Below are 144179 nucleotides of genomic sequence, written 5' to 3'. Positions count from 1 at the left end.
AAGAGTTACATAGTACTTGAAGCTCTAAGGACCTTAATTACCCCCTCATCTTACATGAAAATATTAACAGTAAAAAAAAAAAAGTAATATCAGAGACTTGCAAATGAAGTGATTGCTCATCAAATAGAGAATAGCTAAACAAATTGTGGTACGTGAATATAATGCAATATTACTATGCCATTGATAACATACTGTAAGAAAGAGAAAACTAATGCTCAGAAGAGTTAAAGTTATGAAATCCCAGCAATCCTGAATAATCAAGAGGAAAATTGTTATGTTGAAAATCATAATTATTTTTAAATCCCAGCTTCAATATTTCTGCACTGCAAAAGAATGGATGTCATTTCATTTCTCTGAATCTTAGTTTCTGAAACTAGGGATGTTGATACTTGTAGGATTTTTGTGAAGAAAGCATTTTATAAACCCTTAAGCATTAAAAAAATATGTGAATTACTCATTTCTTTCAGGAAGCTAACTAGGATGTTTTCTATTTCTTCCATATTTCTCTGATTCATAAAAATGTAAACTAGCCTATGAAATATGAATCATTTAGGCTTAAACAAAGATAAATTTGCATAAAATATGCAGCCCAGAAAAGAAAACTCTTTAACACTCCTAAGTTTTATATTTACAATATGTGTTCTAAAAATATGGCATTTCCCAAGGACACCTCATAACTATTTTTCCATAACATATTCAGAAACTGCCAGTAGTTTTCAATTATCACAAGGCTGAGTCATTTTGATATCATCTAAATTTTTAACAGGTTTGTAGATAGTATAGAAAAACATTTACTCTTCTAACTCTACACACACCCCTAACTCTTCTGCAGGGAAAATATCTTGAAGTACTTCTGACAATTACCACTAAGATAATTAAGGAGTTGAGTCTTTATTTATTTATTTTTAATACACATTGCTTTGTGAATAATGCTGAGAGAGAAAAATCAGAGCAAAAGGGAAAAAATCATGAAAGAGGAAAAAAAACTGAAAAAAAAGGTATATATATATATATTCAGTCTCCATAGTTATTTTTCTGTAGGCAGATGCCATTTCTGTCCAAAGACAATTGGGGTTAATTTGCATCAAAGAACCACTAAGAAGAATCAAATCATTGATAGTGGATCATCTCACATTCGTGTTATTATTGTGTACAATGTATTTTTGGTTCTGCTTGTTTTACTCTGCATCAGCTTAAGTAAATCTTTCCAGGCCTTTCTAAATCAGCTTGTTCATTTTTTAATAGAAATAATGTTCTATAAATATTCTATTACCTTCATATACCACAGATAATTCACCCATTCCACAATTGATAGGTAATTAATCATTTACCAATTAGTTGCCACCACCAAAAGAACTTCCAAGGAGAAAAGATGGGAGAGCAAAGCCAGGATATTGCTTAAGCTCTACAAGTTTACCTCAAAAATCACATGAAATCAAGCTTTTGAATAGAGGCTGACAAAATGAAACCACTATCCAGCAAATCAGCAACTGAGATCCTCAGTCTTGGCTCAGAAGAGAAGATCAGTAGGGCAGCTTCCAGTCCCAACACAAAAGGCAAACAATGGGAAACCAGGCTGTTTTCTGAAAAGAGGAGACAAAGGTATCCCCTGTAAACACAAGGGGGATTTGTGCTCAAAGGCAAGGCTCAAAGTTACACAGGAAGCTTGGTAGAGTTCTCCCTTTACCCCAGAAGCAGAGCTCAACCATGAAAGTAAAACAAAAGAAGAAAAACCAAAAGAAAAGGAAGGCAAATGAGAAAGAAACAAAAAAAGAATCTTGATCATCGAAAGCCACAATGGTGACAGGGAAGACCGAAGCAACAACTCAAATGATAACAAAATGTCCACCGAAGAAATATCAAAGAGTAATAGGAATTGGTCTCAAGTCCAAAGAGGCTCCTTAGAACTGCTCATAAAAGATTTTAAAATTCAAATAAGAGAAGTAGAAGAAAAAACAAAAAAGGAAATGAATGGTATACATGAGACATTCAATGGTTTGGAAAAAGATGAAAAAATAAGTCTGAAGAAAATAACTCCTTAAGAAATAGAATTAAGCAAATTGAAAAAAGAGGCATAAAAGCTAACTGAAGAAAATCCCCTTTCCCTCTTCCCCAGTATTTTAGGTTTTATTTGCCTTTTCATGAGATGTAATTTCCCTCATTTTACCTCCACTTTCCCCTTTTTTCTGGTATAATTCCCTTTCCACCTATAGTTTCTTTTTATATTATAACAGTAAAATCAAATTATATATACACTATCTATGTATATCCATAACAGAGATAAAGTTCTCAAGAGTTCTTTTCATATTACCTTTCATTCTTTCTTGAGTTCTATATTTGGAAATGAAATTTTTATTCAGCTCTGGTCTTTTTATCAGAAATAAAAGGAATTCACCTGTTTCATTGAATGTCCATATTCCTTCCTAAAAGAAAATGCTCAATTTAACAGAATAGTTTATTTTTGGCTGCATTCTAAGTTTCTTTGCCTTTGGAAATATCAGATCCCAGACTTTTTGATCTTTTAAGATGAAACCTGCAAGGTCCTGGGTAATCCTTATTGTGGCTCCTTGATATTATTTTTTTTCTGTCTGCTTACAATATTTTTCCTTGCTCTGATAGCTTTGAAATTAAGCCACGATATTCCTCAGCATTTTAATTTTGGGGTCTCTTTCAGGACATGTTTGGTGAGTTTTTTTCAATAGCTATTTTACTATATGATTCTGTGACATCAGTGTAGTTCTCTTTGATGATTTCCTGAAAAATAATATCTAGGATCTTTTGTTCATAATGATTTTCATAAAGTCTAATAATCCTTGGATTGTCTCTCCTAGGTCTATTTTCCATGTCAGTTGTTTTCCCAAGTAGGTATTTTACAATTTCTTCTATTTTTTTCATTTCCTTGGTTTTGCTTGACTGATTTTCAATGTCTCATTGAGTTATTCCTTTCCATTTGTTCAGTTCTGATTTTTAGTGAATTATTTTCTTCATTTGCTTTTTTTTAGTTCTCTTTGTATTTGTCCAATTAAATTTTTATTTTTTTTATTGTAACTTTTTATTGACAGAACCCATGCCTGGGTAATTTTTTTAAACAACATTATTCCTTGTACTCACTTCTGTTCCGACTTTTCCCTCCCTCCCTCCATCCCCCTCCCCCAGATGGCAAGCAGTCCTATACATGTTAAATATGTCACAGTATATCATAGATACAATATATGTGTGCAGAACCAAACAGTTCTCTTGTTGCACAGGAAGAATTGGATTCAGAAGGTATAAATAACCCGGGAAGAAAAACAAAAAATGCAAGCAATTTATATTCATTTCCCAGTGTTCTTTCTTTGGGTATAAATCCTTCTGTCCATCCTTGATCAATTGAAACTGGGTTAGATCTCTTTGTCAAAGAAATCCACATCTGTCAGAATACATCCTCATACAGTATCATTGTTGGGGTATATAATGATCTCCCAGTTCTGTTTATTTCACTTAGCATCAGTTCATGTATCTCGCCAGGCCTCTCTATGTTCATCCTGCTGGACATTTCTTACAAAACAATAATATTCCATAATATTCATATACCACAATTTACCCAACCATTCTCCAATTGATGGGTATCCATTCATTTTCCAGCTTCTAGCCACTACAAACAGGGCTGCCACAAATATTTTGGCACATACAGGTCCCTTTCCTTTCTTTAGTATCTCTTTGGGTATATACCCAGTAGTAACCCTGCTGGATCAAAGGATATGCACAATTTGATAACATTTTGAGCATAGTTCCAAATTGCTCTCCAGAATGGCTGGATGTATTCACAGTTCCACCAACAATGTATTAATAATGTTTTCCCACATCTCCTCCAACATTCCACATGATCTTTCCCTGTCATTCTAGCCAATCTGACAGGTATGTAGTGGTATCTCAGAGTTGTCTTAATTTGCATTTCTTTGATTAATAATGACTTGGAGCATATTTTCATATCACTAGAAATAGTTTCAATTTTTTCATCTGAGAATTGTCTGTTCATATCATTTGACCATTTATCAATTGGAGAAAGGCTTGATTTGTTATAAATTAGAGTCAATTCTCTATATATTTTGGAAATGAGGCCTTTAGCAGAACCTTTGACTGTAAAAATGTTTTCCCAGTTTTGTCCAATTAAATTTTTAAATGAATTGTTTTTTTTTTCTATGTTTTTTTCCATTTCAGAATTTTTGTTTTTTAAGGAGTTATTTTCATTTTCCATTTCACAAATTCTGTTTTTCTGGGAATTGTTTTCTTTTTCCATTTTGTCAACTCTATCTTTAAAAAGTTATATGCTTTTTCTATTTCACTAAGTCTATTTTGCTATGAATTCTCTTCAGATAATTTCTGTTTCCTTTTCCAAACTCTCTTGTAAAGTTCTTGTTTCCTTTCCCCATTTTTCTTACAGCTCATTTTTAAGATTTTTTCTCATTTCTCCTAGGAGTGCCTTGTGTGATCAGGCCATTTATATCATCTTGTGGAGTTTCATCTAGAGACAATCTGCTTTTAATCTCCTCGGGGTTTGGAATCTGTTCTCTTTCACCATAAAATCTATCTATTGTCAGAGTTCTTTTTGCTTTTTTACCCATTTAAAAAAAATTGAGATCTTTTGAGTTGAGATATTCTCCAAGCTTCCTCTACAAGTGGCAGCAGCTGTGCTGACTGACTTGATGTACTTGGTGGGTGTGTCCAAGTTTCATACAATTCTAATGTTTTGGGGTTCTATTTACCTTTTGTGTTTGTGTTGGATGTTTTATAACTTCTCTGCTGATCTACTAGCTTGCAACCAGGGCAGAATAGCGAACACCGCTGTCAATTCTGCCATGTAGATTCTCTGGCATATGGAGCCCCCCCCCCAGGTTTGTATTGCCTGCACTGGCATCTGTATTTGGCCTGTTTGTGCTTGGTCAGGCTTCCTCTGTGCCCAATTGAAAGAGTTCTTTTTATGGAGAGCTTTGAAATTATCTTCTGTTGGAAATTTGTTACACTCCCAATATTTGTGGACTCTTCCAGTCTAGGACTAATTCAGCAGTTGGATTTGCTAATTAGTCTGAGGATAGTGGAAGAATGCAGAAGAAAATGTGTGTCCTCTCTGTCATCTTGGCCCCATCTTGGCCTCATCCCTTCATGCATTCTTTAATTCATTCATTCATTGATCTGAAATATATATACATATATATATATATATATATATGCATATATATATATACATATATATATATATATACACATAAGAAAGTAGATTGAGAACTTTAACAAACTTCAAATTATTTAACTAAGTGGAATTCAGATTTTAATTAATAGGGGAAATAATATGATATTAAGTTGAAAAATGGAGTAGTAAAATATTATAAATTATTTTTAATACCAGGCAAAAAAGTTCAAATAGCTAGACAAAAGAGAGCTGCTGAAAATTTTTGAGCAGACTAGTAATGTGGATACATCTAAGAATTTAAAAAAATTAATAAACAATAACAAAATGAAAAAAGGAAAAAAAAACATAATGGTTATGTGGCAGAAAGGGAGACTGAGAGTAACAGGTAGGCCTGTTAGGTCATTATGATGATGTCCTGAGCAATTGAGTGCAATTGGCAGAAAGGGACTGGAGTGTTGATAGAACTTCTCCTTGAGGCAAGCAGGAAAGCGTACTGATAGGGATCAGTTTAGCTTCATAGGTCCATAGTCTGTGGAAGTCATGGGCAACCCTGTCTTACTTTGTCTGGTAAGAAATCTGAGTTATTTCAATCCTCACAGATTAATTTCCCCTATAAATCTGTCCATGGCTCATGCCATATTGGCTAAACCCCTTTGGGTAAATTTGTCAAGACACTCTGCCTCACCCCCTCAATGCCATATAGTGTCTTTCCTCTCACTCCACCAGGTCTCATGGTGCCTTTCTCTTTGTTAAAGTTAACTAATTCTTTTAGGGTGCTAGACTCCTCTATAGATTTAGTTTCCCAGCTAATGGGTATATTCCATTTCTCTTGGTAAATTTCGCTGGGAAATTTGTCCTTTCCATTATTAATTGCTAAAATCCCTTTCCTTGCTATATGCTATCCCAACTCTATTTCATATTCATCACTCCTGTCCATTGTACTTTTTCATTTCATCTCTCCTCCTAAATAAACCTACTTTTTGGCAAATAAAATGGCCATTGTAAATTCTTCACATGATGAACCCCACCATTTGGTGCCTACAACCTCATCATTTAGTGCTAAACCCCAAATGCCTTATTTGGAACCAACAATTACTCTCCTAAACCACATCATTTACAAGATGCTATGTAGTTAGTATTAAGCATCTGTAATAGGGCTAACAGCTTAATAAGACATGTCAAAGGTTGCACTCCATTCTATTGCTTTCTAGATCCTAAAGACATCTTGTTGTCCTAATGAGCCATTAGAGGAGGATTTCAGCAAAATCTCACAAGATATTTCTTATATATCATAAAGTCTTAAAAAAATCTAGTCTCTTTGATAGAGGAATTATAAGCTTCACAAATTCCTTTTATCTACTACTTATTTCAGCCATTGCAATAGAACTAGTCTTTTAAATAGCCTTTTGTTTTATCACAACTTATTACTGATATTAGTTGAGATATTAGCAGAAATACTATCTTTGATAATTGATTTTTATGTGGTTGTCTATCATTTTATGTGAATTAGCACATATAATCCTGCAGATAATATTGCATAAGTATTATCCACATTTTATAAGCAAGTGAACTAAGGCACACAGAGATTAAATGATTTGTCCAAGGCCATATAGCTCCTATTAGGCAGAATAAGAAATTGACTATATAGATCATTTGATCCAAAGTCCAATTCACACTATACAATGATGCTTCTTTGATTTGTCATTCCCTGTCCTAGACTTGAGAAAGCTGACGTTTTGTTTATCACATATGTCCTAGAAGAAAAACGTTTAAATTTGAACCATTAAAGTGCATATTGATTTATAGGACCTCAAGTCAGAAGGGACATTAATGATTTTCTCTATTATATCTATGAGTCCAAGCCCTCAATTTAACAGAATTAAGAAACTGAAATTCACAGAACTTAAATAATTTGTCCAAGATCAGATTAAAAAAAAAAAAAAGGAAAATTAGAACCCAGGTTCTCTAATGTGTAGTCAACTGCTTTTTTTTTCTATTTTATCATCATACTGCTTTGTATTTTCCATCTTATTTCTGTTGTTGGGGTTTTCTTGACACTAAGTGTTCCTAATCACAACTATAAATGATGAATGGGTGGCAAGAAGAATGGCATTACTATTTTATAAGTACATTATATTTAACATTATCTTCAAATCTAGAAAAAGCAGTAATAATTATTCCTTAAAACATTAGTTTAACTTTTCATTTTTATTGGGAAATTGTACAATAAAACTGATTTATAGCACACTGCAAAGTTAAAATATTAATAATGGTCAATTTATATTCAAAGACCAGTTTAACATCCTTTCAAGAATCTATATTTATTCTTTCCTGTGATCCTTTACTTTAAATTTAGCGACCTTTCTGATTTCTTCTAGGAAATATCCAGGCTTTCTTTTCTCTTAATAACTTCATATCCTTCCTTTGATTGCTGCCATTGACCTTCAAACATCTTTTATTGCATTATATCCATAAGTTTGTTTTAATATCTTCACTCCCCCTAATTACCTGGATCATTCTATACCATTCCCTACAGGGAAATATACTGCTGAAGTTTGGGTTTTTAAATACTAATTAAAAAATTCATTAGTGTGTGAATTAATTTCCTCTCTTTGTATTTTCCTCTCTCTCTCTTGATAGCCATCAGACTTGGCCAAGCAATCTCGTTGTTACCATACGGAGATCCAGAACTCACTTTAATTACCCTGGTAGGATTCCCATATCAGCCAGGGGTGCCAGGAAATAAACCTCAGTAAAAGGCAACCTAACCAGGGCAAAGGAGGAAGCTATCATGACTTATCTTTGGCAATGTTACCTTAGTATTCTTCATACCAGTGCATCTACCAGTGCTTCTCTTGTTCCCTAAGGCACCTCACTAGAGATTTCAAGACCCACAACTGCACATTAATCAGTTCAACACAAGCAAAGGGAAATGGACACTTTAGATAATTAGCAAAATAATTCAAGCCCCCAAAAAGTCACTCAGGGTCTAGCACCCAAGGAAAATTCTCCACGGGGCATTTTTACCTCTTTAGATGGGTTATTTGTAGAATTCACCTTCTCACAATAGAAAGCCTATTGAAGAAAAACTAAAATTTAGTCCCAGAATGACACCAGTTCATTATTATTAATTAGCTTTGTGTTTTTAGTAGTCTCCTAAAGCTGTCAGAAAATACTACTGCAAACAGCAAAGTGGAGGTCTATGGGTAATCTCATTTTCCTTCTTCCTCTATTCATATCAAGTCTATTATGATATTAAAATGAAAAAGAGAGGAAAGCTACTCTATAACCATGTTAATTTGTGTAAGTATAAAGATTTAACAGTAAATTGAATTTCAAACATTCCGTGTTTGGGAGAAACATTATTCTTTTTATTATTGTTGTTGTCAATAGCAGCATAGTCATCATCAACATTACATATAAGAATTTAGATAATCATTCAAGTTCCATTAATAGAAAAGTAGTAGTATGCCTACCACTAAATCCTATTCAAAAATAAAAATAATAACTAACCACTCACAAAGGAAATAGATAAAATATACCATATGTTGTTCCAGAAAGATCATAGGAAAATCTCTTGAAAACAAATCTACAGAGTTTGCCAGACCACAGATGTTTTTGCCTAATGCCTTATCTAGAGTCATACAAATAGGGAAAAGAAAAGAAAAGGACTACCATACCAATTTTCCCTTCCTTCTCTGGCATAAATCTTTACTCACTATGGATGTCTGGGCAAGTAGCCATTTGCAAGGTTGAAACAAAGGCATCTTCCTAATGATTCATTCACCAAAAAAAATCTCCTTATTCAATTTTCTCTTAGACTGGATTTTCTGACTGACTTTTCAAATGTCTCAATTATTTGTATAAAACACTAAAAATCAGTTCTAACTCCCTAAACAACCTGCAATTATTTTTTTCACAGCAGTTAGAAAGTAAATGGATGTATAGCATCACATTTGTGTGTTTTCTTTATTCAGGAAGTATAACTGCTTTGTAGAAAATGATTTCTAGGCTTGCAACATGTGATTAGGTCAGAGAGAAATTAGCCTCTTCTTCATTGTTTAAGTTCTTTCAAAGTCAAAAGATTTCCAAATTAAACATAAGACCAAGCAGAGAGTTCACAAAGTGTAGTGCTATAAATCCAGGCAGCTTTAAAGTTAATTTCCCTTAATAAAAGAAACTTGCAAGATGAGAAGGCTATTAAATAAATATGATTAATGTGCAAACAGCCCTAATTTCCTTACATTTGACCAAAGAAATCAAGCTGTCTTCACTTGATAGACAGACCAAAACATAGCAGAACTAAAAAAAATTCATTCCTTTGCACATCTTCCTGACATGAATGATTCAATTCAACTGACATCAATTAAGTAAGCATGTTTAAAAAAAAAAAAAAACATTTATCCAAGTCCATAGCAAAACAGAAATCAGAGAAAGTATACAAATAAAAATATATACCAAACAATAGAGATCTAAGAAATTGTTCCATTGGAAGCAAGATAATTCAACTCAATCAAGATAAGTCAATCTCACCCAAAGGGGAAATTCCCCAGAGTATCTAGAGTAGTTAGCTGGAATTAAAGACACCATTCAGATCCTATATGTCAAGTGATGATTCAACTGTAGATCAAGATTCTGAACTAGACTATAGAAATACAAAGATAGATTAGGAAACAAGCTGAAGTAGATTTGAAAGCAAATCCTAGGTCTGCCACTTGCTCATTGTTTTTGTGACTTGAGTTTAAGTCATAGTACTTCTATGATTTACCCTGTTTCCCATTTGTAAAAAGAGAGGGGTAAATTAAATTATCTCTACATTCCCATTAAGTTCTAATTCTTATGATTCTAAAATCCTAGGATAGTCTCATATAATAAGGTTATACTATATTGGAAGCTATACATTTTTATAAGTCAATAAGTGTTTATTAAATGTCTACTAAAATAAGACAAGAAAAGTTTAAATATAGCAAGTACCAAGGAAAGCTTGGGAGAGATATGTGAATAGTAATTTCATTTTCAACTGGTGGGGGAGTCAGCTCCTGAAGAAAGTGAAAGATGTCAATTGATGGTGATGAGAGTAAGTAAAGGGAAGTGCACTTCAGAGATAGTGGATGACTTAGGCAAAGGTAAGGAAATAGGATACAGTGAAAAATGGAATAGGAGATGGGAAATAGTCCAGTTTGTCTAGAAATAAAATATTGAAAGAAAATAAAATATTCAGACAAGTCTGAAAAGGAAGAATTTAATCATATGAAGGTCATGAATTCCAGGCAAAAATGAGTATGAAGTGATGCACAGTTGCTGCTGTTCCTTCATTTTGTATTTATAAGACTAGCAAAATTTACAGGGGAGCTCTGGCAAAAAAATTTGTATTCATTCTCATTCTTGGTTTAGTCATTCTTGTTCATCAATTATTTAAATAATATTAAAATCAGGCATGAATTCAACTTAATAATGCAACACCTGTGTACAAATGTGTTTAATTATCATAAATATATTTATAATCTTGAATAATTGTGATATACTTTTATGGAAATAGGCAATTTCATCTTATTTTCATAAATTCGTTCAATAAGCATGTATCTACTCCCTACTTTATATTTCAAAGTGTCATGGTCTAAGGCACAGGTGACTTAGGTTCTCACCCTGGCTCTCTTGCAATTTCTGGCCAGGAGTCAAGAAAAACCTGAGTTCAAATGTATTCTCAGATACTTACTAGCTGTGTGACCTGGGACAGGTCATCTAACTCTGTTTGCCTGAGTTTCCTTATCTGTAAAATGGAGAAGGAAATAGCAAACAACTTCAATATCTTTGCCAAGAAAATTTCAAATGAGGTCACCGGGAGTCAGATATAACTAAGAAACAACTGAACAAGAACTGGATCATCTCTTGCTATAGATTATATGCTCTTCAGTTTGGAGCTATGCCCAAAAAGTTATCAAACTGTGCATACCCTTTGAATCAGCAGTGTTTTTATTGGTCCTATATCCCAAAGAGATCTTAAAGGAGGGAAAGGGACCCACATGTGCAAAATTGTTTGAGGCAGCCTTTTTGTAAGGTAAAGAAACTGGAAAGTTAGTGAATACCCATCAATTAGAGAATGGCTGAATAAGTTAGGGTATATGAAAGTTATAGAATATTATTGTTCTGTAAGAAATGAACAACAGGATGATTTCAGAAATGCCTGGAGAGACCTCCATGAATTGATGCTGAGGGACATGAGCAGAACCAGATCATTACACAATACAACAAAAAGATTATATGGTGACCAATTCTGATGGACATGGCTCTCTTTAACAATGAGGTAATTCAAACTAGTTCCAATTGTTCAGTGAGGAAGAGAGCCATCTACACCCAGGAAGAGGCCTGTGGGAACTGAGTGTGGACCACAATATAGCATTTTTACCCTTTGTGGTTGGTTCTTGGCATTTTGTTTTCTTTCTCAGTTTTTTTTTTTTGCCTTCTTGATCCTATTTTTTAAATAACTTTTTATTGATAGAACGCATGCCAGGGTAATTTTTTACAGCATTATCCCTTGCATTCACTCCTGTTCCGATTTTTCCCCTCCCTCCCTCCACCCCTTCCCCCAGATGGCAAGCAGTCCTTTACATGTTGAATGGGTTGCAGTATATACTAGATACAATATATGAGTGCAGAACCGAACAGTTTTCTTGTTGCATAGGGAGAATTGAATTCAGAAGGTATAAATAACCTGGGAAGAAAAACAAAAATGCAAGCAGTTTATATTCATTTCCCTGTGTTCTTTCTCTGGGTGTAGCTGCTTCTGTCCATCTTTGATCAATTAAGGCTCTCTTTATTGAAGAGATCCACTTCCATCAGAATACATCCTCAAACAGTATCGTTGTTGAGGTATATAATGATTTCCTGGTTCTGCTCATTTCACTCACCATCAGTTCATGTAAGTCTCGCCAGTCCTCTCTCTATTCATCCTGCTGGTCATTCCTTACAGAACAATAATATTCCATAACATTCATATACCACAATTTACTCAACCATTCTCCAATTGATGGACATGCTTTCATTTTCCAGCTTCTAGCCACTACAAACAGGGCTGCCACAAACATTTTGGCACATACAGGTCCCTTTCCTTTCTTTAGTATCTCTTTGGGGTATAAGCCCAGTAGAAACATTGCTGGATCAAAGGGTATGCACAGTTTGATAACTTTAGCATAGTTCCAAATTGCTCTCCAGAATGGCTGGATGTGTTCACAATTCCACCAACAATGTATCAGTGTCTCTGTTGTCCCACATCCCCTCCAACATTCCACATTATCTTTCCTTGTCATTCTAGCCAACCTGACAGGTGTGTAGTGGTATCTCAGAGTTGTCTTAATTTGCATTTCTCTGATTAATAATGATTTGGAGCATATTTTCATATGTCTATAAATAGTTTCAATTTCTTCGTCTGAGAATTGTCTGTTTATATCCTTTGACCATTTATCAATTGGAGAATGGTTTGATTTCTTATAGATTAGAGTCAATTCTCTATATATTTTGGAAATGAGGCCTTTATCAGAACCTTTGACTGTAAAAATGTTTTTTCCATTTTATTGTTTCCCTTCTAATCTTGTCTGCATTTGTTTTGTTTGTACAAAAACTTTTCAATTTGATATAATCAAAATTTTCTATGTTGTGGTCAATAGTGATCTCTAGTTCTTCTTTGGTCATAAATTCCTCCCTCTTCCACAGGTCTGAGAGGTAAACTATCCTATGCTCTTCCAATTTATTTATCATCTCATTCTTTATGCCTAGGTCATGAACCCATTTTGACCTTATCTTGGTGTACGGTGTTAATTGTGGGTCAATGCCTAGTTTCTGCCATACTGATTTCCAATTTTCCCAGCAATTTTTGTCAAATAATGAATTCTTATCCCAGAAACTGGTGTCTTTGGGTTTGTCAAACACTATATTATTAAAGTTATTAGCTGTTTTGTCCTTTGAACCTAACTTATTCCATTGATCAACTAGTCTATTTCTTAGCCAATACCAGATGGTTTTAGTAACTGCTGCTTTATATAATTTTAAATCTGGTACAGCTAGGCCACCTTCATTTGATTTTTTTTTCATTAATTCCCTTGAAATTCTTGACCTTTTGTTTTTCCATATGAACTTTGTTGTTATTTTTTCTAATTCATCAAAGTAGTTTTTTGGGAGTCTGATTGGTATAGCGCTAAATAAGTAGATTAATTTAAGTAGTATTGTCATCTTTATTATATTTGCTCACCCAATCCAAGAGCATTTAATATTTTTCCAGTTGGTTAGATCAGACTTAATTTGTGTGGAAAGTGTTTTGTAGTTTTGCTCATAAAGTTTCTGATTTTCCCTTGGCAGATAGATTCCAAATTATTTTATACAATCAGTAGTTACTTTAAATGGAATTTCTTTTTGTAACTCTAACTGTTGGGTTTTGTTAGTGATATATAAGAATGCTGATGACTTATGTGGGTTTATTTTATATCCTGAAACTTTGCTGAAGGTGTAGATTGTTTCTAATAACTTTTTGGTAGATTCTCTGGGGTTCTTTAAGTATACCATCATATCATCAGCAAAGAGTGATAATTTGGTTTCCTCATTGCCTATTCTTATTCCTTTAATCTCTTTCTCAACTCTTATTGCCAAAGCTAGCATTTCTAATACAATATTAAATAGTAATGGTGATTGTGGGCAACCTTGTTTTACTCCTGATCTTATTGGGAATGGTTGCAGTTTGTCCCCGTTACATATAATGCTTACTGCTGGTTTTAAATAGATGCTATTGATTATTTTAAGGAAAAGTCCATTTATTCCTATACTCTCAAGAGTTTTTAATAGGAATGGATGTTTGATTTTATCAAATGCTTTTTCTGCATCTATTGAGATGATCATATGGTTTTTGTTAATTTGATTATTAATATGGCCAATTATATTGATGGTTTTCCTAATATTGAACCAGCCCTGCATCCTGGTATAAATCCTACTTGATCATGATGTATTATCCTGGGGATGATTTTCTATAGTCTTTTTGCTAATATCTTATTTAAGATTTTAGCATCAATATTCATTAGGGAGATTGGTCTATAATTTTCTTTCTCTGTTTTCAACCTACCTGGTTTAGGTATCAATACCATGTCTGTGTCATAAAAGGAGTTTGGTAGGACTCCTTCATTCCCTATTTTTTCAAATAGTTTATAAAGCATTGGGGCTAATTGTTCTTTGAATGTTTGGTAGAATTCACATGTAAATCCATCTGGTCCCGGGGATTTTTTTTTTTTTAGGGATTTGATTAATAGCTTGTTCTATTTCTTTTTCTGAAATGGGACTATTTAAGCAACTTACTTCCTCCTCTGATAATCTGGGAAGCCTATATTTTTGGAGGTAGTCATCCATTTCGCTTAGGTTATCAAATTTATTGGCATAAAGTTGGGCAAAGTAATCCCTTATTATTTCTTTAGTTTCCTCTTCATCAGTGGTAAGTTCTCCTTTTTCATTTTTAAAACTGCCAATTTGATTTCCCTCTCTCTTTTTTCTAATCAGATTTACCAAAGGTTTATCAATTTTATTGGTTTTTTCATAAAACCAACTCTTAGTTTTATTTATTAGTTAAATAGTTTTTTTTTTTACTTTCTATATTATTAATTTCTCCTTTTAATTTTAGAATTTCAAGTTTAGTAATTGATTGGGGGTTTTTAATTTGGTCTTTTTCTAACTTTTTAAGTTCCAGGCCCTATTCATTGATCTTCTCTTTTTTCTATTTTATTCACGTGAGCCTCTAAGGATATAAAATTTCCCCTTTATTACTGCTTTGGCTGCATTCCATAAATTTTGATATGATGTCTCATTGTTGTCATTATCTTCAGTGAAATTATTAATTGTGTCTATAATTTGCTGTTTCACCCAATCATTTTTTAAGATGAGATTATTTAGTTTCCAATTACTTTTTGGTCTATTTACACCTAACTTTTTGTTGAATGTAGTTTTTATTGCATTGTGGTCTGAAAAGAAAGCATTTACTATTTCTGCCTTCCTGCATTTAATTTTGAGGTCTTTTTGTCCTAATATATGGTCAATTTTTGTGTAGGTTCCACGAACTGCTGAGAAGAAAGTATACTCCTTTCTGTCATCATTCAGTTTTCTCCAGAGATCTATCGTACCTAATTTTTCTAATATTCTATTTACCTCTTTAATTTCTTTCTTATTTGTTTTGTGATTTGATTTATCTAAATCTGAGAGTGCAAGATTGAGGTCTCCCACTATTATAGTTTTGCTGTCTATTTCTTCTCACAACTCTCTTAGCTTCTCTTTAAGGGAGTTAGATGCTATACCACTTGGTGCATATATGTTTAATACTGATATTGCTTCATTGTCTATAGTACCCTTAAGCAAGATATAGTTTCCTTCCTTATCTCTTTTAATTAGATCAATCTTTGCTTTTGCTTGATCTGAGATAAGGATGGCTACCCCTGCTTTTTTGACTTCACCTGAAGCATAATAGATTCTGCTCCAGCCTTTTACCTTTAGTCTGTATGTATCTCCCTGTTTTAAATGTGTTTCCTGTAAACAACAGATTGTAGGGTTCTGATTTTTGATCCAGTCTGCTATCTGCCTCCTCTTTATGGGAGAGTTCATCCCATTCACATTTGCTGTTAAAATAACCAATTCTGCATTTTCTGCCATCCTAATATCCCTAGATTATACTTTTCTTTTTCTTGCCCTCCTTCTCTTCTTCCCTATTGATCCCACTAATGTCGCGCAGCTCTCCCTCTTTAGTATCCCTCTCTCCTCCCTTTGAATCCCTTCCCCTTTCTTGTACCCTTCCCTTATTACTCTTTTTCCTTCTCCCTTTTCCTCTCCCACTTTTTAATGAAGTGAGAGAAGAATCTGTGTAAAACAAATATGTCGATTGTTTCCTCTTTGAGCCATTCACACAATGTTCCTCCCCCTCTCTGAGTTCCCTCATATATGATAAGTTTCCTTTGCCTCATTGTTGTATGTAGTTTCCCTCTTTTTATCTCCCTTCTTCCCTTTTTCTGGCGCTATCCCTTTTCCATTTCTACTTCCCTTTTTTATGTTATATCAGTAAAATCAAATTATACATATGGTTTTTATGTATATTCACAACAGAAATACAGTTCTCAACAGTTCTTTTTACCTTTTTCTACTTCTCTTGATTCCTGTTGTTGAAGATCAAATTTTTTGTTTAAGTCTGGTTTTTTCCTTAGAAACAGATGGAATTCCTCTATTTCATTAAATGTCCATCTTCTTCCGTGGAAAAAAATACTCAGCTTACCTGGATAGTTTATTCTTGGCTGCATTCCAAGTTCTTTTGCCTTTCAGAATATCTGATTCCAGGCCCTTCAATCCTTAATGTTGAGGCAGCCAGATTTTGCGTGATCCTTATTGTTGCATCTCGGTATTTGAACTGTTTTTTCCTGGCTGCTTGTAAAATTTTTTCTTTAGTCTGGAAATTCTGAAGTTTGGCCACAAGATCCTATTTTTTCTTGTGCAGTTAGTATAATTATGTATACATATACTAGATTTAACATATACTTTAACATATATAACATGTCATATTTAACATTTAACATGGCATCTAGGAGAGGAGGGGGGGAGGAGGAGACAATTTGGAACAGAATGTTTCGCAAGGGTCAATGTTGAAAAATTACCCATACATATGTTTTGTAATTAAAAAGCTTTCATAAAAAATATTATATACTCTTTATTGGCACTGACTGCCTTAGAATTATAGATTTAGAGATGAAAGTAAAGTAGCACTGTGCTAGAAAAAGGGTGACAAGTGACTATAATGTATGCTTTCTCCCTAGCCCTAACACCAAAATTTTGTATTCTTAGTAAGCATATAAAAAAATCTCAGGGACAAAAGAATTGTTAGTTTCATGGGTAATCAAAGAAAATACATATTCTATTGACCAATATTATGATCCATTTAAAAACATGAAGATATTACTTTGTAGTACAAACCACTCAAAGATGAAATTCAATTTAATTCACAGCAATATTTTTATGTACCTATTATGGGAAAGACAGAGAGAGCAAGAAAGGGTTAACCATGAGGTAAGGAGAAAAGATCTGGATTTAAAGGCCATTTTTGATTTATCATGGGTAAGTCATTTAAGATCTCTAAGGCTTAGGCCACTGTCTAAGACTATATATATTTTTAATGTAGTAATACTACATATGCCCTCATAGTTTCTTGACCTACATGAAAGGGAAATATTCTTGCCAACTAGAAAAGCTCAAAATGATCATTTTAAAAACAAGATGACTGAGACAATAGTAATTATATGTGTGTGTATATACACATGTTTTTTCCATTCTACAAAATTTTTGTAAGAATTGTTTAAAGGTACCTATTTATTTTTTCACTGTTATTTAGGCTTGGTGAACATAATTCTGTGGGTTATCCATTCCCTTCAATTTTTTTTTAGTAGCATTTTTTCTTTTAATTTATTTTAACAATGTCACAAAAATGCTTATTGAACATTAAAGGAATAAATGCCAATGCTCAGTGTTTAACTTAAAGAACTTCTCTATAGTTGAATCTGTCATGAATTTTTCTAAACTACAGACATATATATTTATGTATGCCTCAATGTTGTCTTTAAGATTGCTATTAAAAAAAATCTATTGTTTCTAAGATAAAACCAATTTTTCTTCCTGTCAAAGATGAACCTCTGCCATCTGCTGCATTTCATACTTATTTGTTTGTTTTTAGTCATTTTTCAGTAGTGTCCAATCCTTCTTGACCCATTTAAAGTTTTCTTGGAAAAAATACTGGAATGGCATGCCATATTTTTTCCAAGATTATTTTGCAGGTGAGGAAACTGAGGTAAACACAAGGGTAACATAAATGGTAAGTGTCTGAGGCTGAATTTAAACTCAGATCCTCCTGACTTTAGGACCAGTGCTCTATGCATTGTACCATCTAGCTGCTCCCATTTCTTATTACTCTAGGTCACTCCTCCCAAAAATTCTGCATTCTATTTTCCTTCATCATGAATTGACACAATATGGCTTCCATGACAAAAATGAAATCCCTCATCTTCATCTCTCAAAGTTCTTGTCCTCAAAGCTCAACTCATATGCCACTCTTCCTTTAAGCCTTCACTAACCATTCTCCCTTCCTACTTACTCAATTGTTAATAATTTCCTCCCTCTTTCAATTTACTTCAGATTTACTTTTCTCTATATATCCTTTATTTCTTCACTAGAGTGGAAGCTCCTTTTGGGCAGGGAATATTTGATTCTTAAACTGATGTGCTTAGTGCCTAGCAGTGCCTAGAACACTAAATACTTACTAAATATTTAATAGAATAAATTTACTTAATTTTTTAATTGTCCAGGCAATAATATTTATCTGTCAAGATTAATCAATTAACTAATTCATGCATATCCATTAAGAAAATCTGAAAAAAATCCAAATTATAAGTATTTCAAAGAGTTAAACAATGGTCTTTAATGGGCATATAAATAGACAACCAAAGGGTATCAACTAGTTTGTGATCAAGAACTCAAGTAAATGACTTCATTGAGGTAGAACCTGGGTTGAACTCCCATTCTTCCATTTATTACTTAAGTTGCCTTATGCCAAATATTTAACTTCTCTAAGCTTCATTCTTTTTATCTCTAAAATAAAGAGAAGAATCTTCCAGATTTCTCTCTGTAATTTTATAATACTATATGTGACCTGAAAATGAAATGATTTGGATTAAATAATAAGGATAAGAGATAATTTCACAATGAAAATTGTTAAAGGAATAGACTAAACATCCCTACTAACAATAGAAATGACAAAGCATCTTTGAGGCTTCACTTCACACCCATAAAATTGGCAAAGGTGATTAAAATAGGAAAATTCATCATGGAATTATATTGACATAACTTTTACAGGAATCCATATATTAGACAATACTCCATGCCACATGAAGTAAATGTATGACAGTGTGGAAAAAAAATAGGATAAGGAATAGTCTGAAAAGTGAAAGCAATGGGAAAAAACAATGGAGCAAGTAGAAGAGAAAACTGTTAATGTGTGTCTGTTCAGTGACTGGGTGGGTGCTTTGTGAAATGAAATTTCCTATCAGTAATAATTATATATCATACATCTTTAGCATTTTGTCATTTACAAAGTGTTTTTCACACAAGTGAGATTTAGAGAATATAAGTATTAATAGTAGCCCTATTTCATATGTAAAGAAACTAGTTTAAATGACTTGTTCAAAGTCACATAGAGAAAAAGCATTAGAATATTTTCACTAGCTGAAGAAGGGTAAAGTAGGAGAGACTTCAAATCTCCAGAATTTCAGCTCAGTGAGGAAAGAGGAAAAAGTCTTAGGGATAGGAGCACCAAAATGATCACTACCTAAATGAAGCAGGGTCCAGATCAGATATTTATTGTTGTTGTTGTATGTCCATTGTTCTCAAAGAAAATATGACATCAAGGAGGTGCCTTAATTAAAATGTAAATTGGATTAAGTGAGAAGGGCTGTTTAAGGTCACCTGCCCTCTGTTTCCCCTCTAGAGCCAATTGGGTCCAGTGGTCAGATATAGATCAGGACACCTGGAGATGGCCCTGGTACAATGAGAGACCTTGGCCTTTTTAAGCTAAAGTCTTCAACAGATCTCAGTTTGAGTGAGAGTGTACCCATTCAATGATTTGGGTTAAGTAGAATTAAGGCAAGGATTTTCTTCTTTCACCTAGTCCAAAAAAAAATCTAAATAAATGAATTAATGAATCTGGGAGGTGAAAACCCTCAGAGTTTCTGGACAAAGCAGAAATATTTGCTATTTACATTCAATCTAAATGAGTCAGGACACAAAGAATGACAAAGTGGGACTTGGCCTAGGATGTGTTTGTGGCCAATGAGAATCACATTGGTTTTGGTTAAGGTATGCTCCTTAAGAAAGAAATCTAGCCAGTAAACCCCAATATACCTTTGGAGGGTTCAAGGAAGTGAAAGAGGAAAAAAAATGTTTTTAAGCACTTCTGTAGGTAAGGATATGATATTAAAGACAGGAAGAAAAGAGGGAAGGAGGGGAAAAGAAATGGAAGGAGGGAAGGAAGGAAAGAATAAAAGGAGATAAGGAAGGAAGGAAGGAAGGAAGGAAGGAAGGAAGGAAGAAAGAAAGGAAGGAAGGAAAAAAGGAAAAAAGGACGGAAGGAAGACAATTCCAATGTGTGGGTCAATTTTACACACAGAAGTTGTTGTTTGTCCTTTATCCTCAAAGAGGACCATGACATCCAGGAAGTGATGCCATGACAACAAGCGAATTGGATTTAAGTGAGGGAGGACTGTGCAAGGTCACCTGCATCACTTTTCCCTCCAGAGTCATTTGGGTCCAGTGGTCAGCTATAGATCAGGATGACTGGAGATGACTCTGATACATTGGAAGACTTTGACCTTTTAAAGCCAAGGTTTTCAACAGGTCTCAGTTTAACTGAGGCTGTACACATTCAGTGATTAAGACTGGGTTGCCAGGCAGAGAGGCAGAGACAGATTTTAGCATCACTATAGAGAGAATTGGACGTCGTAACACTCTGACCTAATTTTTTCAGTCCTTTGGAGGAGGACTAATGGGGCCAGACAAATCTAGTTAAACCCACTAAAGGAAAGTGCTGAACATCTAGAGTTAGCAAGGCAATTAGAGAGCAACTATTCTAGCCCCTTCATTTTCCAGATTAAAAAAACTGAGGTACAGAAAGGGACTGTGAGTTGCATAAGATATAGTGTCAAGGTCAAAATTAAATGTATTATTTAGTTGTGATTATAAGTTAAAGGTTAAAAGATACCATCTTTTCTGACATCCTCCACAGCAAAATAGTAGGGAAGGATACTTTCCCAGTGATTCTTATGGAATCATTGGGAAATTCAAATGTGATAAGCATTGACATATAATTTTTGTGACTCACTTCTCAAAGAAATAATACAATAATAATCCAAGATTCACAATTCATACTCTATCAAAAACATTTATATCAAAAATATATTATTACCCATTAAATATTTAAGAGTTATTTGAAAGATTTTAAGTACTTAGCAAATGCAATGGATGATTATTAAGGCTTTCTGGAAGCATTCAGTCAGCAAGCATTTATTAAATACTTAGGATCTACCAACCACTGTGTTAAGCAGGAAGAACAGAAATAGAAGCAAAAAGTAAATGAACTCCTGCTTTCAAAGAGATTATTATAAAGGGGAATGTTTTTTTCATTAATCATAGCAATTTTTGATCTGTCCTTTATAATCTATGGTCATATCCACACCAGAAAAGTGTAAAAATGAGATTAAAAAAGTGTATAGAAAAAAAGCCATTTCCTCTTTATGAGGAATAAGTTGGCAGGGAGGTACATGCATGCATACATACACACATGGATATATACCTAAAAAAGATGTAGATATACGTATGCATGGATATAATGCATAATATATGTGAATATTATATTATATAATATGTGCTGTATATATTATACATTATACATGTATGTGTATAAGAGAAAAAGAGAGACTAATACCAATAAACAGATATAGACAGATTCAGAGAGAGAAGGTAAACATTCCCTGTTCAAAGAACTTCCTGAGGCATCTTTCGCCTGATAAAGAACGTCTTTCCGGTCTTCTAATTCCTACTTCAGACAACATTAAATTCCTCAAAATCAAGGCTATGTCTTTCCAAATCTAGTTCTAGTCTACTTTTCCACACTTATTTCCATATAATTTCTCTTTATATTCTCTATAACTCAGCAAAAATGAAATACCGGTTTATCATTCCCTGATCTCATATTGTTTTAATTCTGGAGATTTGCAGGTTATATATGATACCTAGAATTAACTCCCACCAAATATCAACTCATACAAATCTTTTTTTTTTCATCATCAAGGATCATTCTAAATCGCTTATAGATTATGATGGCTTCCCTAAGCTTATTGGTCAGAAATTATTCCCTTCCGTGGCTTCAGCCATAAGCCTGAATGAACTCTTCCATTCACTTATTATGTTATAAGTATTATAATTATTTATATATATCATAAGTTCCCATCATATATAAATTACTTAAAGCATAGATTGCATTTCATTTTTTTTTATTTTCCCAAATGCCTTTAAGCTATTAGAAGTTTAATAAATATTTATTGTTGAATAGAAATAAAGGAAAGGAAGGAAAAAGGATAAAATGAAAAGAGGGAAAAGAGAATGAAACTGAGGAGAAAACGTAAGAAGAATAAAAGAGAATAAAAGGGAAGAAAAAAGAAGAAGTTAAGAAAAAGAGAGGAAAATAAGAAAATGGAAAAAGAGAAAAAGGAGAGAAAGGAATAGAGGAAGAAAAGTGGATGGATAACAGAGAACTAATGAGAAAGATGAAGTAAAAGAGAAAGGGAGAAAGAGTGAGAACAGGAAAAGTGGAAGTAGGGAAAGGGAGAAAAAGAAAAGCTAAGAGTAGGAGGGAAAATCAAAAGAGTAGAGAAAAAAGGAGTGAAAAAAAGAGATAGAAAGTAAAAGAGAGGGGAAGAGATAGGTAAAAATAAATTAGGAGAGGGAAGAAGAAAGAGAATGAAGGAATTGATAACTTTTACTCTGCAGTAGAAAAGATGGTAGACATTCAGACAGTGACTGTAATTTTGGCAAGTTGAAGGGTTCCAGAGAGATCTTCCTTGACAACTTGGACTTTGAATAGGTTGTAATCTTTTCTCAAAAGGAATACAGTAATGACCTAGAAAGTCATTAGCAAATGCCTATTAAGCAATTTTGCACATACAACATGTGCTGATGAGAATACATCAAACTATTTTTAGTCACTAAAAAGAGCTCCACTGTTCTGAAAAAATTAATGTGTATTACAATTGGGACTTGAAGTACAATGATGGGAACTCACAGTCTAGGAGGCAATAAAACATAAATACAGATGACTATAGTATACAACATATTGTGACAAATGAATGAGAGAAATACACATTAAACTGACTTGGGAAGTCCAAGGCAGAAAGTCATTAATGAAGAGGAAAGCAAACAAAGTTTCATGGGGAAAAATTACATTTTAGGAGACCTTGACAATATCGGTTGGAATTCAGTGACAAAATTTGGGGGGAGAGGGAAATAATTGAAGGAATATGGGATAGGCTATTTGACGGTATGAGGACCCAGCATGTATTTAGAGAAGAAAAAGCTTTAGAGATTGACTAGAACATAGTGCACAATGAAAGGAGTAATATGAAATGACTGAAAAAAGTAGGATGGCACCAGGTTTTGGAGAGCCTTTAAGCAAAAAGTGTTTAAATGTTAAGATATATAGATCTAATTAGTTAGTTTTGCCAGAGAGAAAGGGTCAGGCCAGTGAGAAAAAAAAAATCACTCTGACATTGAGATAAAAAATAGACTGTCAGGAAGAGATATTGAAGTGCAAAATTTCTTAGCTGTTTTCAATAATCTGAGACAAAAAAAGAGAGAGAGCAAGAACTAGATAGACTGAGACAAGGACAGACAGAGAATGACAGAGACAGAGAGAACTGGTGATGATTGGTTAAAGCTTGCACATTGGCATTAGCCTACAATGGAAATATAAACTTAGATAGAAGAGGGAACAGATTTAAGTTTTCTAGATTGAGTTTCTAGACTTGCCTTGTTGATTTTCTGGGCTTTGCCGCCATACCTGTGTCGATTTCACACTGGAATGGCATCCTATTCCCTCTATCTATGAGTTCATTAATTTCATTTTGATAAAATATACAGATCTGCCATCCTTTACTTTTTCCCAAAATCCTCTCCTAATTTTCAAGACTGCCACTATGTTCTCACTGAGTTCCATTTGCTTTTCAGCTCTTTTTTATGTGTTATCTTCTCCCATTAGAAGAAAGCTCCTTAGGTATAGGGATTATCTTCTAATCCAATAAATCAATCCCATAAACATGTATTAAGACACTCTGCTAAATATTGAGGATACAGTTAACAAAAAGATAGTTCTTGCCTTTAAGGAGCTTACAATCCATTTCTTTATTTTTGTGTTTCTATTTACACTATTTAGCACAGAGCCTGGTACATATATAATAGTTAGTATAGATTTGTTGAACTGATTTGTTGACTTAATATTCAAGCTGAAATAATAACTATGAGACTTTCAGTGAACTGAAAATGCATTGTCTGAATTTAAGGGAAGACAACTGAACAGCCAAGCAAAGGCAAAAGTTGATTTATATTCACATTGGTGACAAACAAAAATGAAAATCAATGTGCCTTTTTCCCAGTCACATTAAGGAAATTAGTAGTGGCTTTGTAACTTTTATTTTGAAGGTTTCAAACACGGGGATTTATTTTCTAGTACTCAATAGCAAATTGCTTTTTCTACACATAGTATGGTTGTGAAGGAAAGCCATGCTTTACTTTGTCTTTTGTATTATTAGGGCTGAATATCTACTTGAATACTTGAATGTAAAACGCTAAATAGAAAATGGCATTCAGTGGGAAGAATCACTCAGAACGGCACATGATCCAAGGAAAAAAAACTAAATATTGAATCATTTGGTTTGCCAACAGTTATTTTTGGTTGAAGATGACAAACTCACTGACAGGTTTTAGAATACATTATAAGAAAGTCCTGTAAAGGAAGAACAGGTGAGAAGAATCATTAAAAAGGACTAAATGTAATTTGGACTAGAGACCTTATATAATTTCAACACATCCTTTTCTGACTTTAAAAACATGTGCATAATTAGATATTAGAGATAACTGTGCTTAATGGGCCTTTGATTAATAATGTCAAATGAAGTATAAAACAGAAAGTTATTTTGCAAAAGTTTCTTTTTGCCTCTGTCATGGAAGATTTCTATCAGAAACTTCAAATTGAAAAGAGTTTCTCAATAGACGTGAAATCTCCAGATTTTTTTTTTTTTTTTTTACAGATGGCTTTGTATTAATTAAATCAAGTTTGGATTACTAGAATTTCTCCTTCCAGGGGCAGAGCCAAGATGTCAGGGAAGGCACACACGACTCTCTAAGCTCCTCTCATTCCCCTCATACAGAGAGAACTGTTGAGACTTACATGAACTGATGCTAAATGAAATGAGCAGAACCAGGAGATCATTATAAACGTCAATACTGTTTGAGGATGTATTCTGATGAAAGTGGATCTCTTCGATAAAGAGAGCTGATTCAGTTTTAATTGATCAAGGATGGACAGAAGCAGCTACACCCAAAGAAATAATACTGGGAAATGAATATAAACTGCTTGCATTTTTGTTTTTCTTCCCGGGTTATTTATACCTTCTGAATCCAATTCTCCCTGTGCAACAAGAGAACTGTTTGGTTCTACACACATATATAGTATCTAGGATATACTGTAACCTATTTAACATGTAAAGGACTGCTTGCCATCTGGGGAGGGGGTGGAGGGAGGGAAGGGATAAATTGGACCAGAAGTGAGTGCAAGGGATAATGCTGTAAAAAAAGTTCCCTGGCATGGGTTCTGTCAATAAAAAAATTTTTTTAAAAATTGAATCAAGTTTAAAACCTCTTAAGAGAGTTCAATAATCACTCAAATAGTTGTGTTTAACTATCCAAATAAGAAAATTAAAAATTAAAGTGGGTAAAAAAATCTGCGTCTAAAAATGGGGATTATTATGAGGAACAAATGAAGCAATATTTGAAGTATCTGGCACATAGTAGGCATTATATTAATGTTCATAATCTCTCCTCATTAGACTGCAATATATTTCCAATGAAGAATTTCAAACTACTAAAAATGATGTAAAAATATCAAATAAGAATTGTGCTATCAGACTATAGCATGACCCAGTCATGGAATGATCATTATATTCTAGGATCATAAATTTAGTACTGGGAAGGACCTAAGAATGTATCAAGTCAAACCACATAAATTTACAAAGGTGGAAATCAAGGCCCAGAAATTTTAAGTGGCTTATTCATGTTCACATAATTACTGAAAGTCTGAGGTCAAAGCTGAACCCTGTTCTTCATAATTCCAAATCCAGCACTCTATTTATAAATGCCTAATTTTCAAAAGATAACGAACAACAAACTAGTAGCATGTATACACATGCTATATCCTATTGATTGCAACACATTATCAAAAGATATACAGAAAATGTCTTTTATCTTTTAGGTAGACTTCCTTATAGAAATTTCTGGAAGAACAAGGCCAAATTTGCACAAGATAAGATGGTCTGAATTGCCTAAACTGTTGAAATTTAAATATTATCTGTGAGAAAAAGATGTCATCCAGGAAAAGATAATGACAATGTTGGAGGGTATGTGGGAAAACAGGGACATTAAAGCATTGTTGGTGGAATTATGAACAGCTCCAACCATTCTGGAGAGCAATTTGGAACTATGCCCAAAGGGCTATAAAACTGTGCAAGCCTTTGATCCAGCAGTGTTACTATTGGGCTTATATCCCAAAGAAATCTTAAAGGAGGGAAGGGGACCCACATGTGCAAAAATGTTTGTGACAGCCCTTTTTGTAGTGACTAGAAACTGGAAACAGTGTATGCCCATCAATTGGAGAATGGTTGAATAAGTTTGGATATACGAATGTTATGGAATATTATTATTCTGTAAGAAACGATCAGAAGGATAATTTTAAAGAGGTTTACATGAACTGATGTTATGTGAAATGAGCAGAAACAGATCATTGTATATGGCAACAGCAAGATTACATGAGGATCAATTTTGATAGACGTGGCTCTTATAAATAATGAGATGATTGAGGCCAGTTTCAATGGTCTTGTGATGAAGATAGCCGTCTGTACACAGAGAGAGGAATGTGGGGACTGAGTGTGGATAATAGCATAGCATTTTCACTTCTTTTGTTGTTGCTTGCTTGAATTTTTTTTTCTTTCTCATTTTTCTTCCTTTTTGATCATATTTTTCTTGTGCAGCAAGATAATTGTATAAATATGTTTGTGTATATTCAATTTACATATATTTTACCTTGTTAAATATATATTGGATTACTTGCCATCAGGGGAGAGAATAGGGTTGGGGAGGAAATTAGAACACAAGGTTTTGCAAGATTAATGTTGAAAAATTAGTTTTGCATCTGTTTTGAAACTAGAAAGCTTCAATAAAAAAGAACAAAAAGAAAAAAAAATCATCAAAGTGACTGATGGCAGTTCCAATTATCTTGTGATGAAGAGAGATATCTATGCCCAAAGAGAGAATTTGGAGAACTGATTGTGAATTACAACATACCATTCTCACTCAAAAAAAAAAAGTCATCAAAGTATCAAATATATTGATGCATAATAAAGTGGGCCACCAACAAACAAAACAAAAAATAGTCACTATTTGGAAGAACTAGACTCTTCTGAGTCTGCTTTATAATGAAAAGTGTGCTAGCATAAGAGTCAAATTACAAGAGGTCAAATCTCAGCAAATGAGATATAGAAGCTAACCTCAAGAAGTACACCTCTGAAAAAAATCATCTGCAAAACTAAATTGAGAGTCAGAATATGTCTCTGAATCTTGGTCTGGTTACTTGCTACTTTGTGACCTTGATATTAGACATTTTTTTTAAAAAACACTTAGGGTCTTGGTTTCTTGATCTGTAAAATTCAAAAATAAAGTTTGGTAATTTGCTACTTTGTGCAAGGTACCGGAATACAAAAACAAAAATCAAGGAAACAAGAAAAAGAATCCTTCAAGAAAATGAAGAATGCAACATAAAGACAAAATATCTAGTGTAATTGGAATTAAATGGAATTAAAATGATTGGAAAGGAAAAGGAACACTTCATTTTTGGAGTAAGAGGGACAAAACAAATTTGATAAAAGTCATAGCATCATAGGAGTTAGAGTTGGAAATGATCTCAGATATTATTTAGTCCAATTGCCTCATTTTATAAATAGATAGGTTCAAATAAACATATGATTTCTTTTAAGTCATAGAGTCAAGAATTGAAACCAGGTTCTCTGATTTAAAAAAAAAAAAAGAATCCTTTCAACTACATCTTCCTTTCACAGTAGCAAAGGATTCTAGGATGGTAGCTACTGTATTGTTGAAGAAGTTTAGCTTAAGGCCTGTCCAGAAGAGGAGACAAATGAAGATAAAATTGTGATGATAAACTGAGAGAATATAGAAGGCTACAGAATGTCTTGATAAAAAAAGATACTCACAATCACTATCATCCTAAATGTATACATCATAGGGAGAAAAAAATTGCAACTAGAAAAGAAATAAATAAAATCCAATTTGATTTATCAACAGTGGTAAAGAGGAAAAATGGTTTTTAAAAAGAAAAAAGCAAGCTAATTTTTTCTGATTTCTAAATATATTTATTTTCTAAATATATAAGCAAAAAAATAAAGTTTTCTATTTCAACATTAGAAGTAGTTCAATTACTCATACTGTATGCCAACAAAAAGATGTCCTCTTTCTCTAATCTAAACAAAAGCTTCATTAACTTTAAAGTAGATTTGTGTTAAGTCCAAAGAATGGGTTTCTCTGACTTATCTAAGGATCAGAGTTGAAATATGAGACACATGATTTAAAAGAAGGCTTCAATTTAGGTGGCCTACAGATAAGAAGCTTCATTCTTAACCAGAATCAATCACCTTCCATGTGGCATGCTAAGCACCCAAAACAGAAAAAGCAAACAAGTCAAGGACTGGGAGGCTGGGATCTGCTAGAATGAGAAGACATGGTTTCTATGTTGTGTCAGCTCTACTCTAAGGAAAGCATGATGATATTACCTAACATAGTAATGAAAATTAAATTTCCACTTAATTTTCATGGAAAATGATCTATAAATTTAACCTATTCAGCTTTAGCCAGAATAGATATTTTGTACTTCAAATGTCTTTGATTCATCATTGTACACACTCCCACTGACAATGTAAATATTAACTCTTCTATAACAGAGAGCTATGTGGATTATTTATTTGTTATTCCTCATTATGACTTGAGAAGATGTGTAGCACGATAGATAGAGCCCAGGATTTGGAATCAAGGTGCACAGTATTCAAATATTGCCTCAAATATTTACTAGTTGCAATTTTGGGCAAATCACATTATCTCTCTGGATCTCACTTTTCTTATTTATAAAGAGAGGGAACTGGTCTTTACAACCTCTAGGATCCCTCCTAGATCAATATTTTGGAACCTTGCTAGGTTTTTTGGGATCTTGCTAAGCTTTTGGTTATAGAATCACAACACCAGCCTTAGTGAGAAAAGGATATTAACTGTTATCATCAAATGACAAGTGTCTATTCTAACCTCTGAACTTTGTAGTCGAAGAAATTGAAGTCTAAAAAAAAATGACTAACTTCCTCAAGGGAGTCAGACAATAATCTGCTAGAGATTAAAGCAAAGGAATAGAAAAAATTGTGCTCTAGAAGCAGCTTTGACTCTATCTAGCTATTTAACATCAGGAAAAATCTTATAATCTCTCTGAGTTTACATCCTCATCAGCAAAACATGGGTGAAGGTGGGAGCAAAGGTTATGTGAGATGACATCTTAAGTTATTTCAAGCTCCAACATTTTACGTTAGCTTTAGGAATAAAAATGTACAATCTATCAAAATTTAGGAAGATCTGCCAGTAAATCAGTTAAGAAAATGTTCATTTCAATGACTGCCAAACCATTAAAGTATTAAGGAAAGTTCTTTTAGAACAGAAATGCAATATTAAATTGTGCTTCTGACCTATATATATATATATTTTTTTCAATTTTTACTTCAGATACTAATCACATATAATGTTAAAGATGACCTCCAAATGAACAAATAGTTTAATGTAGATTAGATATTATTTTAAGTTCACAGAATGCTTATTAAATATGTCATGTGTAAGACAAGCAGGGTTTGATTTTTTTTCTTTTGCTCTTTTCTATCTAAATGATCATCAAAGTTGCTTCTTTGAATAGTATATTATTATTTGTAACCAGCTAATCTGTACCCTAAATAACTAAGTTTTTACAAAATTTTGTAGCTCTAGCAATAAAAGAGAAAGCATACTATGGATCAGAAATTAGACATATATCTAGTTTCTTTTGATATTTTAAAACAAGAATGAGGAAATCTGATATATTGTTCCTGGATGTATGTTGTAGTTTTAGAGAGTTATGCAGAGACTGAAATTTTGTATCTTAATACATAATCAAAAAACTTAAAACAGTGAGATCATTTTTTTCATTTTGGAAAAAAAATTTTTCATTAGCCAAATCTATATGATCTTGGGCAGGTCATTTCATTCCTCTAGTCTCTGTTTTCTCATTTAGAAGTAGAGAAGGGAAGGTGGACTGGATTTCTAAACTCCTTTCTAACTCTTATGGAAGAGGGTAGGTCAAAGATGGGCAACCAAGGGGCTAAAGAAAGAGGAAGAAAAACAATTTATCAAGTTTGGTCAAGTCATGAACATATTAACTATCAAAGTATTCATTGTGAAGAAGAATGAAAAAAATATGTAGAAAAATTTTGATTTGAAAACTATTAATGAAGACCCTACTAGGTGCCAGATGCTGGGATTAAAAAATATAAAAACTGAAACAGGTCTAGACCTTAAAGATATTACATTGTACAGAAGAAAGCGGGAATTCATAAAAGCACATATTTTTGAAAAATGCAAAATATGAAGACATAAATATAAAGTCACCTCAGTTGAGGGAAACCTCTAATAATTGAGAACAATAGGAAAGGTCCACTACTGTACTAGATCATACTTGAGTTAAGTTTTGAAGATTAGTAGAGATTCCAGATAGGTGTCATTTTGGTGTAATTGAGGAAAAAATTCATTCCAGAATGCTTTTAGAACTCTGACTTTTAAAACTCTTCAAAGCTGACTCTGATCTGCTTTTTGAGACTCATTATATATTAACTTCCTTCCCACAATCTACAATCTAGACAAATAGGCCTCCCATAAGGTGCTTCTCATATCTCCATGTTTTCTTGCAAGGGCATATGTCTTTTCCTAGAATTCACTTTTTCAATCTCACAGAATTCTTGGCTTCCTTTAAGTCACATCTCATACATGGCATTCTACATAAAACTTTTGTTGATACACTTCCCACAAATTATGTTCTCTATTTAAATTGTCTTGTGATTATTTGGTATTTATTCTATACACACATACACACACAGAGAGACAAAAAAAAAATGCCTAGTTCTAAAAAAATCTAAAAACTCAAAGCTTAAAATTGCACTAAGACTTTTGGGACAGCCTCTATATTTTTATATCTCCATATTTGTCTCCAGCAGGAGAATATAATCTCCTTGAAATCGAGGACTATTTTGTTTATTTCTTTATTTTTGTATCCCTCTACCTAATACATTATCCAGTACTCATTTAATAAAAGTTTGGTGAGTGACTGGTTTGGGGTTGAAAAGTAAGGGGATCAGAGAGGAGACTAATAGGAAATAAAATCATATGGGGCATATCCTAAACAGATAATTTTGTATTTTATCCTAAATACAATAGGGAACTACTGAAAATTATTGAATAGGAAAGTGAAATACAACAGCATTTTGTAAAGATTATTTGGACACCTATATGGATACTAGACCGGAAAAGGAGAGATTGGAAGCAGGCAGGCTAATTGAAGGTTACTGAAGTGACCATGATAAAGGATGAAGAAGCCTAGACTTACTTTGGTAGGCATATCAGTTCAATTAATTGATGTTGTGGGAAGAACAATGGCTTTGAAATCAAAACTAGATCCATATTCTGGCTCTGTTCCTTGTGGAATGATAAAAAAGTAACTTCTATCTGTTACTATCAGTTACTAGGTATCTCTGCCCCAATGTCCCATAAGTATTTCAACAAAACTCATTATTCTTTCCCTTTCCCTTGACTCCAAACCATCTTCTAATTTTCCTATTTTATCAAGAACTTAACTATCTTTTCATCTCAAAATTTTATATTATCTTCTTTCTTCTTCAGACCTTTATTCTCCCCATATATCAAATTTTCTCTATTATAAAGTTTTATTGATTGTAAATCTATTACATCTCTTTTATTCTCTCCTTTTAATTCATTTGAAGTCCAACAGGGATAGATTTACTCTCCTATTTCAAGTCTTTATTGCCTTCCAACTAGACTATTGCAAGTGATTTCTAATTAGTCTCTGTGCTTCTAGTCTCTTTATCTTCCTAATTCATATTCCTCATATGTCAAAAAGATATTTCTAACCATAGATTAATCTCTTCCTCAAGAAACTTTCTATTTCCTCAAGAAAAAAAAGACAAATTTCTTCATTTTGAATGAAAATATTCTCCCTTTCTTTCCAGGCACATTACCTATCTCCTAGTACATTCTAACAAAACGGGCCTTCTTGGTGACACATATGCATGGAAGTCCAGCTCTAGCCCCTTTTTCCAGACTTTTCAGGTGGGGAACATTTCTTCTTCTCACTATAACCCTCACTACAAGCCCTATGAAGATGAACCCATCAAGGTTCACCCTAAGCGTTTCCTCTTGCAAGAGACTATTCTTAATTGTCTCCATTGTTAATCATCTACCCCTAAATTGTTTTGTATTTATTTGGAATGCACTTTTAATTTATTCCTCTATGTGCATGCCATATCCCACAGTACACTGTATCTTATCCTTACATACCACTTACTTGCATGGTCCCTGATATACACCAAGTACTTAATAAATATTTGTTTATCTAAATTGAAACAAAAGGTTTCCTTCCCATGCTACATCCTATAATCTTCTAAATAAATTTCCACCTCCTATAATAACAATGAAGTACTGTTGTTATAAAGACAATCTCAACAGTATTGTCAAACTCTACTTTCCTTAATACTGATTAGCTCTCTTCTTTGAATCTATCTACCTATACAATAGCAATTTACTTTAAAAAATTGTTTCTAAAACATTCATTGTAAGTCAATTTGGGTAATGTCGAATCATATTGCCCCTTATTGTACTAAGATTCCAGAAACACTTTATCTGATTGATCTTCAATTGACAGGTGGCTCTTAAATTGCTTTTAACTTTCTCTGTCAATTAGCTAATGATGTGTAAACACAAAGATGGAGAGGAGTTCCTATCTAAAAGCCAAGAAAAGTTAAGAACTCCTTGTCAATACAAAATAACTATCTAAAATATCTTCTTTCTCTTTCTCTTGCTCCTTCTTTCTCTTCCTCCCTTCTGCCTTCTCCCCTTTCCCTTCCCTCCTTCTCTCTGTCCCTCCTTCCCTTTCTTTCCCTCTACCTCTCTGTCTCTTCCCCCTTCTCTCTTCATCCCTCTCTTTTTGTCTCTCCTATCATTCAGTGTCTCTAAATGTCTCCCTTCCCTTCCCAGCCCTGATGTTGTATTGTACAGAGAGTGGAGTAGTAAAATTCTCCCTATTAAACTGAAAGCTTTTTGAGGATATGAATCATGTTTTATACTTCTCTAAGCTGAATCACTGATAATAGTTAGTACAAAGTTAGCATTAAGTAGACACAACCTATGAAATTACATAAATGACTCATTAAAATATACAAATACAAGTAATAATATAAGGTACAAGTGTGACAGTTGTTACAGAAGAAAAGCAGAGCAGGAAGGATCACAGAAAACTTCTAGGAGGAAGTGGCATTTGAGATAGAGGTTATTGGCTAGATAAATTGTGGTATATGAATGTTATGGAATATTATTGTTCTGTAAGAAATGACCAGCAGGATGAATACAGAAAGGATTGGAGAGACTTACATGAACTGATGCTAAGTGAAATGAGCAGAACCAGGAGATCATTATACACTTCAACAACAATACTATATGAGGATCAATTCTGATGGAAGTGGCTATCTTCAACAATGAGAGGATCCAAATCAGTTCCAATTGATCAGTAATTAATAGAACCAGCTACACCCAGCATAAGAACACTGGGAAATGAGTGTAGACTACAATATAGCATTTACACTCTTTTTGTTATTGTCTGCTTGCTTTTTTATTTTTCTTCCCAGGTTCTTTTTATCTTCTTTTCTAAATAAGTTTGTGTGTGTGTGTGTGTGTGTGTGTGTGTGTGTGTGTAGCAAGACAAGTATCTTGCTAAATATAAATATATAAATATAAATAATAAATATGTATATATATATATATAGTATTTAACATATACATTATCAGATTTAACATGTATGGGACTACCTCCCACCTAGGGGAGGGGATGGAGGGAAGGAGGGGAAAAGTTAAAACAGAATTTTTTGCAAGGGTCAATGTTGAAAAATTACCCATGCTTATGTTTTGTCAGTAAAAAACTATACTAATTTTTTAAAGAGATAGAGGTTGTTAAAAGAAGGATATAAATTCAACAAAGAGGGGTTTGAAGGTACTTCTAAAAGTATAGAACTATAGGCCATAAAGAGCTATGAAATTGAAATAAGATATAATCTTTGTCCTTAAGGAGCTTGCAGTTTGTCACTGAGTCTCACTGTTTCTGTTTCTGTCTCTCTCACTATTTCCCTTTATTTCTGCCACAGGTGGGTATAAAAGATGTATATAAATTAGTAGAATATAAAATAAAGTGATGTAATAAATTTTTAAATAAAAACATGATTTAAGACAATGTTGTTATATTTAATCTGCCTTGATCAGATCATAACTGTGTATTGTGTTCAGTTCTTAGCTCTGAATTTTAGAAAGAACACTGATACTAGAGAACGTTCAGAAAAAGCAAGCAAAGTGATGAAAGTTTTCTTGTATCATAACCCAAAAAGATCAGGACTAAAGGAGTTGAGAACATTTAGCCTGAATAAGAAAAGATATAAGCAAAGTAATATTGTGACTGTCTTTGAACATGTAAAGCTCTGTCACTTGGAAGAGGGATAGATTTTGTCTGCTTTACTCTAAAGGGCATAATTAGGAATAATGGAAAGTCACAAAAAGAAACTTAGACTCTATATTAGGACAAATTTCCTAACAATCTTATTTATTGAAAAGTTAAATGGGCTACTTTCAAAGCTAGGAGGTCCTGCCTTACTGGAGGTCTTTAAACAAAGCAGAAAGAGAACTAATTTGTGAGGAATGTGTTTAACTACACATCAAGATGGGATTCTTAATCAAGAATTGGGTTTAACTACATGACCACATTGGTCCTTCAAGTTCCTAGATCCCATGACAATGTCATAGAAGACAAAACTAGTTATCATTTGATCCATATAGTAAAGAAATCTATAAATTTTATCATTATGAGATAAGTTTAGTTCAAAAAGCTCACCTTACTGGTCATGAGAAGAGTCACATCTTAACAACAACAACATAATAATGGCATTTAAATAGAGTTTTTAGGTTTGTAAAACACTTTGCAAATATAATTCTCATAACCACCCAGAAAGATAGCTTCTATTATTGTCCACAATTTACAAATAAGAAAACTCAAGCAGGCAGTGGTTTAACGACTTTCCCAGGCTCACACATCCAAGCTGAATTTGACCTCCCGACTTTGGGATTCCAAATCTAGCTCTCTATTCATTGTATCAGATCTATCATACTAAATGGTTCACAAGGAAAAATCCCTACAAATATATTAGTGTGACAAAGAAAAAATGTCTCAAATATTCATAAGGAAAAAAAACTGTTTAGGGTAAATGTGGAAAGCAATCCAGCTACCACTCATTTTTTTATTAAACAAATTTCAGAAAATCCTAGTACTTGCTGCATAAAAGAGGCAAGAAACAAAATCAATCAAATTCAAATTCAGAAATAAGGAAAATTACTTATGACAATAGGATTAGGGAAAGTTTCCTAAAAGGGAAAACTTTTAAACATTCTTGAAGAAAAGGCAGTATTTCAACAAGTAGAGGTGAAGAGGAGGGCATTTTAAATTTAGCACCTGGAACAGACAAGCAAAAGTCCAAAGGCAAGAAATCAGGGCATGATAAATAATGTTGTCCCTGGAGCACAGAATAACTGAACAGGAATAATATAAAATATGGTATCAATGAAAGATTACATCTAGAACGTGAAGACCTTTGTAAATCAGAAGGAAGTTTCAACTTTGCTGATAATGGGAATCACTGAATTGGTGTCTTCAACTAGGTCTCTTATCATTAGGTATATGCTGTACAACATGTGGTCTGCCCATCTGTTAGGTCTTACTCTCACTACATGATCAGTTCATCCTTTCTTCCAGTCATACATCTCTTTAATGGCTTTCTTGCCATTCTTGAGCAAAATTTGTTGTTGGTAATAAGCAATAGCATACATTCGCCTACTGTGCAACTCTTAATGCCCTTTGAATGACCTAAAAATGCTCAAATACAGTCTAGCTTTGTCTCTTCCTCCTATTTCATTGTGGATTCAGTTCTGTTCCTTAATATAGATATACCACTAATCAAATCTGGTAATATTTATGTGATGGTTGCAAAGAGTATCTAAAAATTATTGCCAAAATTATGGAATTTTAAGTTAGAAGTTGAAGGTCTAACTGTTTATAGCTTAAGTTTACCCATTCAATGCCCAGAATTTAAAGGGAAATATATATGATATGAGAAATGAACAGTTGTTGGAGAATAGCTGAATAAATTATGGTGTATGAATATTAAAGAATATTATTATTCTATAAGAAATGATTAGCAGGATGATTTTGAAAAGGGTTGGAGACACTTACATGGACTGATGCTAAATGAAATGAGTAGAACCAGGAGATCATTGTACACGGCAATAACAATATTATATGATGATCAATTCTACGAGATGATTGAAGCCAGTTCCAATGATCTTGTGATAAAGATAGCCATCTGTACTCATAAAGAGGACTGTGGCAACTGAGTGTCAATTACAACATACCATTTTCACTCTTTTTGTTGTGGTTCATTGGCATTTTGGTTTTTTTCTCATTTTTTTTTCTTTTTGATCTGATTTTTCTCGTGCAGAAAGATTATTGTGTGTGTGTGTGTATATATATATATATATATATATATATATATATATATATATATATATATACAAACACACACATATATATAGTATTTTACATATATTTTAACATGTTTAACATTTATTGGACTACTTGCCATCTACAGGAGGGTTTGGGGAAAGAGGAAAATTTAGAATACAAGGTTTTGTAAAGGTCAATATTGAAAAATTATTTATGCATATGTTTTGAAAATAAAAAGCTTTAATTTAAATAACAGAAATGCACAGTTGGCTAAGAACATGATATAAACAAATGTAATTTGGCTTTCTGAATTATGGGATGACAGGCACCTGATCAGGAATAGGGTGAATCCAACAATGCCTGAAAAGGTCATGTTTGACTGGACATGGTGACACACAACATGCTACTGGGGAGGTTGCTAAAGCATTGTTTAAGTTCAGAGTTCAAAACTACAGTAAGCTAAAGCTGATTAGGCCCTATATCAAACACCAATATTTAAAATCCCAGGGAGAAAGGACATTCAACTGCCTCAAGAGGAATTAATTGGCACAGGAAATAATCTGAGTAGGTCAGTATTCTCAAGCTGATCAGTAGTGGATTCAGATCTGTGGATGGCTATACTTCGAACCTTGGAAAGATAGGGAAACCTAATATAGGCTTCCCTAGATAGGGAAACACAGCAACAAAGATTTTATGTACTTGATGCCTTGCAAATTTCCTCAGAAGGGCTTTAAACAAACAAACAAAAAAGATTACATAGATACTGCAGGTAAACATATTATATATAAATATTTTTATTATAAATATACATAGAGAGAAAAAGACAGAAATACATGCAAGTATATGTGTATTTATTAAGCTACATTCCAGACAGTAACTACAGTGAAGAAAAATGAAGAAGGATAATTGAGCTAACAAAAAATTTAAAGCAAGCAAAAGCCCAAAGCCAGAAATAGAATATTTTATTTTAAAAGTTCATATATAAATATCTAAAATTTAGTTAAAAACTAAAAGGAACTAGTACTTTCAATTTGTAAAGAAATTATAACTGGATAAATATACTATATTCAAATAGAAAAGGATAAATAAGTGTGAGGGTAGCACTCTATATTTTAAAAGTGAAATTCATAAAGAAATATTGTAACTATGGAGGAGAAATATGGTGGTGAGCATTTGGAAGAAGACCAATCAAAAGAGAAACATTAGTGATTTTCTTGACTAGAGACCACCTGCAGAGGGAAATAAAACAGTTAAGGAATTTGGGGGAAAGATCATCAGCCTAGCACAGAGGCATGATATAGCATTGATAGGGAATTTCAATTTGTGAGACATCTGTTGGAGTTTTTTGTTTCTCTGCCAAAAAGCATTAATGATAATCTCATCCTTCAAAGAATAGAGGACACAACAAGGTAAAGTTATATTCTGGGCTGATTCCCATTAACATGAAGGATTTGATTGCTGTGGTGGAAACAATGGAAAGCTTGGAGGGAAATGGTCATTCCCTTCTAGAATTGTGATATAGGAGAGGAAAACCAGTTATAATATGACAGGTATCTTAGATTTGGAAGGAAACAGATTTCAAAGGATTTAGGAGGAATAATAGTTAAGAATTCCTGGAATAAAATTTTCAGAAAGTCACAACAAGAAAGATGAATTTTTTGATAAGAAAAACAATTCTAAAAATTTAGTGGGAAATAATTAAAATGAATAGGAAAAATGGAATTAACTTGAGATCAATGTGGAAATATATAGACCTAACCAAACAACTTAGATTTTCTTTTAAAACTATGTATTAAATAGGGATGTAAATGCAAGTAATGGCATGAATATAAAATTATATTATTGTCTTCTAAATAATGAAAATAGGAACTTGTGTTTTATATATAGATAGATAGATAGATAAAGTCTTAAAACTCAAATTGAATTGGGTTAGCAAGGAAAAACAATAATAACAAAAATATATGTTGCTTTTAACTTTCTTTTGAGAGGCAGATGTCAGATTTATTTTAATATACATGGGGAGAAATATGAGGACAAAGACTAAGGCCACTTTTTGATGTGGGTGGAACAATGATGATTAATTGACATAAGAAGACAAAACTATTTGGTTTCTATTTTGCTTTGGCAAAAGCAAAGGCCAATCTTTAATATTTGCTTATTCCCAATGAAGCTGGAATTGAACTTAGTGTAATAAACATGATTAAAATGAATTAAATAATACTACAAGAAAACATAGCTGCCATTTGATGAACTGAAGGCACCCAGTCCATATGAAATGTATTATCAGGTACTAAAGAATTTGAAATTTAGTATTACTAAATTACTGATATCAGAAAAATCAGATAGATCTTCCTAGAAAAGTCATGTAGAACAGTAGTTATGTAGAAGTGGAGAAGCACAAATATTCCTAGGTTTTTATTTATTTAAAGTTAATTTAAATATAATCTTGAATACTTCGGAAACATTAGCCTGATTTCAGTACTGATAAATAGATTATGAAATAAATGGGTTGGTAAACTACTATAAAAAGAAGTAGTAGTTACAAACAATCAGTGTGGTTTTATCAAGAATAGGGTCCATGACACATGAATTTCAAGTGGTAAAGAGAAGGAAACAATTCAAAAAAATTCTATAAACATAACTTCCTTGCTTTTACCAAGTCATTTAAGATTAGTGTAGTAGGAGACTACTCTTCTGGAGAGCAATAGAGTACATAACAATAAATTTTGGTGAATTAATAATTTCTAATCACCCAATTAAAATATTAATTCTCATTAATGGCTCAATATTACCTTAGCAGGAGGTTTTCAGTGGAGTACCAAAAAGATCTGTGCCTTACCTTCTGCTAATTGACATTTTTTATCAATGATTTGGAAAAAGGCATGAATGGCATTCTTAACATACTTGTAAATGACACAAAACTAAAGGAACACCTAGCACATTGGGATGAAAAATTCAGTTGCCCAAAATATTTTTGTTTGTTTAGTTTTATTTTGTTTTTTTGAGCTCAAAGGATTTGCCATCTTATTTGTTCCCCCACACATATGTATTTTATTTTATTTTTACATTTATATTAATTTTCTAATAAATATTTCTATATGAATCTGTTGGAAGAGAAAAATCAGAACAAAAGGAGAAAATCATGACAGAAAAAAACAGAAAAAAGTTCACATAATATGTATTGATTTACATTCAATCTCTGTAGTTTACTTTGTGGATACAGATGGTGTTTTCTAAACAAAGTTTATTGAGATTTCCTTGAATCAGTGAACTGCTGAGAACAACCAAATCTTTCATAGATGATCTTAGCACAATCATGCTGTTGCTATGGACAATGTATTCCTGGTTCTCCTCATTTTGCCCAACACCAGTTCATATAAATCTTTCCAGGCCTTTATAAAATCACCTTGTCCATCACTTTCTATAGAACAATAATATTCCATTAAATTAATATAATTTATCCAGCCATTCCTCAATTGATGGGCATCTACATATTTTTCCAATTCTTTGCCACCACAAAAAGAGCTGTTCCAAACATTTTTTGCACAAGTGGATCTTTTTCCCTCCTTTATGATTTCCTTGGAATATAGACCCAGTTGTGATATTGCTGAGTTAAAAGGTATAGGCAATTTTATAATACTTTAGGCACAATTCCAAATTGCTCTCCACAATGGTTGGATTATTCCACAAATCCACCAACAATGCATTAGAGTACTTATTTTCTCACATCCCCTCCAACATTCATTATTATTTTTTTCCTTTCATCTTACTCAATCTAAGTTGGGTGATGTATAATCTCAGAGTTATTTTAATTTACATTTTTTTGATCAATAGTGATATGGAGCATTTTTTCATATGAGTGTAGCTGTCTTCAATTTTGGCATCTTAAAATTGCCCATTGATATTTTTTTAGTCGTTTATCAAGTGGAGAATTTGTATTTTTATAAATTTGACACAGCTCGTTATATATTCTAGAAATGAGACCTTTATCAGAAATGCTGGCTGTAAACAATTCTCTCAGCTTTTACTGCCTAAAATATCTTGCAGGGCTAGAACATTGATTTAGTTTCATAAGATTACATTTAATAAAACTACATGAAAAGCCTCATAATTGATATTCAAAATCTGACTGTCCAAATTAAATGACAATTTGGTGGGGAAAATTGATTAGGGTTTTAATGAACTACAAGCTCATTATGAATCATTATTGTGATGTCAGGAAACAGAGTCAAACTTTTGCTGTATTAAGAGAGATCATATCCAGAAATTATAAGGTTTTTTCCTATATTCTGTCTTAGTTAAATCACATCTCAAATATGGTGATCTGTTTTTGAAAGACATATTAGATAATAAATATCTGGAAGAAGAGAACCAGAATGTTCATAGTCTCAAAACCATGGCATGTGAGGACTGGTTAAAGAAACTGAGGAGATTTAACTTGGAGAAGAAAATTGTCAGGGAAGAAATGGTAGAAGTGGTTAGATATTTGAAGGAGCAGCTAAGTGAGTTCAGTAGATTGAACGTGTGGTCTCGAGTCTCGAAAAGTCATCTCCCTAAATTCAAATCTGATCTTTGATACTATTTAATTGTTAATTCTCTATTTGCCTCAATTTCCTTAACTGTGAAATTAACTGGAAAAGGAAGTAGCAAATCCTTCCAATATATTTGCCTAAATAAATAAATAAAAAGAAAAGAAAGAAAACAGCAATTTAAAAATAGGTTATGACATCGGGCAAATTTAAAACAACTGAACAACAATAATATGGAGAAAAGAGAATTTTTATTGTTCCTTCATTCAGTCATGTCTGATCCTTTGTGACTCTATTTGGGATTTTCTTCTCCTACATACTGGAGTGTTTTGCCATTTCTTTCTCCAGTGGATTAAGGCAAAGTTTAACTTATTTGCAAAGATCACAAAACTAATGAGTGTCTGAAATCAGATTTAAATCTCAGGTCTTCCTAACTCCAGATTCAATGTCTATCCATCGAGCTACCTAGTTGACTTGGGGAAGAGGACAGAAATTATTCTATTTGTCAAAAAGGCAGAAGCAAGAGAACCAGGTGAAAGTTACAAGAGGGAGAATTTTGGTTTGCAATTCAGAAGAAAAACACACTAAAGAACAATAAGCTGTCTCAGGAAGTAGCAAATTCCATCTCATTTGAGGAATTCAGGCAAACATGAGATTACAGCTTGTCAGGGATGTTAGATTAAGATTCTTTTTTGTTTTCTGTTTAAATAGCTTCACAGGTCCTTCTTACCTTATTCATACTTATTGAAAAAAACTGCAAAGACCCATCTCCTTGTAATTGTATTAAGCTGTTCATTGTTCATAGAACAAGGAAAAAAACAATAGAATGAAGAATGGCAGGAAGGAAAAGTGAAGGAATAAAGGAAAGTAGAAAGGAAGGAAGGAAAGAAAAGGGAAGAAAAGAAGAAAGGAAGGGAGAAGAAAACAAATGAGGGAGATCATTGCTAACATTTATTTTTCCCTCTCTGTGACATCTTTATAAGAATAAACTGCACAAGTTTCAAAGATATGCTTAATAAAAGGAAGGGAAGGAATAACATTTTTTTTTTTGTATTTTATAGAAGACCACAACTTTATAGTCTACTCAATCCAAGTTACTAGTCGATTAATAAAATTCTACTATATGTAAGGTATCATGCTATGTGGTGAAAGTAAAAAATAGTCCCTTTTCTTAAGTAGTTTATGCTTTACTGGGGAAAAGATGGCATTTATTTAGTTAAGTAAAAAAAGCAATTTGAGGAGATAAAGAGGATACTTAATTAAGAATTGTGTAACTAACTTTCAGCCTCATGATTAGTGAAAATAAAGAATAAAATCCCATGTGCTTACTGTTTGTTGGTTGTTAAAAAAAAATAACATTAGATTCAGCAGAACAAAATGATACTTCATTGTTTCTCCACCAATATGGTATATCTCATGATTCAAATTGCAAAATCATAGAAAAATCACTGAAAGATGTAAAAGACAGAAATATTTTAAACAAACCCATTACAAATACCAGTTCAACCCTAAAAGAGTAGAATGCATGGTTAGCAAAGTTCCTTTTGCAGACAACATATTTCTCATTGAATAAAGTTCCTGAAATGAGCAGAACTAGTCAGTCAATTAACATTTATGAGCCAAGAATTGTGCTAAATACTAAGGATTAAAAAAGAGATAAAATATAGTACCTACTTTCAAGAAGCATAAACTCTAAGGGGGAAGTCTACAAACCAACACATATGTATAAACAAGATTTATCTGATTTTTAGGGAACCTTCTAATAATAATCCCCTAAATGAACTCCAAAATTATTGAAGTAGATAAATCAACAAGTTTAACTATCAACAAGAAACATAGATAAAGAATACAAGAATAATCTACAAGTCTGGTATGTCAATTCAAATATCTAATAATGAAAAAATTACTAGATTAAGAATTGAATAACAAGGGGAAAGCAGGCTGGATTTTCTTTGATAATATTAACAGCAATTTCAATGTTTCAAGATTCTGGTTTTGACAATGGCCATTTTTATTTTGATCACCACTGATTTTTTACACCAAAATAATATGACAATGAAGCATAGATTTTCCAAAATAACAAAGGTCTCCAAAGAATAAAGAATAAAGGTAAAGGTCAACCAAATGACAGTTAAAAAATACTTCATGAAAATGAAATGGCTATAAGATCTCAACAACAAAGAACCAAAAGATAAACAGCATAAAATCTTGAATGAAAGAAATATATAACAGAAAAGAAGGTGAGGTGATACTATAGTAAAACTGAAGGATAACTGGAAAACAGATCATGTACTTCATTAGTGTACATGACTAGAATAGGAAATAATTGCAAAAAATGTTTGTGGCAGTCCTTTTTGTAGTGGCAAGAAGCTGGAAACTAAATGGATGCCCATCAATTGGAGAATAGCTAAATAAATTATGGCATATGAATGTTATGGAATATTATTGTTCTGTAAGAAACAACTCATCAGGATGATTTCAGAGAGGTCTGAAGAGAGTTACATGAACTGATGCTAAGTGAAATGAGCAGAACCAGGAGATCATTATATACTTCAACAATAATATTATATGATGATCAATTCTGATGGACATGGCTCTCTTAAACAATGAGATGATTCAAACCAGTTCCAATTATTCGGTGATGAAGAAAGTCATCTACACCTAGAGAGAGGACTGTGGGAATTGAGTGTAGACCACAACATAGCATTTTCACTCTTTCTGTTGTTTGCTTGCATTTTGTTTTCTTTCTCAGTTTTTATTTCTTTCTTGAGCTGATTTTTCTTGTGCAACAAGATATGTATACATATATTGGATTCAACATACATTTTAACATATTTAACATGTATTGGATTGGATTATCTGCCATCTAGGGAAAAGGGTGGGGGAAGGAGGAGAAAATTTGGAATAGAGGGTTTTCAAGGGTCAATGTTGAAATATTACTCATGCATATGTTTTGTAAATAAAAAGCTTTAACCAAAAAAAATAAAGAAAGAATTGGAAAATTGTGTCCTTCAAATTTGGTTGAAAGAACTATGGATGGTTACCCTGGAGATGAGATATGCTATATTTTTCCATGATTGAGAGGAATTAGATTTGATCCATTTGGACCAAAAAAAGAAGGTAATGGAAGAAGCTGTGGATATTATAATTAAATATCAATGTAATGTGGAGAAAAACTTTGCTATCAGAGCTTCCCCAAAGTGACTCTTAAGTGAGTAACAAATTCCCTACCACTGGAGTCATTCAAACACAGTCTGAATTACTACTTGTTGGAAATAAACTAAGGGGCATTATCATAAATTATATTACCTCTAATATTCCTTTCAGTTCTGAAATTCTATGACTCTAAATGGTTTAGATAAGGCTTAGATTAGATGAATCCCAAGTCTGAGCTTTAGAATTCTTCAATTCTAATTTCTATTATTCTCTACCAGATTTTTGTTTTTTCAAACTGTGGCTAGGGTACTTGAAAGCTGCTTAGAAATATCACGATGTGATTTTCATATGTAACCTGATGTTAGCTACAATGAGCCTGTATTGGAAATGAATGGTCCTAGATTCAGATGCAAGCTCTAAAACCCATGTGAACTCTGGCCATATGGTTAATATCTCTGTTTCCACAATTATAAAATCAGAACATTATGCTAGATTATATCTAATATCTGTTTTAGGTCTAAATCAGAATCACAGAATTCAGTTGGAGAGAATCTCAGTAGTTGTTTAGTTCAAAAATGTAAAATACAGTCCAATGGCCACATGCTGCCCACAATATCACTGAGATCTGGCTGAAGCACATTAAAATGTAATTAGAAAATCATTAACAAAATAAATAAAAATACAATAAAATATAGATAATGTTCATATGCTATTTTAAATCAATAGATAAGATTCAATTGTTCTACTGTTTGACACCACTGATCTAGTCCACTTTATGCCTCAAGGAAAAAAAAAAAACTTTCTACAATATAGTCATTCAGCCTTTGAGTAATTCCAATGAAAGGGTAACTTTCAGTGAGTTCTTATTAGTTTAAGAATATATAACATCTAAAGTCAATGTGTAATGGATAAAATATAGGCTAAGTAGATTCTTAGAAGGACATTTTGAGTATACTCACAGAGGGGTTTTATAGCTCACCTAAGGTGAAGAACATGGGCAAAGGGAGGTACTATGATAATGCCAATCACAGGGAATGCACTCTTATGAGTATCCCCATGGAACAGAAAGATATGTCCACTTATATACAATTACCATTCATTTAAAAATCCACTATGGATACCTACATGAAATGAAGATGGATATTCTATTAGGAATCTTTTTAAAAATAGGTATTTAGTATTTAGGCAGTTAAGGAAAGTCCTCAGTGGTATCTAACTGTAATGATAAAAGAAGGGAAAGGAAATGTTTCAAATACTGTTATACACATTGCAAATAATCTTTCGTTTTAACAAGATTATAATTCTGAGAGGAAGGGCCTGTTATTTCCACCCATTTTACAACTGAAGAAATTGAGGCAAAGAGAGTTGTGTCTTCTTCAGGATTACATAGTTAGTATACGTTTGAGACTAGATTTGAACCATCTTCCTGACTCCCATTACTCTCTACTATACCACCTAACTAGCTCAAGATAATATCTAACATAAAAGACAGCAGTTGGAGTAAAAAAAATTATGAAATATATTTGAATATACTCATAAAGATATAGATTTTTGAGGGGGAGAAAATATTTTTCTGATCCATGTACATTACATAAACCATTTTAAAGAAAGACAAATATTTCCATCTTGATGACATTCTCTGTCAGTATACTATTTTTATTTTCATAGGGTCATAGAATCCAGAGCTCAAAGTGAATGAAGAAATGACCTCATCTAACCCCTTAGTTTTCTAGAAGAAAAAAAGTCTTCAAAATATAGAGAACCCTCCAATAGTTTATAATCTCAGTTTCTTATAGAAATATCCAATATCTATAAAACCCAAACAGTAATAAAAGAAGATATTTTAGCAGTCAAGAAAACTTTAGTTACTCATTGATGTTTCTGGGTAATAAAGCCGTATATGTGTCCATGTGCATAGGTAATATTTAAATGAGATTTATACCTTCACCTAAGCTTTGGGAAGTGCTTGTGAAATTGCCTGAGCTTTCCCCATTTTCCCTCAGAATCAACACTAGATTTGACCTCTGAATGGATTTTAGAATGACAGAACCCACAAATATGTATAATAATTTTCTAGCTTAAGATATCTTGGAAGGACTTTAGGAAAGTTCTGTTTCACTGGGCGAGGGAATGGGGTCCAACAGTGCAAAGAGGGATATCTAATTGAAGGCTCTGAGACAAAATACAGCAATGTTGGCTACTGTATTCTAATTTAAAAGGACAGTGGATTAGCAAACTAGCTGTGACACAACTAACACTACTGCAGATAGCAAATTCCAAGCTCCTGAACCCTAACATATCAAGATGTGCTTGGTCAGGCTCCTTTAGCACAATGGGGAAACTTGCAACACTACCAGCCTCAGTGCAGCAAGTGAAAAGCCCATTGACCAGCAGAGGAAAATTGGGGCAATCTCCCCTATACCACAGGAATAGACTTCATCCTTTAAAATGATTTTTAAAAGGATCTTAAAAGATAGATAGAAGAAAAATAGGGGAAAGAAATGAGAGGCATACAAGAGAGTTAAGATAATTTGGAGTAAAAACAAAGTCAACAGCTTGATGGAATAAAACAATTCCTTAAAAATAAATTTGGTGAAATGGAAAAAAAATTAATTCCTTAAAAATAGAATTGGATAAATGTGGGGAATTCACCAAACAAAACAATTTTTTAAGTCCAATTAGCCAAATGCAAAAGGAGGCAAAAATGCTAACTGAAGAGAATAATTCTTTGAAAATTAGAATTGCACAAATGGAGGTGAATGAACAAAGACACATCAAGAATCAGTCAAACAAAATTTAGAAACTAAAAAATGTAAGAAAATGGAAAGTGGAAAAATTGTCATGAAACATATATCCAGGAGAGACATTCTAAGAATTATTGGACCACCTGAAACCCTTGGTAAAAAAAAAAAAAAAAAAAAAAAAAAAAAAAAAAAAAAAAAAGCCGGACAACATTTTTCAAGAAATCATCTAAGAAAACTGTTATATACTAGATATACTAGATATATAGAATCAGAGTGTAAAATATAGTCACTGAATGAATTCACCAATCACCTACTAAAAGAGATCCAAAATGAAAACTCCAAGGATTATAGTAGCTAAATCCTAGAATTATCAGATCAAAGAGGAAATTGTGTAACAAGTCAGGAAGAAAAAATTCAAATATCAAGCATCCACATTCAGGATTGTGAAGTACCTAGAAGTTTCTCCATTAAAGGATGGAGAGTCTGGAATATGATAATCCCAAAAGCAAAGGAGTTTGGACTGCAACCAAGAATCAATTGTCCAACAAAATTAAGCATTATCATTCAGGGGGAAAGATGGGCATTCAATGAAATAAGGGATTTTCAATTATTTCAAAGAAAAAACCATAGCTGAGCAAAAAATCTGATCTCCAAATACAAGATTCAAGAGAAGTATAAAAAGGTAAACCGAAGAAGAAGTCACTTTGGTTTTTAAAAGTTAAAATGTTTACATCCTTACATGGGAAGATAATAAGTGTAACTCTTGAGAACTATATCTTTGTCAGAGCATTTAGAAAGAGTATTATTAGAAAGTGTAGGCTTAAGATAACTTTAATGTGATGATCCAAAAAATTAAAGGTGGAAAAGCAATTGTCCTGGGAGAAGAGGAAAATGGAATTAAATGGGGCAAGTGGTGTTACATGAAGAAGTAAAAAAGACCTATTACAATTGAAGGGTAAAGTGGGGGGGGGGGCGGTGAACGTTGTTTGAAACTTAATCTCATTGGATTTTACTCAAAAAGGTACATAGATACTTACTTTACTATAGACATCTGTCTAACCCTATAGGGAAATTGGAAGGGAAAGAAGAAAGAAACGGGAAAGAAAATAGAAGGAAAGGGAGCAGTAAAAGGAAAAAGAATAAAAAGGTGGGGCTGAATAAAGGAGAGCAGATTGAGAGAGATAGTGTTCAGAAGCCAAACAGTGGTGAGGAGTAAAAAGATTAAAAGAAGCATGTTATAGGCCAGAATTCTTGTACTTGAAACAAGGATTCTTACAAGGCACTAAGTAATATTAATAAGACAATGGTTATCTAATTTAGCATGGTGATTAATAGTTCTCTAGTTTAGTAAATGTACTTAGTACTTAATATAGTTCTACAAGATTCACACCTATGATGATGTAATTATAATAGAGTATATAACAGCCAGCAGGGACTGGGAGACAGATTCATTCCATCATCCACCTTTGTGGTGGCTGGAGGCTGAAGCACAAGCCCTTGGATGCAGAGAGATTAATTCACTTCATCACACACCACCATGGTGTCTGGTCTGAAAGGCTCTCCAGAAAGCTGCCCAGCCCCAGGCAAGGAGATAATAAAGAATTCGAACTTTATCCCTAGCTATTCTCTCTTTTTTTTTTTTATTAAATTTTTTATTTAATAATTACTTTATATTGACACTCGTTTCTGTTCCAATTTTTTTCCCCTCCCTCCCTCCACCCCCTCCCCTAGATGGCAAGCAGTCCTTTATATGTTGGATATGTTGCAGTATATCCTAGATACAATATATGTTTGCAGAACCGAACAGTTCTCTTGTTGCATAGGGAGAATTGGATTCAGAAGGTATAAATAACCCAGGAAGAAAAACAAAAATGCAGATAGTTCACATTCGTTTCCCAGTGTTCTTTCTTTGGGTGTAGCTGCTTTTGTCCGTCATTTATCAATTGAAACTCAGGTCTCTTTGTCAAAGAAATCCACTTCCATCAAAATATGTCCTCATACAATATCGTTGTCGAAGTGTATAATGATCTCCTGGTTCTGTTCATTTCACTTAGCATCAGTTCATGTAAGTCTCGCCAGTCCTCTCTGTGTTCATCCTGCTGGTCATTTCTTACAGAACAATAATATTCCATAACATTCATATACCACAATTTACCCAGCCATTCTCCAATTGATGGGCATCCATTCATTTTCCAGTTTCTGGCCACTACAAACAGGGCTGCTACAAACATTTTGGCACATACAGGTCCCTTTCCCTTCTTTAGTATTTCTTTGGGATATAAGCCCAATAGAAACACTGCTGGATCAAAGAGTATGCACAATTTGATAATTTTTTGGGCATAATTCCAGATTGCTCTCCAGAATGGTTGGATACGTTCACAACTCCACCAACAATGCATTAGTGTCCCAGTTTTCCCGCATCCCCTCCAACATTCATCATTATTTTTTCCTGTCATCTTAGCCAATCTGACAGGTGTGTAGTGGTATCTCAGAGTTGTCTTAATTTGCATTTCTCTGATCAATAATGATTTGGAACACTCTTTCATATGACTGGTAATAGTTTCAATTTCATCCTCTGAAAATTGTCTGTTCATATCCTTTGACCATTTATCAATTGGAGAATGGCTTGATTTCTTATAAATTTGAGTCAGTTCTCTATATATTATTTAAGTCTGACTTTATTTGTGTGGAGACTTTTTTATAATTTTGCTCATATAATTCCTGACTTTCCTTTGGTAGATAGATTCCCAAATATTTTGTGGTATCAACAGTTATTCTGAATGGAATTTCTCTTTGTATCTCTTGCTGTTGGGTTTTGTTGGTGATGTATAAAAATGCTGAGGATTTATGGGGATTTATTTTGTAGCCAGCTACTTTGCTAAAATTATGAATTATTTCCAATAGCTTTTTGATAGAATCTCTGGGGTTCTCTAGGTATACCATCATATCATCTGCAAAGAGTGATAGTTTGGTTTCCTCATTGCCTACTCTAATTCCTTTGATATCTTTCTCGACTCTTATTGCCGAGGCTAGTGTTTCTAATACGATATTAAATAATAATGGTGATAGTGGGCAACCTTGCTTCACTCCAGATCTTACTGGGAAAGGTTCCAGTTTTTCCCCATTGCATATGATGCTTACTGATGGTTTTAAATATATGCTCCTGACTATTTTAAGGAAAAGTCCATTTATTCCTATGCTCTCAAGTGTTTTTATTAGGAATGGATGTTGGATTTTATCAAATGCTTTTTCTGCATCTATTGAGATGATCATGTGGTTTTTGTTTGTTTGGTTATTGATATAGTCAATTATGCTAATAGTTTTCCTAATATTGAACCAGCCCTGCATTCCTGGTATAAATCCTACTTGGTCATAGTGTATTATCCTGGTGATGATTTTCTGTAATCTTTTTGCTAATATTTTATTTAAGATTTTAGTATCAATATTCATTAGGGAGATTGGTCTATAATTTTCTTTCTCTGTTTTCAGCCTACCTGGTTTAGGTATCAGTACCATGTCTGTGTCATAAAAGGAGTTTGGTAGGACTCCTTCAATCCCTATTTTTTCAAATAGTTTATATAACATTGGAGTTAATTGTTCTTTAAATGTTTGGTAGAATTCACATGTAAATCCATCTGGTCCTGGGGATTTTTTCTTAGGGAATTGATTGATAGTTTGTTCTATTTCTTTTTCTGAGATGGGACTGTTTAGGATATTTACTTCTTCCTCTGTTAGTTTGGGCAAGCTGTATTTTTGGAGGTATTTTTCTATTTCATTTAAGTTGTCGAATTTATTGGCATAAAGTTGGGCAAAGTAACTCCTAATTATTGCTCTAATTTCCTCTTCGTTAGTGGTGAGTTCTCCCTTTTCATTTTTAAGACTAACAATTTGATTTTCCTCTTTCCTTTTTTTAATCAGATTTACTAAGGGTTTGTCTATTTCGTTGGTTTTTTCATAGACCCAACTCTTAGTTTTATTAATCAATTCAATAGTTTTTTTACTTTCAATTTTATTGATCTCACCTTTTATTTTTAGAATTTCAAGTTTAGTGTTTGACTGGTGGTTTTTAATTTGTTCCTTTTCTAGCATTTTTAATTGCAAACCCAATTCATTGACCTTCTCTTTCTCTATTTTATACAAATAGGCCTCTAGAGATATGAAATTTCCCCTTATTACCGCTTTGGCTGCATCCCATACATTTTGGTATAATGTCTCATTATTATCGTTTTCTTGGGTGAAGTTATTAATTATGTCTATGATTTGATGTTTCACCCAATCATTCTTTAGTATGAGATTATTTAGTTTCCAATTATTTTTTGGTCTACTTCCCCCTGCTTTTTTGTTGAATGTAATTTTCATTGCATCGTGGTCTGAAAAGGATGCATTTACTATTTCTGCCTTACTACATTTGAGTTTGAGGTTTTTATGTCCTAATATATGGTCAATTTTTGTATAGGTTCCATGAACTGCTGAAAAGAAAGTGTATTCCTTTCTGTCTCCATTACATTTTTTCCAGAGATCTATCATATCTAACTTTTCTAGTATTCTATTTACCTCTTTGACTTCTTTTTTATTTATTTTGTGGTTTGATTTATCTAATTCTGAGAGTGCAAGGTTAAGATCTCCCACTATTATAGTTTTACTGTCTATTTCTTCTTGCAGCTCTCTTAGTTTCTCTTTTAAGAATTTAGATGCTACCCCACTTGGTGCATATATGTTTAATATAGATAGTGCTTCATTATCCATGCTACCCTTTAGCAAGATATAGTGTCCTTCCTTATCTCTTTTAATTAGATCAATTTTTGCTTTAGCTTGATCTGAGATCAGGATGGCTACCCCTGCTTTTTTGACTTCACCTGAAGCATAGTAGATTTTGCTCCAACCTTTAACTTTAACCTGCATGTATCTCCCCGCTTCAGGTGTGTTTCCTGTAAACAACATATTGTAGGATTCTGGCTTTTAATCCATTCTGCTAACCACTTCCTCTTTATGGGGGAGTTTACCCCGTTCACGTTTATGGTTAGAATGACCAATTCTGTTTTACTTGCCATCTTGTTAACCCCAGTTTATGCTTTTCTCCCTTCTTTCCCCTTTCCCCCCCTTCCCAGTATTAAGCTTGTGAGCACCACTTGCTTTTCACAGCCCTCCCTTTTTAGTATCCCTCCCCCCGCCTTAGAGTTCCTACCCCTATCTTACCCCTTTCCCTCCCAGTTCCCGTATTCCCTTCCGCTTAGCTTATTCCTTCCCTTTTCACTTTTCCCTTCTCACTTTTTAATGAGATGGGAGAAGTTTCACCATAGATTGAATATGTCTTAAGATTTTTCACTGGACTTCCGGTTAAGATGGCGGAGAGGAGGCTCACAGTTGCATAAGCTCCGCGCTTTCTCTCACTATCCATTTCATTACAAGCCTCTGAATCAATGCTTGACTGAAAAAAACCCACAAATAGTTACCAAGAGAAGCCATCCTTGAGATCCGCCAAGAAAGGTCTGTCTTTACTGGAGGGCTGGGGCGGTTTTAGATCGGGCGCAGGCGGCGGGCAGCGGCAGTGAGAGCACGGGAGCAGACTGGAGAGGGGGTGGGGAGTGATCGCAGCTGTCTCTGCGGGGAGAGCTTCTCTACAGGTTTGGAACCTGCAGCAAGTCAACAACCCAGCAGAGAAGCTAAAAACACCGGGGCTGAAGAACACAACCGCAAACAGCTGGAGTCTCTCAGGACCTGGCCGCCCCCCCTTTCCCCCCCCTCAGTGACTCAGCACGCTTTGGGATCTCAGAGCGCAGGCGCAGCACAGTCCTGCTAGTGCCTCACTGCTGCCCCCTGCAGTCTGTAGAGGAAGCTCGATAACACACCCAGCCCCCCCCCAAAGAAAGACTCCAGTTTTTTCTGTTTTTCTTTGGTAGTTTGTCTCTGATTAATAGACAGAATGAGCAAGAAGCTGAAGAGGACTTTAACCCTAGACAGCTTCTACACAGATAGAGAGCAGACTCTAAATCCTGAGGAGACTAAAAACAGGCAGTCCCCAGGTGATTCCCCAAAGGAGGAGATCGTCTGTTCCTCAGCACAGATGAACCTCATAGAAGTGATTAAAAAGGCTCTCACAAGGGAGCTAGAAGAAAAATGGGGAAAGCAGAGTGAGGCTTGGCAAAAGGAGAAGGAAGCTTGGGAAAAGGAGAGGGAGGCTTGGCAAAAGAGCCTGGAGAAGTCAGTTAAAGAGAGAGTGGATAAAGAAGTAAAATCCTTGAAAAATAGGATTAGTGAACTGGAAAACAAAATTGGCGAAATGGAAAAAAATTCCACAGAACAAAAGAACTCAATTGGACAATTAGAGAAAGATTTTTAAAAAAGTGAGTGAAGAGAATACTTCACTGAAAATCAGAATTGAACAAGTGGAATTGAATGACTCGAGGAGACAAGAAGAATCAGTCAAGCAAATCCAAAAAAATCAAACAATGGAGAAAAATGTGAAATACCTTCTGGGGAAGACAACAGACCTGGAAAACAGATCCAGGAGAGACAATCTGAGAATCATTGGACTCCCAGAAAAACATGATGAAAAAAAGAGCCTGGACACTGTCTTCCAGGAAATTATCAAAGAGAACTGCCCAGAAGTCATAGGAACAGAGGAAAAAATAAACATTGAAAGGATTCATCGATCACCCACTGAAAGGGATCCTAAAATCAAAACACCAAGGAATATAGTGGCCAAATGCCAGAACCCTCAGATGAAAGAAAAAATATTGCAAGCGGCTAGAAAAACCCAATTCAAGTATCAAGGAGCCACAATAAGGATCACCCAGGATCTGGCAGCATCCACATTAAAAGATCGAAGGGCCTGGAATATGATATTCCGAAAGGCTAAGGAACTTGGTATGCAACCAAAAATAACTTACCCAGCGAGAATGAGCATCTTTTTCCAGGGAAGAAGATGGACATTCAACGAAGTAAGCGAATTTCATCTATTTCTGATGAAAAAACCAGAACTTAACAAAAAGTTTGATCTACAAATATAGAACTCAAGAGAAATCTAAAAAGGTAAAGATTAATCTTGGGAACTATATTTTGACTATATAGATGCATAAAGAATACATGTATACCTTGTTCTAGAAATTGATGTGGAAAGGACATTGTACCAGAAAAAGGGTAAAGTGGGGGTAGTACATCTCATGAAGAGGCATAGGAAACCTATTATATCTGAGAGAAAGAATGGAGGGGGATGAATATAGTGGGTATCTTACTGCCTTCAGAATTGGCTTTAAGTGAAAAATCTTAAGACATATTCAATCTATGGTGAAACTTCTCCCATCTCATTGAAAAGTGAGAAGGGAAAAGTGGAAAGGGAAGGAATAAGCTAAGCGGAAGGGAATACGGGAACTGGGAGGGAAAGGGGTAAGATAGGGGGAGGAACTCTAAGGCGGGGGAGGGACACTAAAAAGGGAGGGCTGTGAGAAACAAGGGGTGCTCACAAGCTTAATACTTGGAAGGGGGGGAAAGGGGAAAGAAGGGAGGAAAGCATAAACCGGGGTTAACAAGATGGCAAGTAATACAGAATTGGTCATTCTAACCATAAATGTGAACGGGGTAAACTCCCCCATAAAGAGGAAGCGGTTAGCAGAATGGATTAAAAGCCAGAATCCTACAATATGTTGTTTACAGGAAACACACCTGAAGCAGGGAGATACATGCAGGTTAAAGGTAAAAGGTTGGAGCAAAATCTACTATGCTTCAGGTGAAGTCAAAAAAGCAGGGGTAGCCATCCTGATCTCAGATCAAGCTAAAGCAAAAATTGACCTAATTAAAAGAGATAAGGAAGGACACTATATCTTGCTAAAGGGTAGCATGGATAATGAAGCACTATCTATATTAAACATATATGCACCAAGTGGGGTAGCATCTAAATTCTTAAAAGAGAAACTAAGAGAGCTGCAAGAAGAAATAGACAGTAAAACTATAATAGTGGGAGATCTTAACCTTGCACTCTCAGAATTAGATAAATCAAACCAGAAAATAAATAAGAAAGAAGTTAAAGAGGTAAACAGAATACTAGAAAAGCTAGATATGATAGATCTCTGGAGAAAATGTAATGGAGACAGAAAGGAATACACTTTCTTTTCAGCAGTTCATGGAACCTATACAAAAATTGACCATATATTAGGACATAAAAACCTCAAACTCAAATGTAGTAAGGCAGAAATAGTAAATGCATCCTTTTCAGACCACGATGCAATGAAAATTACATTCAACAAAAAAGCAGGGGGAAGTAGACCAAAAAATAATTGGAAACTAAATAATCTCATACTAAAGAATGATTGGGTAAAACAGCAAATCACAGTCATAATTAATAACTTCACCCAAGAAAACGATAATAATGAGACATCATACCAAAATGTATGGGATGCAGCCAAAGCGGTAATAAGGGGAAATTTCATATCTCTAGAGGCCTATTTGTATAAAATAGAGAAAGAGAAGGTCAATGAATTGGGTTTGCAATTAAAAATGCTAGAAAAGGAACAAATTAAAAACCCCCAGTCAAACACTAAACTTGAAATTCTAAAAGTAAAAGGTGAGATCAATAAAATTGAAAGTAAAAAAACTATTGAATTGATTAATAAAACTAAGAGTTGGTTCTATGAAAAAACCAACAAAATAGACAAACCCTTAGTAAATCTGATTAAAAAAAGGAAAGAGGAAAATCAAATTGTTAGTCTTAAAAATGAAAAGGGAGAACTCACCACTAACGAAGAGGAAATTAGAGCAATAATTAGGAGTTACTTTGCCCAACTTTATGCCAATAAATTCGACAACTTAAATGAAATAGAAAAATACCTCCAAAAATACAGCTTGCCCAAACTAACAGAGGAAGAAGTAAATATCCTAAACAGTCCCATCTCAGAAAAAGAAATAGAACAAACTATCAATCAACTCCCTAAGAAAAAATCCCCAGGACCAGATGGATTTACATGTGAATTCTACCAAACATTTAAAGAACAATTAACTCCAATGTTATATAAACTATTTGAAAAAATAGGGATTGAAGGAGTCCTACCAAACTCCTTTTATGACACAGATATGGTACTGATACCTAAACCAGGTAGGCTGAAAACAGAGAAAGAAAATTATAGACCAATCTCCCTAATGAATATTGATGCTAAAATCTTAAATAAAATATTAGCAAAAAGATTACAGAAAATTGTCACCAGGATAATACACTATGACCAAGTAGGATTTATACCAGGAATGCAGGGCTGGTTCAATATTAGGAAAACTATTAGCATAATTGACTATATCAATAACCAAACAAACAAAAACCACATGACCATCTCAATAGATGCAGAAAAAGCATTTGATAAAATCCAACATCCATTCCTAATAAAAACACTTGAGAGCATAGGAATAAATGGACTTTTCCTTAAAATAGTCAGGAGCATATATTTAAAACCATCAGTAAGCATCATATGCAATGGGGAAAAACTGGAACCTTTCCCAGTAAGATCTGGAGTGAAGCAAGGTTGCCCACTATCACCATTATTATTTAATATCGTATTAGAAACACTAGCCTCGGCAATAAGAGTCGAGAAAGATATAAAAGGAATTAGAGTAGGCAATGAGGAAACCAAACTATCACTCTTTGCAGATGATATGATGGTATACCTAGAGAACCCCAGAGATTCTACCAAAAAGCTATTGGAAATAATTCATAATTTTAGCAAAGTAGCTGGCTACAAAATAAATCCCCATAAATCCTCAGCATTTTTATACATCACCAACAAAACCCAACAGCAAGAGATACAAAGAGAAATTCCATTCAGAATAACTGTTGATACCATAAAATATTTGGGAATCTATCTACCAAAGGAAAGTCAGGAACTATATGAGCAAAATTATAAAAAAGTCTCCACACAAATAAAGTCAGACTTAAATAATTGGAAAAATATTAAGTGCTCTTGGATTGGCCGAGCGAACATAATAAAGATGACAATACTCCCTAAACTAATCTATTTATTTAGTGCTATACCAATCAGACTTCCAAGAAAATATTTTATTGATCTAGAAAAAATAACAACAAAATTCATATGGAACAATAAAAAGTCGAGAATCTCAAGGGAACTAATGAAAAAAAAATCAAATGAAGGTGGCCTAGCTGTACCTGATCTAAAATTATATTATAAAGCAGCAGTCACCAAAACCATTTGGTATTGGCTAAGAAATAGATTAGTGGATCAGTGGAAAAGGCTAGGTTCACAAGACAGAATAATCAATTATAGCAATCTAGTGTTTGACAAACCCAAAGCCCCTAACTTCTGGGAAAAGAATTCAATATTTGATAAAAACTGCTGGGATAATTGGAAATTAGTATGGCAGAAATTAGGCATGGACCCACACTTAACACCATATACCAAGATAAGATCAAAATGGGTCTATGACCTAGGCATAAAGAACGAGACTATAAATAAATTAGAGGAACATAGAATAGTTTATCTCTCAGACTTGTGGAGGAGAAAGAAATTTGTGACCAAAGATGAACTAGAGACCATTACTGATCACAGAATAGAAAATTTCGATTACATCAAATTAAAAAGCCTTTGTACAAATAAAACTAATGCAAACAAGATTAGAAGGGAAGCAACAAACTGGGAAAACATTTTCACAGTTAAAGGTTCTGATAAAGGCCTCATTTCCAAAATATATAGAGAACTGACTCAAATTTATAAGAAATCAAGCCATTCTCCAATTGATAAATGGTCAAAGGATATGAACAGACAATTTTCAGAGGATGAGATTGAAACTATTACCACTCATATGAAAGAGTGTTCCAAATCATTATTGATCAGAGAAATGCAAATTAAGACAACTCTGAGATACCACTACACACCTGTCAGATTGGCTAAGATGACAGGAAAAAATAATGATGAATGTTGGAGGGGATGCGGGAAAACTGGGACACTAATGCATTGTTGGTGGAGTTGTGAACGAATCCAACCATTCTGGAGAGCAATCTGGAATTATGCCCAAAAAATTATCAAAATGTGCATATCCTTTGATCCAGCAGTGTTTCTATTGGGCTTATATCCCAAAGAAATACTAAAGAAGGGAAAGGGACCTGTATGTGCCAAAATGTTTGTAGCAGCCCTGTTTGTAGTGGCTAGAAACTGGAAAATGAATGGATGCCCATCAATTGGAGAATGGCTGGGTAAATTGTGGTATATGAATGTTATGGAATATTATTGTTCTGTAAGAAATGACCAGCAGGATGAATACAGAGAGGCTTGGAGAGACCTTCATGAACTGATGCTAAGTGAAATGAGCAGAACCAGGAGATCATTATACACTTCGACAACGATATTGTATGAGGACATATTTTGATGGAAGTGGATTTCTTTGACAAAGAGACCTAAGTTTCAATTGATAAATGACGGACAAAAGCAGCTACACCCAAAGAAAGAACACTGGGAAACGAATGTGAACTATCTGCATTTTTGTTTTTCTTCCCGGATTATTTATACCTTCTGAATCCAATTCTCCCTACGCAACAAGAGAACTGTTCGGTTCTGCAAACATATATTGTATCTAGGATATACTGCAACATATCCAACATATAAAGGACTGCTTGCCATCTAGGGGAGGGGGTGGAGGGAGGGAGGGGAAAAAATCGGAACAGAAATGAGTGTCAATATAATGTAATTATTAAATAAAAAAACTTAAAAAAAAAAAAAAGGCAACTTTGCAAGCAAAAAAAAAAAAAAATGATTTTTCACTTAAAGCCAATTCTGAAGGCAGTAAGATACCCACTATATTCACCCCCCTCCATTCTTTCTCTCAGATATAATAGGTTTCCTATGCCTCTTCATGAGATGTACTACCCCCACTTTACCCTTTTTCTGGTACAATGTCCTTTCCACATCAATTTCTAGAACAAGGTATACATGTATTCTTTATACATCTATATACATCTAGTCAAAATATAGTTCCCAAGATTAATCTTTACCTTTTTAGATTTCTCTTGAGTTCTATATTTGTAGATCAAACTTTTTGTTAAATTCTGGTTTTTTCATCAGAAATAGATGAAATTCGCTTACTTCGTTGAATGTCCATCTTCTTCCCTGGAAAAAGATGCTCATTCTCGCTGGGTAAGTTATTTTTGGTTGCATACCAAGTTCCTTAGCCTTTCATATTCCAGTCCCTTCGATCTTTTAATGTGGATGCTGCCAGATCCTGGGTAATCCTTATTGTGGCTCCTTGATACTTGAATTGGGTTTTTCTAGCCACTTGCAATATTTTTTCCTTCATCTGAGAGTTCTGGCATTTGGCCACTATATTCCTTGGTGTTTTGATTTTAGGATCCCTTTCAGTGGGTGATCGATGAATCCTTTTAATGTTTATTTTTTCCTCTGTTCCTATGACTTCTGGGCAGTTCTCTTTGATAATTTCCTGGAAAATAGTGTCCAGGCTCTTTTTTTCATCATGTTTTTCTGGGAGTCCAATGATTCTCAGATTGTCTCTCCTGGATCTGTTTTCCAGGTCTGTTGTCTTCCCCAGAAGGTATTTCACATTTTTCTCCATTGTTTGATTTTTTTGGATTTGCTTGACTGATTCTTCTTGTCTCCTCGAGTCATTCAATTCCACTTGTTCAATTCTGATTTTCAGTGAAGTATTCTCTTCACTCACTTTTTAAAAATCTTTTTCTAATTGTCCAATTGAGTTCTTTTGTTCTGTGGAATTTTTTTCCATTTCGCCAATTTTGTTTTTTAGAGAGCTGTTTTCTGTTTCCAGTTCACTAATCCTATTTTTCAAGGATTTTACTTCTTTATCCACTCTCTCTTTAACTGACTTCTCCAGGCTCTTTTGCCAAGCCTCACTCTGCTTTCCCCATTTTTCTTCTAGCTCCCTTGTGAGAGCCTCTTTAATCACTTCTATGAGGTTCGTCTGTGCTGAGGAACAGATGATCTCCTCCTTTGGGGATTCACCTGGGGACTGCCTGTTTTTAGTCTCTTCAGGATTTAGAGTCTGCTCTCTATCTGTATAGAAGCTGTCAAGGGTTAAAGTCCTCTTCAGCTTCTTGCTCATTCTGTCTAATAATCAAAGACAAACTACCAAAGAAAAACAGAAAAAACTGGAGTCTTTCTTGGGGGGGGGGGGGGGGGGGCTGGGTGTGTTATCGAGCTTCCTCTACAGACTGCAGGGGGCAGCAGTGAGGCACTGGCAGGACTGTGTTGCGTGTGCGCTCTGAGATCCCAAAGCGTGCTGAGTCACTGTGGGGGGGGGGGGGAAGGGGGGGCGGCCAGGTCCCGAGAGACTCCAGCTGTTTGGGGTTGTATTCTTCAGCCCCGGTGTTTTTAGCTTCTCTGCTGGGCTGCTGACTTGCTGCCGGAGCAAAGTATCCAAACCTGTAGCGAAGCTCTCCCCGCAGAGACGGCTGCGATCACTCCCCACTCCCTCTCCAGTCTGCTCCCGAGCTCTCACTGCCGCTGCCCGCCGCCTGCGCCCGATCTAAAACCGCCCCATCTAAAACCACCCCAGCCCTCCAGTAAAGACAGACCTTTCTTGGCGGATCTCAAGGATGGCTTCTCTTGGTAACTATATGTGGGTTTTTTTCAGTCAAGCATTGATTCAGAGGCTTGTAATGAAGTGGATAGTGAGAGAAAGCATGGAGCTTATGCAGCTGTGAGCCTCCTCTCCGCCATCTTAACCAGAAGTCCATCCCTGGCTATTCTCTTGGTGATTACTGAACTGAAACGGTCTGGTACAGAGACCTCCAGAAAATCAATTAGAACACTACAGAAACAGAAAAGTATAACGTGAAAAATAGGATGACAAGAAATACAGTACTCTTAACTGTGAATGTGAATGGAATGAAATCTCCCATAAAATGGAAGCATATAGCAGATTGGATTAAGTAAGAAGCCCACATTATGCTGTTTAAAAGAAACATATTAAAAGCAGAGAAACACATATAGAGTAAAGGTAAAAGGTTGAAGTAGAATCTATTTTGCTTCAGTTGAAGTTTTAAAAAGGGGTAGATCTCAGATCGAGGAAAAACAAAACTAGATCAAATTAAAAAAGATAAGGAAGAAAACTACATCTTGCTAAAGGGTACCATAAATGATGAAGTAATATCAATACTAAACATTTGCACCAATACTAAACATAAACTATAGCTTCCAAATTCCTAGAGGAGAAGTTAAATGTGTTGTAAGAAAAAAATAGACAGCTCTGAACTCTGGTTTATATTTTAATGACAACTTCCCAATGACTTTATCACAATGTTCATTCAACAAACAAGTTACCGGGCACAATGCTAGATATTAGAGATATATCCACAAAGAATACTTGATTGTCGTGAATTTATTTTCTATACATTTGAAGAATTAGGTTCCTTCCCTTAGGCATCAGAATAAGTCTTTCCCAGTGGTTATTTCATATTTCTATATCTTAAAATTCTGTCTAAAACATAAGACTAATAGAAGCAACATTTGAAAGGATTGAAGACTTCTGAAATCAGCCATCCTCTGTTTGGACACTACTAATGACAAAGACCTCATTCCTGTAGAAGCTTTTGTTTCTTTCTTTCTTTTTTCTTTTTTTTTTTTTTGAAATATCAGCTCTCAATAAGCAAAGGAATGGCAGGATTTATCTTGTATCTAAAAAATGAAAAGACCAAAATTGAATTTACAATCATTCAAAGCAACCTTTAAATCTTTATGACTCATTAACATGTTCTTCTAATAAAGTGATTATTAGATTAAGTAAATTCTTTGAGTTACTGCCCTTTTTAAATTAATCAGACTCCACCTCCTTCTAAGTGGGGGCAGAGGGAGATACAAAAAGAAGGAAAAAAAAATTGATCTAGTTGCTTACTCACTACACACACACACACACACACACACACACACACACACACATATCCTTTCAAATGCTAATTGCAATAAACAGGGAAAATCCTAAATCAGAAATCTTCATTCAACCTTGCATCCTCATACATTTGGATCTTACTCCCATTTACACAGGAGGTCTGCTCTTTTGTATTTCTAATAATAGGCACAGATGTTGGGCCTGCCTTCTTCTGAAGGACTTTTGCCTAATAACCACCTTCAATGTGTCCCAGTTGCACCTGTTCCACATTTTAAACTAAATTAGAGTGCTTGATTGCCTCCAAAAATCTTGTCCATTTTTGTCAACCTGATGAAGCTACCATAAAGAAAAGAAATAATGTGATTCATAGCCACTCTGTAATCTGGACAGGATCCAAGCCAATAGATGCCATAAGCATTTTTGTTGTTATTCTTGATGAGATCCCAACTTCAGGGGATTATTATGGATTAATTACAACATTAGATGACATTTGGAGATTATCAGGTTAGAGGATTACCTACTTTATCACTATAGAGATAATTGGTATAATGAAATAACCAAAAAACATTAACACATTGCAGGAACTGTTAAAAAAAAAAAAAGATAATGAGGAACATCGAACTGATCCAGATCTCTCTCTCTCTCTCTCTCTCTCTCTCTCTCTCTCTCTCTCTCTCTCTCTCTCTCTCTCTCTCTTTCTCTCTCTCTCTCTCTCTCTCTCTCCATATATATATATATATATATATTTCCCTCTATCTCTCTTTATCTCCCTCTGCCTTTGTATCTCTGTGTTCTCTGTGTCTTTCTCTACACATGGAAGAGTCATCATTCCATGGCCCAAAAAACCAATTCTCTTTTTTAGTTTTACCAGTTTCAACATCTCCATTCTTATGGAATTGGTGTCACAATCAGGCTTATTTAGGTATCAAGTTTTTTTTTTTTTTTAATGTGTTTCTTACCATCATTAAAATATGTTCATAAACTTTTCTCCATGATAACAATATTTCATCTCTTTCTAATTGTGCTTTTTGTGGATTGGACTTGAGAGAATTCCCAACAGATTTAAATGTGAACTTGAAATCTTGCACAGATTTTATAACCAGTCTTCCCAATCATTTAAATAAAACTTCCCACACAAGACTTAATACTGAGAGTCAAAGGGGACCTATTAATTATTCTTTCTTCCTGAAAAACTACACTTGCTCTGTTCTAAGCCTTTCTCTCTTTCTTATCCTTACCCCCATTGCATCTGCAATTTGGATACTTTGGAGACTATTTCATGTAGAAAAACCTGAGGTTGTAGCTTAGAGTAGCTACTCTGGTTTATGTATCTGCACAAGCCAACAAGTGATGATCTATGCTTGCTATGCAAACTCCCTTCCAATGTACACTCAAAAAAGTACTTAATCTAGTGGTTTCTTGGCCTTTACATTCTAGTACTTCTAGTTTCCTATTTAAAGTCAGGAGAACTGATATTCTAAGAACAATTTACAACCTTCTTGTTTAGTTTCCCTAACCATTTGGAGCCCAGCCATTTTCTTTTGAAAGTTTTTCAAATAATTCAGCTGAGCAATGCAATAGGTAGAATTTTCAGTCTAGAATCGGGAAAATCTGTATTCAGATGTGGCCTTAGACATTTCTTACTTGCGAGACCCTAGGCAAGTCACTTAACTACTGGTGTCTTAGTTTTCTCAACTATAAAATGAAGATAATAGTATTTTCCAGGACTTTGTGAAGTTCCAATGAAATAGTACTAGTAAAGCATTTTGCACAGTGCCTCTACATTGTAATTGCTAAATAATATTAATTATTAGCTATTATTCTGCAAATAAGGTTATTGCTATATATTACATGGAAAATAAAAATAAAGTTCCAAACAATAGGTAGCAATAAAGAGATTGCACATACCTTCCTTTTTTATTTTCATTTTAATTTATGGACTAAAACAAGTATTTGTATAATACAGTACAACAAAAAAGATAATAATCCTGCATAAACTTGCAAATCTCCTATGCACAACTTGAAATGACTTTCAAATAAACAACAAAATTATCACATAATTTTCTTTTCTTTTTTTTTCATTTCTTCCCCCACCTCAAGATGTTTGCCATTAGTATATAGGTATGTATAAGTGCAATATTTTTCACTATTTTGATAGCTCAAAAAGCACATGGTCACACCAAAAAAAAAAAAAAAAAAACTAGAAGACACTAGATTAGGTACTTTTCACAGATAAGAGTAGCTGAAAAATTCTCAACCAGAAGTTAGAGGCAATGAAAAAAAAAAACAGAGAAAAAGAAGTGAGCATAGCATGTGTTGATTTACATTCAATCTCCATACTCTTCTTCTAGATGTAGATGGCATTTTCTGTCGAAAATCTACTGGTATTGCTTTGGATAACTGAACCACTGAGAAAACCAAGTTTTTCATAGTAGATTATTGCACATTCTTGGAGTTCTTATGTACAAAATATTCTGGGTTTTACTTGTTTCATTCAGCATCAGCTTGTGTAAATCTTTTCAGACCTTTATAAGATCAGCTTATTCTTTGTTAACATAAAGCCATTCTTAAAACAATATTGCTATTACTGCATACAATATTCTCTTGGTTCAACACATTTTGTTTATCATTATTTTGTGAAAGTCTTTCCATGTTTTCCTAAAATCATTGAGTTCATTAAAAAGGTAATGGAAAAACAAAATAGGTAATTTCAATTACATGAAATTGAAAAGCAACTGCATAAAGTGATTACAACTAGGAGAAGATGGAAAGTTCTCAAGAAAGGGGAAATTTTACATTCAGTATCCTTTCTAAGAATCTGATATCCAAGACATAAAAGAAATTAATACAAATATATAAGATCTAAAATCATTATGCAAATCAATAAATGGTCTGAGGATATGAGTAAACAGTTCTCAAAAGAAGAATTGCAGACCACTAACAACCCCATGAAAACTGTTTTTAATTACTACTCATAAGAGGTATGTAAATGAAAATAAATCTGAGGTTTCATTTCACAAACCACAAATTGCCAAAAAAGACAAAAGGTAGGAATAATTGATTCTAGAAGGGCTGCAAGAAGATAGGAGTATGAATACATTGTTTGTGAAGCCATGAAATGGTCCAATCATTCTAAAAATTGGTTTGAAATTATACTATGAAAGAGAGGAAAACATCCATCTCCTTCATCCCAGAGGTTCCATTTACAAACATATCCCCAAAAGAGGCCAAAGGAAAAAATATCTCATATATAACCTCCAAATAAATAACAAGATTTTTTGTTGGTTCTAAAGACCTTTAACCAAAATAAATTATAATTAATTGGAATGCCTAAGCAAATAAAAAGCTGGCACATGAATATGATGGAACATCACTATGTCCTTAGAAATTATAAAGAATTCAGAGAAGTAAAGATGACATATAAATTGATAGTTACATAAAGAGAATCAAAAAGAAATACACATTCAATTAAAAAGTATAAAAGAAAAGCTAATGAAATTATATAATTATAATGACCAACATTTTCTTGAAGAATTGAGGAAATGAACTCTGCTCTTTTCTTTGAGGAGATAGTGGGAAATAGGTATGAAATATGCATGCAGTTTCAGTCATAGTTGATTAGTTTTGCTGAACTGTTTTTAATTGTTTTGATAAGCAATGGTTTGCTGGAGAGAAGGATGAGAAACAGAGAATTTAGAATAATCTAAAACTAATTAGAAACTATTGTTCTTCTTTGGTCATTTTTAGTCATGTCCAACTCTCCCTGATCCCAGTTGGGGCATTCTTGTAAAGATCTTGTGTGACTTGCCCTTTCCTTCTCTAAAACATTTCACAATGAGGAAACTGAGATAAACAGAATTAAATAACTTAAGAACACAGCTAGTTCAAACTTGGGAAGAAGTCTTCCTGACTCCAAATCTGCCACTCTATCCATTATACCACCTACCTTCTTAGGAAGCAAAAAAAGAAAGAAAGAAAGGCAAATATGCATATCCCCAAACCTTTCTTTTTTTTAATTATAGCTTTTTTGTTTAATTGACAGAACATATGCATGGGTAATTTTTTACAACATTTTGCCTTGCACTCACTTCTGTTCCAACTTTTCCCTTCCCTCCCTCCACCCCCTCCCCTAGATGGCAGGCCGTCTTATACGTGTTAAACATGTTAAAGTATATCCAAGATACAATATATGTGTGCAGATCCGTACAGTTCTCTTGTTGCACAAGAATAATTGGATTCAGAAGGTAAAAATAACCTGGGATGAAAAACAAAAATGCAAGTAGTCCACATTCATTTCCCAGTGTTCCTTCTCTGGCTATAGCTGATTCTGTCCATCATTGATCCATTGGAACTGAATTAGATCTTCTCTTTGTCGAAAATATCCACTTCCATCAAAATGGATCATCATATAGTATTGTTGTTAAAGTGTATAATGATCTCCTGTTTCTGCTCATTTCACTCAGCATCAGTTCATGCAGGTCTCTCCAAGTCTCTCTGTATTCATCCTGCTGGTCATTTCTTACAGAACAATAATATTCCATAACTTCATATCCCACAATTTACCCAACCATTCTCGAATTGATAGGCATCCATTCAGTTGACAGTTTCTAACCATTACAAAAAAGGGCTGCCACAAACATTTTGGCACATACAGGTCCATTTCCCTTCTTTAAGATGTCTTTGGGCTATAAACCTAGTAGTAATATTGCTGGATCAAAGGATATGCACAGATTGATAACTTTTTGATCATTGTTCCAAACTGCTCTCCAGAATGGTTGGATTTGTTCACAACTCCACCAACAATGGCATCAGTATCCCAGTTTTCTCACATCCCCTCCAACATTCATCACTATTTTTTCCTGTCATCTTAGCCAACTGACAGGTGTGTAGTGGTATCTCAGAGTTGTCTTAATTTGCATTTCTCTGATCAATAGTGATTTGGAACACTCTTTTATATAAGTAGAAATATTTTCAATTTTATCATCTAAAAATTGTCTGTTCATATTTATCATTTATCAGTTGGAGAATGGCTTGATTTCTTATAAATTAGAGTCAATTCTTTATATATTTTGGAAATGAGTAAGCTTAATTTTCTTTTAAGTTTTGCAAGTGTTGTCCTTTAGAGTCACCATGAGTTTTTTCTGCACTGTTTTTCATTATATTATGCTATCCAAAAAACACAGGGATAAGCAATGGTTATCTGCTGCTCCAGCAAGCACTATACTTTGAGCCTATCAGTTGACAGGAATTTACACAGGAATAGTATAAAGTATTGCATTTAAAATGTTAATATAATGAATGATGAGTTAGTTCTCAGGGACACTCACCAAAAAATTATACCAAAAAAAACTCTCATTGATTGTAATAAGTTTAAGCTGACTCAAAGAAAGTTGGGTCAGTATAAGACTGCAGAGTCTGAGGAGGGCCTTGATTTTCTTGACAAGCTAATATTTCACAGGATTATAAGACTGAGAATTGGAAATAATTTATTTTAGAGATTATCTAGTCTAACCCTGTCATCTTCTAATTGATAAAAATAAATTTCAAAAAAATGAAGTTGATTTGATGAAATTTCACAGAGTAATAAAATAAAATATACTGTTAGCAAGGCTTCAACAAATAAATATTTTTTGTTAGGCTATAGGCCTCAATTTTTTCAGGAAATTTTAGTTACTATAGATATATGGCAATACTTAGATTGTTATGCTTCAAACAAGGAGAGGGATTTGCTATAGAAATATGATGTCATTATTTTAGGGAACTCCTGGTGTTATTTCCTAATATTTCCTAGCATGAATTCTCTGGTATCATTAAACAACTTTCCTATCTGTCAAACCTGCCATATACATTGTTTTCCTCATGCTTTTTTTTTTCTTCTTCCTCACCCTGAAAATACCTCTTCCTCTTTCTCTCTGCATCAATTAATATTGCCACCTATCATTCAGTTGAAAGTCCTAGTTTCTTTCCTCACCACCTGATCTCACATAAACCTCACTTTTCCATTTGATCCCCAGAAAAGACTTCTGAGATAAGATGTTTTTATTCCCATTTTGCAAGTGAAAAAAAAAAAGTTGAGCCAGAGAAATTAATTGATTTCTCCAAAGTTATATAATTTTCAAGAAACAAAACCAAAGACCAGAACCACAGGTATTCAACTTTAAATCCAATCCCTTTTTATTAAATAACAGATAGACCTGCTTGCATTTATGTAGCGAAGCTCCAATGGGGTCACTGTTTTAACATTATCCTCTCTTCTCTTAACATTGAATATTTAAAGTTTTAGCAAAGGGCATATGAAAATCCAAATAATTTTAGGCATCTTGACAGAAAAGTATATCACAAAAATTAATATGTGATAAATCTTTCATGTTGTCATGTGTTCCATTAAATCACATAAAAATGTATATTTTATCAAGTAATATGTATATATATGTCTATAAATATATATATATAATATGTATATCAGAAAAAGAAAACAATCTAATGTGATATAAATAGTAAGAATAGACAGAGTTTAAAAAAAATGCACACCTCTATAGTTAAAGAGTTCCAAGTATATAGTAGGAAAAAGTAATAGTTGCTATAACATAAAAGAATCTGGTTGTGTATTTTTAATTAAAATTGAACTCAATAATATTTCCTGGCAAATGGATTAGTTGCAAACTCTGCTTCACATCACACCTTTTAAGTGCAACCTGGCATTGGATTTTATTTTGCATTTTATTATTGAGAAATAAAAAAAAAATGAGCTCATTCCTCTTTTGTCTGATTGCTCTAAAATGTATGGATTATCAATAAATATGTTTCTATACATTTATGTAAATATTATATATATGTTATGTATATTTATGTCTTTACATCTAGAGATGAGCAAAGCAGTCAGTAAGGGAGTCAATATTTATTGTTTGTTCGCTAAAGTCTTCTTCTGGTAGCTCATCATTGCTTGGAGGTGACCCTCAGTTCTAAAACCTTAAGGTAATATATTTCATGCACTTTTGGGTGCTACTAAAGTGAAAGGGAAAAGAAAAAGAAAAGTATTCCAAAGACCAGAATTTTATAGATGAGGCTCATAGAAGGGGACTAATATATTTAATATGTTAAATATTAAATATATTTAAAATCATAAATCTAATTATTGAAGTGAGGATATGTACCAGGTACTATGCCAAGTAGTTTCTACATATTATCTCATTTGATCATCACACAGCTCTGGGAGGTAGGAACTAGTATTATTTCCATCTCATAGATGGAAAAATCAAATCTTGAAAGAAGCCAACATGAAAAGAGGAGGGGAAAGGAAAAAAGGGTAAGATTGCACAATAATTTGATTACATATTTTAAAGGAATAGCAAGTTATACATAACAGATTGGCAGTTTCATATGCAATCATCTATTTTTTTATTTTACTATGTTGTGAAAATACTTGCTTTATTTCTTAAGTTTATAATAAAATAAATTAAATTTTTAAAAAACAGAAAAAAGAAAATGGATCAAAGAATATGTGCCAGGGAATAAGGTGAAAGATTGTAAAATTGTGGGTGGGGTATGGCTACAGGTGCTGGGGATAAGGTAAAATTGTTATGGAGAGCTGTGAATGTCAAACATATTGAAGCCTTCCAGAAGCTTCTTTTTTTCACTTGTATAATTTGTATATCCAACTAGTCATAGTATGGACAATAGACAACCTTCATATTCTCTTTTTTTCTCCTGTATAGAATATCAGTCCAAACTCTTGTGTAGTTATAGATATATTCCAGAAGGCACCTGTAGTGTTCTAGAGCTTGGTATAAATAGCTTGCTGTTATGTGAAAAAGTAAGGTTTAAAATTTGTCCATCTAAGTATTTGTCATGTAGAAAATTGTACAATTTTAAAATGAGTATGAATTGATAGAAAGAACAAGGTAGAAAATTTAGGTTAGCATAGAGGAAAAAAAGAAAGTAAGCATTTATTAAGTACCTATTCCGTGCCAATCACTATCCTAAATGTTTTACAAATATCCTCTCACTTGACAATTATAACAGCTCTGGGAGGAAAATACTATTATTATAAAATACCGTTATTATCTTCATTTAATAGTTGAGGAAACTGAGTCCAACAAAGGCAAAATAATTTAGAGTCACACAGCTAATAAGTACCCAAGACCAGATTTGAACTAAGATCTTGAGGCAAGCACCAACACATATTAGCTGCCACCTAATTAGAATAACATAAGCAAAGGAATAGAGATGGAAAATTATGAGACATATTTCACAGAATAGAAAACACAATTTGGCAGAAGGAAACAGTGAATGACAGGAACTGCAAGGATACAGTCAAAGACATGAAGCAGAGTAAATTCTATTTAATAAATATTTTAAAAATGCTTACTATTTACAGGGCATTGCCCTAAATGTGTGGTACCCAAGATTACAGAGGTACCGTCCCTCTCCCAAATAGCTACATAGATGCAATAGAAAAGGCCTTATGGCACACCTAAACCAGCCCCTTCAATTGAAAGATAAAGAAATGGAGGCTCAAAAGGGGGGATTGATTTGCCTAATTTCACATAACGATCAAGTGATAGAGGCAAGATGAAAACCCCAAATTACTTTTCAAAATTAAATTACAGCAATCTGACAGAATACACTTACAGCTAGGAGCCCACTGACAGTATCTTCAATAAGCAACAAATAATGCTCCAGCTCACTGAGTTGGAACTCTCATAGAGAGGCTCATTTAGATTTTATATAAGGAAAAATTTCTGAACAATTAGAACAAGCCCCAAGTGGTATGCTGCCTCAGGACTTATAGGGTTCCTTTTCTTTGGAGATCTTTAAGCAAAGATTAAAAGTCCATTTGTCACATATGTTATAGAAAGGTACTTGGTTCAGCATAAATCAAAGTAAAAAGCATAGAAAAGGCTAATAATTTTAAATTATGAAGTTCTCCTGAAGATCCAATTGATTCCACTGTAGTATCTCAGCAGTTGCCCAGAGATGAAGCCCCAATGTTCTGAGTAGATTTGCTGAAAACTTATAAAAGTTCATAATAGATATAGTACAAAGCTCAGGGATCATTGAGAACAAAATCCAACCTCTTTCTTTTATGCTCTTTTCAATCACCAAAATGTCCTTCCTTAACAAGTGCTTTCAGTTCACATTCAGGATCTATCCTCCTAACCTTTACTGAAATCTCCACTCTTAGAAAAGGATATGGTGGCAGTCATTTACTCCTTAAAATGAATGAAAACTACTCTACATCTTATATCAGGAGTATTGGGGTATAAAATGTCATCAGCAATGTTGAAATGAAATGTTTTGTCCCTTTAATAAAATTAAAATTTCAGGTATGAGTAAGCAGATATTTTCTGTGACAATAGCTCTTTCCTGTCAACTCTGAATCCATACCCAGTTGACATATATATATATATATATATATATATATATATATATAATATATATATATATATATAATATATATATATATATATATATGTTGCTGTTATGTGAAAAAGTAAGGTTTAAAATTTGTCCATCTAAGTATTTGTCATGTAGAAAATTGTACAATTTTAAAATGAGTATGAATTGATAGAAAGAACAAGGTAGAAAATTTGCCAGCAATTTTACTTTAGGAAATCATTTAACATCTTTGAATTTCAGTTACCTTCTCTGTTAAAAATATTAAGAAGGGAGATGGGGAATAGCTGATACTTTAGAATGATTGTGTAAGTCACTTTCAATTTTAAGGTCCTTTTTAAAATAGTCCAATAGGGCAACTGATAGGGCTACTGACTCTTGAAACAGGGAATTCACTGGGGAAAATGCTAAATGCATGGTATTTATTTTGAACTCCTCCCTCTAGCTGAGTTTTTTTTATAGGTTTGTCTAACTGCAAAGAATCTACATTCTTCTTTCAACTTTCTTTCTCTCAGTTTGTCAACAATTTTCCTCAAAAATGTTATTCTTAAAATTCTTTAAAAAAACTTATTTTTCTCCTCAGGGATGCTCTTTAATAGGATCAAACATTCTTGGAAGATACACAAGCTATAAGATTCACTTTGCAAGTACTATAGCACATAAAAATAATATTATAGAAAATTAACTCCTTACTTTTTTCTTATCATCATTATCATTATTGTAAATAATTATAATAATTTATGACTTTAGTCTATAAAGCATTTTACATATGTAATTTCATCTGAACCAGACAAGAATTCTTAGGAGAGCCATGAAAAAAAATTGCATTTATTTGATGATGAGGAAACTGAAGCTCAGGAAACTTGAGTGACCTCTCTGTTGTCTAAAACTCTGTCTCTATAGTTTTTTTTTAACATCAGAAGCAGAATTTGAATTCAGGCTTTCCAGATTCCAAGGATACCAATTTCTTCGCTGATGATATCTAGTCTCCCTACTGCTCTGTTTCCAATTATGCTTCACTTTAAACAAGAAAATGTCATAGGAATGTCAATTGTATGAATCATGGCTTGGTTCAATATCTTTCCATCCTGATTTCATATTACTCTTTTATGTCATTTCCCTTCCAACATAATTGTCCAACTTTTTCTGGAATCTATATAATATTACATCCATCTTGGTACCTTTGTGCCTAGTTCTCCATGCTTTCTTTTTTTTCTCCTTTGCCTTGGAATCACTTACTCCAACTTGAGGCTCAGATCAAGAACCAGTTGCCAAATGAATTATTTCCTGATGTCTACAAGTGTTAATCCTTCCACTTACTTCCCATCAAATAGTCTAATAATTATGGCACTATTTAGGCTGCTATCTAATGAGACAGATTTTAATAGATCCTAAACCAACTTCATATTGATTTTGTCATTGGAAATATAGTTTTGAACCAAAAAATGATTCATGATTATCCATCTAGTTGGAGAGTGAAAATTTGAGATAAGAAATATCACCCTCAAATTCGTTAAGTCCCAGAGCTTCATCATACCTGTATGCAACAAACAATGAGATAACAGGAAAGGGAAATATAAGGAAAACAATTTATGAGAAGTGATTTTATAGTAGTAAGATACAATCTGTAACAGAATAAAAGATCATGATTTCAAAATGATGTCCATTCCATCCATCTAAAGCAAGGCAAAAGACTAAGATAAGGACAACTAGTCCCTCCTGTCTGTTGTTTCAAACTTCTAGTAGCTATAATTTTTGACTAGATGAGTATATGCAATTTCTTTAAAAAAAATAAGTTTCAACTGGAGTGCTGCAATTTTTAAAAGTGACTTTCAGTGTCTTTCAGCCAGCCTAAACCTTACCAGACATCAGTCTGGTAAGCATTGCTTTGATTTTAATTTTTTTATAAATTGTATTATTTTTCTCTATATAAGAAACTCCCTTTTTATATACATACACAGGCCCAGTAGACTATAAGCTCTTTGAAGTCTAGGACTGTTATTTTTGTTTTGTTTTGCTGTCTTTGGATCCCCAAATACATAGCATGACCAGTAAGTACGTATAAATCTCTCCAGAAGTCCTTGTTGAATTGAATTAAAACACTTAAGCATAAGGTTTAAAATATATAAAATATACCTTAAAATTTTCCAAGATACCAAGTACTTCCCAATGAAATTCTTATGTCCACAGCTGAAAGTCAAGTCTTAAAATAATTAAAGGCAGGCATCTGGAAAGCATGAGTTACCAAAGTATTTACAGCCTTAGAAATATATTCTGTACCTAACTAAGCTTCAGTAGTCAAACCTATTTAAAAATCTGAAGGAATGTTTTTCATTTTCTACTGAACAGGAGCTTATCGCCCTCGTATGGGGAACACAAACATCCAACATTTTTTAAATGGCAGTGAGTTAATGTCAACACATGTTATTAATTTTTGCTACCAAGTTCATCTTAGTGGGGAGCCCCGGAGCATGGCCAACTAGAGTTTAATGAGCTAGTAGCTGTTCGGCAGCACACACCTCACAATGGTACCAGATGGACCCATTAAATTCCATCTTTTATGGGTGCCCTCCCCTTTTGCATACCTTTATGTTTCTTTTAAAATATTCTGTCTTCTTACAGCTCCCATCAAAATACCACTGGCAGTTTCTCTCTATAGGAAACTCACTGACCTTTCTTCTAACACCAAGGAAGCCAAGGAGCAAAACTTGTCTGCTTAATTCATCTTTTTACCTGACCTTTGATCCTTCCCCTCAGGGAAAATCTCAAAAAGCCCTTTTAGGGTTTTTGCAATTTTTGGACTGCTAAGAGATTTTGATAAGAAACCAGTATTCCCTGAGTAACTTCCTGTGGAAGGACCAGAGTATCATTTGGCTATTTTTTTTCTCCCAAGTGTTAAATGCCAATTGGTATGCTTTCTAGAATCCTGGCTTTTCTATGAAATTTATTTGTAATTCTCAGATATCTTTCAAACAGTTTTTTAAAGCTGAAAGAGGAAGGCAATAGACATAAACTAATTTTCTCTGAATAATAGAAAAAAAAGAAAGTATCTATGAATATTAAAACTGTTATAAAATGGGAGGGGTTTTGATTTGTTTCATTTAAATCAGTCAACAATCAATTATTAATGATTATTATGTGCTAAACTCTATACTAATTGCTTGGTACAAATAAAGAGAAAAATATTTCCTGCTGTCAAGGAGTTTACATTCTAGAGAGGCAAGCAACATGTAAATATCTTGGTATTTACAAGATGTTAAGTATATAAAAAGAATACGAAAGGAGAAGGCATTTGAAGCTCCAGGGAAGACCTGAAGATTTCATAGAATCATAATTCTAGATGTGTAAGGTACATTAGGCCGTCTACTATAATTCCCAAGCATATGAAGACTTCCCTGGTGGAATAGGCAGATGAAAACAGTTTATTCTGAAAGCCAAGAAAGCAGTCAACACAAGTATAATGGAGCACCCAGATATTGGTCAAAGAAGCCAAGGCCATCCACTGCTTTCCAGTAGTCTTTACTTTAGTCTTGTCATTGGATTTTGAAAACTGGAAGAGAGAGTGAGACTGTGGACTTTGTGCAACTCTACCTCACTGAAATCCAATTCTCATGCAAGTCAAGGCATCACCCCAAGATGTCATTGATCCTCTTTTAAAAAGGAAGAACAATCAACAAAATGCCTCATTTTATATAGGCCAGTTTACTTGCAAAGGCATATGATGAGAATCAGAGGTATAACTTGAACAGAATTCCTTCTACTCCAGAACCAATATCCTTTTCATATCATCATACCATATCCCTTTGATGAATGTAACATAACCCTCAAGACTAGTCAACATAAAAATATTTCATATGTTCAAATTGTGCAAGAAACAAATTAGACCTATTACATTTCTGGATATATAAGCTATTTTGGAGTGGATAGAATTTTAGTTGGTTGTCATAGGAACTGACTTTGAGATTCAGCTTTGCTGTGTACATTCTGTGTGACCTTGGACAGAATATTTAACTTTCTATATCTCTTTACCAATAAATAAAATGAGAAATATGTAATCTTTATAGCCTTTTCCAACTCTAGGGCTATGATTCCATTAAGTTGGGAAAGATAGTAAAATTCTGTTTTTTCTTCTATAAAAAGTATGAATCTTTTCAGTTCTAAATCTTTTCTATGACATTTGAAAAAGATGATAAAATTGTATGTTATATATATTATATATGTGTGTGTGATGTATGTATTATATATAATGTTATAATTTATTCTTTTATTAGTCATGTACAATTCTTTTGTGACACCATTTGAGATTTTCTTGGTAAACATATTGGAATGACTTGCCAATTTTGTTCTCCAATTAATTTTACAGATGAGAAAACTGAGGCAAACAAGATTAAGTAGCCTAGATACACACACACACACACACACACACACACACATCATGTGCATGTGTATATATGCATATACATATATAGTAGGTGCTTGTTCATTTTAATAGCAATTCATAAAGCATAACAGGATTTTATTGAACAGCAAACTCTTTAAGACCCAAAGATCTGATTCATGATGAAAGATAATAAACATGATCTAACTAATATTGAGAGTAATATATGTCAAATATAAGAATCCATGTTAAAAACATGGATTGTTAGACAATCCTACTAAACTGTCTTTTATTCAGACCATCTCTGGAACATTGTGTTCACTTTTAGACAGAGGTGTGCTAGAGTCAACTCAAATCAGTTAACAAAAACCAATTATTAAATTTTCAATATGAGAAACTACACTATAGAAATTGGGAAAAGATACAAATCAAGACTTGAGTTATTGTTTTGTCAAGATGTAAGAAAGTACTAATATTAATAATGCAGATTACACTTAAAAGTACATTATAAGAAAGTTTTGCTTTTTTATTTGTTTATTTTTGGACAGCTATATTTTAAATTCACTCCTAGTGGTGGATGCCCAATTTCAGAAGAATCATGAAATTATTATTATTTCTGTAGAAGGTGATCAAGATGGTGAAGAATCTCTAAGCTACATCATTTAAATCTCCAATGTAAAAGGAATAGTTAGTGGAAAAGCCACTTTTAACTTAGAGAAATGATTGGAAGATACTGTTATTCATGTATCTAAAAGGTTTTCATGTGGGAGATCTATAGGGAGGTATTTTCTAACAATTAAAATTGTCCTTTAAAGGAATGGTCTACCTTTTGAAAGACTGGGATTCGCAATACTGAGGGTTCTCAGAAAGAAAGGGGATGATCAAATGTCAGAAGATTTTCATGTAAGAGAACAAAAAGGTAACTTTGAAAGATAAATATATTCAAAGTTGCTGACATAATCAACTAAGTTAACATATATAAAGTCCTTTGAAAATCATTAAAATACTACATAGATTCTAATAATATAAACTTTCTGAAAGGTTATGACATCAGAGAAACATGTATTTGATCTCAAAGAAAAAAGGAGATATAGTTAGAAGTTTTAAAGGCTTATTTCTATATTAACAAAAGGAGGAAAGCATTTTATGACAATGGAGATGTTAATTAGTGGAATGGACTATCTTGGGATGTAATCAGTTTCTTATCTTCTCAAGCAGATACTAAACAACTCCATATAGTGCATTATAGAGAAAAATCATATTGGAGTACATGATTTAAAAGTTTTTTCTACTTCTAAGATTTGGTGATTCTATGAAATACAAAAAATTTAAGCTACACTTAATACAACTTAGTCTTTTTTTATAAAAATCAAGAAGATAGTTAACAATATCTACAGATAACACTATAGGGAATTCTGTCAGGAATAGGCAGATTCTAAATTGTATACCCTAAGATTTCTGTTTCCTATAATAAATCCTTAACTTCAGGTTATTTATCCTTTACCTCTCATAAAAGAGAAGGCCAAGAATTCCATCTATTTGAGCTTACTCTAAATCAAAACGAAATAAAAATTTAGAAGTTTTACAAAAAGTTTTAATCTCTCAAGTAAAGATTGCAGTGAAAGATAGCTTAACAAAATGCTAACATAATGATTTGAACAAGTTGCTCTTTTAAAGCTACCAGTGAAGAAAAAAAATGGTATTTCCACCAATTACTGAATTAATTGCCAAATGTTTCTTTTAAATAGTTAATAATGCCCAAGATGTTAAAATGGTTTCCATCATATCCTCTATTGGCATTTTCAGAGAGCTCTTTGAGTATGGTACTAATGAGACCAAGGTCACAGACCTGATTCCTATACGGGTCACTTAGCTTTGCACCAAAAGAAGCTTTTATTCCTTAGCCCCAGACTTCACCTCAAACTCTCAAATATGACCCTTTAGTTTCTAGTCAGGGTGAGCACACTAACACAAATAACTGTATATGAGAAAAATCATTATTCATAGTATTATCATAATAATCATCATAAACAAGTCATTTTTATATTACCAAATGCTTGGCCTTCATTGTACTTTGTTTTCCAGAGCAGGAAACAAGATAATCAAGATAATTGAGCTTTCTCAAAACCATGTAACTAGAAAAATGCAGAACTCAGAACTTTACAAATTCTAGATTATAATGAAAATCATAGTTTTGTAAGTTTGATGGAATATAGTAAAGTTACAGAAAGGATTCTTGGATAGTTGAGATAAAACTTGTAAAGTCCCTGTTGTATTATTTTATGACAGTGATTTATAAAAAGTGATGAAAAAGGAAGTCTTTTGATCCATATTACTACTCTAATGTCTTTATTTTAGCTGGCAACTAGGCAGCACAATGCATAGAGACCCTGAGGAAATCACCTACTCTCTATCTGCCTCAGTTTCCTCAAGTATAAACTAGGGATAGTAGCAACTATCTTATAAGATATGAAATGATATTTGTAAAGCTCTATATAAATGCTAGCAATTAACATAACTATTGTCACTTTATAATTAAAGAATCTAAATTCTACTCTTTCGGATCAAGATCAAAGGTTCTATTATATTTTCCAAGCTCTTAAAGAATATGCCCCATCAATAGTAGGTCAATCAAATCACATCTGTATATTACTTGTGTACATTAGATAAAGAGTGAATCTCAAATAACATGTAATAGCTTTAAGAATATGATTGATTCTTGTAATTACAAGAAAAACAAAGGAAAAATTCATGGTAAAGAAAATAACTATTTAAAATATCCCACCATTTCTTTCTGAATATCATTCTGATAATCTTCTATAATTAAATCTTTAAAAACTGGAAATCAGACAGAGAAAATACAGCACAATCTCCTTAGCAAATTCAGTGTTGCAAGGAACAAAGTGAGATTAATAATAGATTTTTTTTAAAATATCAGCATTATTAGAGAAAATTGGCAATAAACTGAATCCTGGAAACACTTTTAATTTAAAGACTATATTGAAAAATAAATCTTAAAAATGAGATGGCTATCTCCTGTTCTGAATTGGATTCCCAATTAAAAGAGCTTTACTTCAGTCAACAGAGGCAAATCTATTGTCTGGCCAATAAACAAAAGCTTTGCCTAACTCTTTCTATCTCTACTGTCTAATCTAGTTAAATCGTTTTTTTTTTTCTTTTAAAGAGACAATCAAGATTGAAGGTCAGAAAGGACATTCATTCCAAAATTCTAAGTGGGCTAATTGTAGCTTACTCTAAAGAAGAGAGATCCTCTGTTGATCTGCCATGTATGGGTGAGGGCTTGTCAATAGCACAAAGGACTCCATTATTGCTGTATCCAAGTAAATAGCTGTTGGAAGAAAGTGAGTCAGGAAGATGAATGATGAGCTAAGTATTAAGCAGACATTGAATGCAAACAGTGGTGCACAGTTGTTCTTAGAATGTGTGGAGTATCTGTTAACCCCTTCACTTCCTGGAAGAAATATGGCATTTCCAACTTCTTAGAAAATCCCTGAAGTGGGGATATTGACTAATAATAATTATTAGCAATAATGATAGTAGTAGTAATAGTGATAATAATGGTAACTAGCATTTAGATAGTAATTTCAGGTTTGAAAAATAATTTATATATGTTGGTTCAAACATTATCTTCAAAATAACCCTGTGTGATAGATGCTATTATTATTATCCCTGTTTATAGATGAGGAAATTGAGGCCGAGAGAGGTTAATGACTGCAATGGCCACACAGATAGAAGCTTGGGACAGAAAGAGTCATATTTTTTCTACTTGGTTACCTATAAAAATAATGTCAATTCCATTTCAATATCTCTTTAAGTTTTTCAAATTGTTTCTCTTTCCCTTTCAACAAATCTGGATGTCTAAAAGTGGGAATCTTATTAGTATACCCATTTTACTGATAAGGAAAGTAAAGCTCCTAGAATTTAAGATATTTTCCCACTTATACATGTTGGAACTGACATTCATATCTAAGACCTCTGATTCAACGTTTAATACTTTCCATTGGATTATGCTACTGGCCTGAATTATAATGAGAATGTTCCTTTAATCTAATGAACAGTCATCTTCCTCTTATCCAGCTTTGATCAAATTGTCATTTTTAAACATATTTAGAATTTGAAATTTGCTTGATTCTAACATTGTTGTACTCAAAAATTCATACTGAAGAACCACATTATATGTAAAAAGTTGTTACATTTTTTTCATTCATTTGAAATGCATTAAAACATTTATTGAGTTTTATTTATAATTCAGTATATTAGCTAGGAGGAAGGTGTGGTGATTCTTGTTCTTCTTTAAAATATATAATAAATATGATGGTTCTTTCTGGGAGTGAGAGCAGGTTTCTTTAGGGAGGTTTTCTGGAGGCAGCCTTAATATCAGTTCAGATCAATAATTACCCCAAATGCAGCCAGCTGGTAAAAATATAAATGTTTATTTTTCCTTCCAAGTCTTGTCTCTTTTCTTGGGCCTGGATAGCTAGATTCTTAGAGGCCTATCTCTCTGCTTGGTTCCAAGAGCTCCCTCCAAATATCTCCAAACCCAAAGGTTTGTCCTTCAGCCTCTGCCTCTGCTTTCTTCAGCCTCCAGCCAGCACAAAGCCTTCTGAAGTAATTCTCTCCTGGCTATAACTCAACTCCAGCTCGTGGCTTCTTCTGACTTGATGCTCTCCTCTCCATGTAATTTTGGCTTAATTCTGTCTGAAAGCCTCTATCTGTATCTTATATATGAGAGAGAGGAATTGTGGGATATGAGAGAGAGGGATTATGGATTTCTTCCCAGAGTGCTCTCTGGCCCTAAATGCTTCAAGTGAGGTGTGAATTCACAAAGTTACAAAGTTTACTTTGTGAATCTCCCATACTTGTGAACTCCAATGAGTAAAGGTGTGAACACAAGCATTGTATCAATTAGTTCTATTTAAAAACCTTGTTTCAGGTTCTGGCCAAAATATCAACTCTAATGAGTTAGCAGTTTGTAAAGATTCCAACAGGAAGGGGATGCAAATTCAATTGAATTCAACAAACATTTATTATGTACTTAGAACATGATGCAGGATACTGGGAGAGAGCCATTTAATTTAAATAAGAAAAAAGGGAAGAGGGAAGAGAAAGAATTTAGATAGCATCTAATTATATACTAGGCCCTGTGTTAATGGACTTAATAACAAATATGATCTCATTAAATTGTCATAACAATCCTGCAAGGCAGATGCTATTATTATTCCCATTTAATATTTGAGGGAAACATAGGCTAAGTGACTTGTGCAAGGTCATCCATTTATTAAGTACCTGGGGCCAGATTTGAACTGAAATATTCCTGATTATAGGTCTAATTTTCTGTACAACTCAATGAATTATTTTCTGCTTGAGCCAGGGATAAAATACTATGAAATAAAGAAAAGTGCTCTGGCTTCCCTTGCCATTATTTCTTTATTTCAATCATGTCTGACTATGACACCATTATGAGGTTCTTTTGGCAATGATATTGGGATGATTTGCTATTTCCTTCTCCAGATCATTTTACATATGAGAAAATTGAGTCAAACAGGGATAAGTGACTTGTCCAGGATCACACAGGAAGTACCTGTGTGAAGTACCATTTGAAATCATATATGAATCTTCCTGATTCCAAAACCCAGCATTCTAATAATGATGTCACTTAGTTGCTCCTCTCAGGCTTCCTGGATATTGCCATTTTTGAAACAAGTTGTCTTTTCTCTAAACACAAATATGGCTCATTCTGCTACTTACCCTCACAACATATGCAAAACAGATATATTAAGAGGAGAGAAAAGGATTTAAATCCTTAAAACATGTGTGACATAAAAACTATTTGAATAGAAGACATCCCGGAGGGCAAAGCCAAGATGGTGGAAAGGACATATGTTTCTTTCTGACCTTTTCCTACAATCCTCACACTAATTATGAAATTCAGCCTCTGAATTTGCTCTGGATGGGCAGAACCCACAAATATTGAGAGTGCAAATTAATTATCAGCAGAACATAATTTTGAAGATCACCAGAAAAGATCTGTTTTGTAAGGTGCAAGAGGAGGTGGCCATGCACAGTCAGGAAGGCAGAGCACAAAGTCCAGAGCACACTGAGCAGACCCAGGGCTGAGTGTGGTCTCTGCAGGGTAGTACAGACTCCTTGCTACAAGGGGGAATCCACACCAATGTTAGCTACTCTACTCTAGGTGCAAGCAGTAGATCAGCAGAGAAGTTATAAAACATCCAATACAAACACAAAAGATAAATAGTAAATCCTTGAAACACCAGCATCTTACTGGACCTGGCCACACCCCACAACATCAGAAGTGAATCAGCACTAATCCAGTACAGCTGCTGCTGCTTCCTAATGTCTGTAGAGGAAGCTTGGGAAAATCTCCCTGGCCCTAAAAGCAAATCCCAACATTAAAAAAAATGAGTAAAAAGGCAAAGAAAACTCTAACTAGAGATAGTTTCTATAATGAAAAAGAAGAACAGATTTCAAACCCTGAGGTGACAAAACCAGACTGTGTCCAGATGAAGGCCCAAAAGGTGATATAATCTGATCCCCATCAAATAAGGCTTTACTAGGAGAAATTTAAAAAGATATCAATAAAGAGATAGTAGAAAAATTGGGAAAGGACAGGAAGATTTTGTAAGAGGATTTGGAAAAAGCATATAACTCAGGAGCAGAGCCAAATTGGTGGAGAGGACACACACTTTTATCTAAGCTCTCCCTTGCCCTCAGACTACTTCTTTCATGATAGGACCTCGGAATTAGTGCTTAACTGAAAAAAAAAAAAAAACATGAATATTGGGAATACAACAAATTACCAACAGATGATATCCTCAAAATTCACCAAAAAAGGTCTGTTTTTGCTCATGGGCAGAGACAATTAGATCAGGCACAGACCTCAGGTAGGCAGCAAGAGCATGCAAGACAGCTAATGCTAAATGGACTAGAGGGGGGTGAAGTGTGATCTCAGCCATTAGAAAATTTGCATGGAGTATTTAACCTAGTGTGAGATACTTTGTCCTGGCAGCAAACCAATAGATCAGCAGAGAAACTATAAACACAAGGGGTAAAATCTATAATCCCAAAACTCTAGGGCCTCTCAGGACCTGGCCACATCCACCCAGGATCAGGACCCAACACTCTCTCAGATTCTCAGAGCACAACCACTGTACACACACAGTGCAGCCATTATGGTTCCCCTGCTGCTTCACTGCTACTTCCTGCTCTCTGTAAAGGAAGCTTAGTAATATCATACTGCCCAAAAGCAGACCGCATTTGCTTTTTTTAGTTGTTTTCTTTATGTCTTTTTTGTCAAAATGTTATAAAGTGTGTTCTAACAATAAATAGCTTCTATACAGATAGAGAGCAGATTTCAAACCCTGAGGAAACCAAAAACAGATTGTTTCCAGATGATTCCCCAAAGGTGGATATGATCTGATCCCCACCACACAAGACTCATAGAAGAAATTAAAAATGCTCTTACAAGAGAGCTAGAAAAAAAATGGGGAAAGGAAAGGGAAGCTTGGCAAGAGGGTCTGGATTAATCATCCAACTTATTAAAAGATAGAGTGGATAAAGAAATCAAATTCCTGAAAAACAGAATTCCAAGGAAAACAGAATTAGTGAAATGGAAAAAATAAAATAGTTCTCTAAAAAATAAAATTGGCAAAATAAGAAAACAATTCCATGGAACAAAACAACTCATTTAAAAACTAAATTGGACAATTACAAAAAAATAAAAAAAAATAATAATTCATTAAAAATCAGAATTGAACAAATGGAAATGAATGACTCAAGGAGACATCAAGCATCAGTCAAAAAAAAAACCAAAAAAAAAAAAAAAATGGAACAATGGAAAAAATGTCAAATACCTACTTGGGAAAACAATAGACCTGTAAAACAGATCTAGGAGAGATAATCTCAAAATTATTGGACTTCCTGAAAATTATGATGAATAAAAGAGCTTATTCATTATTTTTCAGAAAATCATCAAAGAGAACTGCCCAGATGTTTTAGAAACAAGGGGTCAAATAGACATTGAAAGAATGCATCAATCACCTACTGAAAGAGACATCAAAATGAAAACTCCAAGAAATATTTCAGAACTATCACACCAAGGAAAAATATTACAAGCAGCTAAGGAAAAAAAAAACAATTAAAATACAAAGGAGCCATAATAAGGATTACTAAAGATCTAGCAATGTCCACATTAAAGGATCAAAGGACCAGGAATATGGTATTCAGAAAGGCTAAGGAACTTGGTATACAGCCAAGAATAACTTACACAGTGAAAATGAGCATTTTTTTCTGGGGAAGAAGATGGATATTCAATGAAATAGGTGAATTTTATCTATTTCTGATATAAAAAAACAGAATTAAACAAAAAAGTTTGATCTCCAAATATAGGACTAAAGAGAAGCATAAAAAGGCAATAAGAAATCTTGGGAACTATATTTATATTATGAGTATGCATAAAGAATACACAAAAAATTGGTTTTACTGTTATAATAAAAAAGAAACTAGAGGTGGAAAGGAAATTGTACCAGAAAAAGGAGTAAAGTGGGGGTACTACATCTCATGAAGAGGCAAGGAAACTGATTATATCTGAGGGAAAGAAGGGAGGGGATGAACATACTGTGTAACTTACTCTTATCAGAATTGGCTTAAAGAAAAAAAATATTAGATATATTCAATTTATAGAGAAACTTCCCCCACCTCATTGAAAAGTGGGAGGGGAAAAGTGAAAAGGGAAGGAGTAAGCTAAGTAGAAGGGAATAAAAAATTTGTGAGGAAAAGGGGTAAAAAAAGGGGAGGAACTCTAAGGTTGGGGGAAGGATCCTATAAAGGGAGGGCTATGAGTGGCAAGTAGTGCTCACAAGTTTAATACTGGGGAGGGGAGTAAGCGGGAAGGAAAGAAGAAAAGCATAAGCAGGGGTTAACAAGATGGCAGGAAATAGAGAATTAGTCATTTTAACCACAAATATGAATGCGGTAAACTCCCCCATAAAGCAGAGTAGCAGAGTTGAATAGCAGATTGTATTAAAAGTCAGAATCCTACAATATGTTGTTTACAGGAAACACACTTGAAGCAGAGCGATATATAAAGAGTAAAGATAAAAGGCTGGAGAAGAATCTACTTTGCTTTAGGTGAAGTCAAAAAGTAGGGCTAGCCATCCTGATATGAGATCAAACAAGAGCAGAAATTGTTCTAATTAAGAGATAAGGAAGGAAACTATATCTTGGTAAAGGGTAGCATAGATAATGAAGTAATATCAATATAAAAGCTATGTGTACCAAGTGGTGCAGCATCTAAATTCTTAAAGGAAGAATTAAGAGAGCTGCAGGAAGAAATAGACAGCAAAACTGTAATAGTGAGAGATGTCAATCTTGCACTCTGAGAATTAGATAAATCAAACCACAAAATAAATAAGAAAAAAGTAAAAGAGGTAAATAGAATACTAGAAAAGTTAGGTACGATAGATCTTTGGAGAAAACTAAATGGAGGCAGAAAGGAGTATATTTTCTTCTCAGCAGTTCATGCAACCTGTACAAAAATTGACCATATATTAGGACATTTAAAACCTCAAATTCAAATGCAGAAAGGCAGAATTAATAAGAGTATCCTTTTCAGATCATAATGCAATGAGAATCACATTAAATTAAATGCCAGGGGAAAATAGACCAAAAAGTAATTGGAAACCAAATAATCTCATCCTAAAGAATGATTGGGTGAAACAGCAAATCATAGACACAATTAATAATTTCACCCAAGAAAATGAAACTAATGAAACATCATACCAAAATATGTGGGATGTAGCCAAAGTGGTAATAAGGGGAAATTTTATATCTCTAGGATCCTACTTGAATAAAATAGAAAAAGAGAAGGTCAATGAATGGGGGTTGTAACTAAAAAAACTAGAAAAAGAGCAAATTAAAAACCCCCAGTCAAACATTAAACTTGAAATTCTAAAACTAAAAGGAAAGATTAATAAAATTGAAAGTAAAAAACAATTGAATTAATAAATAAATCTGAGTTGGTTCTATGAAAAAACCAACAAAATAGATGAACTCTTAGCAAATTTGATTAGAAAAAAAGAAAATTAAAAATGAAAAGGGAGAACTTGCCTTGCCACTAATGAAGAGGAAATTAGAGCAATAATTAGGAGTTACTTTGCCCAACTTTATGCCAATAAATTCAATAACTTAAATGAAATAGAAGAATACCTTCAAAAATATAGCTTTCCCACATTAACAAAGAAGTAAATTGGTTAAACAGTCCCATTTTAGAAAAAGAAATAGAACAAGCTATTAATTAACTCCCTAAGAAAAAGCTCCTGGGACCAGATGGATTTACATGTGAATTCTACAAATCATTTAAAGAAAAATTAACTCAAATTCTATATAAACTATTTGAAAAAATAAGGATTGAAGGAGTCCTACCAAATTCCTTTTATGACACAGACATGGTACTGACACCTAAACTAGGCAGGACAAAAACAAATAAAGAAAATTATAGACCAATCTCCCTAATGAATATTGATGCTAAAATCTGAAATAAAATATTAACAAAAAGATTACAGAAAATCATCCCCAGGATAATACTCTATGACCAAGTAGGACTTATGCCAGGAATGCAGGGCTGGTTCAATATTAGGAAAACTATTAGCATAATTGATTATGTCAATAACCAAATTAGCAAAAACCATATGATCATCTCAATAGATTCAGAAAAACCATTTGGTAAAATCAAATATCCATTCCTATTAAAAACACTTGAGAGTATAGAAATAAATAACCTTTTTCTTAAAATAGAAGCATCTTTTTAAAATCATCAGTAAACATCATATGTAATAGGGATAAACTGGAACCATTCCCAATAAGATCAGGAGTGAAACAAGGTTGCCCACTATCACAATTACTATTCAATATTGTGTTAGAAAGGTGGCTTCGGCAAGAATAGTTGAGAAAGGAATTAGAGTAGGTAATAAGGAAACTAAATTGTGACTCTTTGCAGATGATATGATGGTATGCTTAGAGAACCCCAGAGATTCTACTAAAAAGCAATTAGAAATAGTCCACAACTTTAGCAAAATTGCAGGATACAAAATAAATCCACATAAATCCTCAGGATTTTTATATATCACCAACAAAATCCAACAGCAAGAGATACAAAGAGAGATTCCATTTAAAATAACTGATGATAGCATAAAATATTTGGGAATCTATCTGCCAAAGGAAAGTCAGGAACTATATGAGCAAAACTACAAAACACTTTCAACACAAATAAAACCAGATCTAAACTATTGGGAAAAGATTAAGTGCTCTTGGATAGGCTGAGCAAATATAATAAAGATGACAATACTACCTAAACTAATTTACTTGTTTAATGCTATACTAATCAGTCTACCAAGAAATTATTTTAATGACCTAGAAAAAAATAACAACAAAAATCATATGGAAGAACAAAAGGTCAAGAATTTCAAGGGAACTAATGAAAAAAAAAATCAAATGAAGGTAGCCTAGCTGTACCTGATCTAAAATATATCACAAAGCAGCAATCACCAAAACCATTTGATATTGGCTAAGAAATAGACTAGTTGATCAATGGAATAGGTTAGGTTCACAGAACAAAATAGTCAATAACAATAGCAATCTAATGTTTGACAAACCCAAAGATCCATCTTTTGGAATAAGAATTTACTATTTAACAAAAACTACTGGGAAAACTGGAAATTAGTATGGCAGAAAGTAGGCATGGACCTACACTTAATACTGTATGCCAAGATAAGATCAGAATGGCTTCATGATTTTGGCATAAAAAATGAGATTATAACTAAATTAAAAGAACACAAGATAGTTTACCTCTCAGACTGGTGGAGGAGGAAGGAATTTGTGATCACAGAAGTAGAGATTATTATTGATGACAAAATAAAAAATATTGATTATCCCATTCACATTTATGGTTAAAATTACTAATTCCATATTTCCTGTCATTTTGTTAACCCCTACTTATGCTTTTCCCCTTCTCTTCCCCTTTACCCCCCTCCTCAGTGTTAAACATGCGAGCACCACTTGCCTCTCATAGCCCTCCCTTTTTATGATCACTCCCCCACCTTAGAATTCCTCCCCTTTTCTTACCTCTTTTCCTCAAAATTTCTGTATTCCCTTTTACTTAGCTTATTCCTTCCCTTTTCACTTTTCCCCTCCCACTTTTCAATGAGATGGGAAAAGTTTTGAATTGAATAGGTCTATTTTTTTTTCTCTTTAAGCCAATTCTGATGAGAGTAAGTTACCCACTATGTTCATCCCCTCCCTTCTTTTCCTCGGTTTCATTTGCCTCTTCAGGTACAATTTCCTTTCCACCTCTAGTTTCTTTTTTTCTATTATAACAGTAAAACCAAATTATGCATGTATTCTTTATGTATACTCATAACAGAAATATAGTTCCCAAGATTTCTTTTTACCTTTTTATGCTTCTCTTCAGTCCTATATTTGGAGATCAAACTTTTTGTTTAGTTCTTTTTTTTTTCATCAGAAATAGATAAAATTCACCTATTTCATTGAATGTCCATTTTCTTCCCTGGAAAAAATGCACATTTTGGCTGCGTAAATTATTCTTAGCTGCATACCAAGTTCCTTATAGTTTTGGAATATCAGATTCCAGGCCCTTTGATCTTTTAATGTGGACATTGCTAGATCCTGAGCAATCCTTATTGTGGCTTCTTTGTATTTGATTTTTTTTCCCTATCACCTTGTAGTATTTTTTTTCCTTGGTCAGATAGTTCTGGAATTTAGCCACAATATTTCTTGGAGTTTTCAGTTTGGTGTCTCAGTAGGTGATCAATGAATTCTTTCAATGTCTATTTTACCCTCTGTTTCCATAACATCTGGGCAGTTCTCTTTGATGATTTTCTGAAAAATAGTGTCTAGGCTCTTTTTTTCATCATAATTTTCAGGAAGTCCAATAATGCTCAGATTATCTCTCCTGGATCTATTTTCCAAGTCTTTTGTTTTCCCAAGTAGGTATTTAACATTTTTTTCCATTGTTTCATTTTTTTTGGTTTTGCTTGACTGATTCTTGGTCTCTCCTTGAATCATTCATTTCCATTTGTTCAATGCTGATTTTTAATGAATTATTTTCTTTTATTTTTTTATTTCTTTTATTAATTGTCCAATTTAGTTTTTAAGTGAGTTGTTTTTTTCTATGGAATTGTTTTCCATTTTGCCAATTTTATTTTTTAGAGAGCTATTTTCTTTTTTCAATTCATTAGTTCAGTTTTCCTTGGAATTGTTTATATTTTCCAGTTCACTAATTCGGTTTTTCAGGGATTTGATTTTTTTGATTTTTTTATTCACTCTATCTTTTAATGAATGGGATGACTTATCCAGACCCTCCTGTCAAGCCTCCCTTTTCTTTCCCCATTTTTCTTCTAGCTCTCTTCTAAAAGCCTTTTTAATTTCTTGTATGAAAGTTTTGTGTAGTGGGGACCAGATCATATTCTCCTTTGGGGATTCATCTGGAGACAGTCTGTTTTTAGTTTCCTCAGTGACTGAAATTTGCTCTCTATATGTATAGAAGCTATCTATAGTTAGAGATCACTTTCATTTTTTGCTCATTTTGACAAAAAAAAATCAAAGAAAATAAACAAACAAACAAACAAAAAGTAAATGTGACCTGCTTTTTGGTCAACACAATAATACCAAGCTTCCTCTACAAACTACCAGAGGTAGCAATGAAGCATCAGAGGAATAGCAATGGCTGTGCTGCCTGCACAGTGGCCACTCTCTGACACTCCAAGAGCATGCTGAGTCACTCTGGGTATTGCATGGGTGTGTTCAGGTCTTGAGAAATCCTGGTGTTTCAGGATTGGAGTCTTTACCTGATGTGTTTAAAGCTTCTCTACTGGCTTGCTGCCAGGGCAAAGAAGTCGACACTGGGGCCAGAAACTGGAAACTGAGTGGATGCCCATCAATTGGAGAATGGCTGGATAAATTGTGGTATATGAATGTTATGGAATATTATTGTTCTGTAAGAAATGACCAGCAGGATGATTTCAGAAAAGCCTGGAGAGACATATGAACTGATGCTGAGTGAAATGAGCAGGACCAGGAGATCATTATATACTTCAACAACAATACTATATGATGATCAATTCTGATAGACCTGGCCATCTTCAGCAATAAAATCAACCAAATCAGTTCTAATGGAGCATTAATGAACTGAACCACATACACCCAGAGAAAGAACTCTGGGAGATGACTAAGAACCATTACATTGAATTCCCAATCCCTATATTTTTGCCTGCCTGCATTTTTGATTTCTTCACAAGCTAACTATACAATATTTCGGAGTCCAATTCTTTTTGTACAGCAAAATAATGGTTTGGATATGTATATTTATTTTGTATTTAATTTATACTCTAATATATTTAACATGTATTGGTCACCCTGCCATGTAGGGGAGGGAGTGGGGGGGAAGGAGGGGAAAAATTGGAACAAAAGGTTTGGTAATTGTCAATGCTGTAAAATTATCCATGCATATAACTTGTAAATAAAAAGCTATTTTAAAAAGTGTAAAATAATTACTTGGGAAAACAACTGACCTGGAAAATAGGTCTAGAGAGACAATCTAAGGATTATTGGACTCCCTGAAAATCATGATGAAAAAAGAGCCTAGGCACTATTTTTCAGGAAATCATTAAAGGGAACTACCCTGATGCACAGAATCAAAAGGTAAAATAGCATTGAAAGAATTCATCAAACATCTCCTGAAAGAGACCCCAAAATTAAAACTCCAAAGAACATCATTTCTAAATTTCAGAACTATAACACCAAGAAAAAATATTACAAGCAGCTAGGGAAAAAATGCAAATGCTGAGGTGCTACAATAAGGATCACCCAAGATCTAGCAGCTTCCACCTTTAAGGATCAAAGGGCCTGTAATCTGATATTCTGAAAGGCAAAGAAACATGGAATGTAGCCAAGAATAAATTACCCCAATAAATTGAGCATGTTTGTCCAGGGAAGAAGATAGGCATTCAATGAAACAGGTAGATATCATTTATTTCTGAAAAAAGACTAGAGCTAATCAAAAAATTTGACCTCTAAATCCAAATAAAGTCCAAATAAAGGACTCAAGAGAAGCATAAAAAAATAAAAAGAAATCTTAAGATTTGTAGTTCTGTTATGGGTATACATAGAGGGTGCATGTATAATTTGATTTTATTGTTATAATATATAAATTAAACTAGAGGTAGAAAGGGGATTGTACCAGAAAAAGGGAAAACTGGAGGTAAAATGAGGGAAAATATATCTTACAAAAAGACAAAGGAAACCTATTATATTTGAGGGAAAGAAGGGAGGGGGGATGAACATGGTGTGAATCTTACTCCCATCAGATTTGGCTCAAAGAGAAAATATTAGACATATCTGGTTTATAGAGCAACTTCTCTCACCTTATTGAAAAGTGGGAGAGGAAAGATGCAAAAAGAAGGAATAGGCTAAATGGAAGGGAAAATAGAAATAGTAGAGGAAAGGTATTTTAAAAAGTGATGGACTCTAGGGGGAAGAGATTCTAAAGGGGGAGGACTGCTTGAGGCAAATGGTGCTGGGGGAGAAGGGAAAGGGGAAAAAGAAAGAGAAAAGATAATAATAAAATTATTGGGGATAATAAGAAGGCAGCAAATACAGAATTAGTGGTTTTAACCATAAATGTGAATGGGGTGAACTTTGCCATAAAGTGTAATTATGTAGCAGAGTGGATTAAAAGCCAGAATCCTACAATATGTTTTTTACAAGAAACACATTTAGAGTGATACATACAGAGTAAAGGAAAAAGGCTGGAGCAGAATCTATTATGCCTCAGGTGAAGTTAAAAAAAAAAGTATAGCCATCCTGATCTCAGATAAAGTAAAAGCAAGAACTGATCTAATTAAAAGAGATAAAGAAGGAAACTATATCTTGCTAAATGGTACCATAGACAATGAAGTAATATCAATACTAACTATATATGTACCAAGTAGTACAGCATGGAAATTTCTGAAGATGATGTTAAGGGAGGTGGAAGAATAAATACACAGCAAAACTATAGTAGTAGAAGATCTTAACTTTGCTCTCTCAGAACTAGATAATGCAAACCACAAAATAAATAAGAAAGAAGTCAAAGAGGTAAATATAATAATAGAAAAGTTAGGAATGATAGATCTGAAGAAAATTGAATGGAGACAGAAAGGAGTACACTTTGTTCTCGGCAGTTCATGGAACATATACAAAAACTGATCATATATTAGGACATAAAGACCTCAAAATCAAATGTAGAAAGGCAGAAATAATAAATGCATTTTTTTTCAGATCACATATTCAATAAAAAGTCAGAGGAAAAGAGACAAAAAAATTTATTGGAAACTTAACAATTTCATCCTAATTAATGAATAGGTGAAGTAGCAAATCATAGACACAATAAATAATTTCATCCAAGAGAATGACAATAATGAGACAACATAGCAAAATTTGTGGGATACAGCCAAAGTAGTACTAAGGAGAAATTTTATGCTTATTTGCATAATATAAAGAAAGAAAAAAATCAATGAATTGGGCTTGCAACTAAAAATGCTAGAAAAAGAGCAAATTAAAATCCCCCAATCAAATACCAAACTTGAAATTCTAAAAATAAAATAAATAAATAATAAAAATAGAATAAAAGTTAATAAAATTGAAAGTAAAAAAATCTATTGAATTAATAAATAAAACTAAGACTTGGTTTTATGAAAAAATCAACAAAATAGATAAAACTTTTGTAAATTTGATTAGAAAAAGGGAAGAGGAAAATCAAATTATTAGTCTCAAAAATCAAAAGGGAGAAATATTCACCAATTTCCTCTTAGAGAATAACTAGGAGTTACTTTACCCAATATTATGCCAATAAATTTGATAATATAAGTAAAATGGAGGAATACCTACAAAAATATAGATTGCCCACATTAACAGAGGAGGAAGCAAATTGCTTTAATAATCCTATTTCAGAAAAAGAAATAGAACAAACTTTTATTCAACTCCCTAAGAAAAATCCCAGGACTAGATGGATTTACATTTTAATTCTACTAAGCATTTAAAGAACAATTAACTCCAATACTATATAAACTATTTTTTAAATTAAGGAATGAAGGATTCCTCCCAAATTCCTTTAATGACACCAACATGGCACTGATACCTAAAACAGGTAGGACAAAAGCAGAGAAAGAAAATTATAGATCAATCTCACTAATGAATATAGATGAAAAAATCTTACATAAAATATTAACAAAGAGATTACAGATAATCATCCCCAGCATAATAACCAATGATCAAGTAGAATTTATACCAGGAATGCAGGGCTGGTTCAATATTAGGAAAATTATTAGCATAATTGACTACATCAATAACCAAATTAACAAAAACCATATGATTATCTCAATAGATTCAGAAAAAGCATTTGCTAAAACCCAATACCCATTGCTATTAAAAACACTAGACAGTATAGGAATAAATGGACTTTTCCTTAAATAGTCAGTAGCATTTAAAACCATCAGTAAGCATCATATGTAATGGGGCTAAAATGGAAACATTCCCATTAAGATCAGGGTGAAACAAGTTTGCCCACTATCACCATTACTATTCAATATTGCACTAAAAATACTAACTTTAGACAATAAGAAGTGAAAAAGAGATTAAAGGAATTAGAATACATAATGAGGAAAATTAATTATCACTCTTTGCAGATGATATGATTGTATATTTAGAGAACCCCAGATAATCAACTAAAAAGCTCTTAGAAATAATCCATAACTTTTACAAAGTAGCAGGATACATAAAGATCCACATACATCATCAGCATTTGTATATATCACTAACAAAATTCAACAGCAAGTGATACAAAGAGAAATTCCATTTAAAATAACCATTAATAGTATAAAATATTTGAGAATCTATTTGCCAAGGGAAATTCAGGACCTATATAAGCAAAACAACAAAATACTTTCCACACAAATAAAGTCAAATCTAAACAATTGGAAAAATACCTTGAATAGGTTGAGTGAATATAATAAAGATGACAATACTACCTAAAATAATCTATTTAGTGCTATACCAATCAAACTCTGAAGAAACTATTTTACTGACCTAAAAAAAAAAAAAAAAAACAAACATCAAAATTCATCTGTAAGAACAAAAGCATTTCAAGGGAATTAATAAAAAAAAAATCAAATGAAGGTAGCTTAGGTGTACCAGATCTAAAACTGTATTACAAAGCAGCAGTCACCAAAACCATTTGGTATTGCCTAAGAAATAGACTAGTTGATCAGTGGAATAGGTTAGATTCACAGGACAAAATAGTCAATAACTATAGCAATCTAGTTTTTGACAAACCCAAAGACCCCAACTTTTAGGATAAGAATTCACTATTTGACAAAAACTATTGGGAAAATTTGCAACTAATATGGAAGAAAGTTGGCATAGACCCACACCTAACACTGTATACCAAGATAAAATGAAAATGGGTTCATGATCTAGGCATAAAGAATGAGATTATAACTAAATTAGAAAAACATAGTATAGTTTACCTCTCAGATCTGTGGAGGAGGAAGGAATTTGGACCAAAGATAACTAGAGATCATTATTAATTACAAAACAGATAATTTTGATTATATCAAATTAAAAAGGTTTTGTAAAAACAAAACTAATGCAGACAAGATTAGAAGGGAAGTAATAAACTGGGAAAACACTTTTATATTCAAAGGTTCTGATAAAAGCCTCATTTCCAAAATATATAGAGATTTGACTTAAATTTATAGAAATCAAGCCATTCTCCAATCGATAAATGGTCAAAGGATATGAACAAACAATTTTCATATGATGAAATTGAAACTATTTCCACTCATATGAAAGAGTGTTCCAAATCACTACCACACATAAGACAGTCAGAGAAGATCTGAGGTGATGAACCACAGGAGAAATGAGATATCTGAGTTAAATCTTTTCTTAAATGGAGATTTGAAGTTCATAGCCCCACTTTCTAATCACTGAAGCAGAGGATGGTGATAATGTAGAGTACCAAGGCCTAATAAGATTTTATAGATCTTTGGGCCTGTGAATAACGTGTCATCTAGAGTCAGGAAAACTCTAAGTTGAAATCCATTTTCAGTTATCAGCTTTATGACTCTGGACAAGCAAATTATCATTCTGTTTTTACATCAGTTCCCCATCTGTGAAATAAGTGTAATAAAAGCATATACTCTCAGAGTTAGTATGAGGTTCATATGAGATAATAAATGTAAAAAACCTAGAACATAATTAAGTGCTATATAAATGATAGCTATTATTGCAGGAGATGAGGTTATCTCCACCATGGCCTTTCTAGAGGAGAAAAAGTCTTCAGGACATGCATGCAAGGAAGATATGATAATATCCCACAAAAATGCATTGGGCAGAGACAGATAAACATAAATAATTTAAACCAACAACCTTAAATGATAGATCAAAAGGGGAAAATAATCAGTAAAAGAGCATGGAAGTTTAACTGTAGGAGTTCAATTTGAATTCATAGGGTTTGGAGAGGAAGGAATATAAGGTGCATTCCAAAGATAGAGAATAATATGATATTTAACATGTATTGGACTACCTGCCATCTAAGGGAGTGATTGGGGAGAAGGAGGGGAAAAGTTGGAACAAAAGGTTTTGCAAGGGTCAGTGTTGATAAATTACCTGTGCATATGTTTTGTAAATAAAAATTAATAATAATAATAATAGAGAATAATGTGAGCGAATATATAGAGATAAGACAATTCAGATTGGATATAGAAAAGGTCCAATTTTTCTAGACTATAGAGTACATGGAGGAAATAAATATAAAAAAAATCTAGAAGGATCTTATATTATTAAGGTAAACTTTGTTTTAATATTACCATCCCAATTTCCACTTGTATTGATAAGTAAGGGCTATTATAAGATGTTGATATATATATCACATATCAACATATATATGTAAGATGTCGTTATGTTATAAGATGCTGATAAGAATATGCTGTTCTATTCCCTTGAGGCTCTAAAGGTAATTCAGAGGTATTGAGTAGTTGTTGCTTCAGCATAATTCAACCCATCTTCTTTTACAGTTATGACCTTCTTACATGACATTTTTATATCACTTCTCCTACATAATTCATTTTTCAAAATTCATTACAATGTCATTTATTTCTTTTGAAAGAAAAAATGGGCCCTGGTTTGAATTTACAAAAACATAAGATTTTCTATGATAAGGTGAGTAAGCTAAAGTATAGGGCTATTTTTTTAAGTCAAGTCTAAATTAGATTAAATGAATAATATTTCTTTCCAAGGTGATATTTCTAATTTTCATTCTTTTTTCTAAAAAAATAATTATAGTAATTTTTGTAAATGTTACAGATTTTGATAACCCTTGGAATTAATAATCTCATCATCATTAATTCCTTAAATATTCAACATAATGTTATTAATCACCATGACACATTCCACTTTATCGTAAGTAAGTCCTTCTATAGATTTGCTAAGTAATAGCATTAATTAGTTTAACTATTATTTTAATGATTCAAACCATTTTCCAAAGGGGTCATCAAGTTTAGCATTTTATTTTTTGCTTTATAATTTTATAATTTTATACATTGAGATTATCAATATAATAATCATCTTTAATGGAATTTGAGTGCCAAAGTTTAGAAAACTTTAAAAATTATTTTCTACTATCAGTGTATTATCTGAGCTCTCATAAAATCAACATTTGCTAGGAGAGACAGAAAAAGGGAGGAAGATGCTTTTGGAAATCTGAAAGATAAAATTACTCATGAAAGGGTATGCTTGAAGTATAAGGATGTGGTAGTAATAGTCTTTTCCCCCCCAAAAAAAATTGCATCTTTCTAGTAAAGAATTAAAACTAGATAGATAGAAGATAGGTGGTAACTCCAAAAAAGGTATGCTTGAATTAGACAACTGAACACTTAAGGCTAATTACCTATTTGATGTGAGATAATGACTATATTAGCATATATTTGGATAAATGACTCTTCTCACCTTGGTGCTTGCTGAATATTTGGTATTAAGATAATCATAGGCAAGGATTGGAGGGCAGGAAAGAAAGGCCAGAGTCACTTGGCAGCAGGATGAGGAGGAGAGAGGCTGGTGACGCTGGACTCCAGGATCCAGGATATATCTTTGGCAAGCTTAGTGGCAATTTGCCTGCCTCCTTTGCTTCTCCTCCTAAAGATGAAGGATTTTAATTTATCCTCACTCTGATTGACCCTGAGGCCCTCTAACTAGTCTGTACTCTACAGGTGGTAAAGAGATAAAACTAGGATTAGATAGAGGACCAAGGTGCAGAATTTATAGGATTTTAATGACATATATAGTTGCTTAACAAAACAAAATCATCAGAGTTTAAAACCTATTTAGCTAAAATAGCAAGTTAAATTACAAAATTATCAGATGGCAGGTTGGGATGATATCATTCTCTTTTTTCCCAACACACTTAACTGAGAAAATACTTTATTGCACTTGCCTTCAGTACTATTCAGAGTATTTGCAAATACTCTGGTGCAAAACTCCCTGGGCTCAGTGCTATTTCTATCAACCATTAAAGTAAAGTAACACTAGAGTAGTGAGATTGGAATCATAAAGTATCTCCAAGCTGATGATTATCAGTATGAATTTGTCTGGAGAAGGAAGGATAGGAATTATCTTCTGATGGTTAAAATGCTCTTATATGGAAGAACATTTAAATTCTGTCTTTGGTGGAACCCAGACCCCATGATAGAAGTTACAAGAAGGTTTAATACAAGGAAGAATTTTGAACAGAGTTGTTCAGAAATGGACAGAATACATTGTTCTTATTGGGAAATGAATATAAACTGCTTGCATTTCTGTTTTTCTTCCCGGGTTATTTATACTTTCTGAATCCAATTCTCCCTGTACAACAAGAGAACTGTTCGGTTCTGCACACATATATTGTATCTAGGATATACTGTAACCTATTTAACATGTAAAGGACTGCTTGCCATCTGGGGGAAAGGGTGGAAGGAGGGAGGGGAAAAATCGGAACAGAATTGAGTGCAAGGGATAATGTTGTAAAAAATTACCCTGGCAAGAGTTCATCAACAAAAAGTTATTTTAAAAAAATACATTGTTCTTCTACTCAAAAAGTTATTTAAAAAAAAAAGAATACATTGTTCTTCTACTCAAAAGAATCATCCTCATTGTCCTAAATTTCCTTGTCTAAAAATGAGAGGTCTGGACAAATTGATATGTAAGGTTATTTCTTATTTTAAACAAAATGATCTAAAATCAAGAGGCAGATTTTCCTTCACTACATAAGAAACTACATAAGAAATCACTACGGTATTAGAAATTTCCAATAATGAAATGGGAAACTTTGGAATGTAGTGAGCTCTCTATCACTGAAAAGGATCAAAAAGGAGCTGTATGACCACTTTTCTGAACTGGTAAAGAAATGGTACCTGCTATAGTAATGTCTGAAATAGATGATTCCTGAGATCTTTGGGCAACTGAGAAATTCTATACCAATTCAACAAAGAACTTTATCACCCTGCTTCAGTTACCTTCTTCATTCCATCTCTACAGTCTCCTTCTCCTATTGGAAAGTTCCAGTCAAAACTTCCCTTTTCAAAAGGACTCAGAATAGTCAGGATCGTGGCTCTATGTGATTACCTTCCCTGATCTTGCCACTCTGCTTTTTAGTTCCCTTTTGTGTGTTTTCTTCTCTTATTACAATATAAGCCTCTTGATGGCAGGAACTGTCTTTCATTTCACTTCTTTTTTATTATTATAGCATTTAGCATCATTCTGGCACAGAGTAAGTAATTATTAAATGATTGTTGTTGACCTATTGTTATTGGATTTCATAATTATATCAAATAATCTTGCAATGGAAAGATTATTTAATTTGGACCTGAGTTTGGGTTTTTTCCTCTTTGTATTCATGTAAGTTTTGACAAACTCATTTTTGTTTTTGACGAGGCAATTAGGTTAAGTGACTTACTTGCCCAAAGTCAAACAATTAGTTAGTGACACATATTTGAGGTTGAATGTGAACTCAGGCCCTCCTGACTCCAGTGTTAGTGCTTGATGCACAGGGCCACCTAGCTGCCTTTACTGCTTCTTGTTATAAAATTAATTTTATTTCCAAATGTTCTCCTGCCCTCCTTCCCAACCTGACCTAGAGAAAGCCATCATATGACAAAGATTTATAAATATATGTAAAATCATATTCTGTATAGTTCTATCTACTAATGCTTTCTTTAAAGGCAGAAATCTTCTTTCCCCATAGATTCTCAGGAGTTTATTTGACATATAATACTCAGAATAACTTAGTTATTCATAATCATTCTTTGAACAATATTGTTCTTACTGTATATCATATTCTCTTTGTTCTGTTCTTTGGAAAATCTCAAAGAAGGTTATTTTTTCTATACATAAGGGGAAAAAGGTTTATTTTCTTCTCAATTTAAAGCAAATCCCTCAAGAAAATTAAAAACTGTTTACCATAAAACGAATATTTTAAATGAAAAGGAAAATCATTATTTCTCTCCTTACTGCTATTCTTAAAGCTGTAAACACATGACTTTTCAAGACCCTCATCTTTTTAAATCAAAATTTAACACTGTTGACTATCCCTTCCACATGGATACTTTCTCTTCTTTTACTTTCTATAACATTCTTATCTTCACTCTCATTCTATATGTTTCCTTATCAGTCTTCTTTGTAGGAAGCTCATCTCCCTTTTGTTCTCTAGGCAAGCCTAAAGATTTGGTGCTTAGCTTTTGTCTTTTTCTTTGGTAATTTCACCATATTTCTCACTTGTGAACTATTTATCCAGGCCTAAGCTCTCCCTGACTTGCAATCCTACATTACCAACTTCCTTATGTGTGTTTTTATTTGTATACTCCATACATATAACAAACTCAATTTATTCAAGAAAATAATAATAATATCATCTGGCAAAATTCTCTTTGAGAATTTTTTTAATTAAACCTAATACAAGGCTAATATAGAATATAGAAAAGTTCTAGATAAAAAGAAAATTTTTATGGCCACAAATTTTCAAAATGTCTTTTAAACTTGGTTTCAACATTCAAATTTGCACCAATACAAAGGATCTTTTCTCTGTTCATGTTCAAATATTCCTTAAGCTTTTACTTTTAGTCTTACCCATTAAAGAACATTTTCCAAATTCTGTATATTAGCCTAGTGATCCATTGAACCTTGAGTTGTAAAATGCCCACTGGGCCTTAAAACAACAAGTATAATGTTTCTTTTTCCCTGTTGATAATTCAACTCTTACCTGTTACACAAAAAAGTCAATATTTCTCTGAGAAATATCTCTCTATCATTAACTATGAAATTTATTTTAGGATGGGAGATAATACAACAAGTACCTTCTCAAATTCCTATCTTCTTTAGAATTTCAATTACTTCATATTTTTGTTCTATCAGTTTCAGAAACTTTGTTCCTTTCAGTTTTTAACGAATATACTACCTCAGCGAAGCTTTGAGATGGGAAATTGTAGGAGAAAGAACACTGGATCTTAAGTCAGAAGATCTAAACTTCTAAATGTGAAATATAACGGCTGTGGAACTTTGGTAAAATCACTTTATCCCAGGCCTGTTTTCTTTATAGATTTAGGGGACTGGACTCAAAGTTCCTCCCAAGCTCTACATCTATAATTTTCTGTAAAGCTTTCTATAATTCCTTTCTGCTCATTCATTCAACAAGCATTTATTAAGGATAATATAGATATAGATATATAGATATATGGCATTATATTCAGCTCTACAGATAGACAGCAATGACTTTGAGAAATTCATAAGATCTTTCTCACCCTGAATTTTTTCTAAAGTCATCCTGAATCATTCTTATGCCCCTATTACATATTAACTTCTATTATCTTTCTATTATTTGCTATTACTTCCTTCTTATATATGCTAAGATTCTTGATGGCAGAGCCTATGTTATATTTTTAAATTTAATTTGTGAGTTACTATTTGTGGTAGTAATTCACAAATCAAACATAATACATATATTAAAGCAGATCATTACTAAGGTAGATAATTTTGATTTCATGAAATTAAAAGACTTTTGCACAATTTAATAAAGGAAGGCAGTAGTTGATTAAAAACCTCGAGTCAAACAACTCTAATAAGGGTTTGGAATCTAAGATATATGAAAATTATGGAAATATATAAAACAAAAACTCATTCCCCAGCAGATAAGTGGACAAGCAATATAGATAGTTTTCAAAAGAAGACTTGCAAATTATTAAAAATCATTGAAGAATGTTTCAAATTTTGATGGTAAGAGAAAGCTTAATCAAAATAATTCTCATCAGTTTGCAATGATACTGCAAATCATATGCAGTAAATTGGCAAAGATGACTAAAAATGTTAAGTCAATTTTGAAAGGATAGTGAAAGGACAGATACATTGTAAGTAAAGCTATAACTTAATACAACCCTTCTGTTAAACAGTTTCAAATTATGCAACTAGAATAACAAAGAAACCCATAATTTTTTTAGCCCAGAGATTCCACTGCTAGGTATATACCCAACAAGTTAATTGGCAACAAGAGAGCTTTTATAGAAGGCAAAATATTTTTTTCTCATCAATCTTCTGGTAGCAAAGATTAAGAAATGAAATTGATGCTTGTCACTTAGGAAATGTCAAATAAATTCTGGTGTATGAATGAATATAATGGAATGTTATTTGCTATAAGATATGAGGAACATGATAGAGAATCATGGAAATATTTACATGAAATTATGCAAAGTTAAGTAAGCAAAAAATTGATGCTAAGTAAAAGAAAACAAAAAAGAACATCAGTGATAATAACAATGAAAATGGAAAATAACAATAATAAAACAATCAAAATTACATATAAAAAAATTACAAAAATTTAAAAAAAGAGTTTTGAGAAAACACTTTTTACCAGCCCTTTACAGATATAGGAAGGGGAGTGGTCAGTATTTGTTGAATATTGTATACAATTTATTTCTTCTTATTTATTCTTAACATTTTTCTTCTTAAACACATTGACTATCTTTATATTCTATTTGTTTTATTAAAATATTATTATAAAGGATATCTCTTGGGAAAAACAAAATGAGAGAGCAGAAAGAAAGTTTAGGTGAAAGATGCAACAAACCAATGAAATACACACACACTTTTTAAAATTCCTCGTGTCATTTGCAAGATTGATTTATATTTTGTTTCATCAAGAAATCAACAAGTGAGTGTCATGCCATCTATATACCCTGTACTCAGCTAGTCCTTGGAAATACAAAGGAAAAAAAAAAAACTAAGCAATTCCTGCCCTTAATGAACTTGCCTATCCTCTATAATAGAGGTAGGGAAGAATCATTTACACACACAAATAGGTGAGATATACATACACACATGTATTTTATATATATGTTTTGATTAAGAAAACTAAATTGTTGCCTTAGGAGTTTTGATTGGAGATATAAAAGGTTGAGATAAAAAACCAAATTGTATGTTTCATATTTTGTTTTTTGGCATATGTTGTTAATCCCCAATAGAATATGAATCAAAACTAATAAGGTTCACTAATATAGTAGGTAACAGATCTTGGCAGGCCTGAACATTGGTCTGTGTAATGTTCGGGCTAGCTTTCTTGAAATCCTCCAGAAGGGCTTTAGTCTCTTCAGGATAGTCACCATGAGGATGGACAAGAATAGAGTCCAATATCTTTATTGTCTCCTTCAAAGTCTGTGTTTGTCATAGTCTGACCCAGTCTCAATCTGACTCAGTCTCCTCCAGCAGTCTGCCAGTCTGCTAGATTCATCCAGTCTCAGTCTGAGTCTGACTTTGTCCCCAGTTCTCTCAGCCCTTCAATACCCTATTATAATTACATCATTACAGTATACTAAGTATAAACCAGTATAGAGTGATTATATCGTTATATCAAACTAGAAGGGTTATATCATTATATCATACTAGATATATTTTTGGAATCTTTACAAACTGCTAACTAATTAGAGTTGATCTAATTTTACAAAAAAGATGTTTTGGGCAGAACCTGAAACAAGGTACTAAGTAGAACTAATTAGTACAATGCTTGTGTCTGCACCTTTACTCATTGGAGTTCACAAGTATGCCAGCTTCACAAAGTAAACTTTGTAACTTTGGGAATTCACACTTCCCTTAAAGCTCTTAGGGCCAGAGAGCACTATGGGAGAAAACCCATAATCCCTCTCTCTCGTATCCCACAATTCCTCCCTCTTGTATAAAAGAAACAGACAGAGGCTCTCGATCAGATTTCACCGGAATGACATGAAGAGTGGTGCTGGCTCTGGAGGCTGAAGAAAGCAGAGGCAGAAGTAGAAGCAAAGGACAAAGCGGCAAGAGCTCTTGGAACCAAGCAGAGAGATAGGCCTCTAAGCCAACTGGGCTATATTGGAGATAATAAAAGATCTGAACTTTTATCACCTGGCTGTGTTTTGAGAAGAAAATCACCACATTTTGGCGCCTGAACAGAGACTTTCCATAATTTTGACAATGCTCTCTAAACATTTTCCTTGAACAGAAACAGGGTGTTTTCTAAATATTTGTCCCATCTTAGCTGAAATTCTACTTTAACTCTTTTAACAAAATTTCTTTGTTGTACTCACTCTAATTTCTGGATCAAGAAGACTTTTCCACTGGATCAGGATCAGAGGCTTTTCCACTTGAATCAGGATCGTAGCTTTTCCACTGAAATCCACTGAGGGGTCTGTTAGCCCCACATTCAGGGTGCCAAAATGTTGTGAGTTCAAATGTTGGGTTCTTGTTCTTCTTTAAAATATTATAAAGGTTCTCTCTGGGTGCCTTCCCTGGAATCAGGATTTTGTCGGTCCCTGTTCGGGAGCCAAAATGTGGTTAGCTTTTTCTTCTCAAAACACAGCCAGGTGATAAAAGTTCAGATCTTTTATTATCTCCAATATAGCCCGGTTGGCTTAGAGGCCTATCTCTCTGCTTGGTTCCAAGAGCTCTTGTCGCTTTGTCCTTTGCTTCTGCCTCTGCTTTCTTCAGCCTCCAGAGTCAGCACCACTCTTCATGTCATTCCGGTGAAATCTGATCGAGAGCCTCTGTCTGTTTCTTTTATACAAGAGGGAGGAATTGTGGGATACGAGAGAGAGGGATTATGGGTTTTCTCCCATAGTGCTCTCTGGCCCTAAGAGCTTTAAGGGAGGTGTGAATTCCCAAAGTTACAAAGTTTACTTTGTGAAGCTGGCATACTTGTGAACTCCAATTAGTAAAGGTGCTAACACAAGCATTGTACTAATTAGTTCTACTTAGTACCTTGTTTCAGGTTCTGCCCAAAACATCTTCTTGTAAGATTAGATCAACTCTAATTAGTTAGCAGTTTGTAAAGATTCCAACAATATATGTGAATTAGAGAACCATTATCTCATCAATTCCACTGTTAACATCTTGTTTCAAGGATATTTCTCCAGAATTCTGGTCCTCTACAGATCTGAATCTAGTAAGATGAAATTAAATACAAATAAATGTAAATTCTTACACTTAGGCATAAAAAAATGGTATTACATATATAAAATAAGGAAGAGAACATGAACAAATAGCAAGTGTTCTGCAAAATATCTAATGGATCAGCTTCAATATTATTTACACAATGTGATGTGACAGTGCCAAAATCCAGGACCATCTTGGGCTTCATTAATAGAGAATGAGAGCTTTCAGCATTGAAGACTTCACAGTGTGAACTATGGGTGCATTAAACATAATTTGGAGTATTTTACTAAGTTCTAGACACTGAAGTTTATGGACATTGATAAACTGAAAATTTTCCAAACTAGTTCTGCTTATGAAGTGAAGTCAAAGATTTCATGTATCTCACTTGTTTACTTCACCAAATACTTTAAAATAGCACTAGACAAAATAATTATCATGAAATCCAAAAGGAATTCAGAATAAGTGCCTTTATCCATCCCAGAATTTGAAAAAGATGGTTAGAAGCAGGAGTTATTTCAAAGGATGCTTGAGATACAGAATCTGTATCTCATCTGAACCAGAATCACCTGATAAATTTAGAATTCTATCAAGCACAAAGAGAAGATATACCATGAAAAGTGAAAGCCAGCAGCTTATTAAGAACCACTAGGGCCCAATTACTTAAGCTAAAATTTAGAAGGGAGCAAGTGCTCATTTTGGTACCAAGGCCCAATTCAAAAACTGAAGCTAAAGATGAATGAAAAGAATCTATCAATAACTACCAAGAAACATGTTAGTATGAGAGAAGCTCCAGAGACCAGCCAAAAACAAAGAATGCTATAACAGCAAACAAAGCTTTGAGGTAAGGAGAGAATAATGTGTTAAAACTACAAGATTTACCTGGAGAAAATAAGCAAAAGATAAACATGTAATTGTGAATGAAATGTGAACTATCCATGAATAAAATAAATAGAAAGGAATAGATTTGAACAAAAAGGTCCTAAACCATACCAAAAGAAAAGACTCCCTGAAAATCTTATCTCACCAATAAAAAATCAATGATTACATGTCAATAATAAATGTTAAAAATGGAATAATTGAAATCATTAAAGAAAATCGTCAACAAGGCTATGCATGACTACAAAAGTAGACAGGTGAGTCATGATGGAACTACCAAAGGATAACAGAAGAATAGCCCATATACTATATTGGTGATCACAAAATATTAAAAGAATCATGAGAAGACTTCCAGTCTACCATATAATTGTTTATGAAAGAATTTATAGAGAAACATGGACAAAAACATTATAAGATGAAAATGTATACACTAGTAATGTGGAGATATTGATTCTTTTATCAACAAAAAGAAAAACTTTAATTAGTGGAGTTTATTTCATTCACCAAGCACTTATTAAGGATGTAATATATTTAAGACCCTAAAGTAATGAGCTAGAAAGTCAAAGGAAAAAAAAATAGCACCTGTCCATAAGAAGCTAACATTTGGTGATTACATATAAGCAAATACAGTTACAACATATAAGCAGATAAGTAAATATGAAATAATTTGAGGGGAAGAGCAATTATATTTGAGGAGAATGAGGGAAGGTTTCCAAAAGGAAGTAGAAGTAGAAAAAAAAAAAAGCCAAGAATTCTAAGAGGAAAAACAGAGGAGGTGTGTAGCTGTTGTATAGGTTGTATAGGTGTAAATCCATGACAGAATGTTTAGCTTGGAGAGTAGGAAATAATTTGGCTATAACACAGGTTTCATAAAGTGGGAGGAGGATAGGAAATAAGTCTAGAAAAACAAGGTGAAAGATTAGTATTTTATACAGGAGGTCCTGGGGAACCAATGAAGTTTCTTGAGAAAATTAATGACATATACATCTTTTAGGAAGATTTTATTGGCAACTATATGGAAGAAAGATTACATAAAGAAATTGGAATCAGTGACAGCAATTAGAATGCTTTTGCAAGAGGTAAGGAGATTGATGATGTCTTTAAAAAAGGGTATTGGTCATTTAAATCACAGAAAAGAAGCTATATGAGGAAATATAGATGTAGAATGATTAATAATTGGCAACTCATTAGATACAAAAGATTAAGAATGATACAAAAGCCATGATAAATCTATGATTGTAAAAAGATGGTGACAATTTCAGTAATAAGAGAGGAATTTGGAGGAGAGGCAGGGTTTTTAGGGGAGAAGGAGGAAAAACAATGAGTTTTGCGCCAAACATAATGACCTTGAGATGCCTTTATAATATTCAGGGAGAGATGGCCAAAGATAAATTAGTGAACCTTGGAATGGAGATGAGAGTAAGTTAATTAAAAGAAAACAACACAGCTTCTATATACTGGAACTAATATAGGGTGGGGTATTGGTGGAATCCACTGTGGATGTGATCACTCACTATCAGTAAAAATTAAGTTAATAAATATTAATGTTGAAGGATCATGGTCTTTGATAGATCAAACAGCATTTTTTCTTTTGTTTTCTTTTTGGTTTTTTAACACTGTCAATATGCTATACTCCTCCCAAAAGGACATAGCTCCCATCTAAAAGCAAGTGCAATATTCTGTCCCCATAATTTTCCTTCTCTATACTACTCAATTTTTTTATAAATTCCCTATATTAATAATTTATTATGGCATAAAATTATCCTATTTCAATCTTATATTATAGTTTTTTCAACCATTACCTAATTGATGGATATGCAGGTTTGTTTGGAGTTTGTTTCTTTGTTTGTTTGTTTTTGCTGCAAAAACAGTGCTACTGTGAATATTTTGCTCTATTTAGGAAATGTCTTTCTTTCTTTGAACATTAACATATATATCTCCACATATGAATATATCTATGTGTATATGTATAAATATATATATGTACATATATATATATATATATATATATATATATATATATATATATATATATATGATTTAAAGCCTCATTTGATATTCATAACAACCTTGGGACATTGGTACTACAGGCATTATGATCATTTCTATTTGTGTATGACACAGTTGATATTCAGAAAGGTACTTGACCACACTCACACAATTTATATAACAGAAATAGAATTTGAACTTAGTTCTTCCTGATCCCATATAGTTTATTTACCAAATCAAGTTGTCTTTCATGTATGTCTCTCACAATACCTTACTATAAAACCCTGAAATAAGCTGTAAGGGGAACCTAAAGTAGATTTGAGGCATATCCCTTATTTCTCATAGATGATTGTGCAATGGTAAAGGTATTGCTATTATCATTTTACAAATGAAGAGACTAAGGCCGAAAGAATTCAGATAACTTATCAATTAAACAGCTGATTACATTGTGAGAGGTCCAATATGTTTTCTGACTTCTGGTCCAGTTGCCATTCAACTCCACCATGCTGCAACCAGAACATAAAACTTCATTTGATAGTTTCCAAGCTAACATCTAGACAATGTGTTATATGGACATAGTGAGATTCTAGATGGTCCTTTAAAGGAGCTAAGCAGACAGAGAGAAGAAGAAAGGCTATTACAAAAAAACATTCTGGAAGTACCAGTTCTGAACATACCCATTTAGTATTATCCAGTGTTCTAATACAGACCTCCAGGCTATTACATATCTCAGACTGTTAATAATAAGGTATCTCATCCAACTGTCAAGAGCTGTAAATGAGAGAAGCAATCTCCCTAATGAAGAAGGCATGAGAAGCCATTAATATGTATAATTTGTATAACCCTAAGATCCCCCAAAACTGAAAGATTACTTTTAGTGTGAGCCAGATTGTAATCTCTGTGCATTGTCATTAAAACTGATGACAGCTTTATCCCACTGCAGCTTGAGAGTGTAAAGAATAGGCTGCAAGCAGTCCAACAGCAAGTTCAGACTTAGAAACAAAACCAGCTGCCATATCCCAAACTACATCATTTTTTCCCTCAAATTATTCTGATAAAATTACATTTAATTTATGACTAAAGCAAAGCCTGCTGTTTGGGGAGAAAGAAGGGTTTCTTATGGCAAACTCAGGGTCTGATGATTAGCATTTTAAAAATACACATATAAAGAATAAAAATCAGACCGAGTTTCTATGTTGACACATGATGATTGAGACACAAAAGATTTCAAATGAGAAGATGTGTTACATCTTCCCTGGCTTATCTGGATTATTCAGGCAGGCACAATCACAGTGCTAAAATGCAACATGTTCACCCCTGATGGTGGATTAGCAAATGGATTAACACCATATTATAAATATACATCCAAGAATGTGCTGGAAAGCTGTGACTCCAAGATGTCTGGTGACAGATTTATGCTAACAGCTCAACGAATTTTGGCCAACACAACAGTTAGTCTGCTGTTTGATAAACTTAATAAAACAGTGGCATTCATTGCTATTATTATTGCACCAAGCAGGAATAACTCAAGATGATAAACAGAAAAGATAAATGTCTGATAGAGAAGCTGAATGAAATGTAGTCATGGTGGCCCATCAATTATCTCTATAACAGGCATCGTTCTTCCACATACTAATCATCTTAAAGATCTGGGGACTCATTATATATTTCCTGGCATTGATTCAGAAAGTGGCACTTTTAGATAACATTCTTATGGCCAAGAGATTTTTTTCTCAACAATAGGCAATTATAATACACTTGAATGATGTCTATATGATCATGGTATATTAACCTCAGATTAATCAGAATAATAAAACCATAAGACATACAAGAAGGTAAGCAATACCAAGCAAGGTTAGACTCAGTGGTCCACCCAAGCCAACATTTTGTCTCTGACAGTAACAGCAAGAAACATTTTCTGGGATGGTATATTTGTAAATGCATGAAAAAGGGGAAGGCAATGTTGTCTTTTATAAAGTACATTGAATTTAGAATCAAGAGAAATGGGATCAAGTCTTAGCTTTGTCACTCAATAGTTAAATAAAAATAGCAAAGTCAACCTTTCTGTCTTTGTTACAAGGTTCATATAGGTTCATATGAAATAATATGTATGATATGTTTTGTGCCTTAAAAGAACTATGTAAATTAACATGTATACTGCAAATGTTTTCTTATTTCATTTCTAGGTTTATTATGAAGTCATTCTTTATTTCAATGTATTGTCTCTTATGTCCAAATAATTAATCGCCCAGTGGATACTTTCTTTATGTTAAGTACAATTCTTTGCTTATCTTTGGGTGTTTATGACAATTGTTATCCAACATGTCTTGTGGCTTATAAAGATACCTCATAAAGTACTCATCATACTTAAGAAAGAGACTACTAAGTAATTTGCAAGCATTTAATCCTTTCACTTTTCATTTCTAAAATATATTTTCCAAAATATTTTTTTACCATTTTCCCTTGTGCCAATACTTATATTGAAGTTCTGTATTTTTTGCCTTGGTTTATGGTATCCTGTCAAAGTGTTCATAAGATTTCTCTACAACTTCATCATCTGCTTTAGTTGTTGATTTTTATGTTTCAATTATCTTCATGGTGATCTTTGTTGAAATGCTCTCAAAAAAAAAAAAAAAGATGATCAAAAGAATATATGACAACTAACCACAAACCCACTTTTATCATTCTTATAAAATCTTTATGAAACTTTTTTGAATCAGATATCTCTGATAAGAGTCTAAGATCTACTAAGTGTGTAAAATGCAAGTACATAAAACTAAAAGCTATTTCCCAAGAGAAAAGTCACCTAAGCATATAAATAATCTCAAAAGACATAAACTATTAATGACTGATTAGATCCACTACAAATTCATGCTACATAATCTCTACTGGCTTCTAATGGCCATGTGTATGAATGCATATGAAAAATATATCATATATTACATATATGATTTAGGTGCACATATATACATATATATGCACACAATATATAAACCAATATATACATACACAAGCACACATATGTGTCTCTCATCATTTCTCTCTTTCTCTTCATGTCAGCTATTTCAATTTTTTCCATTCTCCTCAAACTTCTCATGAAATTCATGGGAACTTTGTTTTATATTTTATAGGAGGAAAAAAAGAGATCTTTTGCCATGAGCTTCCTCTTCTCTCTTTTTTCTCATATGGTATCCCTCCTGATTTTAGTCACTGGCTCTTCCTTCATCTTCATCTCACATAAAGAGGTATTCTTACCAAGACCAACCACTTCCTCAAGCAACCACCCATCATTCCCATTCTACTGCATTTTTATTCTCTCCCTGTCTACTAGCACCTTCCATGTTACATACAACCATGCCTATATCTCTTCCTCCCTCAAAAAACCTTCACTTGATTCTCCTATTCTCACTAAAATCACATTTCTTCTCTGCCCTTTGTGACTAAGCACCTTGAAAAATCCATATACAAATATGCATATCAGCTCCCATCTCTAGGCAGAAGACCTTCAAATATTCCTATCTTGCTCTATTCTTTACAGACCTCCAATCTCACAATCTTGCTTTTCAGTGAGTTCCATGTCCATAGACTTTTTAAGCTCAAAATGGCCATATCTTCCCCCTACAAACTCTCTCTACCTTCTCCAATCTTTTCTATAACTGTAGAGGGCAACAACCTTAGGCTCACAACCAAGGTGTCATCCCCAATCCCTCTCTCATTGCCATTCCCTATCCAATCTGTTGCCAAAGTCAGTTGACATCATCTGTTCAACATCTTTTAAAAATATCATTAAGACATTCTGCCTCACATCTCAGCACATTTTCATTGTCCAGCACCATGGCTGGAATCCTTACCCTTCTCATGTCTACTTATATTCTCTGGCTTCTTTTTATTTTTATCTAATTCCTATTTTCTATAAGACATCCTCTCCTCCCAGTCTTTCACAATTTGAGTGCCTTTCTTCTAATTATTTTCTATTTATCCTTATAAATATTGTATCTGTGAGTTTGTTTGTTGTCTCCTCCATTTTGTTGTGAGCTCCTCAAGGACAGGGACTATTTGTCCTTCTTTTTGTATCACCTATACATAGCACAATATCTGGTATATTAGCAGGGACTTAATAAATGTTTATTGACTGTCTGATAAGTATATGAAAGAATGTTCTGAGCTGTCAAAAATGAGAGATGAAAATCAAAACAACTCTAATGATTTATCATAATCCAAGAAATTGGTAAAGATCTCACATACACATGTCTACACAAAAATTATAGCCAATATTGGAAGATTTGTGGAAAGATGTAATGTATTACTGTTGAAGCTGAAAATTAATCCAGCCATTCATCAGCAAATATAATAATTGGCCACAAAATCTACACAGGAAAAACCTAATGGATAAAAATGCCTACTGTTCATTTTGTGACATTCATTTGAATGAACATCCGATTAATGTGTTTCATAAATATCTGGTTTTTGACCTGGCAGTATAAATGTTCAGTGAGGTGAGCCTTAATCTAAATAATTATAACAGAACACACTGGATTATATTTAGCAAATTTCTGTGATTTTAGTCATCCCAAATTGCTAGACACATATACATGCATACAAACACATACAACTACACTTATACATATACCAATTTTTTTAAATTAGTTAAATATTCTCCTAGTGAAGGCCTATAATTTTATAGCAAGGTGTTTATTAAGGAATTAATTATTAATCAATATAATTGTTCCAAATAATGTAATGAAATGAAAGGGGGTGCCCTTTATGACAAACATACATTATCTATAATCTTCTCAGCTAGAATTTAGGAATTCATTTTATCAGGAGTTGTCTTTTAACTTCCTCTCTTTTCTCCCTTTCTCATTACAAATATGATTAATAGAGCATTTCAAAATCCAAAGAATCAAAACAGCACTTAGCATATAGGGCAATGAAAAGACACATGGAATTCCCAAGTAAACTGCAGCATGTTGTCAGAAACACAAGTATACTAGATGTGCTATGAAAGAAATCCAAGAAATATAAGAAATGATCAGTCAATCAACAAACTATTATTATAATATTTATTATATCATAGAAAATAAAGTGGACTGAGAAAGAACAGATATAAACATGTTACAGTAGCACTAGAATAATTTTAATGAGGATTTTATTGATTTTTAAACTATCATTTTAATTTCCCAATCATCATAATATTAAACTCCCTCACTAATAGATATTGGTCAATCATTTTCCATGTTGTTCAATTCTTTGTGACTCCATTTGGAGCTGTTTTTGGCAAACATAGTGGAGTAGTTTTACCATTTCTTTCTGTAGCTTATTTTAAAGATGAGGAAATTGAAGCAGATGAAAATGAGACTTGCCCAGGATTATATAGCAAGTAAATGTGTAAAGCCAAATCTAAACTCAGGAAAATGAGCCTTCCAGACTCCAGACCTGACACATTATCCTCTATACCACATAACTGCCCCTCTCAAAAAGTAAAACTAACCCTAAACAATTAAACAAACAAATAAATAAACAAGGTATATATTGGAAGAAATGGTCAAAACATTGATTTTTTTTTTGCTTATTAAAAAATAAAATTAACCATAAAATATCAAGGTATTCTGACCACACCTGTTTTATTTTGTGCCTATAATTCACCAAAACTGTATAGAGAGGATGGTATGCTTCATCATGTAATGACGTTACTAGTTAATGAGAGATCTGAAGTCTTTTAATGTTGTTTTCCTTAACACTGTGTTTATTATGTAAATTGTTCTGATTCTTCTCACTTCATTTAGCGTCAGATCACATAAATCCTTCTGAGTATTCTGAATTTCTATTATGTATTGTTTCACATGCTTCAATAATAATATCAATGGAGTGTTAAAAGACCCAAAGGTAAGGCTCATGAAGATGGATGATATTTCTTCATTTGATTTATAGAAGGACATGGTCAAGAGAAAATCTGCATAGGAAGAAACGGATTTGTCATCATTTGCAAAGGGTAGAATAAGAAGAGCATCTTTATCAGTGAGAGACTTGGATAGGTTAAAATATTAAAATATTTCTGAGCTTAATGATTAGGGGAATGTCTTAGACATTACACAACTAGATTTCCAGCAAGGTATTTGTTAAGCTGTTAGTTTAGGTCAGTACATTGGAAACCAATTGAATGCAAGGAGATAAAGAGCCACTAATTTCTTGATTCTACATTGGATAAAGATTTCTAATGGATTTCTCAAAAATCTATCCTTGACCTGGTATTGTTAAATATTTTTAATTAGAGTAAGAATTAAAAAATTATTTGGCAAGCTAGATCTGAATGTAATTAGATAAAATTTAAGGGATAGATTTGATACTCTATATTTAGAGTCAAGGAATTAGCTACACAATTACGATATAAAGATATTATGACCAGACAAGAGTTCATATCTTTTGTAAAAAAAAAAAAATTGTTTTAATTAACTGAAATCTCAATATAAGTTAACAGTAACACATACCAGTCTAAAAGCCTACCATTATGTTAGGCCTTATTGAGAGGTGAACCAGAACAAGAGAAATTCAGCTGTACTCTATCCTACTCAGGCAATATCTATGTTATTGTAGTTAGTTGTGGATATCACATTTTATCAATGATATGAAGAAATTGGACTATGTCCAGACAATGATTATCAAGAGGCTGAAAGATCACACTAAATGAGAATCTGTTAAAATAATTAGGTATATTTGATTCATAACAAAAATAGAGGATTATAATACATATTAAATATTTTAAGTTCTGTTATATAGAAGTCTGATTAGGATTTTGTTTTTTTGCCCAAAAGGAAGAAAGGAGAGCAATAGAACAAAGTTACAGAGATAGATTTAGGCTCATCTTAAGAGATAATATACTAAAATTTATAGCTTTCCTAAAGTAGAATGGATTCATGTTAGGCAATAAGTTCTCATCACTTTTGTTGAATTAAATTTGATTGTCATGGAAAATCTTCAAGCAAAAATGGAATGATTCCTTTCTTGGAATGTTATAGAAGATATTGTATTAAGAAGAGGTTTGGATCACCTCTGGGATATCTTCCAACTCTGGAATTCTATCATTTTAGGAACAAAGATCCTCTTGATACCAAGATAACAAGATATCCTTCTCAAAGAAAGAAACCCAAGGCAGTACCCCACTGAGGTATAAGCCCTTTCAGGTTAGTTCTACAGAAACAGCAAATGGCAAGCCTGGGGTTAACTGGTTTGAAAGGTAGACTTCCCAGCAACTACAGGAATTTTCACTAGGTCTATATCTTTTCTCTCTGTTTCTCTATGAATATATATGTATGTACATATGCATATATGTATATATATATATATGTGTATATATATATATAATTTAACAATTGTAGCCTTTATATACTTGCAGACATATTCCAAATAAGGTCACATACCTACATAACTTCAAGGGCTATCCTTACTAATTAGATCTGCTTCCTCAATATGTGAGGATTACAGAGAGAAACAGAGAGAGACAAAAGAGACAGAGGTAGAGAGATTCATTATAGAAGTTCATATCAGTTGTTTTATACTAATTACGTGTTCCTATATTTTATTGTTACATGGGATACTTCAAATAATCGTATACATATCAGATAAAAATAGGAATGGCATCCATTATTTCATTGTTTTAGGAAACTCTCAAATGAGGAACCCCCTTTAAAAATAGAGCTTAGTACTTTCTCAGAAAATTAATCTTCAAGATTTTTGCTGACCGTATGTGGTGTTTCATTCCCCAAGTTCCCAACCCCAGGAAAGAAGCAAGATTAACAATGTCCTCCCCTTGGTGAAAGTGGCAGGAGCTAGGACTCTATTTTGTTTTCTGGTGAGTCATCTTTGTTAAGCTAATGTGTGAAATAGAGAATACTGGCTGTGTGATCTGGGACAAAAGTTTTTAGGACTACTTAGAGCCAATGTTCTACATTACAAAAGAATTCAAAAGATCAGAAAACTACACAGAAGACTCATGTCCATTTATCATTGATATCTTCTTCAAGAAGAGATTTGGGAGATACTAGAAATGATAATGCCATAATCAATTAAATGGATTATATTTGAGCAAAAGAAAATGACTCATTTTAAATATGGAAATAATTTCCCAATAACCTGTGGAATCACTAAAACTCAGTAGAGGAAATACTGGATTAGAAGGAATAAGGAAAAAAGCAATTAAAGCAACTTCAACCTGACCCTTTCTCCTACCTTTGCAACATCTTTAGGACAACATTCCACATGTGCAGTGAAGTTACCATGGATTAAAATACATGAATGGAATAGATGTGTTTCTCTTTTTTTATTATTATTATTTTTTATTTTATTTAATAATAATTTTATATTGACAGAATCCATGCCAGGGTAATTTTTTACAAGATTATCCCTTGCATTCGTTTCTGTTCCACTTTTTCCCCTCCCTCTCTTCACCCCCTCCCCTAGATGGCAAGCAGTCCTATATATGTTAGATATGTTGCAATATATCCTAGATACAATATATGTTTGCAGAACTGAACAGTTCTCTTGTTGCACAGGGAGAATTGGATTCAGAAAGTAAAAATAATCCGGGAAGAAAAACAAAAATGCAGATAGTTCACATTCATTTCCCAGTGTTCTTTCTTTGGGTGTAGCTGCTTCTGTCCATCATTTATCAATTGAAACTCAGGTCTCTTTGTCAAAGAAATCCACTTCCATCAGAATACATCCTCATACAATATCGTTGTCGAAGTGTATAATGATCTCCTGGTTCTGCTCATTTCACTTAGCATCAGTTCATGTAAGTCTCTCCAAACCTCTCTGTATTCATCCTGCTGGTCATTTCTTACAGAACAATAATAGTCCATAACATTCATATACCACAATTTACCCAGCCATTCTCCAATTGATGGGCATCCATTCAATTTCCAGTTTCTAGCCACTTACAAACAGGGCTGCCACAAACATTTTGGCACATACAGGTCCCTTTCCCTTCTTTAGTATTTCTTTTGGATATAAGCCCAATAGAAACACTGCTGGATCAAAGGGTATGCACAATTTGATAATTTTGGGGGCATAATTCCAGATTGCTCTCCAGAATGATTGGATTCGTTCACAACTCCACCAACAATGTATCAGTGTCCCAGTTTTCCCGCCTCCCCTCCAACATTTATCATTATTTTTTCCTCTCATCTTAGCCAATCTGACAGGTGTGTAGTGGTAGGAATAGATGTGTTTCTGAAGATGCTGTTCTATATAATTGGCAACATCTTTACACTTATAAAACTGAATAAGCAAACTGATAATCCCATGTGCGCCTTGCTTGTGGACTATAGATAAACATTTTATTTTATAGAGCAAAATATAGCCTTACTGGTTTTCTTCGCAAATGGTGGTTCCATTTCACAAATCAAAATTATCCAAATATCTTTGATATAACTTTTTTGATATCATTCTGATTATTAGTATCTTTCAGGGTATGAAACATTCCCCTTAGATATTTGCTACTCTTATGGCTGGTATTCAGTGTAAAATTTAAATAGAACAGGATTCCCCTATAGACGGTAAGGTACCTAAATAGTCATATATGCTGATGACATTGTGCTGATTTAAATAAGCCCTATTATCTTTCAAAGCATCCTAAGGAAGGATGAAAATTATTTTTTAATTAATATATGAGAAATTAAGTGGGTGAAAAGTCCTTATTGTCCAGCTGGGCAGTGTTGGACTTGGAGTCAGGAAGATTGTAATTCAAATTATCTCTCAGGTTTTTATTAATTATATAAAGAAATAATTTCCTTGCTTCCAGCTTGAGTTTCCTTATCTATAAAATAAGGATAATAATTTCACAGAATTGATATGAGGATCAAATGAAATAATATGTCTAAAATGCTTTATAAACCTTAAATCATTATCTAAATGGTAGCTGCTAAATATTATCATTTACAATCAGCCCATATAGCCAACAGTATGCAAACTTCACATAGACAATGACCTGAGCATAGAATTCAATAAGAGGAAGCAATCTTGTATGACAATCAATTGTGATAGAACTGGATTTTCTCAGCAATTCAATAATCCAAGGCAATTCTGATAAACTTTGAATAGAAGATGCCATCTGCATCCAAAGAGAGAATTGTGGAAACTAAAGCCAGATTGAAGCATGTTATTTTCACCTTTTTACTCTTCTGATTTTTTTTTTTACCTCATGTTTTTCCCTTCTGTTCTATTTTTTTCTCTTCCAACAGGATGGGTGATTTTAGAAAATGAATGTGCATGTATAATCTACTTTAAAAAAAAATTTGAACAATGAAAAAATACATGGAAAAGAGGTCATAGACAAGCAGGGAGGTTTATAGCCATTAAAGAAGATGCTATTCTATATAATTGGCCACATCTTTACAGTTATAAAACTGAATAAGCAGAGTGATAAATGCGTAATCCCACTGTGCTCCTTGCGTGTGGATTATAGATAAACATTTTATTTTATAAAAGCAAAATATAGCCTTAATGGTTTTCTTCCAAGATGGTGGCTCCATTTCATAAATCAAAATTATCCAACCATCTTTGATATAACTTTGTTATATCAAACTTAACTTTGATATAACCATTAAATGAGGCAGCTATGTGTTCTGTAGTTATCTATATAATGTCAAGACATCTAGAGAAAAGTTCCATCCTAGTGAATGTACCCCTTTCCAGAAGATTTATGAAAAGATGTGGACAAAAGTTCTATAGGATGGAAGTTATCAAATGGGCTTTAATCTGCTCCATTGGAGGAATACTGCTAAAATCATAAATCTATCAAAGCATCAAAGTGGGATCTCATCAGCTTTAAGTCAATTTATTCTACAGTAGATTTCTATAAAAATTAACTTCGATATCCTATATATTACACATTTCATATGCTATAGCTTCATTTTAAAACGTTCTTTCTTAATTTTTTTATCTTTTGTTTATAGATTATATACATTTCCCAATATGTCACTCTCTTCTTGTTTACTAAGGCAGAATAAAGAATAGTGTAACCTTGTCCCAAAGCCCATTGGTATAGGACTATCTCTTTATTGGTGAAGAGGAAAACTTTGTCCTCCTTGAGAAGTGAGACTAAGCTGGTCAGAGGCAAGAGAGCTTCAGGGTTAGTCTCCTCTAGAGACTCATCAAAGTGCTTTAAGCACTTTGGGTTTCCAGTTTTGAGAGAGAAGGTAGAACAGTCAATCCTACTTTCGGTTGTTGAAGGAAAATATTCTGGGAAGTCATGAATTATCTGGCCCTTTCTATCATGTCCCTATTTCCAGATTGCTGTTCTAAATACTTCAAAAAATTTCTTCTTAGTTAAGAGCTGAATTTTGATGCAGCTGAATTACCTCACTCCCAATGAGAGAGCTCCTTCATTCTGTATTATCTGGTATACATTGTCCTGTGTATACCTTCTTAGATTTCTATTTTGCTATGATGTGAATTAAGTGATTTTTTTGCTATTGAAAAAATAGCTTTATTGTTAAGTAATTTGCCCAGGGTAAATGTGATTTCCGGGACTTAAAATCACAGGGTTTCATGACTTTGAGAGCATTTCTTTATCCACTGTACATTGGTGGCATTTTAAAGATACAAAACAAATAAAAGATAATTTTTTGCAAGGAAGGGCAAAACTAGGATCTTTATAGAGAAGGTGGAGAATGAGTTGAATTTTGGGGACTAAGGATTCTATCAAGTGGAACTGGAGGAAGGATATATTTCAGTCATGAGAGATACTCTGTAAAAGGAATAATGATGGGAAATAGAATGTCACATTTGTGAAACAGAAAAAAGTAAGTTTGAGTGAGTTCTTAAGTGCTGTGTTGTGAAGAATTTTGTGTATCATACAGAAATAATTTTACTTGATTCTTGAAATAATAATAGCCACCATAGTTTAATGATCAGGGGAGTGATATGATTAGGTGTGTATTTTAGAACTGTCATTTTGAAAGTTGATTAGATTGGTTTCAAATTAATAACCATTACTAGGCATTTACTATATGTGAGGCATGGTACTAAACACTGGAGGAAATGAAAGGAGTCAGGAAGATGCATTATTTCAAATAGAATTTAAATACAAATAGGTGAAGTATGAATAGGCAATAATTGTTTAATTATAGGCACCTATTGTCTAAGTTGGAGAAGACATTCTTATTCAGGAATAGGGTGAATTAGATGGCCTTTCATGTCTTTTCTAACACTTAAATACAGGCATTTTGAAAAATCTTGTTGATATTGCTAATATCTCAAGGTTTGAGCTGTTTTACTGTGTGGCTCAGATAGTCAATGAACATTTATCAAAGATCTATTATATGCCCGACACTGTGCTAAGTGTTGGTGATTCAAAGAAAAACAAAAAACAATTCCCTGTCCCAGAAGACCTCATAGTCTAATGGGGAAGACATGAAAGCATAAAAACAACCATGTATAAACAAGATTTATGGAGAATAAATTGAAAATAATCAATAGAAGGATGGTACTAGCATTAAAGGGAATCAGGAAAGTCTGCTCATAGAAGGGGTTTTTTAAGTGAGGCTTTAAAGAAGTCAAGTTAACCAGGAATCAAAGATGAAGAGAAAATATTCCAGGCATATGGGGCAGCCTGTGAAAGTTCCAAGAGTCCGGAGGCAAAATATCTTGTATGAAAAATAGTAAAGAAGTCAGACTCACATATTGAAGAATATGCAGAGGTAGGAAAGTGTTTTTACAAAATCGTAAAGTTAAAAATAGGTCATTTTGAGAAAAACTTTAAATGTCAATGAAATGATTTTGGATTTTATCATAGTGGTGTTGGAGAACCATTGAAATTTAATAAATAGGAAGTGATACAGTTAAATTTATGTTTTAAGAAAATTAATTTGATAGCTGAACAGAGAATGGATTAGAGTGAGGTTAGATTTGAAACAGTGAAATCTATGAAAAGGCTATTTATTGCAATAATTTAGAAATAAGGTAATGACAGATCCTGGACCAGGACGGTTGCCATGTCAGAGGAAAGAAAAGGAAGAGGTGATTTTAAATAAAATTAATAGACTAAGCAATAGATTTGTTATGGGAGATGGTGAGAGAGAATGAGAACTTGAGAGTGACATAAATGTTGTGAGTTGTAAGTGATCTGGCAGAATTGTGAAACCCTTAAGAGTACTAGGAAAGATTGGAAGGGAACAAGATTTAAGACATAAGACTAAGTTCAGTTTAGTTCAAAATGTCTACAAGATATTTTCTTTGAGAGGGAATCTTAGACTTTGAGGGAGAAAGGAGGATTAGACTGGATAAATAGAAATTAGGAACATGAACATAAAAATGATCATTTGAAACTATGAAAACTGATGATTTGACCACATGAAATAGCATAGGGAGAGAATTCTGTGGGACATCCATGGTAAATGGGTATGACTTAGACAGAGCTTTAACAAAGGAGACTGAGAAGAAATAGACAAACAAGAGGGAAGAAAACCAGGTAAGGTGAAAACCAAGTGAAAACAGTATCACAAGTACCCAGAGAAAAGGAAGATCAAGGGAAGGAAAGTGGTTGATATTATCAAGAGCTGGTAGTATCAAGAGGTCAAGAAGGATGAAGCTTAAAAAAAAAAAAAAAACAACTCATGGATTTGAGAAATTGTTGCTAATTTAAGTAGATGAGGTTAGAAACCAGATCATTCAATTAAATAGACAATGAAAGGAAAGAAAGTATAGGCATTGAATACAGGTGTCCTCATTGTGTTTGAAAACAAAATGTGAGAAGAGATACATGGTGATAGGTAGTGGAAAGAAGCATTTTTTTTTGTTTTTGTTTTTGTTTTTTTTTTTGAGGATAGCAAAAGCATGGATACATTTGTAGGCATTGGGGAAACAAGATAAATCTAAGGATGATGAGGATGATAGAGGAGGAAATCTGCTGGAGAAAATAAGATGAAATAGCTTATTTCTATATGCATAGAGACATAAATCCTAAGGTATCTGAAACCCAGTGTTATGCTTCTCTTCTGCAATTGGATCCTATCCTTGCCCACTTGCAGTCTTTCAACACTCTAAAAACCTTCAAAGAATATAATGCATATTGTCTCAATAGCAGTAAAATATCAGTAAAAAAAATTATTCTATGCATTAGCTGTAGGAAGTCACATCCTCAAGACTCATGATGGCAAATTACCTTCCCATTTTCAGGTCAGCTGTCCTGTTTTCCATCTAAGTCCTAGAAGTGAATTCTAATAGCCCTTCCTGCACTGACATACCAGAGTTCTAAATTAGGGAATGTAAAGTAAAAGAGTGGAGACATCAAAAGATACCATGGAGGTAACACATGCAAAATATTTGTTGAACTTGTAAGACAAAGTATTTATAGGACTAAGATTTTTTCTACATTAGGTTTATTTCAATAAATATGATAGAGGTATCCAAAGGAAAACTTAAAGGAGGGGAAAAGACCTACATGTGCAAAAATATTTATCGCAGCCTTTTGTGGTAGCAAAGAATTGGAAAATGAATAGATGCCCATCAATTGGAAATGGTTGAACAAGTTGCAATATATGAAAATAATGGAATATTATTGTTTTATTAAAATGATGAGCAAACTGATTTTAGAAAGGCTTGGAAAATATACATGATCTGATGCTGAGGGAAACAAGCAGAACCAGGAATACATCATAAACAATAACAGTAAGAATGTGATGATCTACTATGAAAGACTCAATTCTTCCCACTGGTTCATTGATCCAAAGCAATCTCAATAGACTTTGGGTAGAAAATGACATCTACATCCAGAAAAAGAACTAAGGAGACTGAATATAAATCAATACATTCTATGTTCACTTCTTTTTTCTGTTTTTTTTTTTTATCTCTCCCATGTTTTTTTTTTCCCCTTTTGCTCAGAGTTTTCTCTCCCACTATCATTCATAAAGTAATGTGTATTAAAAAATAAAGTAAAAGTAATCACATCAACAACAAACAAATAAGCAAATCAACCAATCAATTATTTAATGAATATGGTAGAGGGTGATGGAAATTGCCCAGATAAGTACCAGCCATATATTGGTTGAACTGATTTATTTGTAGATAAGAGAAACACATAAAAACCAGTTCCTGAATTCAATCTCAAATTCATTTTTTTCTTTTATTTCTTTCCTTATCTTTTGCTTTCTGTTTCCTTTTTTCCTTTTCCTCCCTTTCCTTTCTTTACATTCCCTTCTTTTTTTCTCTCTCCTCTTTCTTTTTTGTATACCTAATCATATAGATAACTTTATTTCCATTATTCATTGAATATTTTCTGGCTCTTCTGCCTCCTCACATTTACCTTTCTCCCCAATTAGGAAGTGGCGTCTGGTTTCAGTGATTATCTGCACAAATTCACAATCTTTCATATCATCTTTCATCCTTTATTATTCTACTGGGATGTCCAGATGATTATTTCAGCTCTTCACAAGGCAGCTTAGATTGGCCATTATTTTCTGAACACTTTAGGGGAGAGATAAAAAGCCTGTTCCTTTACAACATCTCTGGCCTAGAAGTCTCTAGGGATTGGAAGGACTGTGCCACAGAAGACACTCCTCTGGGTCACATCCTTTACTCAGACAATGAGACTTCATTTGTTAGAATGCTGCTAAATTGGCACCTTGAAAAGCAATCTTCTGGTTCTCTCCTGGGCTATTTACGGGTGTCTGAGGAATGGCATAAAAGAGAGACCTCTTTGAGAAAGGCAAGATTGTGATCTGCTGCTTTTCAGTGACAAAGACAGGAGGGCTTCTAAGCAACCTGATCAGGCTTTTGTAATTTCCCTTCTTTGTACACACTCCCATTATCAGTAAATAGCTTTTTCCACCCCAGAACTTTAGCTCCTCAATCTCTATGTGGACAAGTTTCAATCTGAGATTTTTTATAAAGAAAGATAAATTTGTAACAGAAAAAATCAGAGTCTATTCAGTCCACCCCATCTTTTTATAGACTAAGGCTCACGGGGGCTATGAATTGCCTAAAATAATTCAGAATGTATGTATCAAAGGAAGGATTAGAACCCACATTCATAGATTCCGGAGCCAGCAGGTTTTTCACTCTGCTAAGGCATTCTGACTATGTATAATTAGTGGGAGGGCAATATGTCTGTTAACAGTCATTAACACAATCCTAGCAACAAGTGTTCTGATATATGTAATTGAAGATGGGATCAAGTACTAAAATATGGGATAAAGCTCTGTGTTCAGTATATTCAAAGATCCTATCCCAGGCTTCCCCTTCCTTCTGTCTCTCAGTGACCATCCCTCTGAAGAACTCACTTAAAGGCTATATCAAGTCTGATTAAGTAGTACTAATGGAGTATAGTCAAACTTCTGAAGACAGGAAGGCTTTCCTTTCTCTAAATGATATGAAGTATTTTCCTCACAAGAGGTTTGAGAGGTTTTAAGATTAAGTCCATGTGACCTGACAAAAGAAGAAAAAAGAAAAGAAAGGAATGGGAATGAAAAGGAAGGAAAGGAAATGATGAGGGGAAAGGAGAGAAAGGAAGAGGACAGGAGAGAAGAGGAAAGGAGAAGAGAAGAGAGGAAAAGAGAAAAGGGAAGAGAAAAGAAGTGGAGGGAAGAGAAGAAAAGGGGAGAGGACAAGAGAGGAGAAGAGAAGAGAGAAGAGGAAAAGAGAAGAATGGAGAAGAGAAGAAGGGAGAAGAGGAGAGGGAAAGAAAAGAACAGAGAGGAGAGGAGAAGAAAAGAAAACAGAGGAAAGAAGAAGAGAAAATAAGAGGGAAGAGGAAAGAAAAAAAGCACCAAAAGCTGATTATTGTGATGTTATCTTTAATTGAAAAGTAGTATGAGTTGTTGGGTAAATAACAGTGAGAAAAGGATGCTTCCCTGTCCACCCAGTGGAAACAGCTAGAGAGGATTCACTAATAAGTTTGCTTCTGCTGTTGCTGAAAGGAGGCAATAAGACAAATTGACCACCTAGTAGAAAAATTTAATAAATAAAAGGTTCCTCTGATGGATGTTATTGATTGTGTTTTATTTGAATGAGGTTGCCTGGTTCTGATTGGTTGCCTTATAATCAGCTCCATCTTTACTTCAGTGTTAATAAATATTTGACTTATCAACTCCAGGTCTTTTTCCTACAGTTTCATTGCATCATCGACCTCATAGGCAGGCATAGTGACCCTTGCCTTTCCTATCGATCTTTCACATGTTTATCAGCTTGATTCACACTAGACCCATCTCCGCTTCTTTTTCTTTTTAAAAAATAAGGTCAATTTAAATCAATAATGCAAATTTACCCACTTTTAAAAGGTACCCTTGGAAAGAGGAGTCATTGATTTACAGACTTGTGAAGAAATGTTGCTGGTTTGACATTTTGTAGAGCAATTTAAACTAGTATGTGTCACCATGTAAAGATCTGTGGCTGCTAGATAGATTGGTACTAATATGATGCTTAGAAAGTTTCCAAAAATGACGATTATTATTTATTGATTAGGTGCATTTAAAAATCAGTATATGACAGGAATCCAAAAACTATAAAAAGGAAATGTAAGACATAGTTTTAGCTATTTAAACAGTATCTGCAATGGTGAGAGCTATCTCCAAATGGTAGTTGTCTGGTATTACCATGGTGCACGAGCAAAGACTAAGTGACTCCTCCTTGAGGATATTATACAGGGTTTTCTTGTTGTTGTTCATTTTTTTTTCATTTATGTCTGACTTTCCTTGATCTCATTTGGGGTTTTCTTGGCAAAGATACTATAGCAGTTTGTCATTGTTCTCCAGCTCATTTTACAAATAAGGAAACTAAGCAAACAGGGTGAAGTGACTTGCCCAGAGTCACACAGCTAATAAGTGTCTGAGCTCAGATTAAACTCAGGAAGATGACTCTTCCTAATTACTAATTACTGATTACTAATTCCAAGTGTAGTGCTCTATCAGTGTGTTTTTGAAAGAGATATCCCTGTATAAATTCTAAGAATATCTGATTCTAAACATGAGGGGAAAATTCTTCTAAGAATATCTGTGATGTACCCATTAGACCAGGGCCCAAACTGCTTTTCCAGGATTCTTTCCCTGATTGCTTACTATCTCTTAATATCTCTCCATTTCCAAATTTCCAAAAGTTCTTTGCTCAGAATTCATTTCTGTACTATAGTTTTGTATTATAGTTACTCCTTTATGTGTTCATCTTCCTCATTCAACTGTAAACATTTTTAAGCAAGATATGAATCGTATCTAATTTTGTTTCCCCTGTTTCTAATGCAGTGCTTTGTACACACTAACCAATTAATAAATTTTTGATAACTATGCCTTTTCCTTGGTGGGTAGGTCAGAATACTAGTGTCTTATTGGAAGTTTTCCACATTTAACAACAGGTGAAGGTAAGTATAATGCTAGACATTCATAGCTCCTCAGTCAAGTGCCTAAATATAATGACACTGAGTTCCCCTGGTGTTGTGTCTATGTAAGAGCACGTTTAGGCATTGAAGAAGTAACATTCTTTTTTCTTCCCATATGCCCATGACATATATACAATCTGCCCTTGATTTCTGGCTTTTATCTTTCTGTTTTTGTTGGTTTACTTTAATTTCATGTCTGAGACATTCTAGAAAGGTGACAACAAAGGGGTAAAGATATAAGAACTCCTCATCTATACAATGAACTAACCTAGATTACATAATCATTAATCTATCAGTCTAAAGAATGGGTAGTCAGGAAAAAAATGGGAAAGTTTAAATTTCATGTGGCTCTCTCCAGACCATCATCCATGGTCACAATCATAGGATTAAGTAATAAAAGGAATCTTGGCAGTCCTCTGGGGATTGACACTAACCATTAAAAAACAACAAACAAAAATATTTATAGCTCATAGAGGTCAAATGATTTTCCTGAAATTAAATATATATAGTAAGAAGACAAGGATTTATGGGTAGATAGGATATGTCAACCATCTATTTTATTGGAGATATGATAATTATGTCATTAAATAAGATTAAACTTTGTATTATAATTTTAAGCACAACAAGACTGTCATTCCCTAGCCCAAGTCATTTCCCCAAACTGTTCACTAACACCAAAAATCCTTCTACCAAAGGACGAAACTCTTCTCTTCACAATTAAGTCCAAGGCTTAAAATATTGATGCGGTCATAATAGCAGAGTAAAATATAATAACTTCTCACCTGAAAACAAGTTTGGTTGAAGGAAGAATGCCTAGGAACCAAAAGAAAGCTGGTGATTGCATTGAGTTGAGAAGGTGGAAAGGAGCCACTGAGACCAATTGGCTTTACAATTTTCCTGAGAGTTGGACCTCAAAGCAGGGCATGTGTTTTCATAGTTATTTCCCTTAAGTACATCAGGGGACAAATAAACTAAGCTATCACTTTTGACTTTGGACCAGGAAAAATTCCAATATGGTTTGTGGAATTGAATAATATGAGAATAGACTGGAAAAATAGGAAGGGCCAGGTAACAAAGAACTTAAAACTCCAGTGAGAGGAGTATGTTTTTTATTCTAGAGGCAATAAATAGGCAGCCACTGGGGTGCATTGAGTAAGGAAGTGACATAATCAGACCTGTGGTTTAGGAAAAAAATCATTGATACTTGTATGTAGGATGATAGATTAAAATGAGGAGAGGCCTGAGGTAGGAAGATCAAATAAAGCGCCAATATATTAGTTTAGATGAGAGGTGATGAGGAGCTGAAGTAAAGGTGGTGACTTGGTCAGTGGAATACTATGGATTTGTAGGTACTTGTGTCAAAAAAAAAGGTCTAGATTTTCAGTGGTATTTCTCATAATAAGCACTAAGTATGTATATGTGTGTGTATATATGTATATGTACATACAAGAATATATACATATGCATATATTATATATATACATATATATATATATACATTATGGAATCCAACAAAAAATAATTTTAAAGCTTAATGGATTTTTTTGCCTGCATGAGCACCAGTGTATTCTGGGGTCTAGCAATTACTTTCCAATAATAAGCCTTAAAGACTTGTGCTCAAACTCTCTTTTACTTTTAAAGATTCTCTGCATAAAAACGAGTCCTTGAAATGCTGCTTCACAGCAGAGGCATTTTCAAATTGTATCAGAGTAATTTTCTTTTCCTCTGTGACAGATGAGAAACCTCTGAAGTTGTTCTGCTCAAAGAATCCCTGAGTCCAGAAATGTCTAGATATATTCATGTGATCACAGATACACCCAGGTGTATTGTTGTTTTAAAAGGAAATTAGTTTAGAAGTCTAACATATATCCCCTTGTGGCAGCCTGTATATTCTTCTCATACTTTCATCTTGCATTTGGTATCATTTATTTTCATGTCTGTCCCACAACACACAAGATAATATTTGTAAAGAATTAGCACCTACTATGTGCTTATCAAATTTGTTGTTGTTGTAACTAGATATTAAAGTAAATAGAGCACTGGGCCTAGCATCAAGAAGACATGACTTCAAACCTAATCTCAGAAACTTGCTACTTGTGTGACCTTGGCCAAATCACTTAAACCTGTTTGCTTCAATTTCCTTATCTGTAAAAAGAGTTCAGAAGGAAATGGCAAACCACTCCAGTATCTTTACCAAAAATATATTTGTAAGAACTTAGCATCTACAATTTACTTGGCACATATTCCTTTCCCACCCTCACCTCTTCCTCCAACCCAAAGAAGGATTTTTTTTTCAGCATGGTGTAATGGATAGAGTACTAGTTTCAGCGTTAGGAAGTCTAGGTTTAAATCTTTCCCCTATTATCATCTTCAGTACATTCAACTAGAATTGTCATTCTAGAAAAGTCATTCAACTTTCATTCTTCAGGGAAGTCTCTAGGATATATCTACTATAAAGTATATAATACTGAAACCTGCATTGTGTTATTTCTTTTAAATAGTGATAAATACTACAACAGTACTTTTACTCTAATATTTTAACCTTTCTTGGTTCTCTTTAATCAGGAACCACAAGGAGATATGATGTACACTTAAGAATAATGGATGTCTTTTCTATACTGCTTCTTTGCTTCACTAAAAGTAAAAGAGCATCAATCTTGAGATGTGTCCAAATCTGAAAGTGAATTTGGGAGTTCAACAAATCTGAAATCCCTCACTTAGATGGAACTAATTGACAATAGTAGAATTTTCTACATTTGAAAAGACAATCACTGCTAAGAGAAAGAAGCAAAATCCTTGCCTTGCAGCTCAGTAAACATGAATTTTAAAGGGACAGTGCAGAGACAAGGTGAAATAAATGTAAAATGCTTAATCATCAGTACCACAAATGCTTAATGTGTAATTACTCTTCCAAATAGAGTAAATCAGGTAACTGGTAATAGTACTTGCTTAATTTGTCTCAGTCTTTCATTCAGTGGAACACGCTTTGAGTATATTATATAATTCATTTTTTTATGCAGAAAATAAATGGTAGTTCCATACCCTATTCATAGTGTACATTAATCCTCATTCTACTCTCCACCTTTGGGAATACTTTAAATGTGGGCCAAACCATAAGCTTTAAGTAAATCATCTATCCCTAGGGTTCTAAAAATGGAAAATAATAAAACAAAAAAATTATTAAATGATTATGATTCCTTTTCAATATTATTAGACTCCTCCAAGACTGAACCTGATATAGGTTAAGTACGTAAGTTCAAAGCAGATGGGCTCCTAAGTGAGAGACAAAGAGATACAACAGAGACAGATAAATACAGAGAGAAAGAGGCAAAGAGACAGATAGAAACAGACCTAGATAGAGACAGAGACAGAAAAACAAAAACAGAGACAGAAACAGAGACATTGACTCAGTCACTCTGAATCCAGCAATAGTTATTATAGTTAGATGTGGAGAACCCAACTAGTGTTTGAAAAACTGATTTCAATTAACATCTAAGTGCTTAATACCCACTAGGCTGCTCACCATTTATTGGGGGGCACATCTGAATCTGTTTGCTTATTTTTCAAGAAATCCTACATATCTTTTCACTGAAAGAGCTCTTTTCTCTTGCTTACCTTTTATCCCTTCCTAAGCCCGAAATCCATTCCGACAACATATCCACAGAGCTTGAATGAAGTAGGAGTCACTAACTCTATTTATTATGTTGAGATGAAGAATCACTAGACTTTATCATATACCCTGTTACTATCTCCCAAAGTCCTCTAGTCCTTAGATATGCCCCATCTTTATACCCTGCAGGCAATATCTCATATATGTATATGATCAAGAAGTCCTGGGCCTTGCCGTCCCCTAGCATAGTATCTTTAGGATTTCTGGACCTTTTTATCTGTATTAAAGCTGGATTTTCTTTTATATGTGATTTCCCCTAATTAGAGTATAAGTTTATCCATTCATTCACTCTTGACTCTTTCTACTGGCAGCAAATCTTCTGTTGCCTTACATGCTGATGAAAATCAAAAAAATTTTACCACTTTCAATTTGACTTCTCATCTGAGAATCAGGGGATAGCATCTAATTGACATCATGTCTGTAATCCCAGCCTAAACTGTCCCTCTAGCTACAGTAGAAAAAATAAATTGTAGATGGTATTGAGAGATTAGGCTTCCCCCTGTCTACTGACAGCTTGAAATCTCCTTGAAAAAATTCTTTTCTTGTAGCTTTTCCTTTTTTTATCTCCCTCAGGGTCTACCAGTACTCAACACATAATAATGCTTCAAGCAATGCAAATTAAATAAATAAAGGTGTGAGGGATATAGAAGACCCTTATCCAAAATGACTACTCAGACATCATTCAGTAAAAAGCAGAAAAGTTGTTTATTGAAAACCTCCAGAGAATGAGCCATCCCATCACAAGATAAGAAAGAGAAAGCTCATATAGGAGGGCTAAAGAAATAGTAAAGATACACAGCTTTTATACAAGAGATTACATCACAAATAAGAGATCATTGAGCAGGGAAGGAGGAGACATCTAATTGGTTGTTGCTATTTGGAGAGATTGGAATGAAAGGTTTCTGTTTCCCTGAAATCTCCTGATTTCTAGGAAACAGAAAATCAGGCCTTCAGGCTTAATCAAGTCCAGCTAATAGACTATAGCAATAAATGTAATCAGCTTAGGTTAAGTAAATGTGTTTATAGCTGGCCAAGGCTCAAGTAAATATGAGCCTGCACATATTATCATAGGGGAAACACAGAAATTATGAAAATAAAATACAGAAAAAGAATTCATACATTTCTGTAAGTTCTTCACCTTATCTCTCTCTATTCCACACAAATGTATTTTACATAATTTATATAAATACATGTCCATGACACAGTGAATTATAAACCTAAAATTCATAAGTTATATAATTCAATACATATTCCTATTAGATTGGTCATAGACTCGTAAGTGTAGAGCTGGAAGGGACCACAGAAACCACTTAGTCCAACTCCCTCATTTTACAGATGAGGAAACTGAAGTACAGGAAAACTTAATGACTTGCCTATCATCATAAAAATAGTTTCACTGATTTCATTTGAACCCAGATTCTTTGAATTCAGAACCAGTGGATTTTCTAAAATACTATAATACCTCCCTATTCTTCAAGGTTTTAGATATGTTTCTATTTTTATTTTCTACTTTAAGTAAGATAATTAATGTAGTCAAATTTCTCTATAATCTTTAAAGTGCTAAATAAATGTCAGCTAATGTTACCACTACTATTAGTTCTGTGATTCATGAGAGAATCTTGAGTCTCCTCTCCTAATGTCTTCTTTTGATGTTTCATTTTGGCATGTTGATGACCCTGAGTTCTTAAGAATTATGCCAGTATAAAGATGGGGTGATTGAGTAAATCAATCAAGTCAGTCCACCCTACTTAAAGTAAGTGAGAAGATGCTCAATCAATAAATCCTTTAGACTAAGTGTGAAAAGTTTTGAAAGTCATTGGATAAAGTAAAAAGATACCAGACAGAAAGTCTGTTCCAAATGCCTAAGAAATGTCATCATGCCCTCTGAGTCATATAAAAGCATGAGCTAGCTGGAATCATTCAGTTCCAGCAAGTGTCAAAAAACCATGAGAAAGAAAATTCACATAATCTCCTGGGAAAGAACAGCATTGGGGTAAAGGGGTATCTCATCTTGGCTATATCTGTTTGGCTAGAGGAGAACCTTTTGAACTCTAACATATCTAGAGAATTTTGGATTTCTCATTCTCCTACTGGTATCCTGAAATACCTCCAACTCACCTATTAGGGTTCAAAGGCCAGTACAAGTATTGAGTCACAATAGTAAAATAAACTATGTCATGCTTAAAGGAAACTTCTTGAGCATTCCACTAATGAGAGAAGAGAACTTCCAGCAACCATTCTGTAAATTATCTTTTCTCAAATGTGTTCTATAAATTTGAACCCAGTTTCTACTAAAATATGATTGTACTGGTGAGAGAATATATCAGTCAGAGAAGGAAGGAGAGAAGGAAGGAGAGAGTGGAACAACAACTCTTTTTGTGTCATTTTAACAAATGCTCTTATCTACAAACTACTAAGGACTAGATGCATAAATGATTTCCAGCTGATGGGAAGACAGAAGGAAGAACACAGTAGCTGTTTTAAGCCAATGACATTACATTGGCTCTAACTTTTCAGGAGTAACTCAAACTGTGAAGGCAAGATATATACTTTCCCCAGGCCTCTAGAATCATCTATGAAAATGGAAGGAGGGATCCAGGAATTTAAGATCAGTAGGTCTCATCATCCTGGGAAGTCTTTCCTAAATAGTGTAATGTAGATGGACTTGGAATCTAGAAAATCTCGGTTTGAATTCTACCTCAAATAATTACTAACTGCATGACACAAGTTAAGCTAGGGGTATTAATACTACATACCTTGGGGCAGTTAGATGGCCCAGTACATAGTGCACCAGGTCTGAAGTCAAGAGGACCTGAGTTCAAATCTAGTCTCAGATACTTAACACTTCCTGGCTGTGATCCAGGGCAAGTCATTTAACTCCAATTGCCTAAGCCAAAAAAAAAAAAAAGTTCCTACCTTCTTACAGGGTTGTTGTAAGGACCAAATCAAATCAAATGAGAGAATGTATAGTGATTTACCAAACATTGATTGAGAAGGAATCCAGTGGCAAACTATATTTTTCATGCAAAACCAATGCAGCTAAATTTTAAGTAACTGATCACCAATCTGTATAAAGTAGAGCATTTTTTTGGACAAAACTTAAGGCCATTTATGAAACCTAAAAGGATTTTGACCTGATTGGGCTAGTAGACAATACATTGTAATTAAATAATGGATATCAAAGTTTTGGAATAAATAAGAATTAGTTTAATAAGACATATGGAGGAGAGGAATAATTGCTATAATTTCTACATATTGAAAGGCTGGGGATCAGGAAATTAATTTACAGAGTTAAAAACTACTTGTTTCATATATAATAAGAGAAATTTTCAGCCAAAAGATTTGAAACTTATTAGATATTATAAGTAGTTATGGATGTATATATAAAAATGGAGAAGATAAGATTATTTTCCATAAATAAGCACTTAATAAAATTTTTAAATGACAGTAAATTAATTGAATGAAGCAACGAGATGTTAATCAGTATGACAGTTAGTGATGGTATTATTATTATTATACTGGACTGCTACAGTGCCTTAATACAATCTAATTCAATGAACATTTATTTGTTCTTCCCTCAAAGCCATTAATTTTTTAATTTAATAATTAAGAAGCCATTGGTAACTTTGGAGACAACAGTTTTACTTGACTAGTGAGAATGGATACCAGATTATTAGCAGCTGACGTGCAAACAGGTTTAAACAAAATGGAAGCAATGAGTGTAGATAATTTTTTAAAAGAAGTTCAGCTGTGACACTGATGAGAAAATTGAAGTCAAGCCAAAGAGGGTAAGAATATTCAGAAAGCAAATGCAAGCAACAGGGTTCCAACTTATGTCTTCTGATTCCATTCTACCATACTGTCTTAACCAATCAACCCAGAATTTATTAAGTACATAGTATATGTTAATTAACAGTGTTAAGCAAAATAGATATAAAGACAAAAGTAAAAATAGGTATCTTGCCGTAAGAAGCTTCCATTCTATTTTCAATCAATATTTGTTACTCTATCATCTGACATTTATATAAAGTTGTCATACTTTTTAAAGTGCTTTCAAATGGATCCAACATTATGTTGGGTGATAATTTAATATTATAGATGTTTGTGGCAAAAAGACAAATTGCCAATTATATAGGATGATTGCTAACTGAAATGGGGACATAAGGAAATCATAAGTGACTTCATTATAAAGTGCAATGGGCTGAAGCTCCAGTTGATGCACTGAGGTCCCAAGCATGTGACGCTAAATAGTAATTGGACCATACTCCATTAATATGTATGCTTGGAGAAAGAATGCCCCTGCCCATTCTTTGTGCAAGTCCTGATGTGTAGCATAGGAAATGACAGTTTTGGTGGGTGGAGGCAGAGGGGCGGAGAGAGAAGCAGAAAGAGACTGCTGGCTGGTGTCTTGTTGAAGCTGCTCACATTGCTAATCCCCCTTCACCTCAAAAAGAATAAAGATTGAAGATTTTCCCTTAACCTGAATTCCTGACTCCAGCTGATTTTAAAATATGCAGTCATCACATTTGGCGCCCAAGCGTGGAAACCAAGGACCCTATTTTCAGTGAAGAAGTCTCCGGGGACCAGGAACTTAGGTAAGTATAATAGACAAACAGGGAACTTATTTTCTTAAAGACTAAACTAGTAATCTTTTTGGCTGAAATGGGACAGATTCTAACTAAAGATTCTCCATCCTCCCACCAAAACCCCCCCACCCCACCCAGGAGTGACGCTATAGAAAATATGCTTAAGTGGATAGAAGAACAAGGGCTACTGAAAACTTGAGAACAGATAGCTAGACTTCTGGGTACATTAAAACGCACCTCCTCTTGGTTCTTAGAGGAAGAGCAAATCTCTTCAGATAATTGGACATTAATAGAGCACCAGCTCTCTGAATATTACAATGAAAATGGTCCTCATTCAACTTCCATCAAGGCATTCTATTTATCCAATATAATACAGTTGGCCTTAAAGAACCCTATGATTTATAGAAGAAAGAAAAAAAGTTCTAGGAACAGCCAAATGGGGAAGCCTGAGGAAGAAGATAATGAACAGATTAATGACCATATCCCCACAAGGCATGGAGACTTAAGTGAGGCTCAAGAGTGTGGTGACTTTCCACCCCAGGAGGCAGCTTCAGACCCACCTAAGGAGCAGGTAATTGACTCTCCTCTGTCAACTCCACCCTCCTGGATGGAGGAAGGAGGGGTAGCGGGGGCAGGGGAGGGGGAGGGGGAAGTAAGGGGGATGGGGAGTGACAGCACCTCCCCCTCAGCATCCATCCGCTCCTATGACTAGATTGCAAAAGGGACTAATTAAGGCCAAGGCAGAAGGGAGAGATGTAATGGAACTTCAAGCCTGTGATTCAATAGTTTAACACTTCATGTCAAAAAAGTAGAAAATACATTCCTTTTGATATAGAAATCTTCAAAGACCTGAAAAAGGCTTGCACTCTTTATGGGGCTACATCAGCTTATGTTAAGATGTTATTACAAAATTTGGCTTTTGAAATCTTGACCCCTAATGACTGGAAATCTATAGCAAAGATATGCCTAGAACCTGGACAAAACTACTTGTGGCTTTCTGAATGTAGTGAGCTCTGTAGGATATAAGCCAAACAAAATAGTCAAAGTGCCGTTCATGCTGCAATAACCTGTGACCTACTAACTGGTGTAGGTTCCTATGCAGATGTCACAGTACAGATTAATTATTCCACAGCAGCATATAAGCAAATTGCTGCTAATGCTATCAAAGCATGGGCTTCTCTCCACAATAAAGATGAAAAGGGTGGGGGCCTTCACAAAAATAACACGAGGGCCAAATGAACCCTTTGCTGACTTTGTGGGACGTTTGCAGACAGCTATCACAAGAACTAATTGTGAAAATGAAGTAACAGACATTTTGATAAGGCAACTTGCTAAGGAAAATGCTAATGAGGTTTTCAGAAGAATTATACTAGGACTGCACAAGGATGCTCCTTTAGAGGAGATCATAAGATGCTGTGCCACAGTGGGCACAGGTGCCTTTTATAGCCAGGCTATGATGCAGACTTCCCAAAATCCAAACATGGGAAGACAGAGTCCCTCCTGGCAAGGGACTTCCAGAGAGACTCGTACATGCTTTCAGTGTGGTAAAGTAGGGCATCTGAAAACTCAATGTTGGCATAGAAACAGAATAAGAAAACAGGGTGGAAGAACAAGACCCAATACCCCATGTCCAAAATGCAACAGAGACTTCCATTGGGCCTCAGAATGTAGACAGATTCAGGGAAACGGGATAAGGGGCCCAGCCCCAGGGTCCATGGCAAAAAATACTTGGGGCATGATGGCAGCCAATGGTGCACCCAGAGAGTGCCTACAAGTCCAGTACCCAAACATGACCAATCAGCCAGGAAGCCATATGATGGGAGAAGGGGATTACACAATCAGCCAGGAAGCAACCTGATGACAGAAAGGGATTACAATTGGGGAGAACAAAGTTGTAAGCAGCTGGGACAACTGAGATACCCCCTGGAGAGGTGAAATCTGTTCCTCTCCAGCATATGGATTCCTTGCCTCCAGGCACAGTAGGCTTGACCATTTCGCCTCCTTTTTGTACATACAAAACAGTGTCCATCCACACATTGATATGGGAAACTGGGGAATGTGTCGATAATATCCAGTCACTAATACAGGTAGACAATGTGTGACTTATCACCCAGGAGAAGTAGTAGCATCAGGTTTACTCATACAGAATCCTAATAAGCAACCTGGTGATAGTCACTCAGATTCTGACTCCAGATCACAAAATCCAGAAATATACTGGACAGCAGTTGTAAAAGCTGACCGACCTATGCTCACAATCTATATAAATAGCCTACCATTAGAAGGATTGGTAGACACAGGTACAAATCGTACAGTCATTAGAGATGCCAATTGGCCCAGTCACTGGCCAAAGATTAAAGCAGACACCTACATGTCTGGCATAGGAGGATCAATAGCAGCTGAAGTTAGTGCTGCTCCTATGAGAAGGACTTCTGAAGGCAAATTAGGAGTTTTTACTACTTTTATAGTTGAAAAAATCCCCATCAATCTGTGGGGAAGAGACGTTTTACAGCAATTAGAGTTAAAAATGAGTACTTCGGTTTTTTAAGCAAGGCTGTTGTTGAAGGCCTGCCAACACTTTCACCTGTTCCTATCCAATGGAAAACTGATACACCAGTGTAGATAGAGCAGTGGCCCTTAGCCAAAGATAAAAGTCAGGCCTTATTAGATATAATACAGGAGCAACTTGACCAAGGACACTTGCAACCTTCTCTAAGTCTTTGGAATTCCCCTGTGTTTGTTGTAAGAAAGAAACTTGGAAAATGGAGGATGTTGACTGATTCAAGAAAAGTAAATGAACAGACAGAAACTATAGCCACTCTCAGCCTGGACTTCCATCTGCTATTCAGTTGCCTAGAGAATGGCCTCTTTGGGTTATAGACATTAAGGACTGTTTCTATACTATCCCTCTGGATAAGGAGGATATGAAAAGATTTGCCTTTTCAGTGCCCAGTGTTAACTTAGCTGAGCCTTATAAAAGATATAAATGGACAAGAGAAGAAGCTAGGAGCACAGTAAAAGCCTGTACAATTTGCCTTCTTTTCCACACTCCTATGCTCCCTCCAGGGAAGAACCCTCGTGGTTTGAGACCCAATGAAATTTGGCAAATGGATGTGACCCATTATAAATCTTTCGGTCGTCTGTCTTTTATCCATGTTGTGATAGACACCTTTTCAGGATTCACTTTTGCTATACCAGCAGCAAAAGAGACAACCCAAGTGGTCACTGAATTCGTTATACAAGCATTTGCAATTATGGGTGTGCCACAAGCCATAAAAACAGACAATGGACCTACATATACTTCTAAACATTTTACACTTTTGTGCACAGTATAAGATTTTACACACCACTGGCATACCCTTTAATCCTCAAGGATAGGCAATAGTAGAGAGGAGAAACAGAGACATTAAGACGCTGCTCCAAAAACACAATAAAGGGGGAGTCACAGGTAACCCTAGAGAACTTCTAAATTTAGCTCTTTATTCTATTAACTTCTTGATCTTCTACAAAGATGCCGGCTCCAGCAGACAGGTTTAATAATATGCTGGAAGGGCAGTGTCCAGTGAGGGCAGCTCCACTATCTTTAGATAATTCCCACGTGATGTGGAGAGATCTGGAAAGTGGTGAATGGAAGGGACCAGATAGGCCAACTGCTTGGGGGAGAGGGTTTGCTTATATATCTCCAGATGGAGAAGGAATCAGGCCCTGCAGGCCTGAGTTACTTTCGGGTGGGGAACTCTTTCCCAGAGCACTCCAGTACCTCGCTGCTTTTTGTAGCTGGCTGGAAGGACAGCTACCTGTCCATACACCTTTCACTGCTCTGCAGAGGAAGCTGGTAATCCCCTGGCTCTGAAGGCAGACCTTACAGGCTTTAACAAAATGAGTAAAAAAATCAAAAGAAGGATTGATAGTTTCTATACAAAAAGAGAATAGCTTTTCAACCCTGAAGAGACTAATAGCAGACAGTCTCCAGACAATTGTTGGTCTCCAATACAAAAGGCTCTCCTAGAAGAGACTATTAAAAACATTAAAAGAGAGCTAGAAGAGAAATGGGGAAAGGAAAGAGAAGCTATGCAAGAAAGCAACAACTTCCTAAAATGTGAATTGGAAAAGATAAAAAACTCCCAAGAAGTGCAGGGAAAGAAAATTTGTGAATTGAAAAAGAAATTAACTCACTAAAAAAAATAATGGTGAAATGGAAAAAAATTCCATAGAGCAAAACAACTCAATTGGACATATACAAAAAGAAGTAAAAAAAGCTAACGAAGAAAATAACTCACTAAAAATCAGAACTGAACAAAGAGAAATGACTGATTCATTGAGACATCAAGAATCAGTCAAGCAAAGCCAAAAAAAAAAAAATGAAAGACTGGGAAAAAATGTCAAATATTTACTTGGAAAAAAAACAGACCTGGAAAATACATCTAGGAGAGATAACCTGAGGATCATTGGACTACCCAAAAAGTATGATAAAAAAAGAGGCTAGACACTATTTTATAGGAAATCATCAAAGAGAGCTGCCCAGAAGTAATAGAACTGGAAGGGGAAATAGGCATTGAAAGAATTAATCAAACAACTTCTGAAAAAGACCCTAAAATAAAGACTCCAAGAATATTGTGGCCAAACTTCAGAATTTTCAGACTAAAGAAAAAATTTTACAAACAGTCAGGAAAAAATAGTTCAAATGCTGAGATGCCACAATAAGGGTCACACAAGATCTGGCTGCCTCAACATTAAAGGATCGAAGGGCCTGGAATCAGATATTCTGAAAGGCAAAAGAGCTTGGAATGCAGCCAAGAATAAACTACCCAGCTAAGCTGAGTATTTTTTTCCATGGAAGAAGATGGACATTTAATGAAATAGAGGAATTCCATTTGTTTCTAAGGAAAAAAACAGACTTAAACAATAAATTTGATCTCCAACAACAGGACTCAAGAAAGTAGAAAAAGATAAAGGGAACTCTTGAGAACTGTATTTCTGTTGTATAATTTGATTTTACCAATATAACATAAAAAAGGGAAGTAGAAATGGAAAGGGTATAGTGTCAGAAAAAGGGAAAAGGGGAGATAAAAAGATGGAAACTACATGCAATGATGAGACAAAGGAAACCTATCATATTTGAGGGAACTTAGAGAGGGGGAGGAACATTGCATGAATCCTACTCTCATCAGAGTTGGCTCAAAGAGGAAATAATTAACATATTTGTTTTACAGAGATTCTTCTCTCACTTCATTAAAAAGTGAGAGAGGAAAAGGGAGAAGGAAAAAGAGTAATAAGGGAAGGGTACAAGAAAGGGGAAGGGATTCAAAGGGAGGAGGGAGGGATACTAAAAAGGAAGAGCTGCGTGACGTTAGTGGGACCAATAAGTTTAATACTAGGGAAGAAGGCAAGGAAGGCAAGAAAAAGAAAAGTATAATTTGGGGATATTAGGATGGCAGGAAATACAGAATTAGTAATTTTAACCATAAATGTGAATGGGATGAACTCTCTCATAAAGAGGAGGCAGATGGCAGACTGGATCAAAAGTCAGAATTCTACAATATGTTGTTAACGGGAAACAAATTTAAAATAGGGAGATACATACAGAGTAAAGGTAAAAGGCTGGAGCAGAATCTATTATGCTTCAAGTGAAGTAAAAAAAGCTAACGAAGAAAATAACTCACTAAAAATCAGAACTGAACAAAGAGAAATGACTGATTCATTGAGACATCAAGAATCAGTCAAGCAAAGCCAAAAAAAAAAAAAAAAAAAAAATGAAAGAGGGAAATCAAATTAGTAGTCTTAAAAATGAAAAGGGAGAACTTTTCACCATTGAAGAGGAAATTAAAAAAATAATAAGGGGTTACTTTGCCCAACTTTATGCCAATAAATTTGATAACCTAAGCGAAATGGATGACTACCTCCAAAAATATAGGTTCCCAGATTATCAGAAGAGGAAGTAAATTGCGTAAATAGTCCCATTTCAGAAAAAGAAATAGAACAAGCTATTAATCAACTCCCTAAAAAAAAATCCCCGGAACCAGATGGATTTGCATGTGAATTCTACCAAACATTCAAAGAACAATTAACCCCAATGCTTTATAAACTATTTGTAAAAATTGGGAATGAAGGAGTCCTACCAAATTCCTTTTATGACACAGACATGGTACTGATACCTAAACCAGGTAGGTTGAAAACAGAGAAAGAAAATCTTCCTAATGAGTATTGATGCTAAAATCTTAAATAAGATATTAGCAAAAAGACTACAGAAAATCACCCCTAGGATAATACACCACGATCAAGTAGGATTTATACCAGGAATGCAGGGCTGTTCAATATTAGGAAATCTATCACTACAATTGGCCATACTAATAATTAAATTAACAAAAACCATATGATCATCTCAATAGATGCAGAAAAAGCATTTGATAAAATCCAACATCCATTCCTATTAAAAACTCTTGAGAGTATAGGAATAAATGGACTTTTCCTTAAAATAATCAGTAGCATGTATTTAAAACCAGCAGTAAGCATCATATGTAACGGGAACAAACTACAACCATTCCCAATAAGATCAGGAGTGAACACGATTGCCCACTATCACCGTTACTATTCAATATTGTATTAGAAATGCTAGCTTTGGCAATAAGAGTTGAGAAAGAGATTAAAGGAATAAGAATAGTCAATGAAGAAACCAAATTATCACTCTTTGCTGATGTTATGATGGTATACTTAGAGAACCCCAGAGACTCTACTAAAAAGTTTTTAGAAACAATCCACACCTTTAGCAAAGTTGCAGGATACAAAATAAACCCACATAAGTCATCAGCATTCTTATATATCACTAACAAAACCCAACAGGTAGAGTTACAAAGAGAAATTCCATTTAAAGTAACTACTAATTGTATAAAATATTTAGGAATCTATCTGCCAAGGGAAAATCAGAAACTTTATGGGCAAAACTACAAAACACTTTCCACACAAATTAAGTCTGATGTAACCAATTGGAAAAATATTAAATGCTCTTGGATTGGGTGAACAAATATAATAAAATGACAATACTACCTAAACTAATCTATTTATTTAGCACTATACCAATCAGACTCCCAAAAAACTACTTTGATGACCTAGAAAAAATAACAACAAAGTTCATATGGAAAAACAAAAGGTCAAGAATTTCAAGGGAATTAATGAAAAAAAAAATCAAATGAAGGTGGCCTAGCTGTACCAGATCTAAAATTATATTATAAAGCAGCAGTTACTAAAACCATCTGGTATTGGCTAAGAAATAGACTAGTTGATCAATGGAATAGGTTAGGTTCAAAGGACAAAACAGCCATTAAATTTAATAATATAGTGTTTGACATACTCAAAGATCCCAGTTTGGGGGATGAGAATGTACTATTTGACAAAAATTGCTGGGAAAATTGGAAATTAGTATGGCAGAAGCTAGGCATTGACCCACACTTAACACCATACATCAAGATAAGGTTATGGGTAAATAGACCAAAAAGTAATTGGAAACTAAATAATCTCATCTTACAGAATGATTGGTTGAAACAGCAAATTACAGACACAATGAATAATTTCACTCAAGATAATGACAATGATGAGACATCATACCAAAATTTATGGGATGCAGCCAAAGTGGTAATAAGGAGAAATTTTATATCCTTAGAGTCTTACTTGAATAAAATAGAGAAAGAGAAGATAAATGAATTGGGCCTGCAACTTAAAAAGCTAGAAAAAGACCAAATTAAAAACCCCCAATCAATTACTAAACTTGAAATTCTAAAATTAAAAGGAGAAATTAATAAGATAGAAAGTAAAAAAAAAACTATTGAACTAATAAACAAAGCTAAGAGTTGGTTTTATGAAAAAACCAATAAAATTGATAAACCTTTGGTAAATCTGATTAGAAAAAGGAGAGAGGGAAATCAAATTAGTAGTCTTAAAAATGAAAAGGGAGAACTTTTCACCATTGAAGAGGAAATTAAAAAAATAATAAGGGGTTACTTTGCCCAACTTTATGCCAATAAATTTGATAACCTAAGCGAAATGGATGACTACCTCCAAAAATATAGGTTCCCAGATTATCAGAAGAGGAAGTAAATTGCGTAAATAGTCCCATTTCAGAAAAAGAAATAGAACAAGCTATTAATCAACTCCCTAAAAAAAAATCCCCGGAACCAGATGGATTTGCATGTGAATTCTACCAAACATTCAAAGAACAATTAACCCCAATGCTTTATAAACTATTTGTAAAAATTGGGAATGAAGGAGTCCTACCAAATTCCTTTTATGACACAGACATGGTACTGATACCTAAACCAGGTAGGTTGAAAACAGAGAAAGAAAATCTTCCTAATGAGTATTGATGCTAAAATCTTAAATAAGATATTAGCAAAAAGACTACAGAAAATCACCCCTAGGATAATACACCACGATCAAGTAGGATTTATACCAGGAATGCAGGGCTGTTCAATATTAGGAATCTATCACTACAATTGGCCATACTAATAATTAAATTAACAAAAACCATATGATCATCTCAATAGATGCAGAAAAAGCATTTGATAAAATCCAACATCCATTCCTATTAAAAACTCTTGAGAGTATAGGAATAAATGGACTTTTCCTTAAAATAATCAGTAGCATGTATTTAAAACCAGCAGTAAGCATCATATGTAACGGGAACAAACTACAACCATTCCCAATAAGATCAGGAGTGAACACGATTGCCCACTATCACCGTTACTATTCAATATTGTATTAGAAATGCTAGCTTTGGCAATAAGAGTTGAGAAAGAGATTAAAGGAATAAGAATAGTCAATGAAGAAACCAAATTATCACTCTTTGCTGATGTTATGATGGTATACTTAGAGAACCCCAGAGACTCTACTAAAAAGTTTTTAGAAACAATCCACACCTTTAGCAAAGTTGCAGGATACAAAATAAACCCACATAAGTCATCAGCATTCTTATATATCACTAACAAAACCCAACAGGTAGAGTTACAAAGAGAAATTCCATTTAAAGTAACTACTAATTGTATAAAATATTTAGGAATCTATCTGCCAAGGGAAAATCAGAAACTTTATGGGCAAAACTACAAAACACTTTCCACACAAATTAAGTCTGATGTAACCAATTGGAAAAATATTAAATGCTCTTGGATTGGGTGAACAAATATAATAAAATGACAATACTACCTAAACTAATCTATTTATTTAGCACTATACCAATCAGACTCCCAAAAAACTACTTTGATGACCTAGAAAAAATAACAACAAAGTTCATATGGAAAAACAAAAGGTCAAGAATTTCAAGGGAATTAATGAAAAAAAAAAATCAAATGAAGGTGGCCTAGCTGTACCAGATCTAAAATTATATTATAAAGCAGCAGTTACTAAAACCATCTGGTATTGGCTAAGAAATAGACTAGTTGATCAATGGAATAGGTTAGGTTCAAAGGACAAAACAGCCATTAAATTTAATAATATAGTGTTTGACATACTCAAAGATCCCAGTTTGGGGGATGAGAATGTACTATTTGACAAAAATTGCTGGGAAAATTGGAAATTAGTATGGCAGAAGCTAGGCATTGACCCACACTTAACACCATACATCAAGATAAGGTTCAAAATGGGTTCATGACCTAGGCATAAAGAATGAGATTATAAATAAATTGGAAGAGCATAGGATAGTTTAACTCTCAGACCTGTGGAAGAGGGAGGAATTTATGACCAAAGAAGAACTAGAGATCACTATTGACCACAAAATAGAAAATTTTGATTATATCAAATTGAAAAGTTTTTATACAAACAAAACAAAAGCAGACAAGATTAGAAGGGAAACAATAAAATGGAAAAACATTTTTACAGTCAAAGGTTCTGATAAAGGCCTCATTTCCAAAATATATAGAGAACTGACTCTAAATTATAAGAAATCAAGCCATTCTCCAGTTGATAAATGGTCAAAGGATATGAACAGACAACTCTCAGACAAATAAATTAAAACTATTTATAGCCATATGAAAATATGCTCCAAATCATTATTAATCAGAGAAATGCAAATTAAGACAACTCTGAGATACCACTACA

This window comes from Antechinus flavipes, chromosome 2 (assembly GCF_016432865.1).
Source record: "Antechinus flavipes isolate AdamAnt ecotype Samford, QLD, Australia chromosome 2, AdamAnt_v2, whole genome shotgun sequence".
Lineage (NCBI taxonomy): Eukaryota > Metazoa > Chordata > Mammalia > Dasyuromorphia > Dasyuridae > Antechinus > Antechinus flavipes.
This window is presented reverse-complemented; position numbering follows the sequence as displayed.